Source organism: Falco rusticolus, chromosome 6 (assembly GCF_015220075.1).
Source record: "Falco rusticolus isolate bFalRus1 chromosome 6, bFalRus1.pri, whole genome shotgun sequence".
NCBI lineage: Eukaryota > Metazoa > Chordata > Aves > Falconiformes > Falconidae > Falco > Falco rusticolus.
In genome coordinates this window covers 35,342,358-35,480,123 of record NC_051192.1, presented here as the reverse complement: position 1 = coordinate 35,480,123, position 137,766 = coordinate 35,342,358, and the positions used below count along the sequence as shown (strand labels likewise).

Here is a 137,766-nt window from a genome sequence, read left to right as displayed (position 1 = left end):
ATATATGCAATTAACTTGTCTTTCTATGAATTTCTTTTTCAAGCTGTGACAGCAAACAGAAAACCAGTGATAATCTGGTATCTGTAGCAGATAATTCAGAGTAGCTCTTCCTCTGCCTGAAACACACTGGAACAAAGCTTTCAGAAGCAACATCAAGATGTGAAGTCCATGGACCATAATCAGTGGGCTGACTGAATAAAGCCAACCCTTCCTAACTCCTAGAAGAATTAATAAAAAACCATCATTTAAGCTGGCAAATAAAAAACGGGGAATCAAAGGAGTATTGCAGTTTATGAAGTGTCCCACACCAGCTTTAAGATTTTTTGACATCTTTAAACCCAGACCTGTGTTTTATATCAAGCCTTTCAAACTATTTATATCTGGATTATGTGCAGATTCTGACACAGTAACCACAGCATAATGACCATGTGGCTCCTTTATTTGGCAAAAGTAGCCCATCTCCTTGTGTGGTAAAGTCCATAGTTTGTAAAAATGTCTAGTTTAACAAGCTCAGTTTCCTATGGGCTCAGGTGGAATTGGAAAAAATGGGCAGCTCAGTTTTGGATTTGCAGAAAATAAAGAAAAATGATGCTTCAAAATTGATAGAAAAGTGATAATGAAACATGTACAGCTCCAGCCCCCTCTTACTAAACCAGCCTTATAATTTTTATGTAGCACAACATGATGTTATGACATGAGTAGCTGGCTTTTTTGTACCTAATGTATTGTATTCAGAGCACAGAGATGGGAAGTCTTTTTCTTACCTGACCCAACATGCCATTTACTCTGTCAGTACTGAAAGCTGAGAAGGCCAAGAGAAGCAATGACCTTAGCAGCATCGTTGTACAGAAATCAATGAGCACTGACGAAAATAAAGACTTCAACTTGATCATGAATAAAAGTATCTCATAGCATTAATAAGTTTGATTAAGCACAGGAGACATGAGTAGATAGCCACATCTATAATTTTAATTTTAAAGCTTCAGTAACTTTCTGAAATAATGCTTTATCTGTTTGGTGCTACTAGATTCTTCTAATTTCAGAAGTTCCTCTTGCTCTCTTTATTCAGCTATATAGTCTTTCAAGGCTTCAACAGGGGGCAAATGCTTTTGGTTGTGAGACAGAGCCAAAATGATTTCTCTGTTCTTTCAGGATAGGGGCAAGAAGCATCCTTCAAGATCAACTCAGTTAAAGGAGGCTTTGGGTTTGATTTTGAATGTAAAACAAACTCCAGAAGAACCTAGAGGTAGGGGGTAGTGTTTTTCCTCACGCTTTCTTCACAAATTAGCAGAGTTCATAAGGCTTTAAAGAGGCATATCTAATGATCTTTAACAACTGGTGGTAAAACTCACTTACCTAGTTTGCCCGATACTAGCTGTAAATGAGGGTCCCTCAGGAGAACCAGCCACAGAACACCTCACTTCTTTTAATAATACCAACCTCTGTTTCTATGGAAACATCACATCATGTTTGCTGCTTGCAAGACATGTTTTTAGCCCCTTTTAAAATAAACTGTGCTCTCTTTACATTGTTTTTGAGACTGAAAGAAGCACTCTGCTTCCAACACACCAAATTATTAATGCCTCTCCTTCCCCTCTAAATAAAAATACATTGGATGTATAGCCTGTCATTGATAATCCTTGTGAGAAATAATGGCCTTTTCTTAGGTTACCGTTTCTAAGAACAATGGATAGCTCACTGCTTTATGGCAGGGCATTGGAAATTTTGGAAATGTGGCTAAAAACAAATGTTATCCTGTTAATAATGGTGACTGTTTGGCTCCATTAAGTGCATACTCCCCTGCATGCTTTTCCATATGCCAGAATTTGGCATATGTGGTGATTTGCACCACTACACATTGAAAGTGCTTGCTCTTTATATTGCTAGATACTTAAAGATGCTAAAAGACCATCTGTCAAATACCTAAGGTGTCACATATGTGTGTATGTACTTCCCTGTGCCTGCACTGGGCCATCAGTTTTTCAGCCTGAGTCACTACTGAAATAAATGGGGTTTTCCTCCCAAATTACAGATACGAAGCAGCACTGGGTAATTATATTGCAAATAAAATAAGATGTTAAAAGCTGCGATTGTCTATGTCATTGATGGATGCTTAGATCATACTGAAACAATTTTATAATCTGATGAGTTTACCATTGAAGCTGTTTTTATAGCTTCCCATATCTTGAGCAGTGAAAATAGACTGGTCTGTTTCAAGCTGTGATGGAATGAAGATTTACAGAGCTTGGACAGTCAAAAGGATGGCATTATAGGGTTGTCAGAGTAACAGGCCTTGGGAATCTGCACTGTTTACGTTTAAAGGGAGAAGTCAGCTGGAAGCAGACATCTGAAGCATGTTGGATTGATTTGCAGCTCAAAAGCAGATTGTGTTTGGGAAGAGAAGAATGGAATTCTGGCTGGCATCTGACTCTCACATAATATAACAAAAAGACATCTTCCTGAAAAAATGGCATTAGCACAACCCCGCTTCAGCAGCAGCACTTTCAAACACCTAGTGAAACACAGACCGACCTTTGCAGTAGGCCATGGAGAGAGCAAGCTGGTGTCGTAACTGAAATCAAAGCAAACCAGTCTAATCCGTTTAAAAATTAAAAAATAAAAAAGAAGAGTTATTCAAGGTTTAAAGAAAGATAAATCAAACGTATTTCATACAACACTTCATATGGTATTTGAATACCACTTTTTGAAGTATGGAAGAGATTCGATCTTATATTTCTCACTCAGCAAGCTACTTTCATTGACGGGGACTTTCTTCAGTGCCCGTAAGCCAAGTATAAAAGAATAATTTGCATACTCAACTTAAAAAACAGCATTGTGAATATAGGTTGGAGTGAGAGAAAAAAATCTCAGATGCTATAGAGCATTGCCAAGTTCAGATGAAGGCTTTATGAAATCTATAAATTAACTCACTTGATTCACAATACAGGCATGCCTGGTAGAAAACCAAATGTCTCTGTCTTTCTCTTGTGGAAAATATACGTAAGTTTTACAGAAAGCTTTTGATACTTCTGCTCCTCTAGTACTTCTCGGAGTTTTTCTGTGTATTTCATTACTTCAATGAAATTCCTTGCCTGTTAGTTAAATGATACTGCTCCTTAGCTAATTTGTGAAGATCTGCATTTTCCTATCTGCTCCTATTGTGCTAAATTGTACTTCATCTCTTACTACTGTAGAATTTTCAGTTCTCTATTGATCAATATGGTGCACTGTCATTTAAAGGAGAATATTTTCACTAGAGTTGAAAAGGTTTTGTATGAAACACACAGTAATTTTCTCCTAAGATGAGTCATCTTTCCCTCTGCCTTGTTCTACACTATTTCTCTGGGTCTTCCCTTTACAAAGAAAAATTTTAGTATGAGCTTTCAAAGACACACAGGATCTGTCTCCATTACAGCTGAAACTGTTGATTAAATGGGTAGAGATACCACAAACTTTTTTAGTCAATTCCTCATAGCTACTTTAACCCCCAATTCCACATAATTCCAAGCTACTTCTTGAAGCAACTTTTAAGTCTATAATAGGATCTTTAGGCCTCTCCATTTTTAGCTTCTGTTTGAATAAAAGTATTTTCTGGAATCATCCGGGCATTTCTGTGTAGTTCTGTGCTGGGGAATACAGACCATCAATGTGCCTTTTGAATTGCCCTGTTCTCTTCCTATCTTTTTTTTCAGCTTTCTTTGTCATAGAGTGCTAGGAAGGGTTGTGTGACTTGTACAGCACACCACCTCTGGACCTCTAGCTATCTATTAAACAGATAAATGCAACAGGCAGGGCCAGCGCTTTTATGTTCAACAAGCAGAACCTAAAACATTAGAGCAACACAGACACGCAATTTATACCTTGCAAACAAAACAAACGATGCTGCAGGAGGGTGGATCTGCACACAGAGTGATCTCTCTCCTCACGCAGGAGAGCACTCCCTGCCTGATCCTGCACCTCGGACGTCCCTGCTGTCCCTCACTGCAGCAGCTCCTTTGCTGGTGGCATGTCCTGTTCCCCTTTGGCCATGTATCCCTCTGACATAACAGGCATTGACAGACTGTATATCATCTTTTCTAGCACATCTATAGCAGTCCAAATGTTGCGCCCAAACTGGTGTTTAGTGAGCTGACAGATTCTCTGCTGGTACCCACGCTGTTAGAGAGCACTCTCCTTCCCACTCTTTCCTCTCCAATAACTTTAAAAAGTCAGGACTGGGTGCAGAAGGAGAAAACACAGGTAAAAAAAATGCTTTTCTCTCATCAGCAATAGCCAGAGTAAAATACTTGGCTCCAGCTGTTGAAAAATGTAAGCCTCTGAGTTAATATTTTTCAATAAACAGAAGAAGGAATATGGTAAAATGTAAAAACGTAAATGTCATGGAGAAATATTCTAGGCTGTAATTGTTAAATTATTCCTTTCAGTTTGTTGATCCTCAGCAAATTTTGAAAGTCTGGCATGCAGGTTCTGATACACAATCAAATTTTTCATCCGAAGTTTCACAAAGTTATTGTTTTTAACACCAAAAGATACTGTGATTGTCAATCTCTTGATTAAGGTAAACCAGGAAGATTAATCCAGTAAATACAAATTCATGCTGAAACCCATTAGGTATGTCTATTTGGAAATCAATCTTTCTTACATGGTTAATGTCAATATTACTTGTTCACTCTCAGGTAACAATTACAGCACTGTAAGGACTTCTTTTCATATTTAAAATCCTCTTTACTTTCTTAAACCTCTACAAATTGTATGACATGATATGACAATGTTTGGTTATACTCCAGTAACTGTAGTAATAGCTGTTTGTGCCATCCATGGACTGTGGCACAGCTGAGAACCTGTAATGGTAGTTTAGAAACTGGACCCCATCGGTGATCAAACATGATTCCAACACATACTTCAGCAAGGAAAAGGAGGAGATTTCTGCACTTACCTTCACCAAAAAACAAGCTGAGGAAAAAGGATTTTTTATTACTTGCAGCATTAAAGCATCATCAGTGTTATACACCAACATATAAAGGGCAACTTCCATTGTAAAAAACATTATCAAACCCATAATTTTAATTGAAGATAAGAAAGGAAGGTGAAGGGAGAAAGCACTGATGAAGCATTAAAATACAGATTTCTCTCATTTTAATAATTTTCTCTTTTCCTTTTCCTTTGAGGTATGTGAAAGGTATGGGATGATTTGCAAGGACATCACCTGCTATTGCACTTCCTTAAAATTATTCTGAAACAGGAAAGCCTTTTAGCAGTGCTGCCATGTTCACTTTGAGGTTGCCTTTCTGGCTACAGCATCATAGCACTGAGCCAAAGAACATTTCTAGAAACTCTAGTACGAGAAGCAGAGTAGGCATGGGGAGTGGTGGAGAGAAAGGTTGCTCCTTCCAGCCTTCTCTTCTTCTCCTTTTCAGTGGCCAACAGATAAACAATGTTCAAGCACAAGAGTATGATCTAGTTAAAATAAACTGTTTCAAATACATTCTAATAATGTCACCACAAGATTTCTCCCATTTCTAAAATCTTTCAGACTATAATTATTTTCCACACTCTTGAAGACCCTTCAACATAGGTCTTGTAATATAGGTGGTCCATTCAGTCCTCATTTGGTTTTTTAGACTGGACTACATAAAACAATATCACAAATCCCAGTAGGTTTCTGCTGTCTCAGGCAACTTAGAATAAAAATCCCTGTCCCTGAATCTCATTTAAACCATCAGATGCAGCTCAGCAGAAACTACCAAAGCTAAATGTCAAGGTGGTGCAGTGAGCAAGCTGTGAACTTAATAAAAGGAAGATCCAGACAAAAGCCATGACAGTCACTGCTGCTTCCTATGTCCAGCAAACACAACCAAGCAGCTAGATCTGCAGTTCTATTCTTCAGTTGTTCTTCTTTTTTCACTAAAGTTTTCCAGTGCAAGTTTTGTGGCACTACTTAGTATTTAGCCTAGCTAGGGACAGGTAGTGACTGAGCAAGCACTAGGATTTTAAGAGGGAGAAACCAGAAAGAATAATACGGAAACCTTTCAAGGTAACAAATTAATAAGGAATTGTGGTAGTGATCAGTGACAGTACAGAAGTATAAAAATGTCGGATGAAATAAAACTGACTTGAGTGCTGCCATTCTCCAAACAAAACCATAATGATTCTCTTTGTTCTTCCTTGGTTGGAAGAGCAGAGCTTAACACATACCAAAAATCAAAATAATGTCTGGTTTTTTTATCCCTTTCTCTAGAGTCCCATGTACAGATTCAGCTGAGGTAAAAGGAGGGAGTGTGAAAAGGCCAGCTGAAAAGCTTTTCTCTTGAAGTTTGTTGTGCCAATCCATAGGACTTGCAGTTTGGCTAATATACTGTAGTCCCAGAGACACACCAGTTAAACCTAGACCAGCTGGATAATCAGTTGAACTGTGAAAAGTTTAACTTTATGGACATTTTCTTTCTTTTTTTTTATTTTAAAAATTTTATATTTTATTAGAAATCTATAAACTCTTTTCTGTATTTTCTAAAATACAGGGAAAGGTCTTATGTTAGTGAATTGCACTCACTCATCGCTTAATTTTTTTTCAGAATTAGTGTTTTCCATAAGTCTGTACATTTTTGTCTGTGAAATAGTGCTGAAGAAGTGAAAGAAAATTCAGTATTACTTTGCTGACCACTATGAATCCCATGAAAACTGGGACATAGTGTGTACATGTGTTTGTGTATGCCTCCGGAGGTGTGTGTGTGTACTAAACCTTCCTGTCACAGGCTCTGACATCTTGAGTTTTCATCATCAGCATTCCAGCTTCCAGGATAGGCAGAATGAAAACCAAGAATGATGTCAAAACATAACTGTAGGTACTTGTGCAGGGAAATTTATATTTTTTCATACAGAAATCCAACCACTGGCATTTCACCTGTGAATCAAAGTCTGGTTCTAAGCCCACAGGCAAAAAATTGTAGATGTGGTTTTGCTATTTGTTCAGATACTCATCATATTTGTTCTCTGATTTGCCTAGTTTATCTCTTTAAAATCTCTGGTTTCATGTTGATATGATTTAAAAATCTGTTTTTTTTTTCTACTAACCTGTGCAAACACCTGTAAAAGTGCAATGCTTCTAGAATGCCATTTCTGGCTGAACAGCTTCTTAATGAGAAACTGAAACAAACCATTCAAGTTTTCTTTTAAGCCAGGTCACCAATGTTAGCAATCAGATTTCTCTTGCATCCCTAATTATAATTCTTCACCAATGTTAATCAGTATAATTGCTTCAATCTTACCTTCTCAGTGTAGGTAAAAGGAATAAAGGAAAGGGAGTTTTTATTATCACCTACATAGAATAGACTTGCCAGAGACTAGAATTTGCAGTAAGGGATTGAGGCTATGCTTATTACATGCTTTCTAGTAAAAATTGACAGGATCCCTGCTTTTAAGGATAGGATAATCATATAATTTTATCAGAGACTGGTAAAGCCCAGAGATAAGTGGGGACCTGGCTATGCACCTTCAACTTGTTGGCTCTGCTGCTCCTTTTGCCATCCTGAAAGAAAAGCAGGAAACGTTTCTACAGGGAGGATTTCGACTAGCTTTCTCTAAAAGCATAATTTCAAAGCATTAGATTTATTTCAGACTAGATTTCCTGTGGGAATACAAAGTCAGAACAGACCTCCTGATTCATTGAGGCCAGTCCTCTGCTTTGTCTGCAGTCTCAGGTAATCACATCACATGCTCTTTTAATAATTGTCTAAGTACTGTCTTAAAGCTAGATGCACTTAGATATTTCGTGCATTGGGAGACTTTCCCAAAATGGTTCTTGGGCTAAAACCTCCTAATTTCTTAGTCTAGAAAACTGAATTAAAGCATTTGCAACCAAATATATTCCTTTCTGACACAATAAGCTGTCGACTTTATGGGGTCCCTGACTTAAAATCAGACTTTTTTTCCACCTCAGGCTGGGTCATTCTCATTCCCTTTATTCACCTAGACTTTATCCCAGTGTCCCAGTTTTTATATCAGTCCTTTCCCCTGTTCTGTAAGCTCTCTTTGTGTTCTTACACATTTTTTTTTTTTGTGTGTGTGAGATGGCTTAAAGATTTTATGTAAATATTTCCCCTTTTTGTTTGACTGAAGTTCCAGATAGGTCATGGTTGAATCTTTGACTACAAACATTTGATTTGAAACCCTTAAACGTTCCAAGCTCCTTCACCAACTTTGGATTTACTAGCGTTGGATTTGCCTCCATTCCACCCTCTTGATTGCTTCCAGGACTTGTAATTCATTAGGAAAGGTTAAAAGTGTTTGAGCTCATCAGGGCACAAGACTTGAAAGCTTTAAGTAGGAGGCGGAATAAAAATGTCTGAGATAAGTACACAGCAATCTATCAGCAGTAAGGAAGAGAGGGAGTGGACCAGAAGATTTGGCCTCTCTGCATCCTCATGACTCAGTTGTTATGCCAGGGAGGTGGTTTGTTGCAGGGAAAGGCATAAGGAGGGCTGGCAAGAGGTCAGACAAGAGTCTGCTCAGGACAAAAGCAGAAATGCTCTGGCTGAGGTAATGGCAGCTGGTGAGGAAGAAGCTGAAAAATAGTAAAACATGTAAATTCAAAATACATCAAATTGTAATCTAACATAACTTCTGAAAGGCACACACTGTTAGTCCCACAGTGCCTGCACAGTCTGGTACTGTCTGCAGAGGTCCAGCACATAGCCAGTTTTTCACCACCTCCTTTTGTAGTATCTTTCTTTCTCTTAACCACAATACCAGCTACTATGTTCAGCATAAACGTGGAGCTATGTAATAAGACAATTCTGTAACTGAAAAAATTATTGAAAATGGTTTTTGCTTTCAAATAAACTGTGAAAAGACTGAGCTGTACAGTAAATGAATGAATATTAGGGAGGCTTTGCCTTTTTACATACTTAATAGTATGTGGGGGGTATGTTTTCCTATCAGCTTAAGGATATTGTATACATCTAATTCATACAATCTAGCTGAAGGCATACTTACAATAGATGATCCTTCACAAGGTGTCTATGTATTCTTTAACTGTTCCATTATTTCAGGTGTTTATGGTAATTGTACATCTCAGGCTCAGTACCTTGAGATGAAACGCACTTCAGTGCATGATTCACTTTCTTAGAGTGTAGTGCTTTAATATTTAAACATGGGGAAATGAGTTGCTGATTATTTTTCAGTCATTACTTTTGATTTCTTGGCTTTATAGACTTAATCAGATCCCATTTATTTAAATACTCAAAATTACTTTGTGATTTAAAACATGCAGCTGGTTATGCTGGTTAGTGTTTAATACAGCAAACAAATCAACAATTTTTCATGTTACAGGTTTTTTGATGCTTTATATCATGGCTAATATAAATGACATAATATTCCCTCAGTACTTTTTATTTTAAAGAGCTGTAAAGCCTTACCACTAGTATACTACCAATGTGCCTTTTTGTATCTCCCTCAGTTTACAATAGTAAAATAATGTGAAATCTCTTGGCACCATTCCAAGTTATGACTTTTCTAATTTATGCATAAGTGAACTACTTTCTGTACAGAAAATTCTCCTTTATGCACTGCATGAGATCTGCTTAAATCTATGGGGGAAAAAAGCAACTTTTAAGTTTGTCATACCAATGAATATGTTATTCTTCCAACATTCTATTTTTCTTCCTTTAACCACTGTAGGAATGGGACTGTTAGTAGAAAACATGCAACCAGCGCCATTATATCTAGATTATCTTAACCCAAATGTCAGTTAAACTTTAAAAATCTTCATTTAAGATCCTAATTTCTTCTAAATGACTGTCCTGTTGAGGACTACCAATACAAATCCAAGTTTGAGGAATTCTCCCAGTATTTAGCATTCTATTCAAATGCAGTTATAGTAGCTCAAATTGGGTCAGATTGATTTTAAATTTTTACCACCTGTTTCACAAAATCAGGAAGAAAATAGTAGCTCTGTATGTGCCTTATTATGTTTCCATAATTTCTTTTTTTTGGCAGCTGACCACAGGAAAATCATCTCTGACAGGTAAGTCAATTAGATGAGCAAAAAAGAACCTAACTGAGGCATTCTACCCCCATCCCTCCATATACAGCTGGCTCTGTCCTGAGGAACACAATCACTGAGGATTTCATCCAGTTCCCAACTCAGAAATTTTATGTAAATAAAGAGCACATTCCTGTGTACTTAAGGATTCTGTACTGCACAGTAAACCCAAAAGACTTAATGCATGTGGCTACAGCGAACTTAAGTTGGTTCCCAAAGCACAGCCCAGGCAGTGCTTCATTTTTCACAGCACCTGGTCTGTTGATCATTATCAATCTTTTCCCATGATGATGTGTCATTATCTTGAATGGGTAACTCAGGATGCCATGAAAATGTATCCTGAAGCATGCTAATGGCAGAGAAAAAAACTCATCTTCTGTGGATGTTTGATCATGTAAGCATTCTCATTGTAAGTAAGTGCTTCCAAGCAATAAAATCTCTTTTAGCTTACCTGGAGGAAGACCTAGAGGTCTTCAAGCTAAAAGCCACCACTACTGACACAGTGTCTGCTACCAAAACTGTCATTGAACACAGCCAGTTCTGTTGTGATACAATGTACAGATCTCTGTGGCCACTGGAAAGATGAGGTGTCTACAGCTTGCTGTGACCACAAAAACCTCTGCTTACTACACAGCTTGTAGGCATACGTAGGTTTTCTTTGTGTTTTTAAAAGGAAGGATGGCTACTCAGCACCAGCCTCCTGGGGACTCTGGGGAAGGACCCTGGGTTTAGATCGTTGGAACCAGAACAAACCAGTAGCATCACCAGTTTGGCTGGGCTGTTATGGAGGGCCCGTGTTTTGCTCAGTGGCAGTATGGATGGTATCTACAGGAACAGCAGTAGGGAACTGTCTGCTTTGCAGTCCATGGGAATGATCAGATTTGCCTGAACTGAGGGCGTGGAACAGCAATTTTATGAATGATTGTGTTTGCAATGTGCTTGTACTGTATATGTTGCCCATTGATTACAAATGCCAGTCACTTCACAAAATGGTTGGAATTATAGCATTAAACTATTTGACCATTCCATGCTGTAATTGCATGACACTGAAGAATTTTGAGCATTGCATGTAATGGCTACCATGTTATTGCTGTCATTCTGTTTCGAAGCCTGGTGTCGTGACATCCTATTACATGAATGTCCTACTTGGTGGACTTTTCTGCAGGAAAGAGTCCCCAGCAAGCCATCAGTGAGACATTCATCACAGTGATTTTTATCATGAGACAAGCTAGCCTCGCCTGTAAGCAGTCTGTGTCTCAAAATACTTTCCAGCAGGAAACACTGTATTGCTGCTGTTCCACAGCACACAGGTGAGCAGTACAAGTGGCTGTTCACTTTGTGACCTCTTCCACCTCCAGGTGCCCCAGCTACATAACCTGAGCCTAAGAGCTTCAGCTGCCTGAGCAGTACCTGATCCATGTGAAATCTGGGCATCCTCACAACCAGGGGACTTTCCAGTGGGAACACAAAGGATATACTTGCAGTACTGCTAACACCTCATAATTCAAAGGACTGGGCAATCCATGGAAAAGAGTATCCGTTATATGCAATAGCTCAAGCTCAGATTAGACACCTGTTTAATGTTCATCTCACTGTAGCCTTCCTCCAGCCTATGGATACGAACAGCCACCCACACAGAGCAGCTGTCCTGCTCTTCATTCTCATTTCTCTATCATATACTGTCTTTCAGAAGGCAGTTCTGCCCTGAAAATGTTCTGGATCACCATGCTTACATTAATATTACTTCTTTTGACAAGGTTACACTATTCCTTTTGATGAGTCTCTGAACAGATAGACCAGGAAGTTCCCCACCTACAATGACCTGAGAGACTCATAGCCCTTCCCTGTAGGCATGGATCCCCGCTGCCTGCCAAGCCCCTCATGGGGAGCCCTCCTTCAGAAGTCATCTGCCTTTGCCAACAAAACGCCACTGGCAAATATGAGGGAGACCATGCAACCCAAATTTCTGATAGAGAACACATAGTAAAGTATAATCAATGCATTGAACCTGGAAGAACGGGGTCTTCCTCATTGCAATGGCTAACAGAGGCAAGAGAGACCTATGGTGCATAGTAGGCATCACCACAGCCAGAGGTGAGCTTACTCTGCTATGAGAAATTGTAATTCTGCAAGAAATGCACAGAGGATCATTCCACTTGTCTTGCCAATATCTTCTGATAATAAGATTATAAAGAGAAAGAAGTTTATGTCAATGCAAGAAGCTGTTCTGAGATACTCTGGCACTAGAAGTTTTGAAAAATGTTGTTGAAACAGCCTGAGAAAATATGAAACAAACAGATGCAAATGTTTCAAAGCAAAATAGAAGTGTAAAAGTTGATACATCAATCAGGAAAATAAAATTCACTCTATGAAGCAACATTTATTGCTGTAGGTTTAGAAGCAAATGTAAGACTCCATGATTTTGTCCACAAATATAAATGTTATTTTTACATATCCTTTTCCACTAGAAATTGAGAGGAAATAGGTTTTTCAAAGCAACGGCTAACTGTTTTTTCCTAACTCATTTGCAGACTAACTTATTTATTTATTTATTTATTTTTAATTACCAGTTTCTTAGTTTGACTGTAAAAGCATAAACTCAGAAAGGAAAACTCAGCACAATTTGACTCAGAATGCAAAGTAAATCCCAAAACTGAAGTTGCAGATTTATTACTAAGTGTATTACTAAGTATGTATTGGGGAGAAAGTGGAACCCCATAAACATGAAATAATTTTCTACGTGCAGTTATAAATCTTAAAAGCACTATTTGTATCAGCAAGGAAAAAAAAAAAGTGTTGACTCATTTTGGCTTTGTGCATTTGTACGTCTTGTTTTCTTTGTGTTTTTTTTTTCTCCCCTACATATATTCTCTTCAGAGGGTTAGAGCGTTGTTCCTATCTATTTTTATTCTTTAAATGGCACCAAAACATATGAAATGCTTAAAGAAAGGATGAAAGCTTTGTGCTTAACATAGGCTAAGACAGGTCTGTTAGCTGGTCAGCTAGTGGCAGGTATTGACAGGACTCCCATTAAAAAGTGAGGATGCAGGAGCAGAAGATCAGATGGAGAAAGTCTAGGGGTTCAGTGTAGGGATGCACAGCTTTACACGTACTGTGTAGCCCCTGCCCCACATACAAAGGCTGTTGAGGGAAAATGTCAATCAGCAGCAAGATACCGTATCTGCCAGATTAATTTATCCTGCCTGAAGCTGAATGTCTAAAGGAGGCAGCTGGAAAGAGGACCAATGGGCCAGGTGATGAATTTTATCAAGGGCTGGATTTGAATCACAGACTGTGGGCCAAGTACTCCTCATCTTGGAGCGCTGGTTTGACTTCACAAGCCACAGAAGGTTGGATCAGTTTCAGCTCATAGGAAAGAGGCCAGAATGGATGTTTATGAAGTCAAAAGCACGGGTGTTTTTTGCATGGGTCACCTGCTGTACATTTGCGCCTGGTGGATATAGCAAGATAGAAGGGGTTTTAGGAGTGCTTCCTCACCAGCGCGGAGCGTGGCTTGCAGCCAGGCTGGACACACGCCTTGTGGTCTGTTTGTGTCTGTATTTTTGTTCCTTTGCTATACCTGCTCTGAAGCCGCATGTACCATGTCTGTCTCCAAATCTTTCTCTGCAATTGTTTATCACTCAACATAAATGGCCTACAGGTCTTAATTTAATAGAAGACTAATCAATTAACACATTTGATAAAGATCATACTTTCCAGTAGTTGATCAAGACAAACACAAATCACATCTTAAAGTGACAGATGAGGGAAATGAAAGTGCTGGGGTGAGCACTGCAGCAGGCAATTCTTGCACTGTAGTTGTGCTTTTCTTACTGTTGACCTTATATTTTTCTAATTTAATTTCCCAGGATCTTTGTTGATGTACCAATCATGATATCATAGAATAATTTAGGTTAGAAGGGATCTCTGCAGCTATATTGTGTTGTATTCTTCTTGATAAAAAAATACAGAATGACATTTTCAAATGTCATGAAAATAGTTAGAGTGTTTGTTTTCAGTTCCTCTACACACAGGAAAAAGCTTCATCGGAACAAACTTTTTTAGCAGTTGAACTTGGGATCAATAAATAGATCACATGCTTACTAGGACCATTCCATTCATTTCCAAGAGTACTAGGCCAAATGTTAGTATCAGTTGCACTCTATATACTTAGCTGCATTTGGAATGAGAATTTACCATTTTACCAAAAAGTACCATTTAATTTTTGAATTTAAATTTTGAAAACTGGCTTAAAAGAAAGAAGTGGAATCATAATTGGTAGTGGACTATACAGTACCACAAACTAGAAACCGCTGGTCTTTTTTAAGTAGTTCCTTGCCCTCCTGCATAATGCTGTGAAATCAGCCACAGAAAAACAGTATTTATACTTCAGAACTTGAAATATCAGATTTAGTTCAAGGCTTCATCAAACCCATGGTGTTCCTCTGAAGGTGTTGCCCTCAGAATTCTCTAGCCCTCAAAATGCACACACCACCAAAAGTTGTAGAGGAAGAGACTCATCCTCAAAGAGATGCCGCAGTGACCATCACCTGGTTAGTGTGTTTGCCTGCTAATGTGTCAAGAGCAGCTCCATGTGATACCTGCTGAAAGGGTATGCGCATCATCATGGGTTTGCAGAATGCATCAAGAGAAACAGTCAAGAGGCTCATGATATGGGGCACAGAGCTGTGCAGCCCACAAATGATGATGACATGTGTAAGTCACCAGCGATGCAACGGGCCCTGACGATTCTCATAAGCAAGTGAGATGTGGGAAAGACCCTATCTATTTGACTGCTTGCATATAAACTTATCAGAGAAACTTTTCCTCCATTTTTTCTAAAAAAGCCTCTGTGAGAAAATGAATGCAGCGTAACATTGAAAAATACAGTTTCAGCATAATACCCAACCTACTTTGCATGTGGCTATTGCTCAAACAAGAAAAAAATGAGTGTCATGAGCCAGCTGGACACATCTTTTTCCCATCTGTTCCATATTTATTTATTTTTTCAACATTTGATTTACTGTTTAATGTTTATATTTCTCATATTTGGTACTCAGTGGAGAACTACAAAAAGCCATCAGCGCCTCCTACCCTCCCAGCCGCTCTGGAATTCCCACAGTCAAGCACGGCTGAAAAACCAAGCATAGGCTTTGTCACCAAGCAGATCGGTGTTTTATTTATGAGCTTATAATACTTTCAATAACTGTATATTTTCCAGCTATCTCCAGGCACTCATCATATCAGTAGCATAATATTCTCCAGGATAAAATAATGTCTGATTTGACTTGGGAGTTTTCTCTTTTCCTTTCAAAGAATAAATACATTTCTAATAGATGAACAGATCATTATCCTAAATCCGGTACAGGAGCAATCCTAAATCTTCAAATCCTCTCTTCACTTCCTGCCTTCAAAAGACAACACACACAATGTGTTTATTCTTGGAAAATTTAACACATATTCTTGGGGGAAGAACTGAAGGGAAATGAATCCTGATGCTGAATGTGCCTCGTAGGATGTGCCTTTCAGTTCTGATTTCAGTCAGTCATTGCATCTCTGGGAATTGTCAAGGCTGCTAACCTGCTTTGGAAAGCAATTTCACAGATGCAGTCTCAATAAATTAGTTTAGTTTTGTTCTTACAAGACTGTTTCTTCATACTTGTTAATATTTGTATTGCAGCCCTGCTGCCAGAGGGACACCAGAAAAGAGACCTGGGAGGATAAAAGAGTTACCAAATGACCATAACCTTGATAAGCATTTAATGATAGAAAAGCTCCTCTAACAACCACCAGTCCTGGAAGCACTGAGAGTTAGAGCCAGATCAGGTTGATTTGCTTAGAACAGCTAAACCCAACGTGTCACAGCACTCTCCAAACTAACCAGCTGCAACAAGGTCTTTTAGCACCTCATACCAGCATGCTCTTCATACAATCCCTCCTCTCCCCTCTCATCCAGAGCACATTCTCCCCACTTCTTCCTCAGCTGCTCCCTCTCCATTGGCTCTCAACCACTTAACAGAACCAGCCACAGCTGCACCTTGTCTACATCAGCCAACCCACCGCCCCCAAAGCCAGCCCGCAGCTGTATATTATCAATGATAATTAACCCAGCTTCATTCCTCTACACCAAAGCACTCCCAAACATCTCAGACCTAGCAGGTCTAGGAAGCCTACATGGAAACTGCAGTTTTGAAGGGGCTGTAGACCATGATACATGGTTTGTGATTGGTTTTACTCCAGCTCAGCAGCCAGCACCATCACAAGCACTCTCTACCATTTTTGTTGGGTCAGGAATGCGATCTGAAGTTACCAGTTTTACCAGCACTGCAGGACTGCAGGGAAATCTGATTTTCCCTAGAAGGAACAACCACTTGAAGTGTTATCCTGCACATCTAAGCTTGGCAATGTCTGCATTTTTTCATTCATCCATTTCATACACCACTGTTTGGAAGACCACAGCTACTCAGCTCTTACCTGTTGCCTGAATTCCTCACCTTGTATCCAATCTATGTGTAAGCAATTGCATACACACAAAGCAATAGGAAACGCCCCTCTTCTTATCTGCAGTACTACTGTCATGCTTATGACACGAGTTCTGGATTTGTAAATACTTGTTGGGGAACTGCAACAATCATCCAGACAGGACAACCAAGGAGGATGGGGTTTGTACCAACCATAAGGGCAGAGCAGGAGATGGCCAGCACAGCAAGTGCTCTCACTATTGCCGTATACTGCCTGAGCAGCACGAATTGATAATCACCAGTAGTATAGATATCCTTTTAAATATTTTGGTATTTTGTTATTTAAAACTTTGTTAGTGAAATCATAGTATCCAGTTCATTTTACTATAAAGATGGTGGGCTACAAAACAATCCAGGTTTCCTGTTTTTCATATTGTATAAATCAAATTGTATTTTACTGAACTCCTGCTGTTCATCTGATTTCAAAAATTTTAGTTTATGATTATTGTCAGTACCTGGGCTAAGTCACACCTCTATAAACAGTGGTCACAATACAATGAATGCTGGATTGCACACCTCTCACTTAAAACCATCTTTGTTTCCCTGCGTTTCCTAAGAGTTTGCATGGTGTCTAATTAAGTCTCTTCTATTTAGTCCAGGTTTTTGAATTTCAGTGGGAAAGATTTTTTCCAGAAAAAGAGGACACAGAGTGGAATTGTTTAGGAAAAAAGTCAAGATAGTATTTTTAGTAACAAATCCAGTGTTCCTGAGCTGCATGGGAGCAGCGGTATATTAACCGCCGGGAGAGCAGGCAGCCTGTGGAGCTCCAGCAGGACTGGGCTGCCCAGATGGATATCCCATAATCAAGAGGCTGAAAATCCTCATGTCACTGAAGCTGGCTGGTCAGGAGAAGCAGCGCTCAGACAATTCCTAACCAAATCTGCTGCAGGGCCTCATAATAAATAGATAAAGGCTGGAGGGGCTGGAAGGGACAAAAATGATTGTAGGGCAGTACGTATAATCCTGAAGATCTTGTGAATGATCTGGAAAGATTTAGATATTTTTTGCATACAATTAAGGCAGTGTCAGACCCGCTCTCACTTTTGCCACCTGCCTGGCAATTGCAACACACAGGAGACATAAGTCTGGACTCAGCAGGGCCCTATTGCCTGCAGCCAGAGAGGTGGATTCCACCTGATGCAGCTTTTGCCTCTTAGCTGATCTCTGTCACAAGAGAAGGGAGGAATTAAAGAAGTTCTAGTTTTTCTCCACCTGATTTCATGACACAAAGGCACAAGATAGAGTCAAGGATTTGTCTGGGAAGAGAAAAAATATTTTTAATAAGCTTAAACTCTATTACTGGTACTGTGCCAAGATTGTCTTTATTTGTGTATGTGTAGGGCAAAAGAGTTAAGAACATTTTATTTAATCAGCAGAAAGCACTTTTGCAATTAACTTTATCTGGAACAGTATCTGGCTCTATAATGTTGATTTTACACTTCATTGGATTGATTGCTATATTGCTGTAGAAGGATCACTGCATTTTATGTATGGTTATTGTTAAAGACAAAGTAGAGTTAAAAGACTCACCACTTGCCATGGCTACTACACGGAACTAAGAGAAACAAGAAATAGCTGCAAAAATGAAAATCATAGAATCATAGAATAGTTTGGCTTGGAAGAAACCTTTAAAAGTCCAGCCCCCTGCAATAAACAGGGACATCTTCAACTAGATCAGATTGCTCAGAGCCCCATCCAACCTGACTTTGAATGTTTCCAGGGACGGGGCATTTACCGCCTCCGTGGACAACCTGTTCCAGTGTTTTACCATCCTCATTAAAAAAGATTTCTTCTTTAGAGCTGGCCTTAATCTACCTTCTTTTAGTTTAAATAACTTCCTCTATACCCATCCCATCTTTCCTGCCAAGCTTCATGACCCATGTCATGAATCCAAACATAGTTGATTGGATTTGATGTGAACTGCTGGTGTTTCTTGTCTCTGTATCAATATCTAGCACCAGTGCCATGGGATCAAAGAGAAAAAGCAAAATCCTGGACAGAACTGGCAAGAACAAAAAGTTCCTCCAAAGAAAACCTGTGTCTATGCTTCCCTCCTCAAATCTCCCTCACAGACCAGCTTAGAAAAGGCAAATGCCAGCTGCTGCGTAGCATGCTGAATCAGTGTGGCTCCCCCCCAGCGCAGCACATGAGTCCTAATTGGGTGTGATGTACCTGATGATAGCTAAATCTCCTGCACCCACTTTAGCCAGCTCATGTGGGAGGTATGAACATAGGTGCACGGAGAAAAATGATCAGGTATTATTCCATACATTGTTCTTCCTATTGTTAAAGAGGAAAAAAGTTCTATTGTAAGTTTTCTTACAATGCATGCATTAAAGTATGCAGACACACCCCTGGAAGAATGGAAACAGTAATTAAAAAGGGTAACATGAAAGAACCACTGTAATCAAAAAATGTCTGATTTACCTTAAAAAAAATCTTAAACAAAACTCTACTTATATGACCAGTTTTTGTTACCAATTTAGTAACTGCTGTCTTTCTCCTTCTGTTCCTAGGCTTTTTGTTTACTGATGTATAGGAGCATTTTTGGACTTGGATCCTTTTGGAGGCAGAGCCTGTGTCTAAGTTATGTGAGTACACAAATAAATAACACTCAGGATGTCTCTATGGACAAATGGCAGTGTAATAGGATGTGGGGGAAAATTTGGAGCTTGGAGACACTGTTGTTGAAAGGAGCCAAGCTCCTGTCTTGTCCAGAAGGTGAGGATGCCACATCCCTGAGATGAGAATAGCAGATTGTATGGTAGTCGGGAACTCCAGGACTTATAAGTCTCTTCTGCTTCCTTTTCTGTCTGCCAAGAGCTATTAGCCACACACATGCACAAACCAAGAATAGTTAAGACATGTTTTTAAAAAGCTTGCACTTGAATTGCTGCTTAAAAAAAAGCATATTTATACAGCCAACAAAGCCAACAATATCCCCCAGCTAGTCAGTCATACTATTTTTTTAAAATACTCTAAATACTCTCCTACCCTTCCCAGTCAGCCCTCCCACACCACAGTGGAGGACAACTGGTTGCTACTTCTTGTCCTTGCACTCTCTTTTTGACTCTGTTCAGGTAATATTAGAAATGCCATGGTCCACCTCGTCACTGGGTTGATGTCTTTACAGGAGCAATACCATTCCTTTTTCATGCAACAAGAAGCAATGCTTAGGGGGAGGAGAAAAGGAAGTTTCAGGTCCAATAGTTTTCCATGTAAATCCACTCGCCTAATGCAGTAGAGCTCACTGTGACTGGATCCTGCAGTGTCTGGTGTAGAAGAGCATCCTTGTGGGGTCTACTATGCTTCTGAGACATCTGCTGCACTTTAATTTTAAAATCTTTTGCTGGGAAGTAATTTAATTGTAATGAATTCATAGGCAGAAAACACTCAACAACTTGCAGGACACAAGAGAGTCAGAGCAGGAATTGACTGAAGGTTTGATTTGGCTCGTTAATCTATAGATGTTGAAACTCACTAGTTAATACTGAGTGGTGATATCGATTATTTAGTTAGCAGTCTCCAATGCCCTGCCACTGCTGAATTTTGTATTGCAGTTATTTCTGACAGAAGAACATTGCCTTTCTTTTTTACCCCTTAGAAAAAGAGTTAAGAAAAATTAGAATTTAGTGCAGGGTTCCAGAATAGCAATTCCAGGGAATCAAGTCTTCTAATTATCTAAAGCACCACAGTGCAAACTTTCCCAATTGCCATGACAATGTGTCTAACACTGCCATGGAGAAGCCCAGTACAAGGTGTTGAGTGGGTGTTTCTAACTCCTTGCTTATTAAAACATTGGTTTCTGCTCAAACTTTCACAAGGGTTCCCAATTAGTGCAAATTGTGGTGACGGTTTTGACCATGTGGTTGCTTTTCCTCCAGGAAATGGAGTGAGGTACCACTGCAGCACTGAAACAAGAGGAGAGCAGTGATAGGGAACAGTAAGTATTAGAGACAAGCTGCAAATGTGAGATAATTTTACACAAAACCGCTACTATCACAAGGTATCACTTCAATTATTTGTGTTCTAAAAATTATTTGGAGCAGCCATACCTGACTCTCTTGGTGCTTATATGTATCTGTTATTATTGAAAGAAATCAATTCTCCAAACATATTGTTGAAAGAACTTTTTGCATTTCAAAAAGGCTTTCAGGAGTGTTATTTGGGTTAGTTCTGAAATTAAGGCATGTAAGTGATGAGCATTTCTATAGAGACAAGATGACTTGAGGTCAGTGCAATTTTGTCTCCATCAAAATTAATTGTGTGTTGGGAAACGTAACAATGAGAGAGGACTAGGAATCTTCAGAGGATGTATAAAGGTTCAGAAGCTTTTGGTCTGATATCATTAGAAAATTCTTACTCATACAATTGAATAGAAGGAAACCAGAGAAACAGAATGGAAAAAACCTCTGCATACATGCATGCCAATCCATGTGGGCATGCAGAAAGCAAAAGTGGTAGCAGTGGAAGAGAAAGCCTGAATGGCCTGTAAGTAGTCCTCAAGATCTGAGAGAGATCACACTAGAGCAGATAGAAGTTTACAGCTGCTACCAATTTTCAGTGGCTTTGATGCTTCTCCCTGGAAGTTTCAGACTTGTAAGCATGGACTGAAAGGTGGTATTCCTGACAGACAAGGAGGGGTTTTTGGGTTTTTTTAGGGCAAAATCATCAGTAGCAGTTATTAACCAACACCTGGCCAGAGGTTCTGAGAAAGGCAGCAGGGAAACACAGCTATACATGTACAAATTTCTTAAAAGAACATTCTCAAACCAACCTTATGCATCCCTGGATCTCCCTTGCCTGCTTAATCCAGAAGCCTTACAGCAAAATTATTCTTGTAAAATACAAATTTCATTCCAGTTGGAACTATCCTAATGACTATAAGTAGTCATCACCTGGATGTTTAGGCCAAAGGCAAAGGGCCTCTCTCTTTCCTACTTTAGCTTATTTCTTGAAAACAGGGCGTCCCTTTTGTTGAGCCAGTACGAACATCAGTCACAGCAGGAGGAAGGTGGGAGCTATGTCAATGCACAGGGAGAAGTACTAAACATTTTTTGTCCCCGTATTAACTTATTGTAACAGCAATTGCTCTGGAGACAGGATAGTTTAATGAAATTGTGTCTTCTTATGTTTGCACCACATAATCTCTCTGCATTTGAACTAAATTTGGCTCAGGTGATCATTCAGATTCTCTATGCAACTAGTCAAAACAGTAACAGCTGGAGGGGAAAGATGAGCAGACATTTTTCTGGAATAGCTGTACTGTGGCAGGATGATTCAAAGACCCCTGTAATTTATTTTTTTTTTTATAAGTACTGAGGGATACCAGGTATTTTCAGCTTTTGAAACATTTTCATTCAGTTGGTTTAATGGTTTGTTTCATTTTTCCTCACAGGCCGTTCTGAAAATAAGTTTTATGATTGGCTTTGCTTTAGAAAATCTAAAATCTGCCACAGAAAAGGAAAAATGACATTTCCACATATCCATTAGATGAACTGGTCAAGTAGTTGTATTTATGCATTGTTAGCATAGAAGTGGGAAGTTCTGTTTTCATTCATTGCATACAAACTTGTACTCTGCCATGATGGCCTGTTCTTAACACAGAATCAGCTTTACAATTCAGTCTGTGCCTGAGTAAAACATATATTTGGTCTTTTGGGCAGAGAAATGTACGTTCAGTCATTTTCATACATTGCACCCACCTCTTTGGATCAAATAAAATGAAAATCTTTACCTGCCCCAGAAAATAAATGATACACTGCAGTTTGGCTCTCCTAACACACCAGAAACTTCTACAATAATGATAAACCTTGTCTACAACAGCTTTTGAAGATCTAACTTGCAGATACCTCTCCCACTCTAACCACTGAGCAGTCTGACCACCAAACTTAGGGCTGTGAATTCCACCAGCTGTCTAGACGCCGATGTACTGTAGTGTTGTCAGCGTTAAGGCTGAAGATACAGCTTTGTCTTCATCTCCAAAAGGCAGATACCTGAAAAAGGGAGGTTGTAGGTACCTTGCCCAACAAAGTCTTAAATAAGCAGCCTGCACGAAAAGAGACTACAGCTCCAAGAGTCAAAAGGATTAGCACTCTGAAGCATGCAAGGACACGTCACGTGTTACTATTTTTGGGACAAAGGATGTGCTCAGCATGTGTTTCAGATACTTAATACACAGTTACAATCTGTTTTAAGGGAAAATGTAGTTACTTTCTACACTTAGAACCCAGTCAGAGAGCACTAAAGATAAAGTAAAAATGTTCATGAACTTTGGAAGCCTTTGGATCAGACTCCTACATGACAGCAAACATCAAAAAAACAGGTCATGTTGTGTTTTATCTGTGCCTGGTGCCAAGGACTGCTTCCCTGTTTAAGACTTTTTTTGGTATAATAAAGTCATAGAGAGCAACCTGGTAATTGATTTGCCCCTTTTATAAAACCAGACAGTCTACCATACAATGTAAATGACACTTTCAGTGTCTGTAATGCCTTTCGTACTTTGTTATATATGTCACTGTTCCAGCAAGGTTATAAAGAAAGCTGCAGTGTAGCAAAGCCTTGAGGTGTGTTGATGTGTAGAGCAAACAAGAACACAGCTGCAGTATTTCTTTCTGAATCAAGGCAGTGTTTCATTTTCACATCTTGACCTACCTTAACTTTTCCACCAAGAGATGAGGAATGGGAAATGCATAATTAAAATCTGCTTTTACTATCACTGAAATTTGAGGGGGAAAGCCATTGAACATATCTCTTTGTATGTCGTCTGTATTTTTATCAAACTCCCTCATATCTGCAAAGCAACAATGTTCAGAAGAGTCCTATCGAAACCTTTCAGAAACATTTTAACTGAAGTTGCAATGGCTACTGATTTCTAATATCAGTCTGAAAAAATTCTTCCGACATCAAGCAACATTTAGTGCCAGGTTTCTGTAATCTTTATAGTATGTTCCCTCCACATATGGTGGTCTGCCCAGAGATTGTCAAAGTAAACTTCATAGGGAATTCTGGTAACCATATTAAATCAAAGAAGAGGAAGGTATGTTTTGTTGTGACAAGTCTCATTTTGCTGGTTTAGCCCTGCCATATGCTCAATTTAAGGAAATATGGTACTCCTTCATTGCAGTTGTACAAAGGGGAATTTTTAGATTATTTAACTTTGAAGACTTCACAGACTAATTTCAAATATATTTTTCTCCATTTTGACATAAATGCACACCCACATGTGAGAAAGTATATCCCACAGTAAGACACATTTATAGAAAAGCCAGCTATACATATTGTGCTGCGTCAACAATGATATCAGTAGAAACAAAAAAAGTCAAGTTCATGTCTGTGTTTTGCCTGTGTCCAATTACTGCCTAAGTTGGACAGAATGAGTGTTTGTAGCCCTTGCTAAAACCATACTTTGCTTAATGTCAAAGAGAATTGCCTTATGCAACAAGAGTATGTTTCAAGAAAATCTTGACAGTGTTATTTAAGGAAAAACAAAACAAAAGTGGTAAGCCTCTTGCATCCATCCTCACCCTGAAAACATAAACCAGTAGCTGCTTATGATAATAGTTCCTAAAGCAGAAAATTAAATATTAATTCACAGCAAACTAGGTCTGAAATGACACAGCTACACTGGCAGCGAGCAGCTTAGAGCTAAGTCTTGCTCCATAAGGTTTCAGTTTTTGCTAGGCAACTGTACGTGCACCTTTTAAATTTTAAAGGTATTGCATCTATTGTCTGTGGGAGTGAAAAATAAATGTTTCACATCACTTGGCTACCTGAGAGAGGCTTTATGCTAAGAAATTAGCTATGTATGTGTGGTCAGTTTATAGTAGTGAGGGAAAATATAGAGAGAATTCTTGGGCATTTTCAGCAAAGAAAAAAATTTGGACACAACAGATTGGACAACCCACTATAAATTAAGGCAGACAGTTAATTTAGTATATGGCATAACACAGTCTGCAGTACTTCTGGCTCAGTGTTAGTGAAACATTTCTACTAGTTATGAAAAGTAACACTTTTGACTTACAGTTAATGTAAGTAAAATGTACACATATCACTTTGCAGAAACAAAATATCCTGGCTAAAATTCTGAAGAATTCTGATCAGAGGTTGTTAGTGTGATTCTGGTTATGAAGTCTTCGTTTACTAAATTAACTACATGAAGAACATGTTTGACCCAGTGTTCCATAGTTTCTTTCCTGAACATGACATTAACTATGAAAGGTTTCACCTGATTAAAAAAAAAGTATGCAAAGTAGAACATGACTATATTACAAGACCTTGCACTCATTATGTATATCTTTTCATCATGCAGGAAAGGGAACAAGTCACTAAAGCCATTGTCCCATGAGAGACAGGGCACAGTTTAACACAAGAAATGCAACAGATCATTTGAATTGCAAAGAATTAACGTTTTAATCACTAAATTATATGCATATTGATAATGATAGAATTAGATCTTCTGTCCAAAGATGTTGGTGGTGCTTGTTTTGTTATTAATAATATTAATATTAATGGAGTGTTTGCAGGTTCTTATTCAGGACTGGGACTTTGCTATGCCAGATGCTACAAGCACGCACACAGTGATGGTGGTCTCTCACTGAAAGAGATCTTTCTTCAACCATTTATTTATAATTATTTTATTTTTCTTATGAGACAACCTATTCCCCAAGCTAGAAACAATTTGATTTTTAGGAGGTCAGATTTGAACCACTATTGAAAGATGTGTCAGTAATAGTCTTCCTCACATTAATGCTGGTGATTATCTGTTTAAGACTTGAAATACCACACCATAATGTCCATTAATAAGTCTTTGCTTCAGACTGGGTTAATGCCAGAAATTGCTTAACACTGGCTTATACTTAACATTTCTACTAACTGTATTTCTTAGTTGTTTCAGTAGGTGATTTATTAAACAAACTCCAGCACTAGCTTTCATCGTTTCCCTGATTTTACTCTGTCTATAGGAATAGGCCACTTAAATGTTAGAACAATACTACTAATACTACGGTTTTGCTAAGTAAGTTTGTTTAAAAGCAAGACCAAAGCATAAAGTAAATGTTGCAGCTTATTCCCAAAATAAACAAAGAACTTGAGACAACAAAGTTTTATGTTCCTTTGAACAAAAAAAAATAATGTAGGTTTCTTTCCATTTTGTTCCAACAAGCATGAGTATTCTCACTTGCCTACAGTGTCAAGTGCAGGAGTGCAGAAGCTGGCACTTGCAGCTGTAATACCTGCGTGCCTGAAGATGTTGCTCTCAAAATAAGTTTCTTTTCCCAGATAGCCATGAGATGATGGAGCAGATTTGATCCTGACACCCACATCTGACTAACTCCCAGCAAAATTAGAAAGCCTTTCACTTCTAAAATGAAATGTCTGCAGGGCCAAGCCTTAATAATCACAAAATGAGAGGAATCAGGCATAGTATATGGAAAATGCAAATGCTACAGAAAGTGGCCTGCTGGTAACTGCATTATTTTGGCTTGCCTGTTTTAATACTGCTGCAGCTGGGAGGAGACTGCAGACATTCAGTTCTGCCCGAAGTGTTTTTTGAGAATCCTGGAACCAGTCAGGAAAGTAAACGGGGAGGAACCTAGAGAAGAGGGTGAGCTAGAAATTGTACAAGAAGGCTGTATGTGTCTGTCACCCTCTCAGATGCTCTTCACATGGGATTCCACAGGAGGCAACTGTCTTCAAAGCATTGCAAACCATTTAGAAACAGTTCTCACTGGATCCCTGCTTCTCTTCTCTTTGTGTACTTTCACTATGCTTAGCTGAAAAAGTAAATGCTTTGAATAATGGCCTGGAATTGGCTAAACTTCTAGAAAGATACTGGTAAAATCATACTGTGTTAATTAGTGCTGGGCAAATGTTTAAAGACAGAAGCATAAATAAGGAAATGCCCTATTTGTAGTCGAGCATTACAAAATCCACTTAGTATGGCCGTTGTGGTAAGGCAAACTGGTGTCTAAGAAGACAGAAATGAAAGCTGAAATGCAGTGTACAAACTAATTAGCTAACATGGGAGTAATAAATTTCAAAGTTTCATAGACTTCCATAATGAACTGAGGGCTTAAACACACTTTGTTCTCTTGTATGATCAATATGAGCACAAGCGCTCTTTCAGAAATCACAGTCGTGTTTAGTTACTTCGAATTCTCATTGTCAACATTTCAAAAGGAACTAATTCTGCACTAACGAGCAAGCAGCCTGAAAGGTTTCTTGTTTGTAAATTAGGTTTGGTTTACTCTTGAATAGTTCAAAGGAAGCAGCTGTGACTACGAAGGATGTAGTGTAGTTAATGGCAGTTTAAGGATTTCAATAATAAAAATACCTGCTTACCTTCAGATCCAGATTTTGGGAAGCATTGCAGCAGCATCTCCCCACAACAAGACAAAATCTCAAGGACAGGAACTGCCTCCTTAGGCTACGTTAAACGAAGAGCTGACATGAATCACTTACCCTTAAGTGCAGACTGTGCTTCTGCAGCGCTCAGGAGCCCTCATGAAGGACTGGAAATGGTCCGTGGTGTTATATGCTTTGCAAATGCATAAAAATGACCATCCTTGCCTCATGACAACCACAACAACAGGCTTTGAGTATGGGAAAGTATATTGAACATATGAGGAAATATTATTTACCACAGAAGACAGCGATTTCAGTACACCAACAGCCAAACCACTGTCAAGATTGGTTTGGAGGCATCATGGCAAAGGAGACTATAGAGAGGCTTTCACAGTGATCCTGTGGATCTTTGCTTGTCAGGCAGGAGGGTCAATCATGACAACACAGCAAAGAAAACTAGTTTAAACATATAAGGTAAGGTGGCAATGGGCACGTGTACCCACCACAGTACTGAATGAGAACTGTGTTGTCCCGCTCTGTTCAGTAAAATTTTTATAATCTTTACAGGAAGTAACTTCAGCAAGAAAAAGAAGCCAAATGGAGAGGTGTGAGGACCAGGACAGCAGCACAAAGGACAGCCAAGGAACTGATACATGAATGGGAGAAGTGCAGAAGGGGCTGGAGGGGGAAGCAGACTCCCTGGTCATTTTTACTTAGATTTGACTCATGAACAAAAACTGTCAACAAGTAGCAAAGGGAAATGAAAGTTACTGTGCAAGTGAAGAAGACCCAAGCAAAGGAAAGCAACCAGAAATCACTCCATCTCTGTCAGAAAGTGAACGAAGAGGGTTGCAGTAGGGGAAGTCAACCAGAGGATTAGATGAGAGGAAGGGCAAGTACTCTGTCAATTTTCTCTTTGAGGAAAGCTACAAGATCCCATGCAGCAAAAGAAGAGGAAGATGTAAAAGAAGTGACACAAACATAGCAGGAAAACAGCAGATTACTACTAAACAAAGATGCCTGGGACTGGTGCTGCCCCCAGTCCTGCCCTGCTCCCTGGCTGGGGGTGGCCAGGCAGCGCAGGAGCAGCCAGGGAACATCCCACCACTCCCTGCCCACCTGACCTGGTCACTAGACGCCTTTACTTTTTCTACTCTGGCGAGGGGCGAGAAGACCTTAGTGACTTCCCAAATGTTGTTCTCCCTCAAACTTCTCTGACGTTTGAACTCTGTCCAGTGAGGAACACAGTGACTCTGATCCTCTCACCCAGCGCCTTACATAGCAGATTCACTCCAGTGATCCTCCTGATGCCCATCAGGCCAAAGAACCCAGAGTTCAAACATGGAAGGAGTTACCAGCTCCATGATCTGAAGTTGTGTGTCTCAATTCCATCAGCTTCCAGCTTTAGTGGTCTAAGTACCTTAAAACAGAGCTGCTTAAGGCCCCAGATATCCCCTGAAATGGTAGCCTAAATTAGTCCGAGTGCAACAAATAATACCCCACTCCCTGGAGACATTGTCTCTTAGTCATCAGTCAAAAGTTTTATGCCACTAGTTATGACAAATACAGTTGATTGATGTTATCAAATAATACAAATTGATCTTCAAAGATATATTTGGAGCCTTAAAATGTGCCCTTGTATCAGAAATCAGGATCGGAATATATGTTGATTTAAAAGGGTAGGAAAAGAGTAATAAAGAGTGTTCTGGAAGTATGTTACATAGTTTGGAAGCAGAATAGACTAACATATGGGGCAGTGTATTATCTTATTACTCCCAGGGTCATATCACCTCAAACAGCACATTTGTCATGGGCTGTGCATTATTTCTTCTAGGAAAGAGTGAGACAAATTCCATCACCCTTCCTTTAGGAAAAATGTACCTCCATTACTCCTTGAGTAATCCCTTCTTAGTCAAAGCCCTGCAAATAAAGACAACAGTTACAATGAGATGCATTAGGATGAATTCATACTGCACTCATTGCAATTCTGAGGTGGGACTGTATGGAGAATGTGAACCATGACCAAGATTACCAACATGGTTTACACTGTTGATAATCCCTCAGGTAAAGGCATTTCAAGTAGCTTTTGTCCAGAAAATATTTTAAATACAAACCCAACCCAGTTGTCCCCAGCTATTTTTCTGAAACATTTCTTAAATGATGCAGTTCTTTAAGTTTCTAAGTGTCTTCTGTGAAGTACCGAGTACTGACAATTTTCATGGTCATCAATCATCTCTTCCAGCACAGAAATTTAGGACACTTTACTCTCTAAGGACCATTAAGGTGAATGAGGAGCAGGAGATGGGTGAAGAGAGAGGCAAATGCATGCAGAACTGCCACTGCTGATCTGGGGAACCAGGTGCAGGTAATAGGAATCTAACTGGTAAAGTGGTCTTTGTTAAGGAATCTGCTGCAGTACCTCTTTCTTATACCATCAGTGTCACACTTTTGTGAAAATTTACTGATTTCATTTGACGCTTCTAACCCCCGATTGCTGTGTAAAAAATTTAACCATTCTGTCTGTTAGAGCTTCCAAGGCTTCCACAGTCAGCTGAGGGCCTCAGTGCTTCCATTTGTAGTGTATGAATAATGCATATAGCTTTAACATCTCAGAAATCTTATTAACGTTCCTGTAATGGGGTTTCTTGTTATCGGCACCAAAGTTTCCATGAGATTTTACGTATGATAAAAGTAATGCAGTGTGAAATACATACCTCCCTGCTAAAACCAATAATCACAGTTTGTGCAAGTGAATGAACCCTGTACGTATAGAAGGAAAAGAATCTCCCTGCCAGCTTAAGAGAATACCTATATTAACAACTCTGTAATTGCAAAGAATAGTCATCATCCTTTATCTTCTCCTTTCTAAATGTGCTTTCACTTGTGTATTCATCTGTTAGTCCATATGATGATTACTGCACATCTAGTGCTGGGTATCTGTTGCTAGCTTAAGCAGCAAAGCCAAAAGCTGGTTACCACTATGTATCTCCAGAAGAAAGAATGAGTGATCAAAACCCTGGCCTGAAGCCAGACTGTATGTACTTAGAAATGGTTCACTATGATACCCAGCATATTTTTGTTTGCTGTCCTAGAACAGCAGTCAAATGCAAGAAATCCAGGAAGCCAGAGAGAGGAGTACTGGGTTCTGCTTTCTGCTGTGGCACTGATTCACAGTGGAATCCCACCAGATATGCCTGGCACCATGTGCAGTCATTTCTTCTGCAAAACAGGTCTTTAACCCCTCACACGCACATGTGCTTGTTATTCTGTACCTGGATAGGCATTATAAGCACAATAATATTTTTTACTGGACTGTGGTTTCATTAAGATTATTTATGTTTACATTTTCAGTTCAGTGCTCTCAACCCATGGATAAAAGATACCCAGGAAAATATATTTTTAAGATTTCAGTCAGTAGAATCCACACATTTAGACATGCTCAACTAATTACTCCTAGTCCTTATCAGCTCTATCAGTGAATAAACAATCTTTGCTGTAGACAGTATCAGGACACAAAAGAATGGAAAATACTTTGAGAAAATAATTTTCATGAAGAAAAAAACACGAACAAATTCTTTCTGCATCCGAGTGATCTGTCGATAAAAATTCACCCTGTAGAAACCATGGTTTGAGCACTGGCATCTGCCTCAGTACAGCTTATCTTCATTAAAGTCAGTGAGGCTTCTCATTAGTGGACCACAGCATCTATTTAAACCCCTTTGAAAGCAGCTGGGGACTGCTCTTTGGAGCGTTCAAAGCATCAGTTGATGGTATTCTTGGAACAGAGAAGATTCATTCAACTTTCAGTTGATAAATCATACTTACATGGAAAAAGTTAGATGCCTTTAGGATACATTTTCATATTGGCATATGGTTTTATTTATTTAAGGAGTTTTCCTTCTATTTTTCAAAATAATACACAGAATCCAACAAATTGCTTCCTGTTTGTCTTTGTCATTGGTGTGAATTCAAGGATGGCATTAGGAAAAACAGAACAGTGCACGAGGCCTTGATTTATTTTCAATATGCTACATATCCCTTTGTTATATAATTTGAATTACTATCAATATAGTCTCATCCCATTACTCAGCAAGGGAGCTATCAGGAACATATGAGCAGATTACTGAATTTTTCTATGGCATTTCCGCTATTTAGCATAATTTTGCACAGAAATGCTACAGAAGACAAGTAAATACATTCATGTCAGTTGGGGCAGGGAGAAACTAGAGAAAACCTTTCTTTAGTAATACATTAAAGTACACATACATTAACACAAACCTTTGAAGATTTGACATTATATGCACTGACTTTCCAAAAACTGATCTCTCCATAAGATCAATGTCAGAGGGTCAGGATGGGAATTTTGTTGATATAAGGTTTGGAGAACTCCAGTTTTCATCTGTTTTAGTCTCTGTTGATTAAAGTATAAAATTATTTGTGTTTCAACTCTTTGCATGCAAAGTATGAACAAAACTTCTGCTATTTATTGCTTTGCAAAGTGTGCAACATCACCATTAAACTCCTAACCAAGCCAGAATTTGCTGTTCAGGCACTATTGAGAAGAGCATAAGTTGCAGCAAGCTTAGAAATGTTTATGCATGTACTTAATTTTCTGCCACAAGTGGCCCCACTGAAGCCAGTGAAGCTGTTCTCATCAGAAAAGTTAAACAGGCACAAAAATGTAAATGGTAACCGGGATCCAGCCTGCAGTTAGATTCAGATAAGACCTGAATGGGGTTTGGGATGAGCTTAGAATACAGCTGTCAAAAGGTATCATACTTTCTAGTCAGAAATAGGTTTGGAATTACATTCTGACTTTCAGCTCAAAAAAAGTATTTGCAACAACACTGAATACTGCCTTTGTACGCCTCAAGAAAAACATTTAGCAAGTTATGAAGATAAATTATGATTTTCAAAAACAGAGAGGAAAGGGAAAGGAGTGTTCTTTCTGAAATATGAAAGGGAAGGAGATTCTCTGTACTCAAAGGGAAGGATTCTCTGTACTGGAGGATGAAATCATAAAAGTTTGATTTTGCAAGGAGATAGACTTCTCATTTTGGGGGGATGAAAAGATGCTCAGGCCTTCATAAAGCTAGGATAATTCTGATTTGTTCCAGTGGAAGCTGAAAGAAGTAAGAGTAGACTCTTGTGTAGACTTTCTTGTCCTCTGACTCTATGCCTCCAACAAAATACAGCGGTGCATACATATCTCTGTGTGGGATCCTATCCATTTATTATATAGCTAAGAAAATGTGAGGCATTTGAAGAATAAATTGCAAGCCTCCAGGCATGCTTAGAGATCTTAAATTAGCAAAACCATATCTAAATATAGCTCCAGGTGTGGAGCACACGGCTGGGTCATGATGCTAGCATGCATTGGAGCAACTCTGCTGAAATAAATGAAGTAAGACCAGTGCATATAAAAAAGCAATCAGAAGTGATCTTCCATCCCCTTCTCCCATGCCCAACTGCAAAATTAGATCAATGGTTGCATTAGCGAAAAACATTTATGTAGAAGCCATCTGTTAAAATTCATAATAACATGTAGACATTCACCAAAATATTCCGGATAGGCACTCTATTCTCTTGAAAAAAATCTGACCTTCATTCTTGCCATAAAACATTTTATTAGTTGGAAATTTTGGTGAGAGCAGGGGTACCTGTGCTAACAACTAAATTTAAGAACTTAGAAAATTTTTAGTACAGGAAGAACTCGGTCTCCTCCAAATTATCCAGCATTTTGCATAGAATTATATTTAAAAATTGATAGGCAGAAGAAAGAGACAACTCAGAGACCTACAGCCTTTCCTAAGATATGTGTTTACTTATACATCGGTGAGCTTTCCAATTAAATGTAAATTATATCCTCCGGTTCATCTTGTTCACATGGAACTACAGAAAAACAGGGGTGGAAGGGATTTTCAGACAGTGGCATCTGCCTCCCTGCTCCGTAGTACAAACAGGTATACCAGCATCATTAATGGCAAAAATTGAGTAACCTTTTCTTAAAATTGCCATCTGCTGAAAACCTTCAAGCAGTGTCCCTTGGATACAGAGGCAGGGAGGAAAGTGGGAGATTCATGAAAAGGTGCCAAGAAGACCACAAAGCAGTGAGCAGCAGCTCTTTTGCACCTGGAAGCGAGAATGGGTTGTGACCACTGGCTGTGATATTCACGGGAAGCAGAGAGCTGGTAATGAACGTTAAACACAAGCACGTAGCAATTCTTCCTGAGGAATAATGAATGCTTTCAATGCGAGGCATCACATGGAAGCAAATGATCCAGAAGGAACTCACCCTTCCAAAGAGCTGGAGGAACACTGGTTTTGGTATCTATTTTCTATTTGAATTGCTAGCCATCCTTTTCCTCTTAATTGCAACACAGATCTTACTTGCTTCAGTTTAAACCTATTGGTTTTTATCCCACCATGCCTCCAGTCTTTCCTGGTAAGCATTCTCACTGCTGAATTAATTTTAATTGTTCTTCATGTCTATTGAACCATGGATATGCAGTATGGACTTGGAAACAGTTTTTCATATAGCTGTCTACTAGTTTCGGTGAGAATATATTTTCTTGGATGGGTTGTATGAACATGTAATGAAACAACTTCAAAACATACAAGATATCTACTACTTTTCTCCCACTCACAAAATATATTATCTTGTCCTATTTGTGATTTGTTCTTGAAAAATCTTTTTTCCTCATTATCTGCTAATTCTCACCCATGTTTGCTTTATCTATTCCAAAATTTTCAAGAATAGAAGCTTACTTGGCCAGAGCCAAAACTCTGGCTGTCCTTTTTCCTCTTTTTTTAAGGATTACTACATCTAGAATTCTCCATCCTTTCACAAGCTTACCCATCATCAGTTTTTCAGATTACCACCTTTTGTCCTGAAATAGCCTGTCTAGTGGCTCATCTGAGAATTGCTAAACAATTTGAAAACATCTTAAAGAAACCAATCCATGCACCTAAACTTCTTGTCCAAAACTTAGCCTGGTTTTGTACTTTATTTATAGAGGTTGACTGGTTATGCTTAGTCTTTCAAAAAGATATTAGCCACTTCAGAATTCTTTCCTTCATCTGTTAATCTCATCCACTGTTGAATGGCTGGCAAATATTTTGTCTTCTTCTTAGGACTTAACATACTTCTAAATATTTTTACCTTTTCTTCGCCTTTCTCTTTGCATAGCCTTTCATATCCTTCCATTTTTCCTTTGTACACTACAATAATTTATCTTTGCAATGCATCTTTCAAAGCGGGTGTTGTTTCTGCTTTATCTACACTTTCTCTTTTTTCCTGTGAAACCATTGCAGAGTTATCAGTATAGTTCACTTAGTCTTCCAGTACCTTTCCATTGCTCCTCTCATTGAGGCAGTGCTCGCTTTCTGGAACAGTCAGTTTCCCAGAATCTGGTCAATCCAGCAGCTTCACACATGAAGAATTCAAGCTGAAAGTCATCATAGATATTCTGATATGTTATTACTTCTCCATCCATTTTTTTTCCACTGGACACATTTAAGACCATGTCCAGAGGCAGAGGAAAGCCAGTGCTTCTGATTCTGGATGGGAACATGTTCTCCAATTGTACTCATGAATGGGGAGAAATATTTTCATTCTTTTCAACTCTCTACAAGCAGGTAAGCATGGAAACATTTTCAACATTAAAAAAGAATAAAATACATTGTGAATATTTATCTGAAACCATTGAAGCTACTAATTTTGCTCAGCACTGATGAAAAGTTTAGAGTATCTCAAACCAAATCGACTACTGGTGTCAATAACAATGCTTCATGTAAATATGAGATAAGAGATCATTTTGCCAAACGTCATATCTCTTGCAAGTCACTGTTAAATTTTAAACCTCTCATGTATCAGGAAAGCACATGAAAACTGATCCTCAAGAACAAATTGAAGGAAAACTGAATTTTATGCTAGTTCAATTATAATAGTAGAAGTTCTTTGTACAAATCTAGCACTTTCAGGCAATTTCTGTGTTTTAGAAAAATGTGTTAATGTACCAGGTTTGATATTCCCTTTTTATTCATGGAGAAACTGAGAGACTGAATGACACCACAAGTGTTAGAATGGTGGCTGAGGCACAGAGTGTTTTATTCATAGAATACCTAAATTCTCTGATGGTAGTGCTAACAAGATCTAAATTTTTTTAAAAAATTTTACAATATTTTTTTCACAGACTCTTGTGAAATTAGCATTTTACTTTGGCTAAAACTGTAAAACCTTGGAATAGGATTCTGTTCATAAAGTTCCTTCTTTGTAACGGATTGTAAAAAATTCTCCTAGCACCAGCTGATGTACTCTGATGAAGTATGAAAACTGTTCATGGTTTGTTTTGCTCAGAGTACCATGAATTAGGTGCAATATATGATTTTACAAGACTAGAAACTAACAACACCCCCCCCCAAAAAAAACCAAACCAAAAACCCAAAAGGAAGATGTTTCTAAATATTCCTAAATTGTCTTCAGCATATCTGTTTACATTCCAGTGTGGCATGCATGACTCTGGGATGGGTGCTATATGGTGTTTTGTTTTCCCTTAATAGCAAAATACCCCAAACAAATGAATATCCTTCTTGGACCACCATCAAGGGGTAGGAAGAAAAAAACAGAGAAATATAAAGTTATTTTTTCTCCAGAGATGTTTTCGGTATTTCTTCAGATATGTTACACCAGGTCATAATTAAATCAGCAGAGAGTGATATCTCTGGAACGCCTGTTGTAAGTCAGACTGGTATTAATCATCTCCAAGGTGATCCCAGTTACTATGGGAACTATGATATTTATTTGTGTTCTTAGCACTGGCTGGTCGCCCAAGTTTGGCAGCCTCCTTATAGTAATCCAGCAGATTAGAATGTTAAGTCTCCATCATGAATTTTTCATTAATGCTGTCAATATGAATCTGTCCTTTACAGAAATGATTACTAATTAATAAATCCTACTCTGTGTTCAGATGGGAAAGGTTGTCTAAGCTAAACCTGCCCTTTTGTAACCAAGCTGTTTAAACACCTTTGGATTTTGTCAAGCAAAAAATCATTTTTTCACTCTCTAAGCTCTTCTTTCAAAAATGTGTAAATTCCTTGCCATGCCTTTTTTCCTGTGACTTCTAGAAATATTTTTCTGCTTCGGTGGATATCTTTCCTTCGTATAGATGCCAGACTTTGCTTCCCTTTTTATGTTGACAGGAGGTAAGTGGACAGCCCTTCTAAAGTCAGTTCCACTTGAATCATGCAGAAAATCTGATCTCACTTCACTGTGAAGCAATATAAACTCTCAAAGGCACCTTTATTGTAATGGCAAGGTATGGAGGTATCACAGTACCTGCTGTTCATGTACATCTTTTGTTCTACAAAGACATGCTTATCCTGAAGATGTTGCTACCATACTGCCCGTTCTCTTTTTTCCCTCTTCTTTCTTTTTTTCTTTTAAAGGGTCTGTTTCAGCACCCATATCTAAACCTTACTTCAGACTTTCAATTGATCTGAGCCAAGAACAGGAGAAGTTCAGGAGCTCACCATAAGGACTTTTTGCAGGAATGGGGCCTTAGTGATAATACTGAAATTAGTCCAGACAGGATGACAAAAGAAGTAAGAGAACATACAGAAGCTGGGGAGGACAAGCTAGGAGACCTTTCAGGCTGATCTAGAGGAGAGCACTTCTAAGCAAAGTGCAGAATTTCATCTGAACTTTGTTGCTGATGTTTTGCTTTAGCCGAACAAGTTCATTGGCAGCATCAGTTTGTGCTGAGGAATTTGCATCTCCATTTTAAACAGTGCTGTCTTCCAAAATGTTATCTGAACACAAGATGGGAGAATGCTAAGGAAGAATCAGTCAAGTGTTTAGAGCCATCTGAAAGAAAATTTTGAAGTCTGAACATCTGAAAACCTGTACTAGCAGGTTAATTAACCTGAACAACCTGTATCACCTGAAAAAAACCCACATACAGGAATCCCAGAAATATGGTGTTAGAAAGTGTGCATGATTTATATTATGCTAGAAACTCTTCAAAGTATGACTATTCCACTATACATTTTGAATACAACGAGAAACCTTATTACAACATAAATAAAATTGATATATTCTATAACAAGGAAGACAAAGAATTTCATTGAAAAATGAGACCGAAAAATGAATCTATAAAAATATTCTTGTGAAAACATGAGAACACTTTTAACATTATTCTGTAGAAAAAAAATCAGAAATCAAAAAATAGAAATTTTCATTCAGAATAAACTTTCCCGGTTCTTAACAGAGGGTAAATTTGTCAAAGCATCTGATATTGAAAATCTAGCACAAAAAGACTCTCCATTCTTTCTCTCCATTCTCTCAAATTCAAACCTTTCTGAATATCTTAATGTGAAAATATATGAAGTGACATTCAGTAAGAATCACTGCAAATGTTTACGTTAACTTTGTAGCATGACAGGAAAAACCATAATCAATTACAATTTCACAGATACAAGGAAAATAACTCGTGAATTAATTGATAAAAATATCAGCCATGGAAACTTTTACATTATTTGCAAAGCCAATAAATACTACCAGGGTTCTGAGAATACTGTTCCTTTGCATATCACAGAGAACTGAAATAAATTATCATCAAAACCATAGATCTATTACCAGGAGTAAACAATGTTGTGGAGTTTCTAACTACATAATTTACACTTCTCCAATGATCTCTGTCACATTCTATGGAGGCTGTTCTTTACTCCTTTGAAATATTCATCAGAAAGGTTATTTTATATTGTCAAACATTCATAATTGTAGTCTTCCTTTTTTGTCTTTTCCGTTAAAATAAACTTTTATCAAAAGAAGTTTGATTTAATTTGCCTTGTTCCTTGGAGAAGGAGCTTTCCAAAGATTAAAAAAGCAATAGCCATACAGGCAGGCACCAAAGGTTTATACCAATGTATTCTCAACATCAGTACTTCACCCCAGTAGTAGCTACTCTAAATTTAGATACGGTATGTGAGTCAGACATGTAGATATGATTAAGCTGGAATTAATTAAGATCCTTAGTCACACTGAACATGCCATAAATCAAAGCAAAATTTAACAAGAAAAACAAACTCATTTTCAAGTTTCCACCCAATACGAATTAGGAATTTGGGTTATTCTCTCCTCAGCCTCCCATATTTTATGCATGTGTTCAGTAAAATACTCACAGAGATTCAAAACTCATTTAAGAGGATATCTTTCCTCATCAAAAATGAAAGGGCATAGTACATGAATAACGATGAGACTGAAATTAGTTCATGTTCCTTTGAGGAGCACCAGCTCCGTCTAGTTTAGAGGTAGTTATGGAAGAAAGGCAGTCCTGGTGTCACAACATTTTTAAAATTTGTGTTGTCCACAGGGTATGACCACTCTCTGTGCATTGCTCCTGCAAGGCACCCTTATGAAAAGCACCCTTTTCCTGGGTCTTCAGGGAAAGAAACTGCTGTAAGGGAGATGATAGCCAAGCTGCTTAACACTTTCATAATGAATTAAGTACTCGTGAAATGTATCATATGAAAAGGTCTTCGGAACTGTCCACCTGCATCACAGGTATAGCCAAACTTCTCCACGGGGATCTGGCAGTGTGCCTTGCTTTCAGAAGAAGCATCTTTAAAGACAACAGGGCAGTTCAATCTCCATGCAGCCACGCTTTCTTTCCTCTGTCATCTTCAGGGGTAGTCAACTTGCTTTCCTGCAGCTCACATAAGGGACACTGCAGTTTCCAGTAGTGTGCCGATAGCAAAACTAGTAATAACTATGAAATTTAGTATAGACATTTGAAATCTGTTCTGGTGGCTAATGCAGTGATACCAGGCCAATATCTGTTAAAACTAGCTTTTTGATGCATAAATGTTTGGGAGTTACTTTCTTCATGAATGCCAGTATCTCCACATACAGAAAAACTCTTGTGTAAAAAGATTATTCCATATTTGCTTTTCATTGCTCTTCTGTTTAAAAAGCTTCTTTCACCTAAGCAGACAATAAAGGAAACATTATAAAATGTTGGGCTGCAGTTTCTGAAGGCACCTCAGCAGTTAACTGTTTGACTGACGTGGAAGTCTGCAAATTCTCATGAGCTCTGTTAAGAATGCCAACTTGGATGAGCATTCAAATGTCTTAACTATTGTATAACAACCAGCGACATAAAGAATAATCAGGTTGCAGAAACCCCTTTGGGGCTAAACACAAAGGTACAAACAGAATTTAATTGGGACTAGCCTACTTTTACATTTAGGGCTAACCAGGTGAATAGCTGACTGCTGTAAGTTTGAGTATTTCTCTGGGTATTTCTTTTCCAAATCATTATTTTATAATAAAATCATATTTTATGAAACACTTAATATTTCTCATTGCAGGAAACACATTTTGAATATAAAAGCTGAAAATTTTTTGGGAAAAAAAGTGGAACGTTGTTTAAATCCTACCAGGAAGCCTGTAGTAAGTGTTTGTATGATAACAGGGCTTTTGGTGGCAGGGGAAGGAGGAGTTATGCTTTAGCATAGCTGTTCATGACAGAAAATTAACATAAGATTTGCTTTTCTGATTGTATTTTTATCAGCCAAGAGCTGAAAAGATGGATGGATACGTCATTTCAGCTCCATAAGTGGAACTGTGCTGAATAAGTACCAAATGGAAAATTAACCCCATGATAAGCAACCATGCTAGAAATGAAAATAAACACATTAAATGCTCTGCATGTGCAGTAAGACAGCTCAGATATAAGTCTTCCATTCGGATTCCTTCCCTCCACAGGAATGCAACATTCACTGTTCTCACTAAAGACCAGTTTTGCATTACAATGAATGTCAATTTGAAGAAGCAGGAAAACTAAGCTGAAGACAGCCTGGTGAACTCAGCTGCCTGCTTCACCTGGGCAAGGTGCTCACCCTGTGAAGTGCCTAATGACCCCAGCTCTTCGTGCAACCACCTCGACAGCAATGCCTGCGCTCTCTGTAATGCCATGAAGCTGCAGAAGATTGTAACTTGTGAAGTACTTCTACAGGCAAACGAGTCATGTTTTAACATCAGCAAGTTTAAAGATCTGTTTGCCCTCAGGCAAAACCTGAGGTTGTACCTATCTCCCTCCTCCTTGCCTTCTGGGAGAAGAGAGCTGGGCAAAATTTCTTGTGGAGTCTTGTGTGAGGCTTACCTTTCAGGACAAAGTTTTAAAGCAGCAGTATGCTGCTGTTTGAAGAAAGAACTCAAAGAACTGGTCAAATAAATTAAAATTACCACAGAAGATTTCATTATTAAATTTAGTATATTAGTTTAAGGCCAGTACATTGACTTATAGCTTAAGATTGTATCCTAATAATCAATCATATATAGCTAGCTTAATTTTGTACATTTTTTCAGTAAAGATGTAAGCAGATGTACAATGGAAGAAGCCAGGTCACTGCTGAAGAAACCTGCTTCCACTGTCACTGTAGCAGTGTAGGTCACTCTAAATCCTAGTAAAAAATGCAGTGCTATGACCTATATACAGTATGTCACTACACTTTCAGATGGATAAAGCCGATGTGATATTACTGGTAGATGGACGGAACTCTTGTCCCAGTGCTATCCTCAATGGTTAGACTATCAGGTATGCTCTGACTTCCAATAAGTTTTAAATTCCTGCACTGCTTAATTTGGGAGAGTCATTCCCCAAGGTTCCCTTCCCTACCAGCAGAGAGAAAGAAGCCCCTCCAGAAAGTTATTGGGGTTTTAGATATGCTGGATCACCTACTGTAAAGATTTTTTTTTTCATTTATTTATTAAATGTAAAGAAGGCATTGAGCGACTTCACCTCACTTTCAAGTTTGTTTCAAGTATAGCTGATATGTGTGTATATGTTTACATGGAAGGGAAAGGAAAAGGTTTCAAACTCTTCTGCATGACTAATAAGTTGCAATAGTTTTGTATGACAGGTATGTTAACTAACGTGTGCAGGGGTCAGAAGGAGCTATTGATTCAAGAGGAGATGACAAATCTGTGAATGTTTCTCAAGGAAAGTAACCCTCAAATCTGTCTTATCTAACCCCTGTGGATCATTTGCAAAAAGATGGACAGAATTATTGGTTAGTTGGGATCTAAGTCTTATTTTCATTATAATGTAATTTTTCCCCACATTTCAGCACTTTTATTACAGAGCTATGTTCAGGGACAATAGAATAAATAATAGTCAGACTGAATGTTACTAATAAGAGAATGTTGTCAGAGTGATAACAATGCAGTAATGGCACAGATCATCCAGAGAAATGAGTAACGTAATGGCTTGCTTTTTCTTTTAATTGCTTTTCCTTTTACTGAAAGATTGAGGCTCTGCTTTCCATCCAAATCTTTTCACAAGTAATTAGTGGGTGCAAATTTCTGTCAGAATTGAATATTTTTCTGTAGTCCTCAAACCAAAGTAGGCAACAGAACATTAGGTCTGGCATTTCTAATTACAACTCTAATTATATAAAACCTTTTTTCTCAAAACAGCAAGAAACAGTTCCTACTGCTTAATGAGAGCAGAGCTCTCACCAATGAACATTCTGGTACAGTATTCATCGATGTAAACGTCGGTTGCTGCATACTACCCACTGCCAGCTGTTACCCGCATATAGCTTGAGTGGTAAAATCCACCCAGCAGTGTACGATCCTTCCAGCTTTCTTTAAAATTCTGCCTCAGCATGGTGCTTTTCATTTTTTAATAAGTATGTTATCAACAATAAACTAATATCAGAAGCAATGGGGAACCTCGGCAGCAAGGCAGCAAGTTCCAGTGTCCTTTATACTGTCACATAGAATCATAGAACCATTTAAGTTGGAAAAGACCCTTAAAATCATCGAGTCCAACCATAAACTTAACACTATCAAGGTCACCACTAAACCATGTCCCTAAATGTACATCTATACATCTTTTAAATACCTCCAGTGATGGTGACTCAATCACTTCCCTGGGCAGCCTGTTCCAATGCTTGACAAACCTTTTGGTGAAGAAATTCTTCCTAATATCTGATCTGGACCTCCCCTGGCACAACTTGAGGCCATTTCCTCTCCTCCTATCGCTTGTTGCTTGGGAGAAGAGACTTGACATCCACCACATTACAACCTCCTTTCAGGTAGTTGTAGAGAGTCTCTCCCATGAACTGCATCAAGCTCATGCTACCTCAGACCTGAGCATAAAGGCGTAACTACATACCTTTCTGTAGGTGGTTGCACCAGTCTTTAATATTGGTCAGGTACAGACCACAACAATTCTTGTGCAGGAGCAGAATCATCATTAATACTGTCTTTACTATACACAGGCAGCCTGGCTAAAGAGTCAGAGTAAATCTTCCCACCTACTTTTGCAAAGCCTATGCTCAAATTCTGGAGCACAGTTTAAATAACAAAATTTGACCAAGAGGTGCCTGTCTCCCATTTCTGCCTTAAAAAAAATCTACAGTGAACACTGTAAATTTGGCTTCACCCATATACAGGCAAAGTTGCTTCCTGTGCTTATATGACATCAGATCTGTAGGCAAATTTCCAGTGGTATGTCTGTAATTTCCAGCTGTATTCCCAGAGGCTCAGCACTGTAGAAAGGCTTCTGATAAAAGATACTAATAAAATGGAAAAGACTCCATTGCAGTTGTACTGTAGCACTTCCACATCAAACATCCTTCCATGGGTTAAGAACAGATCTTTGGCCTCTGCTGGGAATAACAAAAGTATAGCTCAATTCTTTGTCTTACCAGCATTAAACTTTGTGTCTGAGTCATGAAAATTCTCATGTTCACAGAGGTCAAAGTGGTACAAAACTTTCCTTTGTTTGAAACAACACAGAGAAAGAGAGGAATAGCACTTGTTTCTTGTTGCTTAAGATTAGTGGTTAGGATGCTGTAGATGCTGCCTAGTCATAGTTAGGAAAATTGGCAAATAGGGTCAGTAACTAGATAGCAGATTCAGCACGTACATCCACCTAAGATATAAGGTCACTGATGGAGAAACACAGGTAAACACTGAAGAACAGCAGTGAGAGGGAACCTTTTGAGAAAGGAACCCAGCAGCTCCATTCCTAAAAACAGAAAGGCAATTCACTACCGGAATGGGTGATTGATATGCTATCAGTCAGCTCATCATATTATTCCTTACCCCAATCTTGAATATGACCTTTTAAATAGACTTCTGCCTTGACTGACAGGCTGAAACTGGTTTCTCCCTTGAAGCTTTTAGTATCTCACTAGAATTCCTCACTTGCCTTCGTCATGAGAACAAGATGTAAAAGGCACGCATACGCTTAACAGAAAACAACTGTCCCTTTTGGTTGGTTAAAGCATTCTTCCTCTTCACCTTTTAATCTTCCATTCATTTAAAAAATAAAAATTATGCTTTACCCTCATTCTTATGACTTTTTCTTCAGCCTGCAGGAGAATCAGCCCCAGGAAGATGACTGTTTGCAGGGAACATCACCCTGAGGGGGTTTTCCTCTGGGTCCTGCAAGAGCATAGGAGCCCTGCTGGGCTCTGCCAGGCAGGAAAGCAGCTCCCATTCTGTGCCTCGCTTTGGGATGTGTTTGCTGTTACACTCTCCAAATGATGACAGTAGACTTTTGTAAATGGTGCTTTCTTGCATTCTGTATTTGCAGGGGAAATCAAAATACAAATTAATTTATCCTGTAAGTTATGCTTCTTACATAAGAACCATCCTTTCCAATGCTGGTTGCCACGACAGTCAGCACATACGTAATCCTCTCGGCCCTGGTGTCTCTCAACTATTTTTACCGTCTATGTGATGCCTCTGTGTGGTGTTGTTTTCCCCATCCACACAGGGCTGAAGGCTCTGCTACAGCCTGCAAGGCAGGATGGCACTCTGTGTGGGTAAGAATGTATATTTAGCCATCAAGCAGCAGTTGTTTAGGAGCCACTCTGTCTGTCAAGTGCAAAGGAGGGCCAGGTTTCAGAGCAGTGTAGACAGAAATGGCAGTAAATGCATCTATTTCTGGGTGCTTACTCCATTCACATCAGCCTCCAGCTACCGGCACCAGCTGAAACAGACATTTGACTTGTAAGCTAGGAGAGAAGCAGAACACAGCCTCTTGTTTCCTTAGGATGTAGCCCCTGTGCAGGCTGGCATCCTTCATATATCTGGTGTATGCATCAAGAATGCATTGTGGCAGCCTCCAAGGGTCACACGTCTGGTCCCAGGCAGAATTTACCCCACAAAATGTTATAGGCATATAAGTCTATAGGGTCCCTGCAGGTTCCTGCAGGCCAGGTAGTGTTAAACCAAACACTGAGCGACGGTGTTTGAAAAATTGATGAGCAAAGGGTCTGTAGATACTTAAATGTATCTGCTAATCTTTGGAGTCATGCAGACAAACCTGCACACGGGAAGTCAATGCTCTTCCTTTTTCCTAGCCCACAAGTCAAATGACCCCTTTTCACACTGCTTTGTTTCAAAAAGAGGTTCAATAAATAAGGAATCAAGAAGTCAAAGAAAGAGAATGAGAAAAGCTTACACATCTAGGAAATTCTCAGCTTTCACCTTCTTCTGTTCACCAGCTCTGTTTTTTTCATTTGGCACTCACTGAATTAAATGGTCTCCTTTCCCGCCAAATCCTGTCAGAAGTCACTTCAGAGTAAAGAACCAGATCATTCTGAAAACCAATCTTGAAATACAGTGCTGTGAGAAACACCACTTTTCCCTATCTCTACATGAAAGCACAGAAACTACATTTTGAAATGTAGCTTTTCTTTTCTGTTCTCTCTTCCATGTTCTTTTGTAAGGACACTAAAGAAAAAATAGCAAGAACTGGGGACAAAGGTATTATAGTAGGAACCTCTCCACATACATCTGCAGTTGTGTTGGACTTATCCACCCAGCCAGACATTACAAATCCCACCTGTCAGCTCCATGTGCAGCCACAAGACAGATTCAGACTCGCTGCTGGGACACCTATAGCCTTTTCCATTTCAGATGAACATGTATGTTTTCTTTGGGCACACGCAGCTCTACAGGAAGCTCCCTGTTTCCGCAAGGAGCTAACCTCCTGAAGCAGAGCTCTTACAGCCAGCCCCAATTCTGCCCAGGCCCCCATCTTCAAAACTGGGTTAAGTCCAAAAATGTCAAGAGCCTCCCTTCAAAAATGTTTAGATATTTTACAAATCACTTCTTAAATTTACCAATTTAAGCTTTTCCCATCATTTTCTGACTTCTGAGTATGCAGAATATGCTCAAGCCACACTTCCAGGAGTTTTTGCAGGATGGAGGGTAAAGAAAGGAGAGGTTGTCTAGGGTTTGTTTCCCCCTTCAGTGAGAACACATATTTCCACAAACAGCAAGAAAATTAGTGTCCAAATATCTCAAGACTTACAATCACATCATGACAATGGGTAGTATGGTAAGATCAGTTACAGCACACAGTTATTTGGCTCCTACTGCTTTCCAGGACTCTTTCCAGTGGCCCTTGACCCCCAGCTTCCCCAAAAAAGCAATTTCCAACTCTGTACTAGGTCACTTTCTTTGGCAGAGCCCCTGTAGCTCTGTTCTGGGCCAGCTTGTACCACTTCTGTGGAGAGCCACTCCTCTGACAGCTTTCTTGCTTGCTCAACAACCTGTCCAGTTTATTGTCACCAAACTCCTACCCAGTTCATAATCTAGGGCAGTCGAGATCTCAGGCACTTCTGCTATCTCTAGGCTTGAAATCATATGCTGATGCTGACTTTTTTCAGGCTAAGCTTCTGCAATAATCTGCTGTTATCTTTGCTGATTCCCCAGGCTTACTGCCTGGGTAGGGAAACCATAGCGCTTCAACTCAGATCTGGATGCAGAGCCGAAACAACAGCATGCAGAGCTTCAGCCTCTTGGGTTCAGGGAACATTAGACAAACTGGGTGGTGGGTGATTTCCTTTATGCAAGACTTGGAGGCAAACTAGTGTCTGACTGTTTACAAAAATATGTCTGTCAGGCACTCTTGCCTTAAAGTCCATCTCCTGGTGTCCAAAGCATAGATGCAGTTGCCGTTGTTGTTTGTCACTGAGCTTCTGGGATACAGGGGCTGGGAGGAGGGCTATCTTACCTTCCTTTTTTTCTCAGTTGCCAGTTTTCTCTCTTGAAGGATGTCACCTCCTTTAAGTGAAACGTTTTCTCTGGTAGGTCAATTATTCATTTTTCCATTACTCCTGATACTTTCTGCCAATTTTCCCTCCATTTTCCTTGGCACTTTCCCCACACAACAAGCTGCTTGCTCCTCGGCTGGCTGCCACAGCATTTCATGGCCAGCTCTGTTTGTCACCTGCTACAGCATTTATAGGAAAATGTGTATCAAACTAAGCAAATGTATTGTCTGAAGAAGAGGATGTGAGAGACCAGAGGAGTGCAGCTCCTGTGCCCTTTCAAAAAGTGAAAGAAAAGCAAGAAAAATGTTAGGTACCCCTTTATTTAATAGTTTTGTCTGAAACTAAAAATAGAAATTCACCTCCATTCTTTTCTCTTTGAAAATAAATATTCACAGAAACTTCAACTTTCAGTTACTCCACTGTGAGATCTTATTATTTATTTCTCTTATTTTCATTCCTATTCAATATTTTATTATTGTCTTATTTTCATCAAAGGAGTGAAGGAGAATAAACATATTGCATGTGGAAGAGTAAGGATGATTCCACCAAAAAGGAAACGCACTACTGAAGCAACTGGCCTCCCTCTGTCTCCTGATGCCGGTATATTCAGAGCTGTGATCACGCTCCAAAGAGTCCGGTAAATTTTCTTTTTATTTGTTTGATCTTTGTTATATTTATAATCAAGACTGGATGATCAAATTGAGGTCAGATTGTGGCCCCGGCCCCGCACTGCTAAGACTCCCCATGGTGGAGGGAAGACTGTTCTGTGGCCACCTTCCTTGTGACTATTACTGAGGTTTGGGTTGGGTTTTTCTTTCAGGACATCATTCAATGGCAGACAGGTATCTGCAACGGATCTCTTAAACACTAAGCAAACCACTTTCCGTCCCACGTGCAACATTTAAACCAAGCAAAAGTAAACGAAGATAAAATGAATCAAAGAGGTTTCTGTCTTTTTAATCTCAAATATGAGCAACACCCTGTTGTGTGTATATAAACTTTCTTTTTGTGGCTGTGAAATATAGAAATATTCCCAGTAACATCAGTTCTTGCTTTTATGAGTGTTCATAGCAATACAGTTCTGTGAAGCCAACAAACACTATTGGGTTTAACTTTCTAGAGGTGCTGTGAAGACACATTTCTTCCTTTCCTTATTCCTATGTTTGCAAAATGGACTTATATTTGGGACTCTGCAAAGAGATCTTTGACAAGGACTGATGTGCTCTGTAGCATGCGTTGCCTTTGGTGGTACCTTTGAGCTAAGGAAATCTGTAGCCTGAGGCTTGTGATCTCACTGTTGTAAGGTACAGACTATGAAGGACAAGCAGAGACACTGCAACAGAGGTAGAATGACATAGAAAAAAAAATAATTTAGCTGTTCTTGCAATGGAAAGGTTGCAGGAAAGAAACAGTCTGCAGGGGTACGAAGACAGCAAATATTAGAAGTAGAATGGAAACTCCAGTATCTGCATAGAGTAACACTGGGATGCGAAGTGCACTGTATAATTGGAAGTAATGTTGGTTAAGGACACCTAATTTTCTTTTTCCACCCTTGAGTCTGCATGTGAGTGAAATGAGGAATTTTTCCAAGGGAAAATGTATAATGGAGAAAACAGAGTGAATTGGACATACGTTCTTCACTGCATGAAGGAGCATGTCAGGCACACTGCTTTGAGCTTTATGCCATGAGCCTGATTTTGCTGCATTTCCTTAAGTACCCAGTAAATCCTTTCTCCCCATGAGCAACTAAGGACGCTGTTGTTCCTACTGAAAATAGCCATAGTTTGAAAAGGATGGACAAAGTCAGGAGAAAAACTCAGTTAATTTAAGGATAGAAATTGGAACGGCAAGTGGCTGAAATAGGAAGGATTTAGACAGTCTGCTGGGCAAAATTATTCCCTTTTATTTTCTTATCTGTTAAAGCCATCATACACTGTGACAGGAGACACAGAGTGGTAACAGGGCTAAGAGAAAAGGCAATATAAACCTCAATTCCTACCAATAGAAAATTGAATTTTTGTTACTATAACTAGTTAATTTCTGCTATATCCTACCACATACATGCTGTGGATGTTCATATACTTTTCAATATGTTATTTATGTTCTTTGGAGGAAGCAAATGTTGTTTTCCTTTTAGATAATGTTACAGCAGTTATATATGTCCTTTGTCAGTATTACTTGTGTAGGAGAAAAAACAGATGGTTCCTTCATACTGAAAAAGGCAAGTACTACATTCTGAGCTTTAGAATGATGCCCACAGGCTTGAGCAATGAAAGAATCCTGACGGAAATTATTGTAAATTGAACTAACCGGATTCAAAGAGAGAGACAAGCTTAAGTGGAAACTTACTGATAATTTCAGGGTCTGGATCCTGCTAGTCCTATTGTTGATTGCCTTTTCTGATACTGTTCATCTTTTCCCATGTTATTAGCTAGAAGTCCAGAAACTGACATTTCCATCAATTCCACTAGACACTAAACATCACTTTAAAATAACTGAATCATTTGTAGTATAAGCTACCGGATTTGCAGGAGATATAGTTGACTACATGAAGACCTGTACCCAATACTGATGCAAACCTTATTATCAAAAAACCTGATACTGAATAGAAGCTTCTTTCACCTTGGCAAAGTTCCCAATGTATCTAATGTTCCTAAGATAATGCAACATTATTACACCTTGCAGTTTAGCAGCATATATGAAATAACTAAGGGGTCTTCAATCTGGTTTAGACTCTCTTATCACACTGATGTTACCCGTAACCTCAGTTATTAATGTTTTTTCTACTATTAGAGAGGCATTAAAAAAACCGGAATACTTCAGTTGTTTTTATATTCTGGGGATACTTTCTTTTAAATAGAGCAGATGTCTGTTGAACAGATATGGAGAGGTCTACACTTTTATGAAGAGATACTGCCATTATAACTCTTCTGACCAGCCCCAAAAATCTACAAAGAAATATATTCCTGGCAGTTGTATGCAGCAAAGAGCTGGGCAGGACAGGTTTCTTCAACAGTTTCTGTTCTATAAATAGAAAAAGGAGAAAAATCATTATTTCAAACTTGTCCATATACTTTATGCAGTCTCTAAACCAGCATGGATCTAATTCTGTCAGCTGGTGATATTTACATCTTTCCACAATACCCAATCTATTCAGAGTTCGTTCAGGTTTGTGGCTTTTGACAGAAGGCAAGAGTCTTTCAAAACCATTTTCATTCAGTTTCTACAGGTTCTGTGACAGAGCTTTATCACAGAGAAGCTGGTTTTGAAAGTTACTTAATTTTTATTCCTATATGACATCATTTGCTTCTACACCCTTGAAAAAGTAAGACAAAAGACTACAGTAGTTTAAGGGGAGAAATTAGGAAAGGCAATGAAAAAAAAATGACTATGTTTGTCTTCCAAATGTCTACACTTTTAAATTGACTGATAACTTACCTTTTTATACTAGCAGACACTGTTATTCATTCACGAAGAAAGCCATCTATAGACAACAAAACCAAAGTATTTCACTAAACCAGGCCCTGGGCTGCTTAGGGGAACATTCAGGTAAACATTTTTGCAGTTATAGCTGAGCTGAGCTTTTTGGATTCCTAGAAATTACCTGTCAGGCTTCTCATTGCACTCAACCTGGATGATCTTAAGTAGCTGCAGAGATCTATCAACTTCAGCAGACTGAATTTCCCCTTTCAAGAAAGTCAGTATCCTCTTCACATCTTGCTATGCCCAGGGTTTAAATAACACGTGTCCTTTTGTCTCCCATTGCATGTGCTTCTTTATGCTGAATCTGTATTTTATGAAATATAAAAGCTTTTCTGAGATAACATGAAGAACTCTAAGCTGAATGAAAGGTAGGTGGCTTTTTTTCTGAAGATGCTTAATTTGAAAATTAAGGTTAGTTGGGCTGTGGTCATGATCTGTGTATGTGTTTGCCACAAGTACTCATGCGTTGCTTATCCTGGCACTTCTGGTGAAAGCAATTTTAAGCATTGATATTACCAAAATCAGATGTGAATAATATCCTTGCAAATAAGATTAACTATATTAATTAATCATTTGTTCAGTTCAGTGCATAGCACAGTCTTTCTTTCCCCAAACCAAGTTTGTAGCTGTGATGCAGGCTACTATACTGCATGTCACAGAGTTTTGCAAGCAACCTACCTGGCCTGTGTCAGGTGAAGCTGATACCTCGTCCTTACCTGATGCTTTTCATCTGGCAAATCACATTTGAAAGCAACAACTACACCTGAGGCTTACATGGCTACTTCTTACATAAATACCAATTTTTATGTTGCAAATCATTGTTCTATTATAATATATGTGCATTTAAATGCCTTTCAAGCTGCGGAAGACTGATTATCAGCATATCTGAAAATACAGAACTTCTTCACTGTTATACGCTTTCCTGACGTCTGGCTTTTGTTAAGTAGTGTGTGTGCCATAGATAAGATGCTCCTAGAAACTCAAGAGCTCATGAGCTGAACCAATGAACTTCACACAAAAAGGATAAACTACAGTAGCACTCCAAGTAAAGTGCTGAATTCATCCCTGAACAAAAAGTAGTTATTGACATTGACCAAGCAAGATGGCTGGTGATTTCACTTTCAGGTACGGCAGACCTTTTTTATAAACCAAAGCACAAAAAAAACGTGTACCTCGACTGTATGAAGCTTCTGGAGATAATTTCAGACCCAGCTGGATTAATGACAGCATCACCAAAACAAAATTAAAAACCCCCACAAACGAGACAACACTGTGGGGAATCATATGTAATGGAGCAGAGAGTGAATGTGGGAACACACTGTGAAGTGTGGTGTCACATTCAGCTCCCTTTAACCCATTTTAAAATTAAACACCCCCCTGAAACCCACTAAAAGTGACGGGTTCATTCCAGATTAAGCCTATATACTAAGTGAATACTTTGCCTCATTTTTCAGCTAAGTTAACTACATTAGAAACAGGGGAAAGGTAAGGTGACTAGTAGAAAAAGAAAAAAATCTGGAAATGGGAGATAAAGTGTGGAAAATGAAAGAAAGAAAGTGTGAAAATGGAAGCTGTAAATCCTCGCCAATGAAAAAGCTAAATTCAAGCCCTTAATGCTGTCACAGCATGGGGGCACATAATCTCCGTTAGAGTAACCTGAAAATATTGGCATGTGAAACACATCATAGCAAGGCATCTCGATAAATCTACTGAGCTGACAGAGAGAGGGAAGGCAATGAGTATTAAGAGTAGTGACCGCAGGATCACAGAATGGTGAGGGTTGGAAGGCACCTCTGGAGATCATCTAGTCCAACCCCCTGCCAAAGCAGGTTCACCTACAGCAGGTTGCAGAGTCACATTCAGGCAAGTTTTGAATGTCTCCAGAGAAGTAGGACCCACAGCCTCTCTGGGCAGCCTGTGCCAGGGCTCTGTCACCCTCAAGGTAAAGAAGTTTTTCCTCCTATTCAGGTGGAACTTCCTGTGTTTTCCATTTTGTGCCCATTGCCCCTTTTCCTGTTGCTGGGCATCACTGAAAAGAGCCCAGACACATCCCCCTGACACTCACCCCCAAGATATTTGTATGCATTGATAAGGTCCCCTCTCAGTCTTCTCTTCTCCAGGCTAAGGAGGCCCGGCTCTCTCAACCTTTCCTTGTAAGGGAGATGCTCCATTTCCCTCATCTTCTCTGTAGCCCTCTGCTGGACCCTCTCCAGCAGTTCCCCGTCTCTCTGGAACTGGAGAGCCCAGAACTGGACACAGCACTCCAGATGCAGCCCCAGCAGGGCAGAGTAGCAGGGGAGGATCACCTCCCTCGACCTGCTGGCCACATTCTTCCTAATGCACCCCAGGATCCCACCGGCCTTCTTGGCCACCAGGACACACTGCTGGCTCATGGGCAACTTGCTGTGCCCACCAGAACTCTCAGGTCCTTCTCCGCAGAGCTGCCTCCCAGCAGGTCGGCCCCCAGCCTGTACTGGTGCGTGGGGTTGTCCCTCCCCAGGTGCAGGACCCTGCACGTGCCTTTATGGAACTTCCTGACGTTCCTCACCCCCAGCTCTCCAGCCTGTCCAGGTCTCGCTGAATGGCAGCACAGCCTTCTGCTGCATCAGCCACTCCTCCCAGCTTTGTAATCTTTTAAACTGTATTTTTGAAATGCCAGAAAGAAGGAAAGAAGGAATTACCTGTCCACTTGAATCATGTCAGTAAGATCCAGGTAATATGGAAAACTTCAGAAGAAAAAAAAAATTCAAGGCACTAAACATAAGAATGGAAATGGGAAACAGGATAATCTGCTGAGTAGATGTGGCAAAGACAGATCACACCACACTGAACTGACATGTCTTTTTGAAATAATAATCTTCTAGACAAAATATGCATTAGATCTCATCTGCTCTGACTTCAGCAAAGTTATTTCATACAGTAGCACATGTGCAATTATTAGCCAAGCTGGAGAAGAGAATCAGGAGGAAAAATATGCTGATTTTTAAGCATCAAATGAAGAGGTGACAAGTTGGGCTGGTAGGGGATGTATAAGGCTTCAGATTAGTAGAGTTTTTCAAGGATCTGACATGAAACTAATCTTACCAAATAGCATTTATTATCAGGTTTAAGAAAAATGTACATTTGTGCTGATGCAATTCTCAGAAATCACTACAGGTGTGGCTAAAGAAGCACCTTTTTTCCAGGTTGGAGGTGTTCCTTTGAAACAAACCAGGTCAGCCTTGTGTACCACACTTCAGTTCATGTCAAAGAGCAATCTCATAGCACACACTGGACTCCCTTCAGAGGAAAATAAAAGGGGAGATGTCCTCCAGGAGCATATAACACATTCTAGTTGCCAGTGGATGTTCAGTCCAACTGGCCCAGGTGGGACCTAGTCAAACAAACCTTCTGAAATGCAACCAGTATGGGAAACAGGCCCTTGGCACCAAGCACAGACCTACTCCTGTTGAGTTGCTCTGTTTGCCCATAAGCTGAAGTAGGTAAGTATTACCAGTATGAAAGAGATCAGAAGGAAAACTGAATTGTCTTAATAGGCTGGAATGAAATCGCATTTAATATTAAAAGTAAAAACCCATGTAATTGGAGCCCAAAACAAATACAGTATTGCCTACAGTGTAGGAACCTATTCTGAGAACAAAAAGATCCAAGTGCTAAACCAGCTGTACAGTGAATCACGGGATAACTCTGAGCAACTAGTGATGAATTTCTTTGAAAATATGAAAAACAAGCCCCCAGAAATACCAATATATTTACAAAAGATACCAAGTTATTCCTGGTGCGTTTTTTTAATTGGAGAGCAGTTGGCTGTTGCAATGAAATTAAAGTCCCGGTAAGAATTTCCAGCAGATAAGGGAAATATATTTATTGGCAACTCATAACTAATCTGCAGTAGTTTGCAAAAACAGCCTTAGTAACAGGGCTTAGTGGGATTCAGAAATGGATTAGATGTTTCTGTGAATGCTATCCTGAATAATTACACTAGCTGGAATAAAAACCGATAAGGAACAACATTTATGATTCTTCCTATGGACAATTCACAATGATTGCAAATTACCCTCCTCTAAAGCGTTATCCACCTGAATTAGAACCAAGACAACAGATCAGATATACAGCTTTTTGTTTAATACAGTGGGTTCTTTTTAAATTTCAACAAACTATTCTACAATAGAAGTATTGTAACTATCAGATTTACATTCTTTACAAGACTCAGGGTTGCAATTCTGCCTACTGTCATTCAGGTAAGTAATACTATTAAACCCTGGGCTTTACTGAATGTGTAAAATACTCCAGTGAGGTTAATTTGAAATACTGTGTCCTAAAATACAAAACAACTCAACATCACTACATATAGAATACTGATGAAAGGGTTAATAAATATGCCCTAAAGGTCAAACATATGATAGCTGTGATAACTGCAATTAATTTGCTCCTAAGTTTAATTTGAAAAGGTTTAAACAAAGGGCATGAACTTGCCCTTGAGTAGCTAAATCACACTAATTGAAGCATTCCTACATTGTAATAGACTATTTATTCCATTTGCTTTCTCATACATACATGCATACAGACTTGCCAAAATATTTCTACTTGCTCATCTTAATGCCATATTTGGTAGGAAAATTAACAAAAAAAGAAAAGGTAGTGCTGGGAAGATGAACGCAGAAGTTGCTGGAGAGGGTCAGAGAAAGGAAAGGAAGGAAAGGAAGGAAGGAATTAAGAGCATAAGACTAAAGCAATCCAGGAACTCTACAAGCTGCCTGAAAAGCATTTCAGAGAGAAAACTGCTGTAGTAGGTTAAAACTATTTCCCAAATTTCACTCAGCAGAAACTAAAGGACTAGTAATGCTATATATTGAAGACAAGTAAAATCAGCTCTAGGTCTGAGAAAGGCGCTCTGATATGGTTGCAGAAAAATTATTTAGCTAATATATGAAGTGGGACAGATGTAGATGTCTACCTCCAGATTTGGGAGCCCTAAAACATCTGCTCAGTTTTAAAATAAAATTTCTTTTTCTTTCAAAACCAGACTTGGTGGTGCCGTCTTTTCTGTCCTTTTACATGCCTTAGAGCATCCATCAAGGATGGGTAACACCATGCCAAAGTCCTTTTGCTGCTGAGGAAACCCATCCCTTCCCATCCATTAAGCCATGTGCAGTTGAGCAGCTGGAGCACTTGCCAGTCCCTCCTGCTGAGTTCTGTGCTGCTCTGTGTGGAAGGGTTGGGTTCATTGGCCCACAGGGAGCGTAAACTGGGCTCCCCAGAGGAGTGGTTAAAATATTAACCTGGCAAGAATCCAGTCCCTGTTTCGAGGATTTTATCCAGTGACCATTTCATGTAAAATATAGAAGCAATCCTGGAAGAAACAATGTAATCCAGCATTTCTGCTCTATCACTGCAGTCATGCTCTTTATTTCTTGATGAAAGATGCCCTATAAATGAGCAGAGTGAAACAGCTTTGCCCAGGAGGCAGGGACAGACCATCAGTCTAATCCATAGGTTGTGATTCAGATGCTTACCTGAGACATAGAAAATGTGCACTTACACAAGGACCGCTATTCCCACGTACAATGGTACCCAAAACCCAGTCTTTTAAGCTATGATTTAGTGTTGCTATTAAGGAAATAAAAGCTTAAATCATTTGTGTCTTTAACAGTGTTTTCCATTTTTATAAGAATACTTACTACTAAACTGAAAAGAACAGGATGTTCTTTTTATACAAAAATTCCTTATATCAAAATCACTTTGAATACATTTCACATTACATGGGGAAAAAACCATATTCATCCTTTACATTTGTAGGGATGTCACTGAAATCAATTAGTCATAGCCAAATATCTAGTGGCAGGCTAATACATCAAGCATAATGCTATATACAATGTTATGATACCTAATTATACTTTGATAAGGAAGATTTGTGATCATAGAGGAAAAATATGTCTTACAACGAATATATGTAGATAGACATTTTATTTGTTTTATTTTTTCAAAAAATAGCAAATGTCTTAAGAACACAAACCGGAAAGTTATTAAAAGCTTCATAGCAAAATATTTAGCCAACTCTGTTACAATATATAGGCTTGAGGTTCTAACAGTTAGCACTATGCCTCAGCTCACTGAGCAAGTAATGCTCCTGATACATAAACATCACTCAGTTGAAATATGAAGCTGAATATTAAAAAAAAAAGAGGGTATTTTTATCTTTGATCATTCAGCATCAAAGTAATCAAAGAACAACGACATTTTAACAGGTTTGATTCTTTCGGGGAAAAGCCATTAAAAATAATTCCTGAGTATTTAGGTTAAGTGAATATATAAAAAATGACCAATTAAGACCAACATCCTGTTAGGTGAGCCTTGCGGCTTGAAGTGACATTCTCTAGCATGGCTGTCATGGCAGGATCACAGCCTAAATACCTTAATGAAATACATGAAAAACCTGTACGCACATTCAAATTCTCACTTTCTTCAGCAATAGCCCTCAACTGTCAAATGTGAAGCTTGCTTTGCTGAGAAAAACATTGTTTTAAATGTCACTTCCTTTTGCAAAACCTTGTAACGCAAATTGCCACAGCTAAGCCTCCACTGAACCACCACACCAATAATTATGTGAAATATATAAATCCAAATTTAGGCAAGGGGCTTTCATGCTATGTTAGTATACATATTGAATTGTATGCTTTGTATCAGTATTTTGAACACGGAGATCTAGTTATTTAGCTTCTCGCTATTGTAATGAGAGGCAATATATTAATTTTCCATTATTCTCTTCAGATGCATGTCACAATAACATCTGATTATACACCATGTTTCTAAAATCCTGTTGGCATTCATCATGTTCCTATGATTTTAATTGAATCTGTATATCTTGATTGTAAAACTGCTGCCAATCAAAGTGGTTTAGAGAACTAATCTCAGAAGAATTTCAGATTTCTTGCTTTGTATATGTTTTCCCAGAATTACAGGATTAAATTACAATGGACGTAGAAAGATTATTGTACAAAGCATAGTTAATAATTCACAACACTGGTATTCAACTCGACCAATTACAATGAAATCACAAAAATTGTTTTAATTATACCCACTCTTTTCTACCCACCCACCCCAATATGTAAACAAGTTTCTCACAATGACAATGGCAAGACTCTAGTTACCGAGATGTACTGTATGTGAAAAATAATACCTAGGATAAAGGCCTGGATTTGACAATTCCAGTATGTGCTCCTGCTTAATTCCCATTCTAGACCACAAGCACCATTTTCAGACTCTTGCAGTCATTAAATAAACAGAACTTATAGGTAAATGGAGCTTTTTTTCCAGTGCAAACTGATAAAAGTAACACGCTTATATAGAACAAAAGTAATAATGATTTGGGAAAAATTGGAATCAGTCATACCAAAACTCTCTGAGCAATGATAATGTACAGTATTGCAGCTGTATGTTACTAAGACAAAAAACTCTTGGCATTACAAAGATGAAGATCTCTGTTCACACAAGCCAATTTTAATGGGCTATTAAGCATCTGGTAAAAACAGGCTTGTACTAGTCTCACTGAAAAGGAAACACTTGTCAAAATGTTTGAGTATTTTTTAAAAATACTGTATGACATCTTCTAAATTGCAATTTAAATATTAAAACCTTGTTTCAGAAGTTCCTCGCTTCAGGTTGTTACTCAAAAACTCGTCATGTTCAAAACTCAAATTATTATGAGATCTTGATATCATAAGAAGCTTTTCCTTATTAGTAAAGTCTTTCTTGACTGCTGCTTGTGGCACAAGTAACCTATCCATTGGGTCCTCTTTGTTTTCTAGTTTCATATATCCTTTACTGTTGCTCCGATCCAGTCTGGGCCAGCTGGGGTGTTTCCTTTGTTCAGCTTGGACAGTGAGTGTAGATGGACCCCTGTCCAAGTCCAGGGACTTCGAATGTGAAGACAGAAGATGCAGAGATGTGTTGGACCCGAACTGTTTCCTGGCAGCGCCAGGGGATAAAAGCTTTCCTGTGCTTGGCCCAAGAGTCATAGAAGATTTGAACTGATCAGATGGAGTGTCCACAAATGAATTGTGTCGTGGCAGCATGGCAGCAGCTGGTCTGCAGGATTCATTGGTATCAGTTAATGGAATGGCCAGAGAATCCATCGACAGATTTCTAGACCGACTCCGAGTGATCTCCGAGTCCTCAGTTATGTTGTCTATACTGGGCTCATCAATAACACAGTTATTCAGTTTAATTACTGGCAGTGTGAAAGCACTAATAGAAGATGATACAATGGATTTTGTTTCACACTTTATAGAGCCAGGGTTCTTGTCATCTGAAGCCTTGCTGGAGGGAGGGTAAATTCCAAAAACTGAGCCAGATTGCTCAGTCAGCAGAGGTGGCAGGAGGCTACCAGTGGTCCTGTCTTCGTTTAGGGTAATCTCATCCTCTTCAGCAGAACTATCCATTCTAAAATTACCCTTGAAGCCAGAGAATGTTGCAACTGTGTTCGCAGCCAGCCGTGATGCACACGAGCTCCCACTGTGCCGGAGTTCTCCTTCCCCCAACAAGCCAGTGTAGGCACCACTCAGCTGCTTTTGTTCCTTGATCCTCAGGGTGTGGATGTCTATTACAGTGGAATATATGTCTCTCATGTGTATGATTTTTGTTTCCTTATCACGGTTTTCATGCAGAACGGCATTTGCACAAATAAAAATGAAGATTCCAATGCCCATAGTAAAAGGGCCCAGCATTTTCATCTTATCCGAGTGCACATGTTGTTCAAAGAAACGAAGTAAAATGCTTCCTTGGCTTCTCAGGACCTGGGTTTCATTTACAGATAGATTATCTTCAGCTCCTAAAAGCTGTTCCTTTTGGGGCCAATATCCAAGAATGGCCATTGCAATCCCAAAGAATGCTATTAGCACTCCCAAAACAAGGAAGAATCCCGATGGAGAATATAGACGGATTTTGCCCCTAACAATTACTACATCTGCCCTGGGCCGGCGTCTAACTGGTTTCTTCTCCTCAGAAGCTGGTGCTGTGGCAAGATTTACATGTTGCTGAGATCTGGCAGAGTCTTGCCTTTTTAAGGCAGCCAGTCCTGTTATGACTCCTCCGGTTGCTATCATAGTTCTGTATTGTGCCCTGAGAGAAAAAAAAAAAAAAAAAAAGAAATATTGAGGCAAGCAAAGGCTGTGTCTGCAAATATAAACAGCACTTTGTTAATCTGTAGATATATCTTGATAATCAAAATATTCATGACTTTTAAAAAGCTACTATATTTTAACACAGTTATGAAATAGTAGCAGTTTTCAGATTCACATGACATCTTAAAAAAAAATTTCCAGAAGTCTTTCATTGCTGTAAATATAGGCAATAGATCTTCAATCAGTGATACAGACAGTAGCAGAAAGCTAGTGCTCTTAGTAGCGATATATCAGGATTAAAGGTTAAAATATTCAGAAGTCTTAACAGATGATTTATCTCTGGACTGGGCTGCAGCAAAGTCAATAATATATTATTACCTTGTAGGTGTTTTAGATAATTTTAGCACTTTAGCAAATAGTTCTTTTAAAAATTTCTATGACACACAGTGACTATGAATACAGCTCATTCTACATATCCCCTTTAAGAATCCTTTCTTACAGACTTCAGCACATATTAATACATATTTATTCCATAATTTTAAGTGCGTTTTATTAAACCTATTCAGATCACCCAAGTCTCTACTACAGAAACATTTCTGCCTTTCCCAATAAAACTGACTCTCTTTTATGCAAAGCTAGATCTTTTTTCTCCTCTTCTTGGCTCCTTGTGGACTACAAATCAAATAGCTCACTTTAGTTTACCAGATCAGAAATCTTCATAAATTTAAAGTTCATCAATTCAAAGCTTCATCACTTATGAGGATTTTTTTTTTCATTTTTCATACCTGGCTGTCTATTACATGAGAAACATTAACAGGCATGGGTTTAAAAAGAGAAAGCCATATTTGACAGTTTTGTGTAAGTAAGAGTAACAAATGAAACAAGCCAGTTCAGGATAATTCTATTTTCTTTTACAAGGCTTCTTATAATCAGACTCAGAAATACTTTCTGAGTTTAATCAATGAGTTTTAGAATTAATACTAGATAACATTATAGATTAAAATTAAGATGCTATAAGCCAGGTATGAAAAAGTTGTGATCTCTTTGGTGGCTTTACTAGGCTCAGAAATAAAGAAAGGCTGATGGTCTGTTGCAGAGGAGAAGGCTACATGTCAAAGCTGGGGATGATTTAACACGCAAAGCTAAAGTTGGGCTGGGTGAATAATGTGAGAGGCTAAAAAGCAGAGGCAAAGCAAACCAGTGACTGCTTGTGATTTACAGGCGGTAATTTTCATCACAGATCTCTTAAAATATTTCTGTTTTTAAAAAAATCTTAGCAGTGCACCCATGGGGAAAAAAAATATTATATCTCTCATGGTATGAGAAACAAACAGGCTACATTTGGACACTATCACAGATCTCCAACACTGCAAGCAGGCGTCACATAAGCATGTCTATGAACAGAAATCAGTCCAACCCACCAATTATGAACATGATTATGAAATTAATAGGGAATTTGAGATAGCTGTCTAAGTGGAAGGACTAATCCAGAAAAAGTATGCAGCCAGTGTTCACTATTATCTGTTCAGCAGCAATTCAGGTAACAGACAGAGCAACAAACTGAACTCCCTCCCTGCACCATCACTACTAAAGGACACAGGGCTTCCTCTCTCTCTGTGAGAAACCTTTTCTTTTGCAAAGGAAAGAACTGAAAAAAGGCCTAGGGTGCTAAGTACACAATTTCTGAAAGAGAAGTAAGCCCATAGCATTATTCAAAAAAATCTCAGAAATTTCACATATAGTATTACATTTCACATTCCAAATATCTCTGGAAATTCTCATCCTTTGCAATTCACTTCCTTTTTTATGCTATCTGGGCAATTTCCATATAATCATAGAATCATTTAGGTTGGAAAAGACCTTTAAGATCACCAAGTACAACCAAACCATTAATCCAAGACTGCCAAGTCCACCACTAAACCATGTCCCTAAGTGCCACATCTACATGCTTTTTAAACATTTCCAGGGATGGTGATTCTACCACATCCCTGGGCAGCCTGTTCCAATGCTTGACCACCACTTCAGTGAAGAAATTTTTCCTAATACTCAACCCAAACCTCCCCTGGCACAACTTCCCTCTCATCCTATCACTCGTTGCTTGGGCAAAGAGACCAACACCCACCTCGCTACAACCTCCTTCCAGGTCGTAGATGTACTTTTCAGATAGAGATCAGTAAGGTCTCCTGTGAGACTCCTTTTCTCTGGGCTGAACAGCCCCAATCCCCTCAGACACTCCTCATAAGACTTGTGCTCTAGATCCTTCACCAGTTTTGTTGTCCTTCTTTGGACCACGCTGCTGAACCTCAATGTGTGCCTTGTAATGAGGGGCCCAAAACTGAACACAGTGTTTGAGGTGCGGCTTCATCAGTGCCGAGTACAGCAGGGGTAATCACTGCCCTTGTCCTGCTGGTGACACTATTTCTGATACAGTCCAGGATGCTGTTGGCCTTCTTGGCCACCTGGGCACACTGCTGGCTCATATTCAGCCGGCTGTCAACCAGCACCACCAGGTCCTTTTCCACCAGGCAGCTTTCCAGCCACTCTTCCCCACGCCTATAGCACTGCGTGGGGTTGTTGTGACCCAAGTGCAGGACCCGGCACTCCTCCTTGTTGAACCTCATACAACTGGCCTTGGCCCATCGGTCCAGCTTGTCCAGCTCCCTCTGCAGAGCCTTCCTGCCCTCCAGTAGATCAACACTCCCCTGCAACTTGGTGTCATCTGCAAACTTACTGAGGGTGCACTTGGTCCCCTCATCCAGATCGTTGATACTGATATTAAACAGAACTGGCCCCCAATACCACTTGTGACTGGATATCAATAGTTCAATGCCAGTGGCTTCATGAAAAGCCCCTTTTTATTTTAAATGTAACAATTTTAAAACCCCCCAAAGTTATTTGACATTGATAGTCTTTAAAAATTAAAACTTTCTCATATGCCTATGTGATTAAGGGTTTCTGCCAAAACAAAAGAACATTATTCTGTAAAACAAGGTTTTGAATCTCTAAACAGAAATAAATAGGACTTATCCATTACAAAAGCTGTTGTATTTTATCATGACTCAATTAAATGCAATTAGTTTTCTCTATGAAATAAATTAAGAGAATTATGGCATGTCTTTACTGAAATGAACAATCATTTAGCTATAATCTAGTTTGTTCCATTATTCTCTTCCAGATTCCAGACCTTTGGGGGCAGGGCAAGGAGTTTCCATATTCATGTGGTATTTTACAGGCACACATCAACCCACTCTGTCCATTCTCAAGGCTCCAAGAAACTCACAGGCATGGCAGGTTAGTGCTAAATCCACACTCTGTTGGCAGGATTTCTTACTGCGCTTACCACAGCTACCTGGATTGCACCAAATGGTGAATGGAGTAAACTCACATCTGCTTGCAAAATATTTTAAACATATTCCTAGCAAAACCTCCTCTCTAACTCTGAATAGCAGAGCCAATAAAAACGTTCTTAAAAATTACATCTGCGGGGTGTCTTTCTACAGAAAGTTTCCATTTGCAGATTTTGCAAAATTTGCAGGAAAACCACATGTCAATTTCTTTTTTAACTGGTCTCTGGTAACTTGGAGGACAGACAGAAATTGAGATCTTTTAAAGTGAAAGTGAGAGAGAAAGCAAGATCTCTCAAGCGTCCTCCTACCATTTCAGGGGAACACTTTGTTCTCTGTTCACTTTACCTGCATCAGAACTTGGGTGTGGGGACAGAAAGTCTCGCTGCAACAAGATACAACTATATTTTATACATATAAAAAGTCTCATTCCTATTTCTTGAGTTCACATCAATATTATTAAATCTTCTTTCATGGAAAAAATCACAACCAGGTTGGTAAATAATAATTTGTAATGAACCACAGTGTTGGTAAGGCTTATAAGCTACTTAATGGCTGAATTTTTATCTCTTCCACATTTAATAAAATCAATGGTATTAACAGACATACTGCTATAAAATGATTTCACTTCATACTGACAGCTTTTCAGAAACCAATTAGAACGAAGTGCATATTAAGATTGAAACTTTTTTTTAGAAAATATTATAATTAGAATGAAATGACACTGTAGATACATTTGATTTATTCTGCATATCTGTTTAGTACACATAAAAGCCATAATGAGTGGCAGTGACAAATGCTGCTTCTCTTATTTAACTTAGTACAGTGATTACATTTAGTTTTAGCCTGAAGTCTGAATTCAAACTTCTGAACAAGCAAAGACATAGAAGACTTTGACTCAGGGTTAAATGCAGATTACGCAAAGAACTCAGACAGCATCCCTTTGGTGGCACTGTGAATGACACAACCCGGTTCTAGAACAAATAGAATAATAGTAAAATGGATGTGGAACACAGAATAAAAAGAAAGGAACAGGTCTATAATTCATTTTATAGAACACAACTGTCTTGCTGGTACAAAAGCACCACAGCTGCCAAGCTCCTTTTTAAAGAGCAAATGTTGAGTGACTCTCTAACCTTGTAATGTTCTGTTTGTTTCACCTTCACCGAGAACATCAGGTCCAAAGGCCTGGACAGGTTAGGGTTTTAGTCTTGAAAGAAGCAGTGGCCCAGAGTTACCTCTACATTTAGCTTCACCTTGCATTGTGCTGTTGTTACAGAGCGGCCCTGCCACCACCCTTGTCAGCCACTCAACAATCACCCAAGAAAAGCCTGTCTTGTTAGAGATCCTCTAGAGCAGCTCCTGCTCACTCTTGCTCTTGCTCTCTCTCTGCATTGCTCATACAGAGGATGACGATTCAGGCTCCTGACACTCCAGTTCTAACCTCTTCAATGGCCATTAGCAAGATGTACTTCACCTTTCATCCAGGCTGTGGGCTAAGCCCGGTTCTTTGCATCTGGTGTGCTCTCTAGGAGATGCCTTTAAAAGAAAGAAACAACAGCCAATGGAGTAACAGGTTATGTGCCTCCTTAGCACGAAGATACCCCTCAGCAGATACTACTGGTAGTTATCTCAAGTGATGTAGCCTCAGAAGGGCCTTCAAAAAGCCATGTGACAAGGACAGAGAAATGGGGACGAAGGGCTGTAGCCCATCTAAGAACAGAATACTAGAACCAGAAGAATAAATTCATGCAGAAAACGTTTGCAGACATGATGCAAAATGCATAATGATAGAAGAAACATCACTCTGTGATGTGGAGTGGCATCTGCTTTTTCCTTACATTAAACTGGCTACCCCAGCCAAGGCTGCCAGAGAGGCTGGAAGGGATTCTCCTTTATCACCTTTCCATATGGGGAAAGGTTGCACAGATGCTCAAGGGAAGGCTGTCATAAAGGAAACTTTGGTAAAAACAGCTTTCACAGAACAGTTTGTTGTGAGAAACCACTAGACTTGCATTTGCCAAGCAAAGAATGAAGTATTTTCCTAATCAAGTCAGGGGGGCAAACAACTCAAATAAACAAAGAAACAGTAGATTCACTAAGTGATACAAAGGTAAGCCAAATTATCATATAAAAACCATAAATTATTCACAGACAAACTAATTTAGCACAGGTGGATGAAGATCCCTCTTTTCTAACAGGACATCAGGTTATCACTGATGATCAGACAGAAACACAGTGCATTTATGCAGCAAGCGTAACCCATCTCGGACTTTGCCAGCATAGAGAAAGGCAGGGATGCAGGAGGCAGGTGACCTGGGGACTCACTAGAGTAGCTGCAGAGCACAGAGCAACTTAAACAGCCTGGACACATCTACAGGGAGGTGTGGCAGATAAGAGGAGTGACTCAGAGCCTTTCTGATGCTAGCAACTGTCTGTCTACACAAGTAATACCCAGTTATCCTTTGGAAGCCAAGCAAATGACAAAATGGGTGGGATAGGATTTCATGGAATTTGAGCCCAGTTGACTCAGTGATTGATTATCCCAGATATAAGAGATGTATCAACTGCAAGAACCTATCGCAGACTGCACATTCCTGTTTTAACAGCAATTACGGCAAGAGCTACGATTTAGACAATGGCTCTAATGCTAGGCAGCCTAGGAAAATCTGAAATACGTGTATGCAAGAGCACAGATTCAGTGGAAGGAATTGCCTTCATAGCATGTTCTAGTTGCACCAGATAACTTCTCCAGGTTCCACAAACTATAAACTGTTTACTTCTCTCTTTTACCTAAGAGGCCACCGCCTTAATACCCCTCTTTCCTCCCTAATGACTAGCATCACCTTAACTGTACTGCTGCCAACTAACTTCTTTCCAGAGCTGGTCTAACTATTAAGCAATTGTTCTCAACTTGTAGCAAGCTTTAACATTTGGGGCTTTTATTTTACATGCCTGAAAGCTTATCTAATTTTTTCAACTATTTTGGTAATATAAAAGTTATTACTTCTACCTACAACTTAGTCTTTTGAATACATACATAGTTATTTGAATTACACTGAGATCTTACACTTAATTTTAAATGTATACTAGCAGCATAGATGGGAAGCAAACTAAAGAATGCTAGAATTGTATTTCTTTAATATTATTTGTTTTATTCTAGATATATTTCAGTGTCCCTTACCACTTATCTTTGTTATTTGCATAAATATTTTTTCTCATTTACTGCTTGAAAAATTATTGAAATTGAATGATGTAAAATTATCAGAACTATACATGCTATATCCCTGTAGTTTAATGTTATGCTAAACTTTTGAAAATACAGCTCTTGTGTTTCAGAAAGAATTAAACATCACTGCAGTAAGTATGGTGTGACAGAACCTTATTTATATTACCGTAACATTTCTGATCTTACTATTTCAGCTGATAAGGAAATTTATTTCCCATTAGTATTTGATTCTTTATCATTTAAGTGACTCACTTTGAAATTCTAACACAAGGACAAATTTTGCATCAAGGCAAGTTTCTTTGAATTTTGATAAACCTCAGGTCCTAGAAATGAAGGAGGTATCAGACAGACTGTTTAGTCATAAAATATTTCTCATAATCAAGAATGCAAATACTAAAGTAATAAGAGAGCTGCTAACATAACTGAGTAAACAAATCAATAGTAAGCATTAATTAAGCATTAAACATCTAAATTTTCTCCTAATGTACAATATGTACATATCAATGTTATCTATGCATTGAGGTTGTCACTGGTACAAACTGTTCTATTCCAAAGGTAAAAATATGCAACTTTTTAGGCCCAACGGCATTAATCATTCTGGTAGAGACAATACAGCAATAGCCAAACACAGGGTAGTTCTACAAGAAGTAGAAAAAATAATCTCAAATTACATGTTGATCTAGCAGCTCCCTCCAAGTGACGAGCACACCAATGGGACTACCCTATGATGCACCCCTCTCCTCGTATCAGTTCCTCAAAATCTGACCTGATGGAACAGATTAAAGAAGAAAAGCAAGCAAGCAGAAGACATCTTTTGTATTTATGATTATGGGGTATTTAAAATGTACTTTGACAAAAAACGTGAAATGTGGTATTAAAAATCTCCATAACCTCAGCTAGGATTCTAGAGTCATGATAGAAAAGCCAAGGATAGGAAATTGCAAGCCTATTTAAAACATTAAAGCTTTGAAATTTCCAGGGGAAACAAGCTCTTTGTGTTCAAATTGCCTTTAGTGGTGCCTCTTTTAGGCTGAAAGGGATCAGCTTAGGGACTAATCATGTTCTTTTAACCTCCAGTCAGATTATGGAAGCAGGCCAAATTGTGCAAGCAGTTAGTTCCACAGCATAAAAAGGAAAAGGCAAGCCACACATGGGTCAGGCAATGCAAAAGCACCAGTGGGTCTGAGCGGCTGCAGAAGGTCCATTGCAGAGATTAAAAACAGGTTCCCTGGATATTGGTAGATCACACAGCTCTATCAGATGGTCTGTACTTGTTTTACAATAGTACCATGTTAAATAGTAATATCTTTGCACTCATAAGTGGAAAATAAAAGCTTGGTATTAAGGACATGTCCAAATCTGTTGGGAAATTTGCAGTCTGACACCAACCCATTCACTTAAAAACATCTAGATCTAGCAGTGTGTTTCAAATCTGCACTGTACCAGTCCAAGCAAGACCAACCAGTTGTCTCATGTCCTAACATCATGTGGCACTGTGAAGAGCCTGGTCCATCTTCTTGATCACCCCCTTGTAGGTACTGGGGGGCTGTAGTTAGGTCCTCCCAGAGCCATCCCTTCTCCAGGGCTAAACCGGCCCCACTCGCTTGCTCAGCCTGTTGGCAGGGCAGGAGCTTCAGTCCCGGACCACCTGGGGCCCCCATGCTGAGCTTGCTCCAGTCTGTTAATGCCTTTCTTCACATGTTACTAATAGGAAATTCCTTTTTAGAAATCACCCGGATTTTATTTGGCTCTAAACTAACTTGAAATAATCAACCAGTAACTAGGGAATGTGAACTACAAATTACAAACCCAGAAATATTGAAAAATGTAATTGTAAGCCTGTTACCCAATTTGGGGAATGCCATAACTTCATTCTTTAAATCACATCAAACAAAAATCCCTTTTGAATGCCTTCATCACTTACAGTATCTGCCATATACATTAATTATTTCAACTATTTTGCCAAGGTCAAAAGTAAGGTGAACACCCAGCAATACTGCACAAAGATGAATGCCTGAGCTGCTTAGCCTCTTTGCTATTACTTCTTCTTCAGCTTAATCCTTTCAGTGGGTCATATATTGTAATTCTGTGCAAAATCAGCAACATTCAATATTGGCAGCATTACACAGAGCTTGTTAGCCACTCACAAAAACACAGAGCACACATCAAAGAGAGAAAGAAGGAACCTGAGTTTTGCTTTCAAGACGCTGCTCTATGGCTTGGCCTAGATTTGGTCTACAAGTGTTTGTCTGGCCCAGTTGCACTCACTTTTAAATTTGTTCTACCCTCAACTACATCTGCACACCGCAGTAAATCGGGTGTGAGGCTACAGAAGTTCATGGATTTTACCAATGTAAAACTCACGTAACAAGACGCTGGCACCAGGTATCTTATGTCTAGAAAAGCTTCCCAGTCATCAGCAGAGTCCTGCTCTCTGTGGCTGTACCACCTTAGCTCAGGTCCTAGGTGACAGACTAAAGAAACATCTCAGGCACTGGATGTATTTGTTTGTGGAATGCCTACTGTAATCTCTATATTCACTGTATTAAATTATTTATAAATTGAGAGCTGTGACTTGATTTCAGAAGTCTGTACCGATAACTTCTTTACTTATGCAGAGAAATTTTCACTTCTTATATACAGATACATCATGTCTTGTTCCAAAACAACAATAGGCAAGAGGGAACTAAAAAACAAATTGGGAAAACAAATATGGGAAGAAGCTTTGTAAGATTTGAAGAAAAAGTGTTTAAAATGTGACTGACTAATAAACTTTTTTCTGTTTTCTTCTTAGAAGAAAAATTAGAATATGCACACAGGAAAATAAAAGCTGGATATACTAGGCTTTATTTTTGCTTTTACTTGCTTTCATTCTCCAGTTTGTCTGAGTTTTTCTACTAAAAAACAGCTACGGTTTTTTTAACCTAAATCAAGTAAGGTGGTAACTGACCTTTATGACTAAAGTGACAAAATCTGTTTCTAAGCTATTTTAGCACCTCAGTTTGTGTAAAACCATTTTGTAGTGAAAATCAGTACTACAAATGGAAGCAGATATTGGCTATTTGGCCAAATATTCATAATTATTTTAGACACATTTGTACATTCATATTATTAAGTGTTCATATTCAGTAATTAGAAAAGATCCTGGGTTATCTATGTTTACAGGGGAAATAAGTAGACTATTTAGATCTTTTATGCCATGCAATAAAACAATCACTTTATGAGCACAATCTAATTTAAGACATGAAAAGAAACATGTGGATCTTTAAGCATTTGTTCTAGTTTGCTTTTTTTTTTTAATTTTAGTTTTTATCTTTTAGACATTACAAGGAATAAAAAAGAGCTTCTTTTAGAAGAAAGTGAAAACTGTGAGATAATACTATTGCCCAGCAATCCTAGAACTGAAATCCAAAGTGCACAGAACTAATGGGAATTCTGAAGCAAGCTCTCACAATGCAGATCAGCTATCAGCCACAAGTCACGAAACATATTTTATAAAGGTCTCTAGATGTTTCCGAAAGACTGACTGTGTAAAAGCAGAGTAAGAGGTATGTTCTCTGTCATCTGCTTCAAAGGAAAGGCACGACTAAGGACTCCAGGGCTCAGTGTGCCAGATAAATTCAGTCTCCTAATATAACCCAAACATGAAACCAGATTGAAAATGTTAGGAAACGTCTTCATTGAGAAGCACAAGGATTGCTGGTTCTTCAGTTCTTAGGTGCAAAATTTCACATGAAACAGTGGCAGGCACTTGATGTGGAGATATATAAACACAACCAATGCTGGAGTGCTTTGGCTATCATTTATACTCACATCACCTAGCTTAACTAGCAATCTGTTACCTGATTTAGTCAGAGGCAAAATCTCCAGCCTAGACACACACTTCATGTAAGCAGTGACCAGCTGTTAAGAGACCAAACAAATGTCCTTATCTGCACTACATACTCAGTTAATCATGTTAATTAGCAGGTTCTAACAACTGTAGTTTCCCACTGTACACAAGTCCAATGATTGCAAGATCAAATAATATCAGGAACAAAATGAAGTAAGAATTTCAAAGAAGGCTTAAGTAATATACATATTAGATATGAATTAAAACCTATTTGCTCCCAACTACGATGTCTGAGCAAAGCTTTCCTTCTGACCTAGAAAATACTTCTTGTTCTATAAAACATGCACACTCAAAGGAGATAGCATCCCCTGTTTACTGTCAGAGACCTAGGATCAATTTTTCCCAAACCCTCAAATCATGCAAGAGCCTAACTCTAAAAGTACTTGGGTATCTACACTATGTAACTGTATTTGAAAATCCCAGTGCATGACAGAGGTACAAAAAAGAAGTTAAGTGCCTAGCTTAGCAGAACTTAAGGACGTAGGACCAAAAAGTAACCATGAAAGACACAGACTTAACCCTGCTACCTGTTCATTAACCCTGACAGCATAGTTTTAAACTAGTGGCCAGGACACTTGCCTGGAAAGTGCAGCATCCTGGGTGCCAGGATCCTCCATCTGTAGGAGACTTTTCTCCTTGTCATTATAAAAGTCCATGCAAGGGGTTTTGGGAAGAAGAATTTGAATGTGGGTTTCCTGAGTACTCCAGTCACAAAGTGAGTGTTTATATGGCCAACAGGAAAAGCTGCTTCAGCAAAGCTGTGGCTCTATGCTATTGTTATGCTCATCTGGTCTGTCATTGCCTTCTGAAATCTTCTTTGACAACTATGATCTAGAGAACACTAAAAAAACATGGGTCAGCATCAGGATGTCTTTTACACTGAAGACCTCTGTGCGAGTTAACTTACCCTGCCAAGAAGCAAGACAAATCAGCCCCTCCTAAGGTCTCTGTTGTTGTAACTAGCAAGGCCACAGTATTTAAGCTGTCACATTTAAAGACAGTTCCAGCACCTCTACTCTAACTTTCAGTGACTCAGGGGTGCAGGTAGACTCTCAAATAGTTATAATTATATCCATCCACAGGGGCAGAAAAATCAGTGTATGAGGTTTAGATTATTCTATGTTGGCAAACCAATTAGGCCATCATTATATCATAGCTATTATTAGGACATTAGTAATGGAATGAAAATTTTCTTGGGTCTCAGGAATCCCACAAAAATAAGTAAACTGGTTAGTGTGATGCTACTCCTAATATGTCAACAATAGTTTCAAATGCGAGATACAAAAAAGGGTCAGTCAAGCACTATTTCATAAAGAATGGAAAGCATAGTTCAAAAATACTGTTGATATCCCAAACAGTCAAACTTTTTTCCCCATTAATGGATGTCACAGAAAAAAAGTTACTATTAAATTAACGGCAAAAAGTCAACCATGTCTTCAACTGCAGACTAGCATGACCCAGCCAGACATCCACATGGGGGCATCAGCAGAACCTGTAAGCATCCACACTGGTACTCGGCTTGCTGACAGGTAAACACAAGTTACAAAGTACAAATAAAAGCAGCAGTTTCAGGAAAAAAAATATTTCACATGTATAAAATGATATAACTACCAATATGAAGGCTTAAGATAATTCCCATTATGTAAATTATCCCTTACAAACCATTTCTTCTGTACTTTTAATCAACTCCATTACCACTTGCATTACAATAACCACTCTCTTTGTGCCAAAACTAAAGATACTGCAAATGGGAAGAATCCATAGGGAGCTAAGAAACCTATGAATAGTGAGATGTTAAGAGGAAGACATGCTGAAATACTGTGGGTCACATTTATGGAATTGTATTTTATGCTTTGGAAGCAGAATTCACTTACAGAAATACATGATTTGTTTGGTAAATCCCTTTTTTCTTTTATCATGAATGATCTGTGAACAGCATTAGGGGCCAACACCAAACAATTCCTTGGTAGTACTCAAGTAAAGCAAATTAAACAGAGCAGAACAACTGCTACCTCCTCGCTTCTGCTTGCTTCCAGAATGTCCAGATGTTGTTCACTCAGGGGACTTCACATCTAGCACAAAATTTTCTCTCGTGACCCTTAAAAGGTCTGCCTCCCTCATCTCAGACATCTACACTCCATCCTGTTGCCCTACATTTCAAATATGGGATCAAGGCCTCTGAAATATGGCAGAATTGCTGTTACTTCATTTTGCATCTATTAATCAGCATATGCCTATCCCGCTATTCTGCAGAAAACCAGCTCAACCCAGTTGTTCCAGTTACATTGAGTCCTTAATAGAGTCTGTGGAACAGTAGGTTGCCAGGCCTGAGAAAAATGAGAATATTCCTAATACATGAGGAATGAGAAGTAGTACTGCCAGCTAAAGCATGGTGCCCTAGTTAAAGACCTATTAATGGATGCATTGCAGATAGCGTGCTAGCTTATTTAGCGTGTTGCACAGTTTCCATCCCTCCATTCATAAAGTCTACATATCTGTGTTTTAACGCACTTGAGTTACCCTTTGTAATTTAAAACATGATCTCAGCTGACCTGTGTGATCAGGACAGATGTCAACACTATTAGGAAGTATTTTAATTTTAGCAGGTGATGACAAATTTTATTAGAACATATTAAAGGTTGCAATTTATTCACAAATGACTTGCAGTTTGGTTTTTTTTTAGCTCCCTGAGGTCTGCACTTACATTGCTATTGCTACATCATCTTACGTTATTAATATTTTACTTACTTTTCTTTAGTCTGGATATGGTCACTATTGACTACAAAGGTAAGTATCAGTTTATTTTAATGAATATCCTCCTGCCTTACACGAAGCCAGCATAATGTTCAGAATCAAGCACTTAAAAGTAAGGCACATTTAAACTACAACGAATGCATTACCAAAGTTATTTGAGGCACCTTGAAAACTGTTGGTTGATCTGTGATGCAAATATAGACAGCATGAACAACTAAGATTATTTCAATAAGGACTTAAAAGTCAAGAAAACAGAAAATACAGTGTCAAGTTTTTCCACTTAATGTAAAATGTACATGTATGTCTTACGGCTTTAGGGTCTTCTCAGCTGATCACAGAGCACTTGCAGGTATCAGTGAGTCTGGTATGTCTAAACCTTTAGCCAATTTCTAAATGAATTGCTGCGAAGAGAGGTAGGTCAGCAAAACTCAGCAGACTACCGAGTACCAACAGATACAGTGTGGGTTACTTTTTTTTGTTTTAAGAAAGTGCTGTAAAATTACCAGCTCTGTGTAAGAAAAGCAGGATGAAGAAATGGGGAGAGAGAGGTAAGCTGAAAATGTAGTTACAGGTTGAGCAGCAGGAAGCTGCCAGCAGTCCGACACAAATTTTTCAGTTCGCAGTGTAGGGGAAAGAGTGAAATACAATGTCACCAGTTAATTATTTTTTCAGTAAAAGGCTAGCAATGTGTTACCAAATTACTTGAAATAGATTTATTTAGAGAGCTAAAGCAACAAGCAAAAACAAAACTAAAATTATCCATGCATAATTGAAGGTATTCACTAAAATTCATAAAAAATATACAGAATACTTTTTAACAATTGTTTATTTATGATTCCTCTTCTTTCTCAGTTGTGTTCAAAAGTCACTGCTCAATGCTTGTTCCTCCTAATGGAAGACAGCAGCAACACCCATGTAAGTATGGAGTAAGAGGCAACAGACACTAAAATACAACAGACATTATGGAGCAGTTGGGACTATTCACAAGCATGCCTGGAGCATTACCAGCCTCTAGTTTTCTAAGATACTGTCTTAATGCATCAGTTCTGAAGATGGGTACAAAGTTTGCTCATTCACTTCTGTGTTGAAGCCTTAAAGGCTTTGGTTCTGCAGAAAAGGCACGTCCTAGAAAACCATGGATAAAGTAAATGGGTTAGAAAGTTGGATTAATCTATACACACACAAGTTCACCTTCATTATGAGACTAAAATGTTGAATAAGGTAATTCCTACTTTTTCAAGTCAATGAAAGTACTGCAGCAATACCACAGTAAGCCAGGCACATGAGAACATAAAAGGACAATTGTTAATTTTTTTAAAAATGTGCCCAAGAATTAGCAGAGCAAATATCAGAAGGCAAAAGTTCTGTACAACGTGAACTGAACTTGACATTTGAAATAGTGGCTGATAGAGCTGCAAACACTGAGGACCACCCAGAGTGAATAAAGAGGTAGAGAAGCATGCAGAGAGATGAGCCAGATCGTGCGACTATGTGCAAACAGCCTGGAATGTCAGGGATAGAATGTAATTTAACTAATGCAAATGCCAAAAAAAATGAAGATAACAAATGGGAGCATGCTGGGAGGCAAGGAAAAACCAGGTCAACAAAGAGACCTGCACAAGCAATGAAAAAACACAACAGATGAAACCAAAAGCGAAGGTAAAAGAAGCAGCTGGTTATGAGAACTGTATGATTTGTAGGAAATGTGTAGCGTCTGTGGGAGTTAACTAGTCATATACACTTGCAGCTGCTGGCAGATTTGGAAGCTGATCACATCCTCCGGGTTCAGCTGGAGGATAAGATTTTACAGAACAAGAACCTCCTTCTCCTTTCACATCACACTTGTTTTTCCTCTACAGAAAGGCTCAACCATCACCTGCCCAGAGGTTGAAATGACCACATCACAGGTGCTTCATTTAGGCTTCTCATCCACTCTTCAGTATTCCTTATCCTAGGAGCATCACTAAGACATCAACAAGAAACAAGAAAACTCGCTACAGTCCTCACAGATGTCAAGGACTGCTCTATGCTCATTCAGTACAGCCAGCTAGCATAGCCACCATGGGACAGAGCAGTACACAATACCCTGGGCAGTTATAAGCACCTAGGCCTCAGACACTTATGCCAGCTGGCTCCCTTGGAAATGTGCCTGCATTGCCCTCGTACACGCATGTGGCTTCTCATGCTGCCTTGGCATCCCAGGGTGCAGTTCTTAGTGAGGCACATCCCAGCTGAGTGTTCCGAATTCCAGCCAACTCTGATGCTTCTGCTTTTCAAATAGCTGTGGATTTGAGAAAAGGTTTAACACAAGCCTTCTGCAATTTTTCACAGCTGAGTTGCTGAGTGGGTGAAAGAATGGGTCAGAACATTGGGCACTCACAACATCTCTGCTGTAGCCCTCAAAAGCTAAATTCAGACGAGAAAGATCCAAAGATAAGATGCCTACTACATAATTAGAAATACAATTTCTGTACTATCAGAAAATAGGATAGATCATGTTGGTATTTTTGTTGTTTTTCTTGCTAGCAAATTTCTATTTGTTGTAATGTTTATTCAGGATCTTTGAAGGAGTTCTGGCACTGCAGATTGCAACCATGAATATCCCCAGGATTTCAGATTGGCTGAAAGCTGGGTTCAGATTTTTCACTTGAGCAGTCCATCTCCATACACTTCCAAGTCACATTTTCCAAGCCATGGAGAGATGCTTGTATAGTAATCCTCTATTACATGCTTATTGCTAACGTGGAAGCCTTTCTGTGCCATTTACACAGAAGCCTTCCATACACCTAGGACAGTCAGTGACAATACTGAACCTGATGGTTCCCAAGGGCTGTTACTACATGCCTTTGCCACAACAGGAGCACAACGTTCAGCTCATTGCTGCCAGACATGGTGAAAGCAGGGACATTGTATTAGGATCTTGGCACTTGATATTGCCTGCTTTATTCAAGCTGACTTAAATCTGCAAACTGAAGCCTAGCTGTGCACACTTTTCCTAACTTTTCAGTTCATAACCCATATGTAGATCCAAAAATCTAGCCTGAAAACTCCACATCTAAAAAGCAAAAAAATGACCCATTTTACAGGAAGCTTGTGTGTGGACATTAAACAGAGCCAGGGCAGAACCTTGGCAGATTATGAAACAGGAAAAATTCAGATGAGTCAGCCTGCTTTGGGACCAGTGGGACAGATTCCTAAATAATCCCGAAATTAGCCTGGAAGGAATTACTGCTTCCCCGGTTCATAGATCTTACCAAAGAAGACTAACCTGCGTCCAGTCTAAGTGCAGAATCTTTCTTGATGAAATATTCTCACTTACACTAAAATCATTATAGAAATGTCAGTAAAGAGTGCTAGTGTTAATGACATCATTATCCATTGGTGCCATAAATAACACCTCATGCGATCCTGCTCACAGAGGATTAGGATATGTAAGGAGATTCTAATTTTCTTTCCATTTGGGGTATGATACAGATCACACAATTCCTAAAGCAGGACCATGGTGTCACCTAAACTGCGTTCAGGACTGCTGGGACACCCGTGTCACTAATAGCCTCAAGTCCTGTGAGCTCTGAGAGATGGCCAAAAGCTGAGATACCAATGTGCCATCTTTTTCTAGCTTGGAAATTCACAACCCAGGCACGATGCAGCACCCTACTCCTCCCCTATTCTATCCTACTGTTGTTATACTTATGAATATGCATAGTGACACCTGTCCTTGGTGAGTGTCATACAGTCCTAATTGCATTACACCACCGTGTAGTACTTGTTCTGAAAAAGCATTACCGAAGAACATTGATGAAGTGCAGTACAGCCAACAGAATATTTCTATGAAACCTCCAATTTTCCAGCACTTCCTGATTATCTTCTGATTTGAGCTGTGTGACCCAGCTGAGCATTAACATTGATTTTTGAATTTAATTACAGACACTCTGGCTTGGAGAGCTGGGACATGCTAAAATGTAATTGAATCGGGCTTGCCCTGGCCTCCTCTTAATACACACTGTGCTGATTAATCCAATCCTGTTCTGATTTTCTGCAGTGCAGGCTACATTTATCTGTTCCTATTCCTTCCCAATGAATGCTGTCCACCATTTGCATCCCTGATTCAGCACTGATTAACCATATGCCCCACATCAGCTTCTTGTACTTTACTGAAACAGTTGTCACAGAAACCTATTGCTTTAAAAAGAACAGGGGCAATAAGAACAAGACAAAGGAAGGGCAAACAGGAACTCAACATGTGTTTTGGGGAGGGATTTACAGATTTAGATTTGTGTAGGCTGCAATAGGCATATATTATTCAGAACATCTTTATTAATCTACATCTTTATTCCTATCCTTTCCTTTTGTCAGCACATGTGGTTGTATTACAGCTCAGTTTTTAATAATCTTTATTTCACCAATAATGCAGATAGATTACATCCACCCAGTGCCAACTCTTGAGAACCAATGTTAGCCGTGCGATAATGACAAATACTGGTTGATTCTACTGGCTCATCGAATGGTTAAGGAAGAGATGCTGTTCTGAGCTAAGAAGTCGTGATTCATGTTTCTTACCTATAAAACCGTAACCAGACCCCCCCACACATACCAGAACCTACTCTCAGTCAGTATCACAATAGTCATGTTTCAGGATGTCCAGAGTATAGCTATAAAAATAATGTCATCAGGAGATTATCACCAGTACAATTTAAAAGACTTTAAAAAGTTTAATATCTATTTCCTCTTAATGGAACAACTAATGCATAAAAAAGCTTACACAAGATTTTACAGAAGGATTTAAAATCTCTTTCAGAAATTACCTGGGAATCTCCATTCAAAATAGAAATTGAGTTCCCAAATTACTTAGAAGGTTTTGACACTTTTACCCTTAGGGTCTGAACCTGCAATTATAGAAAAGTTCATCTTTAAGCATTTGAGCATTAGAATTTCCCAGTTTTCATCTGCTACCTGGGCCATGGCTCTTTTTCTCTGACCCTACAATACCCTCTTCAAATTCCTATTTACTAATCACCAAGTAATTAAGTTATAACTATTTCCCTAGAAAACCACTCCTTCCTCATTTCTGCCTTATTTTCCACATATGCCAACCTCATAAAGAATTGGGGTTTAAGAATTTCAGGCAAGCATTCAACTGATGAATTCAAATCTTCCCATCTGTAGGTCCATGTATTTGTAGGGCTTTACTGTTGAATGTTCTTTTTTAATGGGAAAAGGAGAAAAAACATTTCAAACAAGAATACACAGTCCATATGTTCACTTCCCTCATGTGTTTATAAAGTAGTGTCTCTCATTCTTTTGAGACAAAAATCTGTGTATTTTCCACTTTCATTTCAGCAGTCCAGTCTGCTTGGGGTTTTGAGTTGCACACAAAAAGTAGATTTAAAATATGTTAAATGATACCCAAATTCAGAAATTCCTCCTTTAAATTACAGCAGGCTTTATATAACAAAATATAGGACGTGTGTTTGTGTGCATTAAAAAAAAACATAACTGCCAATTCAGAAGGCGTTAGCAAAGTTATTATCAAAAATTGACCAGTCTTTTGCTGAAAGGACCTTTATAAATATAAAGTCTTTCAATTTTGCTTTTTGAAAACCCGCTTCCTTGTAGTTCACAGCCCACCTGTGAACTCCTGAAGAGCTCTCCTGTAGAAAATTACAGGGGAAGGGATAAAAGAGTATCATATATGCACATAGAAAACATTATGTACTATAAAATATTACTGTGACATATGGGCAGCAGCAGTAGTTTCTTCAAAAGCTCTCTGTCAGCTGCGTATTTAACCTGGGGACTTCGCATCAGTATTATTAACATGCTTAGTAATGCAAATGCTGAAATACATCTAAATTCAAAATCGTGCATTTCTGTCGTACAAATGCTAACACAACTGTTGCATTACTGAATATACCACACATTCAAAATTGATTGTTTACACAAACAGAAAACAAACACATTAACAGAATAAACAAGTTATATAAGGCTTTGTTTATTTTGCCCTATACAGTCTGCCTTGCTGAAATATTGAAGCTGGCCCCTAGACAGAGTCTTCTGTGTGGGATCACTTCACATTTCATATTTAATATTCAACTGCTTAGTAAATATTAATTGTGTTCTTTCTCTACACAAAAAAGAAACCCATGCTTTATCCCATGCCAACTAGAGCACTTTCACATTCAGAATAACTTCTATAAATTTAAACACTTGCCAATTAGGTGGAAATGTTTCTTCAATTATTTTTTCTTAAATACTCTTTTCAATGCTGCTCTTAAAGGCAAACTAAAATCTAGGGACAAAACAAATAGTTTAGTCCCTTTACCAACAGCAAAGATAGCACCAGATAGTGTGCTAAAAATACAAGACTGGAAAACATGTCTGCTTCATTATTTTACAATCAAAACCCATTTATAATCTCTTTCATCAAATCTACAGCCCCCACTTTAAAAGGGAAGTATGTGTTCCCACCCTCCCACTGGGATCACTTTACCCCAATGTCTAGAAATATTCTTCTCACTTTTAGCTCCATTTTATTCCTGGATTATGCTCATTATATCCTCATTTGGTTTCCTGCCACATATTCTGAGATAGTTGAAGACAACCACATTTTTGAGTTAAGCTGCATCTCTGCTGTTGGAACAACCCACTGCTATTTCTCTCTCTAATGAAGCGATTTGTTGTGTACCTTCAGAATTCCCAGTAGTATTAAGCAGAATAGTTTCACCACTTTTTACATTCTCAGAGCACTTGTTTGATCCACTAGTATGTTTAAATATATGCTAAAGTTTATGGATATAAATATTGCAGCTGACCTTGACAGCATTACAAGTGTGCTTCACATTTTTTAAGCTAAAATGCTTTGTTCATTGATGGGTTGAAGCAGTATGCTTCACAAGTTGTAGATTGAGGCCAAAGGAGCAAGAGATCAGGACCTGAGGTATCCGATACAAAGAACAGGCACAAAAGCAGGTGTAGTGCCAACAAGCTTATGCATCGAGAAATAATAACCTAGGGTCAAACATTTCAAGGGGTTGCTGTTCACTTTTAATGCAGTAATTCTTGTTTCTTTAAGACTGTACCTATTAACACTAACAATCTATACCATATTCACATATGATACATATGATGAATTAGAAATCAAAGAATAAAGAAGTACTCTGTATCAGTGATTGAGGGTTTCTTTTTGTAAAGTAGCTAAAATGTTTCAAACCAAACTATTTTTAAGCTTAAGTCTATTACAAGGAATAAACTTAAAAATATTATTTGTGAAACATCAACATATATTACAGATTTAAAAATCCTATATTCTACAGTTCAGATCTTAAGTATTAAACTCTATTTGTTCACTCATGCAATACAAAGCCAATATTCAAGCATCACGCTATCTGGTCCTTCTCCTGCTTTCCCAGATTCTAAACCTAGGCTTCCCTCTTTCTGAAATTCAGTAACGGGAGCAAGAGGTGGTCTGTAGTTTTTGCTGTCATCAACCGCTGTGAGGAAACACAGAAATTGAACTGAACTTCTGACAAACAAATGCAGGATCGAACACTCAAGTGTGGCAAGGTGGTGGACGTTTCTCAGTTGTACAAACTGTGGTTAGCTCCTCACACCTTCCTCTTCCTCCAGTTTTTTCCTGAGCTGTAATCCTGCTGAAGTTTTTAGGTAAAAGATGCATACAGAGATACTGAAGAGTTCACACAAGGAAGTGCTGCTGGATCAGGGTGGTTCTTTTAAATGGACTATAGGCTTTACGATTTCTACAGGTTCAGTCCTGTCTTTTGACTTGCTAGCTGTTTCAGAAGAACCTGCAGTTTACTTTTTTACTGATAGGTAACTTTAATCCATACAAAAACATTTGTGCAAATCCCTGTTACTGATCTTGCAATGTACAGTTGAAGAAGAGGTGTATTTTTCATACTTTTTTTCCTTTGTTTGCTTCTGGGTTGTTTGAGGTTTTGATTATTCATTTTTTTCCCATGCTGCTGTGTCTTCCTCATTGTCACCCCAATTGATTTTCTCAAACTATTCAAAACTATCATGTTTGACAATTGTGAAGGAAATACAAAATAAATTAAAAAATTAGATTGTTCTTCCCAGATCCTGAAGACATTGTTACCCAGCTAACATAAGCTGAAGGGAGAATATACTGGTGTCTTCAGCAAATGCTAAGGGGTTTGAAGTCTTTTTCTAACCATAAAGGGCTGATTCCTTAGTAACAGTGAATATGCAACATTTTATATTCCAGACTATCAGTTGGTAATAATATGATGAAAAGCACGATCACTGTATAAAAAGACATTTAAAATCTGGCTTCAGAACAATTATCCAGTTATAACAGTGAAGGCAGTAGTAACTACCCAACTTTACTATAATGCAGAGAATCTTGATCATTTCCCCAAACTTTATTTGTAAAAACCATTCTGGTGAATTGTGGCAGTGGAGCACCTACCCTGGCATCTTCTCTGTGCCTGGCAACACATGCAAGAAGCCCTGTGTTACCAGTTGGAAGGCAGACCAACCACAGAAAAAAAAAATATCTCCCTAATTACTTTTGTTATAACAAAAAGATACTTTGTTTTAATTTTCATTACTATTGCCCAAAATATTGTCAGCTAATATTTAATCCTTTGCAGCTTAGAAAGCTTTTGATTTCAAATATGAAATGTGAAGTCTTGTTTCCTTTGATTAGTTTTTTTTGTTTGTTGAATGCAGTCCAGTTCTCTTGTGGGTGAAGAGTAAATGCCCCCCGCTCATTATCAATTTGTACAACTTCATCTTGTCTACCACTGTATGTTCCTTACCTGTGGTCCAACCCTTTCAGTCTAGTTTCTTCCAATAATTATGTCCTTTATGAGAACACTCACTGTCACTTTAAATCCTGTTTCTCATAGTCCTTTATATTTTTCTCATAGTCTTCTACTCCCAGCTGCCACCCATCAGCATGAATGAAGAGTAGCTGAAGGTGTACATATTAGACTATAAATCTATGGGCCAGGCACACTGAACCTGATTCTTTGTTGTCTTCCAAGATGCGCAGGAGTTCACATCTACACACATCAGGTTTTGTACAGCACTACCACTTCAGCATGGTGGGGTATCCCTTCCCACTTTGCATTCCCTCAAGTTGATAGCAAAAAGCTAACTCAATTAAATGTTTAATCCTTTTTTAATTAACAGGTGATTTTTTAAGTGTTTTCTGTTGCCAGAAACATTTCAGAAATTAAAGCAAATACTCAGAATGAAGTTTGCTTTGGCACTAATTAATGAAATCCTTTAAAAACATAGAAAGCACAATTTTTGTTTCAGTTCTATTGTCCTCATTGGAACCATCCTGACCAGAGACACTCACAAAATTGTGAGATCAGATTGTGTTACTATACTTCTCAGGGGAATGTCATTAAAACAAAGATAAACTTGAAGCCAGTAGGATTTAGATGGACTGTTTGTACTAAGCATAAACACAGATGTTTTCTTGAGACACTGCCTGAATCTAGGCACCCTAGATACACAAAAATTAAATTCTACTATCGTCATAGACAAAATACAGATAAAGAACCTACTGTGTATGCTCACAGAGCAAACATCATATACTTAAAAAGAGTATCTGTTGCATAACAACAGTGAATTTAATTATTTTGTTTCAACAGTGAATTTAATTATTTTGTTTATCTACGAACATTTATGCGAAGATATAAATCTTTGCATTTGCATCTTGACATGACTAATGAAAGTACAATGTTTTGTCTGCAACTAATTCATTCTCATTTACTATGGCAATGACTGATTAATTTCATTTTCTGGTGTGGAGGACATCTTGTAACACAGTCAGTGTTACTTTAGAACCTCTGAACTTAATAATCTCCAAAGAGAAAGCAGAATAATAGATACGATTTTTCTCTTTCTTTATCTTTGAAATTACCTGCTGTGCATCAGAAGATTTATGGTTAAGAAAATGCTACCCATATTGGTGCCTAATTCTCAACAGGAACTTTGCATTAGTAAGGTAAGTAAAATTTGATCTGGAAATGTCTGTTAGGATTACGCTTAGTATAATTCATATAAATTAAACTAGATTAAACTAGAAAAAAAGTCATCTACAGTTAGAGGCCTGGTCCTACTTTTCTAAGTGCATATAAAATTATGATTGGCTTTTATGGAAGTTTGAATGTGCAAGGACTACAAAATAATATTAAAGGACACTAAATTACTCATCTAACATGAAATAGGATTATGAATAACAAATAACTACACTGTGGTCAAAAGACACTTGTGATGAGATCTCTTGAGTTTCCAGAACACAAATTTACAAATGTGCCTTCTCGATCTAGAACAAAGTCAGGTGTTTTAGTTCAACTTCTAATTGTTTTAAACAGCATTCAGAGACTTCTCACATCACTGCCTAAGTGTTTTTCCATTCCACATTTGCAGAACAGAATCCTGAATTCTGAGACATTATTGAAAAATAATATATCAGGTTTTATGGCTGAGTCACAAAAATCAAGATGGCCACAACACTACCGGGTGAAATCCTAATTATTAACATCAGTCACAAAATTTGCATTGACTTAAACAAGGACAGACCTTCACTTGTGAACTAGTTTATTTTGTGTATATTATGAAGCTGGTGGGTGAGCCAGCTAGGGAAGGCACCCCACTGGTCTTGTTTGTGAACAGAGGACTTGGTGATGTGATGGTTGGAGGCTGTCTTGGGCATAGCAATCCTGAAATGGTAAGAGTTTTCAGTTCTCAGAGAAATAAGGGGGGGGTGGGGTGTGTCAGAAGAACTGCTGCCTTGGACTTCAGGAGGGCAAACTTTGGCCTGCTTAGGAGAGCCTGGTTGACAAAGTCCCTTGGAAACAGTCCTGAAAGGCAAAGAAGTCCAGGAAGGCTAGATATTCTTCAAGAAGATCTTGAAGGCACAGCAACAAGCTGTCCCTATGAGCTAAAAGACAAGCTGGTGGGGAAGAAGACAGGCCTGGCTGAACAGAGAGCTCTGGCTGGAACTCAGGGTAAAAAGGAGAGTTTACCACCTTTGGAAGAAGGGGCAGGCAACTCAGGAGGACTACAAGGATGTCGTGAGGTTATGCAGGGAGAAAATTAGAAGGGCCAAAGCCCAACAAGAATTTAATCTGGCTACTGCTGTAAAAGACAATAAAAAATGTTTCTATAAATTAGCAACAAAAGGAGGACTAAGGAGACTCTCCATGCTTTATTGGATGTGGAAGGAAATATAGTGACAAAAGATAGGGAACAGGCTTGTTTGCCTCAGTCTTTAATAGTAAGGCCAGTTGTACTCAAGGTACCCAGCCCCAAATTGTCAGCAACATGGTACACCGCTTAGACACACACAAGCCAATGGGGCCAGATGGGATCCACCCAAGGGTACTTAGGGGAGTAGCAGAACTGCTCAATGACCAACTTTCAATCATTTATCAGCAGTCCTGGCTAACCGGGGAAGTCGCAGCTGACTGGAAGTTAGCAAATGTGATGCTTATCTACAAGGAGATCCAGAAGGCACACCCAGGGAACTATCGGCCTGTCAGCCTGACCTCAGTGCTGGGGAAGGTTGTGGAGCAGATCATCTTGAGTGCCGTTATGAAGGACATACAGGACAACCAGGGGATCAGGCCTACTCAGCACAGGTTTATGAAAGGCAGGTCCTGCTTGACTAACCTATGAGAAGGTGACCCACTTAGTGGATGAGGGAAAGTCTGGGGATGTTGTCTACCTAGACTTCACTAAAGCCTTTGACATCATTTCTCACAGCTTACTCTGTGCTGCTATGCATGGCATACTCTTTGCTGGGTAAAAAAATGGCTGGATGGCCAGGCCCAAAGAATGGTGGTGAATAGAGTTAAATCCAGTTGGCAGCCAGTCACAAGTGGTGTTCCCCAGGGATCAGTACTGGGCCCAGTCCTGTTTAATATCTTAACCAATGATCTGGATGAGGGGATCGAGTGCAACCTCAGTTAAGTTTGCAGATGACACCAAGCTTGGGGGAGTGTTGATCTGGAGAGGGATCTGGACAGGCTGGATCAATGGGCTGAGGCCAACTGTATGAGGTTGAGCAAGGAGAAGTGCCGGGTCCTGCACTTGGGTCACAACAACCACACACAGTGCTTCAGGCTTGGGGAAGAGTGGCTGGAAAGCTGCCTGGTGGAAAAGGACCTGGGGGTGCTGGTTGACAGCCAGCTGAATATGAGCCCACAGCATCCTGGCATGTACCAGAAACAGTGTGGCCAGCAGGGCAAGGGAAGGGATCATCCCCCTGTACCCAGCAATGGTGAGGTCACAATTTGAATAACCGTGTTCAGTTTTGGGCTCCTCATTACAAGGCACACATTGAGGTTCAGCAGTGTGGTCCAAAGAAGGACAACGAAGCTGGTGAAGGGTCTGGAGCACAAGTCTTATGAGGAGCGGCTGAGGTTCTTTATGGGGTTCTTTAGCCTGGAGAAAAGGAGACTATGGGGAGACCTTATCACTCTCTACAAATACCTGAAAGCAGGTTGGAGCAAGGTGGTTATCAGTCTCTTCTCCCAAGTAACAAGCAATAAGACTAGAGGAAACAGCCTCAAGTTTTGCCAGGAGAAGTTTAGACTGGATGTTAGGAAATATTTCCTCACTGAAAGGGTTGTCAAGCATTGGAACAGGCTACTCAGGGATGTGGTCGAATCACCATCTATGGAAGTATTTTAAAAATGTATAGATGTGGCACTTAGGGCCATGGTTTAGTGGTAGACTTGGCAGTGCTAAGTTAATGGTTGGACTTGGTGGTCTTAAAGGTCTTTTCCAACCTAAATGACTCTATGATTCTAAGCATTCCTTTCACACACACTATCATAATTTGGTAACTACACAAATGTGGGCAACACCACAGAGGAAAGGAAAAACACAGCATCCCAGAATGAAAGTTTCTAACAGTTCTAATTTTTCAAAAACAAAATATAATTATTTCTAGAGCGTATTCAGCAACATATGCACCAACTCAGCATTCTGAATTTTTAGTTGCCCATATGCTGGGAAATCTTAGGCCCAGTACCCCTGCAGCGATCCTAAAAATGGAATGATATGGAAAATTGTTTGGGCATGAACATAAATAGCTTTTAGCTTTCTTAGCAAAATCCTAACCAAGCAAAACTAGTTCTGGGTCAAACAACATCCTTTTTCTGTTTGTCATGACCGGTTTAAAAATAGTTATTTTTAGGGTGAATCTCAACTAAAAATATTCTTTTGAGAGGAAAAAAAAAAGGCTTCACTTTTAAACAAAACATATTTTGACTGCTTCAGCTTTTGTTTTCAATTGTTATTATTTTAAGCCAAAATCACCTGCTGAATGTAGTATGGATGCCCATACAGCATTTGTTTTTTTAATCTACACTGCATTTTTGTCAAACAGATTCAATTAGTAAAAATGCTGTTCTGATATACATGTAGTGTATCCTCAATTTTAGCTCCATTCTATTTACAGGTTTTGACAATGATTAAATAAAAAAGATTATGAAAAGAAACTTTACAGCAGGTCTTCTTTCATATTATTGTCAACACTGAGTCAGAGTGAAATGTTTCACACGTAAAAGTGATTTTTTTAACCAAAATATTGCATGTACAGAATGACTCATATTATAAATCACACAACTTCTGTCAAAAGAACACTTCGCATAGAACTGACATTCATCTGATTAAAAAAAAATCCCTGTTTTTATGAACCATGATTTTGATCTCCACAACTCGCTGCTCATAAGAAACTTTTATACAATACGCACACCATTTTCAGATTCATTCATGACCAGCTGTCACAGACTGCAGCCAGGCTTGCCCCCTGAGGTTTTCCAAATTCTTGTCTTTGCTATGGAACATCCTACAGGCTTGCAAAGATCTGAAGAGATGCTGCCCAAATACAGTAGATTTGTCAGAAGATCTGAAGATGTTTACAGCAATGACCAGTTATTTAGCTATTTTCCCTTAATGGATGCCATTGTTCTCTCACTGAAATCTACTCTTGATTGCCAAGACTTTTACATATTCCCGTTTGCTGGGTTTTATGAAGAATGGCGTTTTAAACTGTACCTGCAGAACTACTTTAAATCAGGAAGCTCCATCAAATGGATGTTCTCTAAGGGTGATTGACTTTCTGATTTTATTTTCACTACAGTTTTTTGTCACACAACATACTAACATCCTAGATAGAAGCTCAGTCAGGAAAACTTCCTTGCAGGGTATTAATCACATTTGTGGCTGCTCTGTTGCATCTTTCTCTCTGACAAGCAAAAGACCAAACTTATCCGCAGAAGCTCCAGTTGCTACCTGGGGACTTCAAAGCAGCATTCATGGAACTTTCATTAAAGTGTCTCATTGTCCCCTTTTTTTGGGCTCCCAGCTTGGTATCATACGTGGGAAGATAAGCAGAGAAGTAGAACAGATGGTGGCAACAGATGCCATCTCTCGACACAGGTGAAAGGCCATGGTTAAATTCACAATCCCATAACTCCCCTCTTTCCTTCAGCCCTCTCCCAGTATATTGTCAGAAATACGCTTCAGCACTGGCAGTAGTCCTCTGTAGCAACCCCAGTTATAACTGCTAACTTCCATGCAGTTCCATTTCCCAATTTTAACACTGGTTACAATATTCAACTGAATATTAAGACATAAAATACCATTTAGAATTGAGGCATCATTCACTGGTAAGGCCCCTATATGACCTCCAACTGAATGCACTAGCAAAATTACTACAACCTTTGGTGTGGGATCAGCCTATAAATTGCCAGGAATCAATACTGCAAGGTACTGAGCACTCTGGCTCTCAGTACTCTGAAATAAATTCTTAGCCTGAGACACATCGATGGGACAGGAAGTTGGGTACCCCGCATCCTCAGACCCACACAGCAATCTTCCACCTCCGAGCAAGGCCAACGCCTTGATGAGGCCTTGACTCCATGCTTAAAATTTAAACATAGCTTATTAAAATAAAAACAAACTTTAAATATTTTGTTTTACTTGTTGCAGTAAGAATTGAGAGCAACTAGAAAAATAACATGTTTTATCTTTCTTAATTTTGTGTATTTGCCAATATTTTTTGTATAGTGAGTTCCTCTTATGTGGTCATTTAGATTGTTAACTCACAAATGAGTTTTTTACATGACAATATAGAAAAAAATCAAGTGTTAACATTTTCAGGTGCACTAAGAAGTCTATCGTTTGAAACGTATTAGGTAGAGATTTCTAATGCATGTTGTCTCCTTTAATATTCTCTAATACACAAATAATACATAGTCAAGCTAGAAGCACTTTAGCATTATTTGCACTGGTCCTAACACCCAGCCATAAAATTGGCAATGGAAAATAAAATGTGTATGTCTTTCAGGAAAAGACTTCAAAATAACTGCATGATGCCACCAGCCAATAGGAAAATGCCAAATCCCAATTTCTAGAGCCAAAACGCTAGGAAAGACTAAAAGCAGAGGGCAAGCCTTAGCACCTGCAATTCAGCTAGCAAAATATTCATATTCTAGATCAGTGATTTTCAAACTTCTGATGTTTGTAGATATCTAAAAAATTTCCAGTGCAACCTTCTGTAGAATGTTAATTTTTTTCCTCAGTCATCTTCCATGTCTTACTCAACCCCTTCTACTCTCCATTGAGTCCAAAGATCACATGCTGAAGCCACAATTAGAAATCCAGCAGCCAAATGAACCACTTATTGAAAAAATAAAAATAATTACTTTCCAAAGACAAGTTTGTGAAGAAAAATTAAAGGGAAAAAAACCAAAACAAAACACATATATAAAATTTCTTTATTGTATTTCAGAAAGATTCCATAGAGGTGTCCAGATATTGTAGCAAACTTCTTAACTTTCTAACTTCTCAAGGCCAAATTGTATTGTCCTCATCTCACAGTAAATTCAGATCTCCTATCTCTTAGGGCCTTAATGGACTGCTACTGAAAGTCAGTGGCCAAGTCTCATGTCAACTGACTTTCACATGGCAGAACTGGAGAGTGATCAGATCTCTCTCCATGTTACATCTCCACTGAGTAACTCCTGAAATCTTCATGGCAAACTGTTAACTTTAACAGCCAGATGTCTTAAACAGGCACACTTGCACTATGAAGATCTTCCACACAGATGGGTGCAGGTCCTCCATGCTGACTGACTGAATTGTGCGCTCCCTACACTCACTACTATGAAACCCTTGGCAGTTTCTGAGACAGCCAATTTCCTTCAGCTAGAAGGCGTTTCATACACATGTAATGTGTATGCTTTATATGTAATGAGTGCATGCATGTAATGAGTGCTATGACAAATTGGGTAAGATCTCTGCAATATAAGAGTAAGTATAGCTGATCAGAAGAAATAAAAAGAAGAAATTAGAAGAAACAAAAAGCCTAGTATGCAGTTCTTACTCATAGGAAGAAAGCATTCACGCATTAGCCTCGGATTAGCCCTTAAAAATAGGAAAAAAAAAATGAGATAAAGCCTGTCTCTAAAAAGATTAGTTTTCCTGGTGTTCATGGAATTTTAGAAATATAAAAATATACAGTTACTTTTGCACAAATGTTCACATTGGTTGCTTATTATTTAATTCATCTGTGTTAGTGATTAAGCCATCATAACTGATTTGTCTTTTTCAATAGTCTCAGAATTCAACATTCCACTCCACAAATGCCGAATGGAAAAACACTTAGCCAACAAAGCAAAAAGCCCCTAAATGCTATTTATCAATGTAGTAACATTTGAAGATGAATTCAAATAAAGAACATCTGCCACCCTGTTACAAAAATCTACAGCTCCATTATAGGCCACATACGTTCTCTCAGGGTATCTGCTGAGGTGGGGAAAAAGAAACCTAACCCAACAAAGGAAGAGGGGCAAAAAAACCCTTCCCCCTGTAATAAAGACAGACACGGCATCAACACAGAGCTGAAATTCAGTCATACTCTTGAAGACAGGATAGAGATATACTGCCTATAGTAGCAGCCATTCTTGCAACAATCAGTACTTTGCTGGTGGGGCTGGAGACTGTTGCCATGACTCACGCAGGATATCACCACGCCACAGGAGAAATCCTGCTGTGATCTACAGTCTGTTCAATGTAGGAGTATTACAGTAGCTCACAGAAATCATTCTGTGGCTCATACCTTACTTCTATTAAAAACAGTTCAAGTGGAACTGACTAGGGCTGCTCATTTGAGTAAGATTTTTACTGTTGGTACAGATGCTGGGCCTTTACATTTCTTAGGAAAAATGCATTTTGCAACACATAGTATATAATGCAGACTATACTTGCAGATTATAAAATCCCTGAGGAGGCTTAAGAACAGGTCATACAACTAGTACACTTCCAACCTTTCTTTTGAATGCTTTTGGTGCTTCTGTAGAAGATGGCATCTCCTTACTCCACTCCCAGACCCAAACTTTCCTGTGTACCACTTTTTCATTAGGGCCTGCCAACACCTCCCTCCTTCCTCAGGCAGGATCTCACTGTTTATCACTCGGTCACCGAGGATCCCTCAAATCATACTACCAGGCTTCTTTGCCTTACCCTTGCAGGACAGCTGGGGGTCTACACATCTCCCCTTTCCCCACAACCCTGTACTTGGGTCTGTGTGCTTCTAGCTCTTCTCCATCCTATCTGCACTACATGCTTTCTTCATTCCCTTCATTCAACCTTCCTCATTTTTTTTCCTATTTAGGAGATGAACATTCAGGATGTCAATTTTACTGGAAAGACTGTGAGATCTGAGATAGAGATCTGTTATGCTAAAAATGCTAGAAGCTGGCACCAACCAGCTCTTTGACCTACTGTAATATTTCCCACACTCCAATCTGCGCACAATGGGTGTGTGGAGATCCAGGAAACAGAACAAAAATATTAAACACCACCACCACCACCCCCAAAATTTAGCAAGATAAAACTCTAATGAAAATTTAAGAAACAGGTTACTAAAACAGTGACTGTAGCTCTTATCAATTAAACTGGGCCAGCTTCAGCTCAGCAAGGTTGGGTGCTGCCACCAGGGGAAGGGCCTGGATACAAGAAGTCCAGTGGATTAAGCACTCTCTTCTGCCACATCCAACCCCAGAACTTCTCAGTTCAGTCTTGCAGTGCCCTTGTGGAACAGCAGAATCAGATGTGCCAGGGTGAAAATTAGTGCAAGTTGCAATGGAATGTATGAACTTTGTTATTCTTCATTAATGATTCATGCTAATATGCTAAAACACGAACTGTAGCAACTGAGGAATTGCCCTGTGTTACACCTGCTGCTCAGCAACGGAGGAAGCCTTTGATAAGCACTGGGATGGACAGCTGTAGAAGTAACATCTTAAACCACCACAGCTAAACCTGCCACTGACAGAGGCCAGATGGCTGCACAGCATTTGGACAGGTTGAGTACAGGTTACTGAGCTCAAGTTGTCACCCCTACCAACGCCAAAACCCGTTTGTGTAAGAGCATGTGGAAGGTAAGAGCATCTGCTTCATTAACTTTATCCAATCAAGGACCTTTTCAATACAGAAGGGCATAATAAGCAAAGACAGAAGCAATAAACAAAAGCACACAGACTGATAGACAACTAATAAGCAGAGAATGCCAAAGACCTCCAGTTACTAATTAATAAGCCATTAAGAAACTAACTGGGCATGCATGGGGTATGCCTGTGTATTCACTCACAGTCCTCAAGTTGAACGAGCCAGTGAGTAGCAGGCTCCAGCACCAGGCAGGGGTTTCAGGTGGGCAGAGGATTCATGCTGGTCCTTAAGGGGGCCCACAAATGTGGGATGCCTGTGGGACAAGTGTGTAAGTGTGTGTGTCCATTTGCAGCAAGCACCAAGTTGGACCAGCTGCCCACTAGGGGACCCATGAGGTGGATAAGGGGGTCCAGGATCCGGGCAGGGGTGCTGGGCAGACAGAGCAGCCATACTGGTGCTTGGGAGATCCACAAATGAGAGTGTGCTTTTGCTAGTGAACATCAATCCTTACCAGCCCAAGATGAGGAAGGGGACTTGGCTGTTACATCACTCCTGGAGGCGTTACATGTGAGTGCTGTTGAAGGAAGCACCTTGTCTGTGGCAGTCTGCATAGCCAGCTGTGCATCTGTCCTCTGTATGCGTGTGTGTTTCTGGGGTACCTGTTTAGCCTTGCTACTGTTTGAACCTGTAAATGGGAAAGCAGCAGTTGTCTCCATCAGTCTGGGATGGAGACCTCTAGGTTTCAGGACATGCCAGACTGGGCTCAAGCAGCCATGTAGGAAGGAACTACCAGAGTCTGGAGCTGCTGGAGGCAATGGCTGCTATAATACATCGTAACTGTTTGCTTAAGGCTGACATATAGATGGCCTTCAATCCTACAATCATATCAACGTATGTAACAGTAAGGTCTTCTTTACATGCCCCATACACTACAACCTCCCATTGAAATAAAAATTGTAATCCTTGCTGATAGCTCTTAGCTCACTGCTCCTGGAAGGATTTTGGAACAGAATACAAAAGCAATCCATCTTATCCATCCCAGTAGAAAGACAGCAGCAAGTAAAGGTATGCCATAAAGATGAAGATAAGCCCACACTTTGTTTAGCCATTTCATTATAGGACTATTATATGCATTAACCTTTAGTTGAGAAAAAAGTATAGTGAGGAAGAGGTATAGAAGCCAGCAAATACTAGGGTTAACTTTCCTCTCCAGGTTTTCTGTCTATCCTTCATCTATATTCCCCATGTTGTCTGCATAATTTTCAAGTCATTTGTCCTATCAATTACATATCTGAATGTCCACATATGTGCTTTGAAAGCGTGTAACAAGACAAAAGGCCAAATCTGAGGTTCTAGCAACAGGAGGTTGCCATTAGTTTAAATGGGATCAGAATGTTATACGTGATTCAGAATTCTTTTTTTTCTTCTCAGTAATTCTTCATGTGCACCTTGCTGCCTTTTCAAAATAATTGCTACCATGGTTTATTATTTATATGCTTAGGAGTCTTTGGAGGCTGTCCATCTCAAATCTTAAGAGATCTGATCTTGTTATACGTTCTTAAACATTCATGCTTCAGCATTAAATTGGCTTATTAAACAATATGATGATAATTACTGTGGAACTTGCTGATCTTTTCATAACCCTAAAAAGTAAAAGACTCATTTTAATGTACCCACAGGAATTATGGGAACTTAAATTATTATTTATATAGTGACAAAAGTATGCTTTATGTTTACAAAATTGGCATAAACTTCTACAGAGAGCCTGATTTGCAAACAACTGCTTAACTGCACCTACTTCCTTCTTTTTAAGGTAGCAAAACTTTTACAGTAAATTCTTCAGAGTTATTGCATCTTGTATGCAAAGTAACATTATACTCTTACAAGCTGAATGTGGAATTTTTTCAGCGAGAAAATGCCATTAGTGAATCTAAATCCTGGAATTCCCTCCACTAAAATCAGTGTGATTTTTCACGCAACTAACGGCTGCTAGAACTGACAATAGCCTTGAGGCCAGAGTACTACAGCTTTTCATTTTGCGGCTTGGCAGGTGGGGAAAAATTCTGTCCTTCCACAGAAACTGGCAGATCTAATCATATGAGTAATTTCGTATGTGTTTGCTTATCAATAGAACACAAGCTGTATGATTTTTCTAAGCTTGTATTTTAGTTTGTTTGCAGGATTGACACTGACCAGTCAGAATGAATTAATAGGAGACACATGGCCAGAAAGCTGAAAAACTGTTTTTAAAAGAAGTTCTGCTGTGTGAAGTTTCTTCCATCTTTAACTTAACGAAAATAGTTCACCTCTTAAGTTACTAGCATCAGGTCACACACAGTAACAACAGCACCTACAAGCTCCTTCACCAGCCAAGACCTTTCAGCACCACATACTATATAAAAAAAACACAGCAGTCCACATCTCAAAGAGAAATACTGGTTTCTTACACCTAAAATGCATTAATTTTCCTCACTTCTTTATACTCTTTATTTTCCTAATAAGTTCAACTAAGAAAACCCAAACAAAAAACCCAAAAACCACAAAAGAAGACAAAGACCTTCCCATTGCCTTTGCCTCACTTATCTGGTGACTGCAGAAAATAAGCCCTTCCCTCCTGAAGGCACATTTGTGTATATGCTTCTACCAAATGTACTATTACTGTAGCTCCCTTGAACTCCCCCTAGATTTTCACTTTCTATTACAGCACCATCAACTATCCTGAGTAGTTCTTCCTCATATTAAAATTAATTGAAAGGTGCATTCTGTAGTCTATCTTCATACTCAGCAAGCTGACTGCAGTTAAGTATGGTATGACCACAGGGAAAAATATTTGCTCTAAATCTCTCCTTAATCTAGGCTTGTCATACGCTTCTGTACACCAAAAGCCTAATCTTGGCTTGCTCCCAGCCTTCTCTTGAAACAAAGCCTGGTCTCTGGTAGATTACTTGTCAGTATGTTAGCATACATGTTCAGATCCTAGAAGTAGGGCTGGTTAGTCCCTGGCTTCTATAGAGGAACCAAGAAAACTCACGTGCTAGTTTTTTATCAAAGTCACTCTAAAATGCTATTAGAATGATGCTCCCATATTTCTAGTGAATGCCTACCACTGCCTTATCCTCCTTCAGAAACACTTTCTGTTTCAGACTGACAGTAAAGGCCTCATCCAAAGCAATCTTAAGGCAAAGGAACCACTGAAGTCCACTACATGTGTGCAGTATAAAGTAGACCACATGAAACAAATAAGACCAAGTAAAAGGAGATTACATTACAGGGAGAACAAGGACTTAATGAAAATACTAGCCCAGTTTGTATTCTCATTGTTCTCCTTAGCCCTCCCTGCTTCTCTTTGTCTTTCATTTCACTCACTCATTTGTTCCAAGACCTTAAAGAGTTTCACTCAGTGCACCACTGGACAAATTTTTTTGGTAAAGATAAATCATAACCATTAGCACCTTTAAATCACAAAGAAGCTATACTGAACTAATGCATGCTGTAAGTGTGCAGTGGTATAGCTTTTACAGAAGTGGAAATAACGAAAATGTACTTTATGTTTAGGGTACACGAACCAATGTACATGTATACATGTACATCAGTACAAACACAGTAATATTCAGTGAATGTGGAAGTCGCAATGAATTAAAAAAAGTGACTAAATTATTACTTTCGGATAAAACCAGAAGCTTTACAGGTAAAGCTAACATATATTACAAAATATTTGGTTTTACAACAATCATTGGATACTCTTTATTGTCTGGCCTTTGAATAGAGGATCTTTTGAGCAGACCATAAAGAGTCTTTCCTACTTTCATTATCAGCCAGAATTGCAGCCACTGGGCATACTTACACCATGCAACGAAGTGCAGTAAACGGAACTCAGCTACCATTAACAAAATCCAAAACAAAGCACCGTGCAATGGTGCTAGCTTGGGTCTTGAAAGCAGAGAAGTGGATCCTACTGCCTTTGTTGCAACATCACTTCTCTATTTCTTTTTGCAGAGGTGCTATTTTCTCCAGATGGTGTGGTGCTAGTTAAGCAGGTAACAAAATTTCTGACATTTCAATGTGTAGACACAACCAATCTTGTTTTGAACTGCTAGTGTTTAGCTGAAGGGCTCTCTGAAAACTGATAACCCTGCCCTTCATGCGCTGGTATCAAGGTTTGCCGTTTGAGGAAGCTGCTTCCTAAAGAAAGTTCAAGAGAAAATTAGTCCTTATGTCTGTCTGTCCTCACATTTTGAGAGACAGTGCTTCTCCCTCTCCACATTCATCCAAAGTGAGTTATCTATTAGCATGGCTTTGTGTGATTGACAGAGGTTAATTCCTTATAAACACATATGATCAAGTTGAATATGAAATGAACAGTTTTAGGGGAAGGTCTTCATGGAAGCTCCACTGCAGACCACTTACTATCTTGTAATGATTTGGCATTAACTCAGATTTTGGGCGAGTGTATTAAGTCAGAATATCTTTGCAAAGCCTTGTTAATTCACTAACAAATAAGTGAAGGACTAGAGGATACAATTGTCAAAATATTTAAATTATGTGCATTAAACATAAATTCTTAGATATTCAGGAAACCTACATAAAAAGAGACCTCAAATATCTATTTTTAAACTATTATGAAAAACTTGGAAGTCTCCATAGTAAGGCTGCTTGATGTCCTCTCTGTAAAATCTCCTGCTTTCTCTGCTATGAGCATCCCAATTTAAAATGCAACCATTGTTAACGATCACTACAGTTAGATACAGTCCAGATTAACAGCTTTTGCAGTTAAAGTCAAACTGAGCATAATCAAACTCTCATAGCTCACTGGAAAAAAAAACAACAAAACCCAACAAACATACAAAGTATGACTCACCTGCCTTTCCCTGACCATTATAATGAAGAAACCATTATGAAAGACTGTCATTCTTTGGCAATTCTCGTCTTCTGCCTGCTGACAGTTTTCAAGAATAGCCACTAAAGATATTGTGCTTCCTCAGTGTTTTTCTTGTACCTCACTCTGCACCTTTGGTTTGCAAGAAAGGTGAAATTTGGAACCAACTTAAATAGCTGTAGATCTAAATTATTTTCAAGTATTTTGCTTTAAAAGATAATCTAAGCCTGCAATTTATAATGCTTAAAACTGCACCGGTCTTTTAACTATGTGCTGGGTATGAGAATGAAACATGATGGCTTGACAGTATCAGGTCTAGTAGTTCCAGCTGATTCTCCCACAGACCACAATAAATTATGAAATTAACATTCTCAATGGCCTTTCCTGTCTGATTTTCTGTAATACATTACATTTTGTATCATTGCAAAGGAAATGGTTTCCTCTTCCAAAGTCCATTTAAAATGCCGCCAATTTAACCAGTTGCCTGGTTATTTTCTTTGTAAATTCTTGTTTGTAACTTTGCCAGAATTTAATAGCTTGGGGCTTTCATGAAATAGGGTGGTCTTGCATCTGATGTTTTTGTGAAAACTCCACTTAAAACCTGTTCTCTTGACTTCTAAACAAGATTGGGGAAAAATACATAGCAATGATGATCATATTTTCACTCAGGGGTCCTCAAACTTTTTAACCAGGGGCCGGCGCACGGATGCAGTGGCAAGCAGCTATCTGCAGCTGCTTGGTTTCCCCCCCCAACCCCCAGTGAGGGGGGGGGCAGGGGGTGTCTGTAAATACCGGGGGCCAGATTGAGGACCCTGGAGGGCTGTATCCGGCCTGTGGGCTGTAGTTTGAGGACCCCTGTTTTAACTGGTTATTTGAAAATCTGCAACTCCTTACATACATATAAATACTACGCAGACTGTTGGTATAACTGGGACATCAGTTCTGTGATTACAAGACTGCAATAACATAAAAAACAGGATACACACAAAAAAAGAATAATGATCTGTTCTGCTCAACAGATTGCAAAATACCATTTCAAGGAAAAAAAAGGTCACAAAACCTCTCTTTATACAACACAGATTTTGCACGCTAACACCTAAGTTCTCCATTATTAACCAACCCTCCTAAATAAGAATGGGGATAATTTTTAATGTTTCACATAACATTCTGTCAACTTTTCTGATACAGATGATTTTTCTTCTAAAGAAAGATATTTCAGAAAAAAAATTGTTCAATCATATTCAATCGTATGAATCTGAACAATAACAAAGTTTGATTTTCATGATTTAACATGAGCAGACCTTGGGCTGACCATAGACTCTTTGCAAATGCAAAGGCTTTGGTGATGTCCCTGAGAGTTCTGGGTAGCAAATGAAAATTTTGCAATGAACAAATCATTCATGAAATTTAATTAGGCACATGAAATTGTGGTCCCACTGAAATTAACAGGCAAACTCCCAACAATTCTTTGAGACCACCACATCACATGTTGCTTTGTGACATGAATGAATATTAAATGACAGCTATTACCCATGCTTTGGTCTAGTCTTGCAAAAATATGCAAGCAACAGTAATTCTCCTTCATAGTACTAGCTGCGAACTTTTTCAACCTGTTAATTATCCCATAAACATGTCAAATGAATTCTTCATTTGTACTTTTTACGTCCTTTGTAAAAATAGCCAAAGCATTATTTCGCTTAAGAAAGTACATATTTCTCTTTAAACTAAGTATTTATTTGAGATAGTATCTGTATGAGATACTAGAGGAATTAAATATGTTTTAAAATAATACTTCATTTATAGTTATCCAGACCATGTTGTCATCTAATTTGTTGTTGTTTCAGAAAAACTGGCATGACTAACCTTCCTTCTCCCAAGTCTTCCAATGGGAACAATACAATACCTCAGCAAGAACAAACCCCAAATTTCTTAATGCCCCTCTTCCAAAGATATGATCCATTGCCATCAGTGCCTTGGCCAGAATCTCCAACTACTACACATGAGGCTTACCAGGAGATCAAGCTAACCATGACTCTGCCAACAGAAGCTGCCCCTAAGAAGAACAAGCAGGAGGAAAGGCAGTCTCTTATGGTGACGTTTCTTCCTTCTGGTTGCTCTTCCAGCCACAGAGCCATCAAGGGTGCTAGCCAACTCAGAGGGCAATTTCCACAAGGAAGGAAATAGCCTCCTCACTGACTGGCCTGCATGTGCCATCCTCCCCTCCAGGGCAAGCTTCCCATCTAGCCCTACAGCAGACAGGGTGTCTCCTTGCCTCCCCAGTCAGACTTGTCCCCAAAATTTCACGAAAATACAGGACCTTGTCACCCAAAATCTCTGACACTTGGTACTGTGATGATAAAATATACTCTTAAAAGATTTCATCACAGATTTATTTCATTAAAAGCTAGCCTACGAGTTAGTCATGCAATGGTCCCAGTACTAGTAACCAACTGTTTCCCTGACCAGTATGGTTTTCTAAACAAGACAAGCAGTTAGCTATTGCCTCTTACTGGCAGATATCTCCTGACAGTCAGAAGTCAAGACAGAATACGGAATTAATACAAAGACCACACATGATGCTCCATATGTGTAAAAATCCATTGGAAAGGTAGCCCTGATGGACTTCTTGCAATATTAGGCAACACTGGGCATGAAAGAAATCATATTCCACTAATAAGGGGGTTTAAGACACAAAAGGAGTGCCCACCTTTGGGCTATTGTTCCTTCAGTTTCCAGGAGAAGTAAAGCTCAGGCTTTCCAGGTGAACTGCTGAGCCAATGCACAACCAGGAAATCAGGCAGGGAACTTCACAGGGCAAAAGTCAGAACCTTCACAGAAGTGTCATACAGACTGCGGACCTCATCTCCACAGTCAGTAAAGGTGTCTTACAGACTCCTTCACATCTGCAATGGCTCCAGCTATATGTATCTGCCCAACTACATGGCCTTGAAGTGTGCAGATTCATGCTTACATGCATACAAACCAAAAACATTTATTCTTACATCACAGAACTATAGAATAATTTAGGCTGGAAGAGACCTCCACAACTCCAAAGTTAGAACAGCAATTCACATTTATTTTCCTATAAACTGCAAAGGAAGACAAAAGAAAGACTGTTGTTTCAACTTAGAAACAGTTCAGAAAGTGCTGAAATGATCTAGTCATGTGATGTGTGCCATGTAAGACAATTCAATTCTTTGTTTAACCCGTCACAAACATTACCAAACTGCTTGTATGCAGTATTGTAGATTAAACCTTGCTCCTTACAACTTGTAGTATGACAACTGCTCCTGAGCTCACAGGCTTTGTGTAAATTATCCAGTCCTACATGGAAGCATCTGGACCAGCTTATCTGGAGCACACGTGTAATAGCCATGCCTGGTGCTCATACCAGCTCATGCACACCAAGTTACTGATTTTTGTTAGGCAGGCTTACCAATACCAACCCTACTTTTGCCACACACAAATAATGCACTAAAGGCATGGTGTGTCCACAGAATTTTACTCCTACTTAGACATGTTTGTTCCATTCACTACACTGAACACGTGCAAGTGCAATCTAAATTTCATCCAAGGAGCTGCATGCTGGAGAACCACATCCAATCTCTCATATTTATCAATACAGCTGGAGAGAGTTGCCTAAAATAAACATCTAGGCCATTATGTTTGTCTAAATAATGAGCTTACATTATACATTTCAAAGTAATAGCTTTGACGGAATTTAAATCCCTCTAGAGAAGGGCACTATTTAGCTACAAACATATGACTGTTCCACCAAAAAATATACATGCATGGATATTTTAGGCTAGAAAAGATTGCTGCCATCTGCATGCTGCATACATAACCAAAGAAATTTACCTCTGATTTCTGCATCAAGCCTGAAACTCCTCCTTGAGTTAGGTATTTCAGAAAGATAGCCTTGATTTTAAGAAAGACAACTCAGCTCTTAGAGGCCACTTCCAAGAATTAATTCTTCTCGCTGTTAGGAATGTTTCCAATTTCAATTCCTTTTATTTTCAGTTTCAGCATTTTAATGCCCAATAACCTTTTGATGCATTAAGATGCCTTCTACTATTAATGATTCTGCTCAGGCACCAACATTCACAGAGCTCTTTTCACTCAGGGTATATAATTCTGATTTGATTTTGCATAGCACCTTTCATTTAAATATTTCAAAAATTCCTCATGAGTATTTATGAGTGTTAGGGATATTTCTATATGAGGCTTATTTTGCACATAGGCAAACTGAAGGAAAAGATACTGAAGATCATATTCTCCAAAGGGATGAAAATAACATGGGAACAAGGTGCCTATGCATGTCTGGAAAGGCAAGGTCAGGCAAGATCTCCAAAGTCACAGACTACCTCTGGCAAAGCCAAGAACAAAACCTTCATTGTCAGATTCTTATGCCTGTGCTTCTATAGCAAAACCATTATGATTTGAATACATTATTTTTAGATACTGTTGTGTAAAATTTAGGTGTATTACTCTGCATTTTAAACAGCTCAGAAACACACTACAAATTTCATACTGATGCTTCAACTACATTAACAATACGAACTGCTCAGCACAGGAATGCAAAAGTTTTTACACTGCTTAAGCAACTGGCTGTTCTCACCATTTCATACAACCAGACACTTTCAAGTGTAAAGAATCACAAACACCAATATTTGCAGCAAGCCAAAATTTGCCTTGGCAGCTGCTAAAACTCTGACCTCTGGCAGATAAAATGAAGACCTCAGCCCAGCAGTACAGTCCCCAGTGACTGTGTCAATGGAAGCGTGCGCATTCAGTCACTTCTTTTTTCACACCTGAACCCAGAAGGAAGGTTTTTTTTTCTGGATCAATGAACACTAAATGAATAGATGAAAGAACTTAATAGGTTTTCTCCAAAATGCAGCTAACAGCTATCGAAGCGTATTCTGAGAAGAGCCTCCTCAAGCACAGACTTCTTACTCTCACAGCTTCATGTAATACAAAGCTGCAAGTCAGCAGAGAAACTCACAGAAAGATGCAGAAGATTACAGTGTTTCCCATCCCAGCAAATGGGATTGCAGAACCAGAAGGGCATTAAGTAAATTCGCAGTGCATTTATATAACCTTCCCCACAACTCCAATCTTATTGCTCAAGTACACTGGGACATAAAGGTTACTGAGATTTTACCATTTTTGAAGTGAGAGATATGGGCTTTCACGAATGGCCAGCTTTTTGCAAAATGAACATCTGGCCTCCTGAGTTTTACTGGCCTCAAAGTCTTTCATATCTAAAAGCTCTCTAAAAGTGTTTCTCCTGGACTGGAAGAGACATCTTCCCCATTATGTTTCCATAAAGAGTTGCAATATTACTACTAAGAAAACTTAACATCTACTCCATATCTGGGTTAAACTTAATTAACCTACCATATGCTTTCATAATACTCTAATCAAAGAAATTACGTGGAAAAAATTCTCCTACTTCCAAAGTTCATTCAACTCAGGCATGCTAGATATATAATTTAGAAATCTAGAGAGACATTTTAAAATCCAAATGATAAAAATGTATGTTTAGGGATGTTAAAACAACAATAAAAAACCTACCTTAACATGACTTAGATAAACTATAAAGTGTTCTTTGCAGAAAGCAGATTCTGGAAGGCTTTGGGGGTTTCCAGGATGGCAGCTTATTAGCTGAAACTGATTGTCATGGCTTTGAACTAAAACCTTTCCAGCTCCTGAGAGTTGTTTGTGTACTGAAGGCGTAATTCACAGAAAACATCTCTGACATTTTTGGGCCACATAAGAACCAGCACTAGGTCCATGACTACCTAACATATTGAATGAAATCCTAACCTTGCTGAAATACACAGGAATTCTGCCTTTGATTTCACACACTCAGGATCCCACCACACTACCAGAGCAAGAGTAAGCAAACAAGAATAATTGAATCTTTTTACAGTGTTCTTGAGATCACAGGAAGGAAATACTATTTTTTACTTGTGTCATCAAATCCTCAATCTGTAATATCTAACCCTCCACCTGTTTTGTGACATATATTAAAACTTCCATTAAAATCAAGGATTTATTTTGATGTAAAATGTGAGTAACGACAGCAGAGAATCCAAATTCTTATGTCTTTGCTGACCTGTGTAATTTATCCAACTCCAAAAATTAACTTTGCAGGAGTAATTCAGTGATCCAATATGTAGTTTCTGACTGTGTGCACCCTAGACATAAGCCAATCTAAATACCATTTGCTTCCCAAAGCATTTGCCACTCTGATGTAGGAAAAAAGCAACAAGGGAGAACCAAAGCAAAGGAAAAGATGGATCTCCTATGACATAAATAGAGGAGAGAGCATTGGAGGAACACAAAAAACCTCAAGTATTTAAAGGCCCGTTTCAGAGATGAACCGAGTTAAGTCAGCTGTTATCAAACCTCTCACATAACATCATGTCCACAAGATTCTTACTTGTTGTACCACACTCTGGTACCTTGTCTCTATCTACACAATACAGAGGTGGCTTGGGTTCACACCATAAAGTAGGACTACAGCATTAAGGTGCTTCTACTGCTATCCTTTGAAGCACACAACAAAACTAGGGCCTACAAGCCTCCATGAGGCAAATCCACTACTTAATTATTTTTTTCCACAAAAAGAGGGAAAACAGTTTCATAAACTTCCTGCTCTCCTCCCTATTATTTTTATATATATATATACACACACCCCTATATGGAAAAGACAGGTTTGCTTGAGAAAACTAGAAATTACTGGCAGATCTGCCAGAAGATCGATAGTGGATTCAGATAAACATTCAAATAACGCAATACTAGCTTGGCTACATAGCCATGCTTTTTTCGTGCTCCCTCTTCATGAACTATCCAGACAGAATGGAGAGTTGCTGCGCTATAAATACACAGTCTGTCTCAGTAAAAACAAACAAAACCCATACTGAGAATGAACAATAAAAAAGTTTGACAGTAAAGTGTCCTTGAAAACAAAAACATGCCAAATATAAAATTATGAACACAATCCATTTATCAGCTTCAATTCTATCATTCTCCCAAAGCTATGACTCGAAGTCATATAATCTTTTCATTTTTGATGAAATCCAGGATGGTTTCTCTGGCTGTTCCTTCAGATCTCTGCTGTGGCTCATATTTTCTGTTTTTACAGTTTGATCATTATGACTGATAGTTCTGTAAAATCTGTGTAAAGCAAGTTATAGTCAGCAACAGTCATCCTCTAGCTACTGCACACAATGATCTTGTTTAATCACAGATGCATGGGTTTACACATGATGTATGTGAAAGTGATTTTAAATGCTCTGTAAACAATATTGTTTTGACCGTACCTCAATTTTTTTAGGGTGTTTTGGGTTGGTTTTTTTTTTCAGGAAAACCTCACTGCATCTGCAACAGTAAGAAACGTATAAAGTAGGATCTGTAGACAATTTCTGGCTCATTCATCTCCTTGATATTTCCATCCGAGAAGATAATTTCCTATCAAGATGGGATTTTAGGCACAGAAATTGTAGAAACCTGCCCAGCACCTTAACTTCAAGGTCCACGTGATTACATGGTCAAAACCTCAGCTTCTGACAGCAAACTGCCTCAAGATCTAGGGGAAAAAAAAATCTTGAAAACCTGAACTTTGTGCTCATCTCAACAACCTCTGCAAATACCCCTTCCTCCTCTGTCTGCTTTCCATATTGTGAGCTAGCATATATGGCCTGGAGCTTGGCTGGAACACACTACCCACAGCACATCACAGAGTACATCACAGTCTAAAAGGCTGAAGTATGGTCAAAAGGCAGACAAGAAGCAGTACACACATATGACCATACTAAGGGCAGTCTTTCAGTGCAATGCAGTTGTTGCTAGAGAAGCTTTTGAGTGTTTGGAAAGAATTAAAAGCCACAAACTTCTGGAGAATAGCAGAGACAAAAGCAGATTTCACCACTTTTCTAGGGTCCTTTTACTGCTCTGTGTCAAAGTCTCTTTTACAGCAGTGGTGCCACTGCTGAAGACCTGAGTGTCACCACTACCCTACCATGTCTTTCTCTTCTAAATTGCTAAACATGGCAAACGCCTGGCCTCATCATTCCTTGTGGACTCAGTGAAAAACAAGAAGGAAAAGAGTGCTATGATATTAACGTCGTGTCACTTCCTAGTCATGCTACATGCTAAGACCCACTTCTCATACTTCCAGTTATTCAGGTAAGAGTCTTCCTACTACTTGTCTAAGACATTATTTACAAAAATACAGTCTTGTCCCTATAGAATAATTGATGTCTATGGCTGCTGCTATACTACTGACCTATCTTCCCCTCTTATCTATATTCTGCCTTCATAATATCATTATATTCATGGTCCTGCAGTTGTCAAGGAGTGAACTGTGTTTGCCTACATTTTTTTACAGAAGTGTAATAATAATTGAATGTGCCTGAACAAATGGCTCTGCTTATCTAATAAAATAATAAAAATGTAATAAATTGTGTTAAGAGTTTCTGTGCATTTTCTGTATAGCACAAAGCTACTGAATGTGTGCAACTAATTCAAATGCAGGCAGTTAGACACAACACAACAAGATTATTAATATAAAGCAATAGAATAATCCACACAATAAACATTACCCAGACTTCCAAGCACCACATCTAACCTAAGAAGCCCCAAACCCGAGTACTAGACAAGTTTCGGCCACATGCTCTTGGAAATATGGGTATTCCCAGACACAGTCTCACTGTCAAAGTGCAACATCCTCAACAAACTCCAAAGCAAATGACTCATCAGAAAAATCTTCCAATCCAAATTTCCATAACATCGTCACCCTCTCCATCAGCCATCTCTGTTCCAGACTATTTTAACCAGCCTCTCTCTGTCTCTCTCCCTCTGAATTCATAGCTTGCTGTAGTGGACCTCCCTTCTTTGCTTTTTCCTCCCCATTTGCTCCAGTAGATGCTTCTTCAACTGTAAAGTGAGAATAGCTAGATTAGGAAAGAAAGCTCGGAACTGAATTCTGAAGTTTATCTCTTTAGCCATAAGGTTTAACAAAAGCATATTGGAACCTGAGGGTGATGCTGATACTGGCTTCTCAAGGAGTTTTAAGCAATGTGTTAGGTCTGTTTCCAAAGCACTCAATATTCTGGGCTGAAAATTACCTCCTAAACTCAAGCCCGAAAACCACCCATGACAAGCTTTACTCAAAATGAAACTGTGTTAAGTAACAATCAGAATATTCTGTACAAGAGTTAAAGAGTCTTCCCTGAGACTACCGCTAAACTCTGGAAGGAAGGACTACAGAAACTAAGTATCACACAGACCATTATTTATTCCAGGATCTTTGTTTGAACTTTGCCTTCCCTAAAACAGGGTAAATACCTAGTAACATGTACACTGACAAAAATTACAAAAGCAAAGATTATTCTCAAAACTCTTTGAAGAAAGTAGGAAAAACACTGAACTTCACACATCGTGAAGTCATGTCACAAAGCACAATAATAATGCACTTGTATTCTATGAAGGCACCGCAACAATACATTGATAAAAGTACGTAGCAAACATTAAGAGAAAGCTATACAACATCATCTGAGCCCAGCCCCTCGTTCTAACTCTGACTCTGTGATAATCTTACCGTTTTTACAGGAATTATATAACATATACAATGCCATCTAGTCATACTCTCCAAATTCCAATGTACTGGGTTGGCATGGCAAGGTTTTGGTAGCAGGGGACTACAGGAGTGGCTTCTGTGAAAAGATGGTAGAAGCTTCCCCCATGTCCAATGCAGCCAATGCCAGCCAGCTCCAAGACCGACCGGCCACTGGCCAAGGCCATCAACGAGGGTAACAGCACCTCTGTGATAGCATATTAAGAAGAAAAAAAAAAAATAAATCTGCACCAGCAGGAGAGAAGAGCACGTGAGAGCAACAACTCTACAGCCACCAAAGTCAGTGAAGAAGGAACAGGAGGTGTTCCAGGCACCGGAGCAGAGATGCCACTCCAGCCTCTAGTGAAAACCATGGTGAGGCAGGCTGTCCCTTTGCAGCCCATGGAGGTCCACGGTGGAGCAGATAGCCACCTGCAGCCCATGGACAACCGCATGCCAGAGCAGGTGGACAACCGAAAGAGGCTGTGACCCTGCGGGAAGCCTGTGCTGAAGCAGGTTTGCTGTCAGGACCTGCAGACCCACAGAGAGAAAAGCCCACACTGGAACAGGTTTGCTGGCAGAAATTGTGACCTTGCTGGTGACCCACACTGGAGCAGTCTGGTCCTGACAGATCACAGCCCATGGAAGGGACTGGCACAATGTGTGAAGAACTGCAGCCTGTAGGAAGGACTCATGTTGGAGAAGTTTGTGGAAAGCTGCTTCCCATGGGAGGGACCCCACACTGGAGCAGAGAGAAAGCGTGAGGAGTCCTCCCTGTGAGGAGGAAGGAGCGGCAGAGATAACATGTGATGAACTGACCAGAACCCCCATTCCCCATCCCCCTGTGCTGCTTGGGGGGAGAAGGGAAAGAAATCAGGAATTATGTTAAGCCCAGGAAGAAGGGAGGGGTGGGGGGTAATATATATAATTTATATATAAAATAATACCATTTGAATGGTAATAAATTAAACTAATTTTCCCCAAGTCAAGTTTGTTTTGCCTGTGACTGTAATTGCTGAGTGATCAGCGCTGCCCTTATCTCGACCCATGAGCCTTTCATTGTATTTTCTCTCCCCTGTGTAGTTGAGGAGGGGAGTGATAATGCTGCTTTGGTGGGCACCTGGCATTCAGCCAGGGCCAAATCACCACACCCACAGAAAACTAAAAAAACAAAACAGAACTGCTTAATTTAAACATTTGCAGCATTAAGAACTAAAATAAAAAGAACCATAGTCTCAGCTACAACCTATTTTCCATTACCATTTCAACTCTACAGTCAACAGAACAATAGAAAATTTATAAACCAAAGTTCTGCAAAACACGACATTGCTTGTCCTTAACCAGTAAATACTTCTGTGTGTAATTTCATCGGTATGCATATTGTTTGCAGGCTTGGGTTGGAAAACAGTGCCTTGTGTCTTTATAATATAATATAGCCTATTGAACTATGTTCCAGCAACGTATGTAGGACCTTGCAGATATTCCACCACAGGCACCAGTTAATGAGGCCATGTCCCAGGAGAATAAAACTGAATTACAAGAAGAACAGCAATAAATTCAGAACAGGCATCTGCAAAGTAATTTGAAAAGAAATTTCTTCCTGGCAAAAAGCAAAGCAAATACTTCATAGGGGTCATAAGAAGGGTTTGGGGAAAGCACTTTGGCACTGGATTAATGCAAAGTGATTCTATTGCTATAAAGTCTATAAACCGCATTAATAGCCAAGCTATTCCCAAGAAGAGTGTGTTAGGCCTCTGGAGGTTTATTATTAATATTTGCTAGCCTTTTCTGTACCAGGCTATTATTAACAGGCCAATAATTGTAACAGTAAGGAACTGCCAGCTAGAGATTTATTTTGTGAGCAAGTTTGTACTTGTTTGGTAAACCTCTTATAATTCATTTGGGAGTATGGTGTCCCAGTATGTTCCACCAATTCCACATATTTTTTGTATCCAAACATAACGTTCCAAATTCCAGTTTCCATAATACCAGAGTTACTACTGTGATAGCAAGCGGACATCAGATTTCTTTTAATGTAATTAGAGCAGACTGTGACCTCCAAAGATAACTTAATATCTTATTTCTGCTTCAAATCCATGAATATTAGGATTGTTGCAATAAGATTGTTTAGGTTAAGATGGAAAAACACTTTAACAAGTCATGGATGTAGTGCCCAGTACCAGCTGTTATGCCTGGGCATGGCCCAGGCAGTGGTACTCCACCACATCTCTTTCATGCTACCAGAAGGATGCCGGGGCACTTGTGGCCAAGGTCAGCTTGTACCCTCTCAGGCACTTAGCTAGTTCAGTCCAGAAGCAAATTCCAACCAGGCAGTTTGGATGCAACCATTGCAAAGACAGTTTAACATCTGCATGTAGCCAGACCACTCTAGCCAGCCTCATGGCCAGAGAACAGTTCTTCGCCTCATTAGTTTCCTAACACAGCCATAGCAGAAACATACAAGAAAGAAAAATCTATGCAAGTATGACAGCTAAGTATTTACTTAATAAACACCATCTAATTATTCACCATTTTGAAGGAAGTCCCTGTTGTGCTTACTGTGCTCACTAGTCTTCTGTGAGACAGTAAGAGATTACATAGATCTGCATGGTGGTAACTTTTGGGTTCAGAGTATTAATATGTTTGCAAAGAGAAACAACAGTTCACCTAATTTGAAAGTACTTCGAAATGCAGTTTCTATCTTGGTAAGCAAACTATACTCCATAGTTCCCTTTCATATGTCTGTTTGAACTGATTTGGTTACAGTACATTTTCTGTAAGAAGTGTTTAACATCATTTTTACAGAGCATCATACTTTGATGACAACAAAGACATATCATTTTAAAGGCATCTTAAGGAGACAAGAATTAATATCTTCATTTTCCAGAGTCAGAAGATGGGAGTGCTTCAAAAAAGAAATACCACCGTATCTTTTGGTCTTACTATTATGTTCATTATTTGAGTTTATTTCTGTTTCATAACACTGAATGCAGCATCATTCATCTTTAAAAAATGCAACTTTATCTTATCCTTTTTCTTTCTTCAATATTTTTCTTCTTTCATTTGCTCTTTTTTCACTTTCCTTTCTCCCCTGCTTTCCTCCTTGCTCTTTTTTATCTGTTATCTGTCATTTAACTTCTCCTTCCTACAGAAATATAGCCATGCCTCAGGTGAAACAAGCCAACTGTTAAATACACAGTAATTTAGAGCAAGAAGTACACACCTCCCAGGTCTCAGACAGACACTGTATCAGGTTTATTCAGTCGACCTCCAACAACCCTGTGGCATCCACATGTCCAGAAGAGCATAGTTCCATGGCGCATCTCTTTTTCCAAGTCCAGCAAGCTGCCTCATACATTATGCCCCAAGTCTGTCTAGCACAAGATCATGCAAAAGAGAAGCTATAGCACCTAAGTTACATACACCTCGTGTGCTGCAAGCAATGCTTCCTTAGAAAAGCTTGTTTGCTGCAGCAAAATGCTGCCCCAAGACACAATGCTGCTTTTATCCCTCTTCATTAAGTGATACATTAAATGTACATCTCATTACAATGTCAATAAATGCCAATTATCACATTTGAGCAAGAGAAACATATACTGTCTGTGCAGAGAGAGGATGTATCTAGAAATAGAGGTAATAGGATCAAGTCAACTGCTAGGCTGGAATATGCTTCCCTTGACAATCCTACCAACTTGTATGAAGGGCAAGCACTACCAATACAACGTAATTATTAAGAGTTTTCCAGTACACAGGGAAACAACTTAATAGCCTAACAACTCAGAGCTAGTAATTTATCTGTAGTTTCTCACATGCTGAATCCTAACAAATCATAAGTAGTTTTTCAGCAATAGCAAACAGAACTTGAGTAACTGGAGCTTTTTTTTGATCACAAAATACTTTTTTTGTATATTTCCTCTGTATTTTAGCATGCGATATGCCTTTGTTACTTTTGAGTTATAGAAAGCAGAGTGGAAACTCCAGTGCTTTGAGCTGCAATTTTACACATGCAACTAGACAGATGTACAAGTATTGGCACTTCTTTCATTCAATACATACTGAAATGTAAGTGATAACATCAATTAGATACAAACTTGTTCTTCAACAATAGGCAACTGATTACAGATAAGCAGAGCCATTTATTCAGACACATTCAAATGGAGTATGTGGGGAAAAAAATAATCATATTCTATTAGCGTTACCACTATTACACCAAACTCAACTAGTAGAGTGAACTTTTTTAACTGCCTCCTAATTAATCTGCTTTGAGAGTGGTTTAAATCAAGAAAATTTTAAATTACTTTTGAAATTCCCCCTATCATTGGAATAAAGTAGTCCAACTATCATTGGAAAGCTCTAAAAAGCTTATTTTGATATCATAACCACTCTCTGAGTTAATGCTACAGATCCCAGCATAGGTCAGAGGCATCAAAGCACAAACCTCTACTATTTAAGAATTAAGTGCCACTAACCAACTGCCAGATCTCATAGGCCATTGACACTCAACACTTCGTTGAAAATGTCCTTCCCATTTAACAGCTAGAGTGAATTACAGGAGTATGGTGTTTTAACAGGCTCAAGTTTTAGCACTTTGTATTGATGGGTTGTAAAACCATAGCACTGGGATGCCCAGTCCAACTGTCTTTGTGAAACAGCAAAGACAAAACAAATCCATATAAAAAGATATTTTCCCTCTCTAGTTTCTACAAAAAGTAACCTATGCTATACTTCATATCTCTTGTGATTATTAATATCTGTTTGATTACTGTATGTATCTAAGCATATTTCATTGAAGAGACAAAATCCCAGTTTCTCTGACTAAGAGTTTCATCATTTAGCTTTGTGGGGTAGCATTAAAAAAAATATGTAGAAAAATATGTCCTTTGTTTCTACTTATTTTAATTAGAGGAAAATGGTCACACTTCCAACAAAAGAAACGACTAAAATTCCAGTGGGATATATATAATAATGAGATGTTGATATAAATGAACACAAGAGTAGTGACAAATGTCTTACAGTCCACATAAGACTTTTCAGAGACTTTATACACAAAAAAGGTAGTTCATTGCTTCATTTTCCACAACTCTGTTTTCCTGGAAAACTCAGTTGCATCATCGCATCTCATTGACAATGTTTCTCAGATAGCTAGTTTTGGTTAGGTGACCCTGCACCTCCCTGTCACACACTATGTAGTGAAACATGGAGCAAAAAGAAAAATAACCCTCCCCAACATGAGACACAGAAGAACAGAGGAGAAGACTGAGGAAAATCATCCTTGTTTCTCAGGTCTTATGGTCACTGAACTATTTTCAAAAAACACCAAGTGCTCTTTGGAATATTTCTGTCACCAAAAAGACCAAAGAAGGAACTGAGTGGTAAGAAAACAGTGACACCAACATGTTCTGCTACTGCTGCAGATAGAAGGCTTCAAGTAGCTTTGTATTACAGGATATCCATCTCATCTGGCTGGCTGTGCAAAAAAAGAGAAGAAAAAGACAAGGCACCCAGGCAAAATCATGGGAGTTGAAAATCACTGATCCTGTATTAAGATTCAGGAAGCAGAACATAATTTCATTTATATTAAGAACCACTATAATCTGACTATTTCAGTACTAAGTTCAGCCATCAGGTCCACTTGAGCTGCTCCTACAAAGATTCATCTATATGAAAAGCAGTTACAGATATACACTAAGAACTGAATTGTGTTATGTGGAAATGGTTTCTTAATGAATTACCACAAGCCAAATGGGTTCCTCTAGGTTTGCTTTAATCACAGTTCAGAGTTGAGCCACCATCTCAGTGAGTGGCAACTTGAAGTTTTTAATTTTACATCTTATATAGGTTTCTTAAAACAATTACATAATCCCTAAAGTCTAATCATAAGAGTCCACCTAAAGTTTCACCTTTTTGATTCTTCTATTCTTCTTAGTCAGCCGGAAAGTACTTCGAATTCTCATCCATCAGCTGATTCTCATCATCCAATCAGATTGTCAACCACATAGATCATGCTATTCTCTTCTCGACTCAAAAATCATAGAAGTTATTTATATCTTACAGTAATCATTTGACAGGCCTATTAGATTATTACTTAGTGTTTAACGTATACATTTATTTTCATCTACTGACTAACTCTGTTGAAGGCTAAACCAGTCATGGAAAGTCATACAATGAACTTGGTTATATTGTTATTGCTGCATCTGTGTTTTCACTGCTGCTAGCAAATAGTCTACTAATCTTACTATTTTAACCTACACAATAGTGATATTAATCTACGATTAGTCTTTAACAGGTTAATGGTGGAATAGAGTAACATCTTCTTGCTGTACAGACAGACTGAAGTCCCAATATGGAAGTTTAGAACAGCGCTTATTCTTACAAACTCCACAAAAGACGGACACCCAGGAACCCATAAAACTAGTGGGTGGGATAACAGCTGTGTAAAACATCTGTTCAGTAGGTTAATTCACTGATATTGTCAGCATTTCACCTTTCCATGCAATTGACAGTCCACTGGCTAACAGCCTAATTACCCAGAGATGGTGGGGGTATCTATTATCCAGTAAAGAAGAAAAACAAACTTTTCCTTAACATATTTTTATTTTAAAACTAAAGTACTAACTAAAACTAAAGCACCAACTCAAGCACTATCTGCAATTGCATTTTATTTCTAGTGGGCTTGGAGAGTGTACACAGCTCTGTTTTAAAATGTGTATTAAACTTCTAAGGATTAGAAATATTCTTAAGCTGTTGATTAACATCTTCAAGTAACTCAAAGGCAGTCACCAGTTAGCACAGGAAGAAATACAAAGATTCTCCTAGTACACAGGCATCAAGAATGGACCTCCCTAAATTCTGATAGTAAGGTCATATTTGGGATTGTCTTCCCATATACATCATAACACATCAGAAATCATAACATGGTTTTGGAGAACAGATTCAAGTCCTCTTAAAGGCTTTTATGTAGAGCTGTAGTACAAATATTACCTAATAGAATATGCTACCTCCTCTTCAGCTGCCTTTCTAGAAGTGTTCAGGTTCTCCTTAGATCCCGTTTGCCAGCTTCACAGAGGTCTGAAACAACTTAGGGTGTCTAAACTGGACAAGATGCCTACATTTGTCAAGTAGTCAAGTAATTAATCTGTTTATAAAGCATAATAGCACCAAGTCAAATGGACACCATCATCACTATCAAGAATATCAAATTCCTTTTATCTCCACATTTTCTACCACTATCACAGACAGGACTGACAGCATTCTTCTGTTAAAAAAAAAAAAAACAAAAAACAAAAAAACCCACTATTCACAACAGCAACCTTTAAGTTTCATATTTTTTATATCATAACTTTGTCTGGCTTCAGTAATTTTAGTGGGAGTTTTCACCGATTTTCAGCATTTCAGATTTTTGGCTGCTAAAATATACTGAACAAGGCACAAGAAGTAGCAGTCTCCTCCTGCTGTTCCATACACATGCTTTACTCCTTAACCAATTTCCACTTTTCACTTTCCCCTTCTGCCCTCAGAGAGGTACAAATCAATCAAGAATATACAACCTGTGACAGTGTGGCTGAGGTAAGCACCTGCATATGGCAGAGGTACTTTGTGTCATATGCTCAGCATTCAAGGAAATGGAAGCAGACCACACTGTGGGAGGGCTTCGTCCAGGAAAGATCCAGTAATGCAGTTAAGCCGCTGAACAGTTTCATTGGACTTACTTGGACCTATCGCTGCGTGCAATGAACTCATAATGTACGTCATCATTAGGGATGGAAGTTGGAACTACTGACCTACTTGAGGGTCAGTGTAGGTTTCAGTGCTTTGTCAGAGAAGGGCTTACTTAGTCCATACTTCACAGGATTAAATTCAGGCAGTCCACCCTTCCTAATTTGAGTACAGAGTTTCCCTAAAAGTGAAGCTCTGTTTCTAACTCCAGTGAGGCTGCATTGGACCAACCCATTTCTGTACAGGAAATAAAATAATTGTAGCATTCTGAACTCCTGCATGAGTACTCCTTTTCCAACTTTCACTTGCATCATTGTTGCTATCCAACTGAGGAGCAACAAACAAAATATGTTTCTATGCCAACAAAATATAAATTATATATGATTTTATTTTCAAAATTACTATTAAGTACTACATATCTTCTTCCATGAGGGTGTCTTTCTGTGCTCAGGACAAAAATCTAATTGTAACTCATGTTTCAAATTACTAAAAATTGTCTTGTAATTATCTTCTAACAAGTATTTTGCTAGAAGTACATTTCCTGGCAACACGAGTACATTAAAATGTTCCAAACTTGGAAGACCCTTTGGCTTCATTATTAAGTAATCTAAGTTATATTCAATGGAAATATAATTTCCTATTTTAAAAGCGCTTTTCTTGCCTGCTTTCTACAAAGCAGCACAGAAACAATTGAAGGAAAAAAAAAACAAAAAACAGTTTCTTTCTAACTGGGCACTTGGTTTCCATCACATGGACTGGATGCACCATCTACTTCTAGAAAAATAACAGAATAGTTGCTAGTGTATTGATCTAGCACCAGGGTAAGTCAGGAAAGACAAAGCCTTTGCTGACAGAATTATATTGAACAATACACTCCTTACGTCCTAAAACCATTATGAAGTGCAAGTCCACTATACTGCTACAGGTTATTTTGTAGTTCATGTTACACAGAATGCTACACTAAAAGGAATACTTTTGTCTGAATACTTTTGTCTTTAAACAGTAAAACCCATTTTATTTCTCATAATCACTGCATAAATTAGACTAGCAGTGGTTAATGACAATTAGTTTTAAGTGTCAAACAGATACAGCTATTGCCATTCCAGATCTGCAGAACAGCTGCACACGTACTGAATTCAAGCACAATCACTAACAATGGTTATGTTAATAAGATACGAGGAGTATCTACCGTGCACCCAAGCTGTTGCAGTACTTTTGTTCCAAAGTCTACCTCACCAGTAAGCTTATGTCTACCTGAGGAGCGATTTATTTAGCAGCGAGTTATCTTTGCACACAAGGGAACAGGGCTACCCTCTCGCCGTCCCCATCTGCCTCTCATCCTTCCAGATAACCAGCTCACCACCATTTTTCCCTCAAACAAAGGTTAAGGAAAACCCAACTTGCGTGAAAATAAAGGCAAAGGGGGAACGTGCCGGGGCTGGTGCGGCGAGGGGGGCGAAGCCCGGGGGCAGCCGCTCGGCAGGGCAGGGCAGGGCTCCCCGCCGCGGGGCAGGCGATGGCAGCACGTCAAGTGCCTCGGACCCGCGAGCAGACAAAAGAGGGTGTGTAGCAGCTGCGCGGCCGGCACGCCAGCCCGCTCCGCTCGGGCGGCGCAAAGTCCGTTTCTGGCAGGGAAAAACCCACCTACCCGTCCCCGCTCCCACCCTGCCCCTCGCCGCCGAGGGCATGGGCGCGTCCCCCCGTCCCCGCCGGCAGGAACGGCCACGGCCCGGCTCCTCCGCTCCCGAGGGGGGATAACGGCTGCGGGCGGGCCGAAGTTCGGGGCCGAAGGGCAGACCCCCGCCACTTACCTGTGGGGAGGTGCGAGGCGGCCGCAGCGCTCAGGGCGCAGCGAGCTGCGGGGCCGCGCGGCGCCCGGAAGACATGGGGCTTCTCCGGTGAGGCGGCGGCTGGCTCAGGGAGCGACAGGGCGGCGGCTCCCCTCGCCCTTCCCCGGCACCGTCCTCGGCGAGACGCGGGCGGAGGGAGGCATGGCGAGCGGGCGGGCAGCGGGGCCGGGGCGGTCACTGCCGGCCGGGGGAGGACGCCCGCCGACTGGGGGCTGCGCGCCCCCCCGCCGCACGGCCAGCCGGAGGCGGCCTCCCGCTGCTCGCCCCGCGGCGACGGGCGGGTGCCATAGCAGCGGGCTCCGCGGACCGCCGAGAGCGGTGAGGGGGGAACGGCCGCCAGGCAGCCGCCGAGGGGGGCGTGGGCGGGCGGCGGCTCCGCGGCGCAAAACTTTGTCGGCTCCTCAGCGAGGTGCCCGGCGCCGCCCCGGGGGGAACCCCGGCCCTCCCGCTCCCCTCGGGGCTGCCGGGGCTCGGTAGTCCCGCGCGCGGCCCCGGCGGCAAAGTTTCACTCCGAAACCTCCCGGCCGCGGCCCCGTCTCCGTGGAAACGACCCCCCCATTTCCCGCCGCTCCCCACGGGACGCGGCCGAGAGCAGACGAAGGAAGGCGGCAGCCGGGACGACGGTCGCCCGCGGAGGCGGCAGCCAGAGGGCGGGCGCTAGGCAGGTCTAGCCGGAGGCAGCGGCCGGGACGCGGGGCCTCGCAGCGGGACGGGACGGCGGCCGGGAAAAGGAGCAGGCGCAGCCGCGGCACCGGGACGCGGCTCGCTCGCTCCCTCCCGCCTGGCTGCCTGGGAAGCGGCCCCTCGCCCCAGGGCAGAAGGGCGGCGAGCCGCCGGGAGCCGCACCCCCCACCCCGCCAGGACCGACCAGCCGGCCGGCACCCCTCCCCGTGCCGCTCTGCCCCAGCTCCGCCGCAGCGGCGGATTTGTAGGGCGCCCGGTTCCGCCCCGGCGGGCTGAGGGGCCGCGGCCGCCCGCGAGGGAGGAGTCATCGGCGGGGGCGGCGGGGGGAGCCGGGGGGGGGCAGCGCGGACGTGCCGGTGCCGTTGCAGCGGCCGGGGGACAGCGTTCCCCGCGGGCAGGGGGCGGCAGGGGCCCCGGGGCGCGGGGCTGTGTGCCTGTCCCCCTTCCCCCGTGTGAGAGCCGGACGGGAACCGTGGGAGCGCTCAGTGATTCACCTAAATGGGGGGGGGGGGGGGGCGACGACCTCAGATGCAATTACACTTTTATGATTCAGCTCTTCCTTTTTCCGCTTATTTTGGGGGCTGGTTTCGCGGCGCTCGCCCACCCCTCGTGCCCAGCCCGGGTCGGCGGCGCTGCGGTCCCTGCTGCTCGCACCTCCCCGGCAGGCGCGTAACCCCGCAGGTGGGTTGGGAGAGGGGAAGACTCCAGCCTGCGTAGGAGCTCTCCACAGCTGTAAATCGAAGGTATCTTTTGGGGGGGTGGAACAACCCTGCACTTATTTTCAGTTGGTGGCAGATTTTATTTCATTTTCATAAATTTATTGGACTTGAGTGTTGCCGTTGCCTTTTATGTGACTTAGTGTAATTCTATTTAATGCATCTGCCAAAATGAGAAGAATGCTGAACTTGTCATAAGCATATCTAGATTTATCTCAGGTCGTGCTCTCTTCAACACAGACTTAGGAGCTTCCATCCGCCCTGCAACAGGACTTCAAATCCTAAGCGCATACAGTTTGTTTGTGGTTGTCAGTTCTCAGTGTACACTTTATAGTGATTATACTCCTGTCTGATGGCTGCAGTGGCTTCCACATTAAATATGTCCTCCGTTACCACCTTATTCCAGCAGGGAGACATACATGCCAGCAACTCTGGACTATCAAACAGAAAAGTAACATTCCTTAGAAGTTTGAAACATTGCATTTCCAGCTGTTCAGCCTGTCTTGATTCAAGGAGTGAAAAATCACTTTCAGGTGTCAGATTTCTGTCTGTTCATTCAGATGTTACTGGATCTGTAATTTGCTTTGTGCATGACGTAACATGTATTTGATGTCTGGTCGTGAGAGGACAGGTCTGCAGGAAGGTGTGTATTTCAGAGATGTCAAATTCTGTAAGACACAGAAGGAATGAATACAAGGATTACATATGCCTACCAAATCCCTTTTAGATGCAACATCTCTACAAGTAAAAATTTGGAAATTTTTTTCTAGAATTTATGGAAAATGTCACTGTGGATGAGATACAGAAACTTCACCCTCCTGTGCTGATGAAGTGTGGGCCAAGGGTGTGATGTGAACTAGCACCAATTTCACCACTGCTCTTGTACTCTCTCTGGAAAGGCTGGAGTTTCTAAATTTGCAAGGAAAATTATTTGTTCAGTTCTTGCTAGTGTCCTCTGTTTTCCCTGCAACACTGGGCCAGGTACAGTATCACCGTATCTTTCTTGTCTATTCATATTTTCATGCTATAAGATGCTACTCAGATACTTTTCATCCTTTTGAAAGTGCTGGCATTTAAAATAAATCCTCAGGTGATTTATGCTGTCAAACAGCACCCCCAGAAAAAGACCCTAGGCAGGTGACAGTAAGAGCCAGTGTGGTTTTTGGAGACAGAGTTAATAGGCAGGAGGACTAATATCAGTAGCGCTACTAGGTGAGAAACATCTCCTAGGATAGATGTACCCTTGCATTTGCTGTGTGTGCAAAACCCACACTGCCACTGAACCACCCACAGGATTCTTGTTTTTATGTACAGCCCATACGTTATATGTAGGAAAATGTGACAATCAATTGTGGGCAACACATTTTGTGGGACATTGCTGTGGATCATAGTACAAGAACTGCCCATCCTAGCAGGAGACATCTGGGAGACATGTCTTGCAAGCAGATGACATTCAGCTTTGCTTCTTACCTGTGGCGACTGGATTCTTCTAAAATTCTGTCAGTGCATTCTTAAAGAGGGGTAGTGCTTGCTCCTTTTCCTACTTAAAACAGTTTTACGCTGATATTAAGACCACTGATTTAAGGAATTTACTCCTGATCTGCAGTAGGAAGGAAAGAAGAGAATAAGGCCTTGAGGCTCTTCAAATCGCTGTCATCTGCACATCTCTGGAGAGTCAGCCAATGACAAGACCAATATTCTAGGATTTAAAAGTCAGCACTGATATCGCTAATGCCCAGTAAAACAAACATTTTTATGCATTAATTATGAAGGTGGTTGCTCCTGAGATTATAGCAAGAATCTGTAATTAGCCTCATGAGTGAGATCCTTCCTATTAATTCTTTTGAAGGCATGGAATACTTTCATTTGAAACTTGGGATGTTATCAGTCTTACAGTTATTTCCCTTCGCACCTACACCTTTCAGTTCATAGTATGAAAAGTCATTCATTTGCTGTAATAAGCAAGGCAGTGGGTGGATTAAACTGTAAGCATATCTTCTGTAAATTTAATGCAGTTTAAAGAGAAGGCTGGCCATTTTCTTAGTTCTCACCTTTGGACAGGAACTTTTTCTAAGATCCAGACTCCTTTCTACTTTGACTTTGGCTAGAATTTGGCTAGCATTTGTGACACTTTAACTGTCCTGTCCAATAAGGAGAAAAGTGTGAAATACCCTGAATTTGGAACATGAATGAAATTGAAGGTTGCAAGGATCCCCACTAGAGGTGAAGAGCTTAGTCAAATCTGGACCATTACAGTGAAAATAAACCACACTATAAGTTTTTAGGTTTTGCTAAGACAATGTAAATAGTACAGTGAATGATACAATTATCTTACATAGCTCACCTTCCACATCATATTAAACTAAAAAATTAGCCTAAATCTGTTAGCCCTTTAATTCTGATTAAGACATAAAATAAATCTTCAATCCATCATTTGTTCATACTGATTTGTTCATACTCATTTTTTTTACAGTGTAATCAGTGAGTCTCCTTAATCAGTGAATAAGGGTATCAAGAGTTCCTTCATGACAATAAATGATGTGTTAGGCAATAAATAATAAACATGTAACTGCAAAATATGCCTAGATCTCTGGCTTAATGGCTGGTTTCTGCCCTTAGAAATACAAAATCTAAAATCTTTAATCTGCATATGGGAAAATGTTTAAGCAAAGACCTAAATAGTTTCTAAATATTAAATCACAAGCCTGTTATGTGTAATCATGAGGTACAATTCAGTCATAAAAGACCTAGTCATCCTGATGTTTTACAGCAGGAAATGGAGTTAACAGTGTAGATATTTCTATAATATACTTTTAGAGCACACAAAATGGCCTTGCATGCTCTACTGTATTTTCCCTTGAACTGAGACAGTGAAACTATTATTAGAGAGGAATGGTGCTACAAAGGCTGTTGTTTTAACTTGTGACTCTATCGCTGCCTCCCACTGTCTGTCTTTTCAAACAAAAGTCACCTTTCCTCACCATCAGAGGTCTGGAAGACGTGTCTTTACCTCCTTTTCTTATTCCACACTGTACTGATATAGAAAGTCAGTTTATGTATGCCAGCATCCGCTATCCAACTGCCAAGGTGGTTAACAAGCAATTAAATCTTTTTTCTGTGGTGCCTTGCACACTAATCCTACCAGGAACTCATCTAAGTACCAGTAAAGCTACTTCACTGGTCTCCTTGCACCACCAATGTGAAACTCCTTTCTATATTGCCTAGAAAAATCTTAAAAGTGGCTAGACTGCTGCAATGATGAAACCACTGACTCTCAGGCTGACCAGTTCAACTCCTGGCACTCACCTGTTACACAGCATCTTTACTCAGCTGGAAGCTTTTCATGTAAGCATCTTTTTGGGTTGCATGTGTATGCCACCAAGGGAAATCGGTGAGATCCAGTTCAGCAGAATTATGGTGCAAATATTTGGTAACAGCAATGTAAGCTAAGAAACACAGGGCCAAGAAAATGTCAGAGTCATATAAAAGGATCCTGGCATGTGTCACTACTTATCTTAACAATAGTTAAACAGCATGGAATACTGTGTGTTTTACCATTTATTGGCTTGAGCTTTACCTTGAACAGTTTCTGAAGCTAGTGAGAATACAGATAGAAATGTCTGGTTCCAAATAATTTGTGAGCTTTCAACAATACTTAAAATGCTGATTTAACTTTATCCTTTCAAACTTTCCTACAGTCTAACTTTTTAAAAAAGAATAGACACCCAGCTCTCCAAGTATGATGAAAATGTGTATGTATTAAAAATAAACCTTTGAAAATCATATTTTGGTATTTTCTGTAAATAGAAAGTCAACTTTTTCTCTCTGCTCAGCACTGAGAGTATATATGGCTTTTTTTATTACTGGAATATCTATTCTTTTGTTGACAACCAAAGTATGAAACAAGTCTTTGAGTTTAGTAGGTTTTAATCTGTCTTGAAGTGGTTTAAGAAATCAGGCTTTCTTAAATGTGTTCCACTGGCATAACAAAATTTTATTATGCCTTTATTTGTAATGTTTGAAGAAAGTATTATTTTATATTACTAATAACTTGGAATGTATAATATTGGTATCTAATAAAAACCACAGAAATCCTCAACTAGAAGTTATTTATTATGCATATGTAGGTGAAGAGAGTCTGAACAATACACTGAATAAAGTAAAGGAAGTTAAATATGTACGAATTGGAACTCCTGTTTAATGTGCAGGTTAGTGAAGAAAAAATTCTTCCAGAAAGGTATGGTTTTTTTCTTTTCAGTTTGCTATTTAAGTCAGTTCAGCTTAAGAGCCTTGGCCTATATCGGGAAGACTTTCTTGAATTGGCATCTTTAAATAGCAGCACTGTCTTGAAAGATGGAGAGTAATACGTAGGTTTTATGTCATTTGTAGCAGAAGCCCTCAATAAGTAGAGTGCTTGTGGAGTAATTTTTTGAAATGAACAAATATATAAAAATTGTAATCTTTTGTCAGATTACTGGGTTGTTTGCAGCAGACACTTTTTCTTCTCTGCATGTAAGGTTTCCTGATACTTCATCATGAATCAAAAATCACGACTCTTCTGTTTGGGCTGTTTCAAGACAGGTGGGTAGGATGCTGGGACCACAGGTAGCTTATTTCTTTGTTTGCATAAGGACTTGTCTCTGCATTTGAAATGCCAGCAGTAGTGCCAGCAAAAGAGAAGATGGCTTAAAGAACTGCAATCTTTTCATCATATATTTCTGGAAAGATAACAAAAAGCAACATACTGCGTGATTTAATGTGCTAGTTTTGTAACAAGCTTCCCATGCAAGTGCTGTTGTGAGCAGCAGTCATACTATCTCTGTATAAAATTCCACTGGGGACTTATAGGAAATTAGGAACAAGTGAAGCAGAACTATCTTTGAGAAAAGTATTGTTGTTCTTCTGAATGAAAAAGTAAGTAATGGAGAAAATATAATTTCTTCATAGTTTCAAACAGTGTCACTGAAGTATTTTATATGTCATATTGTAATTATCTGTGATCATTTCAGTTGTGGTGATGAGTTCAGACTTCATGCCATTCCATGCCATCTCAAATTCTTCTCACTGTCATTGTGGGAAAAAACTTTGGAGCACTAGGAAGAGTGAATAGGTGACTCATTTCAATAGGTATTGGATATCTGCTGCAATGCATCATTAAGGGAAGTATCAAATATTGCTTCTGTTGCCCACTTACGTAGAAAAAAAAGCCATTTCTATGTAGTAAATTCAGTCTTACTGTGTAAAACATGTAATTAATTACCTCCAAGTACTACCAATGAGGTTCCTAAATATTATTGTTTCTGGACAAAAAAGAAACTAGAACTGAACAATAGCTTACTTCATTAAGAAAGCTTGAGTGTTAAAGGCCTCCTGTGATGTGACCAGATATGCATGTTTTAATTCAGCATGAATTTTACAAAGTGACAGGTGCCTCAAAGATTAAGTACACCTCTCCCATAGCCTTTATCATTTTATCCACCATCATCATGTGCCATTACTGCCTATACTTGATTAAAGAGCTAGATCTTAATGCTTAAATTATAGGAAATACTTCAGAAAAATATTGACTTTCCAGGGAAAATAGCTAAAACATCTTCAGCATAGAAAATTGGCACAAAGTCATCCCTATAGATTTCCGCGATGCTTAATAAAGTTTGTCACAATGGGTTTTTAGGATGCCACATAACAGTGGAGTGCTGGAATGTATTCTAGAGGGAAAAAGTGTGTTTGAATTAAATCTAGTCTGATGTCATGAGGGTCTTCCTGCGTGATGTGATTATGCAAGTCCCCTGAATAACTGAGTCCCACTGAGAGTCTAGACAAGCTGGCTTTTATTCAAATAGTTTAAGAAGTTGCACAAAATCTTAAGTATAAGATCTTCATGGAAATGTACTGTAAAACGCCAGTCATCATTTCTGAGCTTTATGAAAAACAGATCGTGATTTGTTGTTCGGTTACATTTTATGCTTGTTTCTGAAAGGCAAATGCTGAATAGTTCTGTAACAAAGACTACCAAATCTCGCAATTAAAGCAGACTAATTGATGACATCAGGAACTTAATATTTACTATGAGAATAGTTATGAAAATGGTATTTGTAATCCAACATTGTGGTTCCAACACAACAGAAATCTATAGTCTATGTTACCTGTATAGGTCAAGGACTTAACCCTGTACAAAAGATTAATCCCTGTAGATTTTATCTCAGCAATCCTCTCGTTGTCCAGTTTTAGCCACCACTCTTTTTTTAATTACAGTGAAGATTTAAGAAGGGACTGACAGTTAGCTGCTTAAATCTTGAGGCAGATTTTTCAAGAAGAGGGATTGCTCTGTTTTCAGTTTTTACATTTCAGTGGTGTTAAAAGCTCGAGTATGGAGTCAGAGAGCAATGTTCTTTGATTAAAATTGAGGGAATAGGGTAAAACTAAGAGTTAATACAATAGAATTAAGGGAATTATCCCATTTCTTCTGAAATCAACAGCAATACTCCCTTTAAATTCAGTACCCCAAATATTTCTCTTACTGAAGTGTAGCTTGAGCCTCCTCAAGATGCAGAGTGTTCTGCCACTATAAAGTAAAACATTTCAAGACATATTTAACTTTAAACATGAATAATGCAACTGAATAACTCATATATTGCTGTTGGACAGTGTTCTCAATGTCCTGCTGAACTGACTCAGTGATGATTATGGGGTCTTCATGCTATAAAAACAGTAAGATCGGAGCCTTAATTCATATTAGAGTTTTACTAAAATACGAGTACTAGATAAAAATTACTATTTTTTAATTTTCAGAGTTCAGTTTAGCTCAGCAGTAATGTCTTCAAATATTTCACTTTTCCTCCTCAGGAGGTGCTCTGAAACAGTGGAGAAATATTCTAAGGTCTGAAGGTAAGAAGACAGTGACTTCATGCCTTCTTCATTTGGATCTACATGAGAGATATTTCTGTACTTGCATGCCCTATCAAGACATGCATGGTAATATGTTGTGATAACTTACTTTTATTTCACAGCTCTTTGGAAAATGTTTTATTGTTTTTTTTCTGGTATGGAACTTGTACTTATAAAGAGTGGATTTTTAATACATACATACATACTATATATATATATAGTAATTACTGCTTGAAAATATCCATTGCATTCAGGTTTCCCTCCTTGCACAGAATTTTTGCAATGCTTAGGGATTTAAGTTTTCCCATGAGAATCTAGTAAGACGTACTGGGAGGTACATTACTTTTAGAGGATTATACATTAACATAAATCAAACTGAAAGATATCCCTAGCTAAAATAATTAAGTGGAAAGAAACCCTTGAAATTTTTAGCTCATTTTAAAAGTACTTTCTCCTGTCTATCATTTTTGTAGTCATGAGTGAGAAGCCTATAAACAACACTTCCCCTTTCTGAACCAGTAACCCAGAACACAGCAGATTCTCAGTATAGTTTATATGAGGAAATTGTCTTAGAAGAGACCGTGGAGGTAGCTACTATCCTAAAATGTAAAAGGAAAAACTGGGGGATAAGACAAACCTCTATACAAAGATACCATTGAAGTATTTTATCTATTTTAATGGGCTCTGTCCTGCTTAAAGAATTGTCAGTGCCTGCTAGGGATGACTTAGGAGCATGTATTCTGTTGCCTATTTCCAGTAAATTATTGGCATGAGATGCTTAAGAGGGCAAGAAAAATAACAGTAGAGCCATTAATTAATGTTTTACATTTCCATTATTAATAATTATGTAACAATCTTATCAATCTACCATTCAGCAAATTTTATCACAGTATTGTCTCAAATTGCATTTATGAATGGGGTTTAACTGAATAGTTATTTATGAATATTAGATTTGCTTAAATGGTAATTAACATAGAAGCTTGATGAAGCGGAGGCCATTATTCATTATTTCCATATGTCTCCCAGGATTTATTATATCAAAATCCTAAGTAAAGTGGAATTATTTTCAGAGAAGTAGTGATGCCTTCACTGAAGTGCTAAAGATGGAATGGGATCATATCAAAACATATTAACCTGATCCTAGGAGAAAAATGCTTTAGAAGAACTTTTTTTTAAAAGATGTATTTAAGCAATTTTCAAAACATTTAAAGAAACACTCTGGAACAAAATGCTCTTCAAGAATGAGCTTGACTACCTTAGCATATTGCTAATTGCTTCAGCACATCTGCAGGCGAGCACACAGCAGGCTGGCTGGAGCCTCTGTTAATGAAATTTGCCAAAATATCCATTCATTCTTTGTGTCAAAATGAAGCACAAGGAACTCTGTCAGTATCTGTTTGTTTATTTTACTGTCTCTTCTGAAAGTATCTTTTTTCTTCACAGCTTGACCAAACCTGGATAATATCTTCCCGAGGAGAGCAGCTTTGTTATGGTTATTTATACATAACCAGACAGTTTGTTATGTACCCATCTGCACTCAAATTCTCATGGACTTCAGTGTGAATTTGGTGCACCGGATGGCAGAGGGAGGTACTGCCTCGTACTTACTTTCATTTTATCTGCCAGTAAAAGTCATCATGTTAATGCACAGGATAATGACATTCTCTTTCTGGTATATTTTGCATCCCAAGAAAACTACTGATGTTAATCTTGGTCTCCCAGTTACATTCCAGCATGAATATTTACCTTTTTATTATTATTATTTAAATTCCCTGTACAGTAATCTTGGTCTCCCAGTTACATTCCAGCATGAATATTTACCTTTTTATTGTTATTATTTAAATTCCCTGTACAGTTTCTAGCTGTCACAGCACTCCTCACCAGAGCTGTTAAAAAGCATGGCTGCACACTGCTGACTGAGACACGACAGCCTCCATTTTTCCTTTGGTCATCAGCTGTGTTTCATTTCTACAGTTTATTTACCATGGGATCTGAAGCATCTTACTATTCCTATAGAGTTTCTTCCATCAAGGGAAGTTTATAATCCATATCTTTAGGGGGGGAACATACTTTGATTTCCAATAATTTTAAAATCTATTCTGTTACTAACTTTGCTGGTAACCAGTTTAATTCAACTAAAATCCCGTTAGTTTTGATGTGATGTCTTTAAAAGCACTTGACAATGCTGAGATCAATGTCAGGCATACTGACCAGGCACATTTCAGATTGTTTCCTAATTTGGTGTCTTCCCCTGTAAGGTTAGACCATGATACTCTAGAGTCAGCGTATGTCATGGATGGCAGAACATGGTAGTATACTTTCATCAGTATACTTTCATGGTTGCTGCTGGGGCTTTTGTCCCCCTACCTTAGCACATGCAGTGTCATGACAGAGGAAGGGTTCAGGCATACTGGCTGAGGACCAGGTGGAGTAATGACCTTTCATTATCAAAATGTGGGAGTTGGTTAGTCCAAGTATAAGTTCTTGACACGTACTATTAATTAGAGGGTTGGAATAAAATACAATGAAAAGGCAATGCTCAAAAATGCAGGTGCTAAACATGTAAACATTACAATAGCAATGGCATCAGGCACAGCAGAATGATGTTTGCCCTCAGTTATTCAGAGCAGCCATCTGTTGCACAATAGGGAACAATGAGGGTGGTTAGGTGTTTGCTGGTATAGGAAATATCCCAATTTTATGAAGCGTTTTGAAAGTACATCGGAGGAAAAATTACTATGTAAATACAGGAACTCATTTATTTAAGGGCAGTGAGCCTCCCATGGCATTCTCAGTGCAAATTTTAGATAAGAAATTGCTATGCTGTGCAGAAAAGGAATTCACGGGAGCACAAGCTCTACAGAAGAGCGGATCAGCAGTCAGTACAGCGTAATGCCACAGACAACAGAAGTTTGATGTGCCATGACCCTCAGCCTTATTGAGTCTCCAATACCTATGCCATTCCAATTTCAACCTGCTGTTAGAACCAATGTTTTTGATAAACATTTTAGAAAAAAATAACAAAGCCATTGTTTACAGATGTCTTTTTCAGTCCCATGATGTGTTGAAAAGGAATGTTAGAAGTACTGGCCAAGTACCTGCCTTTAGTCTTGTAATGATGCATATGAACTCTACAGACCTGTGAATTCTGGAATTAGGATAGCCTTTTGGTGAAAGACAGTCTGGAAGACATTTAAAACACTGAACTCCTTTAAACAGCTCTGGTTTGATGGCCTGTGGAGAAATCTGAACTCTTCTCTCCCTAACATGAAAATAGCTCACCAAGAATCTCGTCTCAGGACATGTGCATAGAAAAGCTGTTGTGAAACAAGGTAGGGCCTGAATTTAAACTTTGTTTGCTGCTTTACAGTCTCCACATAGATGAATTTATTTGGATTTAGGACCTCTATAGCATTCAGCTTGGTCTTCTGAAGGAAAGATATTCTGACTTCACTGTAGTGTGTCAACATTGAGAGCTACTGCAAAATGTATATTGATTGCAGTGCCCCTTTTCAGCGGTGCCCAGTGACAGGAGCAGAAGCAATGGGCACGAACTGAAACACAGGGGTCCCCCTGAACATCAGGAAACACTTTTTTGCTGTGAGGGTCACGGAGCACTGGCACAGGTTGCCCAGGGAGGCTGTGGAGCCTCCATCCTTGGAGATACACAAAAGCCATTGTCTTGGGCAACTGGCTCTAGGTGGCCCTGCTTAAGGGGGGTTGGACCAGATGACCTCCGGAGGTCACTTCCAATATCAACCACTCTGTGATTTTGTAGCTATGACTTTTAGTAAATTTTGGTTTACTCGTTGCAGGAGGATTTATCAGATGGAGGGAAGGTAGAACAAAATTTTGTCCACATTACAGAACAAGACTGATGCTTTTCTTAACTTAGATTATCAGCTAACACTTTTCATCTCAAATTAGCAAGGCAGAGTTTATCCTTTGCAAAACCTATAGAAAAAAACCACTGAAGGTAAATTGAACTTAACTATTGATCTGTTTTCCAATAGGCTGGCCTGCACACATTTTTGTATCAATTGAAGTTAACTGCAAGTACTCAGCATGGATGCACCAAATTCCCTAAGTGAACTTTATCAATATATAATGCATTTATAACAATTCAGCTGCCGCCACCTTACTGATATACCCATATACCTTCCCTTTGGTTTCTAAGCTTAAATAACATATTCCTTTAATATTTTATATTTTTTATATTTTCATAAAATAAAATATTTTATTTATTATCTCTGCCCTTATTGTTTTCTCAGGTTCCCTCAAAACTGCACTTTCACTGTGCGGTAGCTAGGCTTATTGCAGATGTGTGTACATAAGAATGGTTATGGAATACTGTCTAGCACTTTCCACGCATTTTGCAGGAACTTCAGCAGGAAAATTCTACATTCCATTAAATATACTTTACAAAAGTTTAATACAGTTTCCAATCCCAGTGGCTTTGCATTATAACAATACAGAACCTAACAAATGATCAAGTACCTTTATTTATAGAGACAACTCCCTTGACTTCAGAAATATTACTTGAATTGGAATATGTTGCTGGGATCACAACGTTATATTTGAAGTGCACATCAAATATTAACATGTGTTTATACTGTTAAATACCTGGTTGATTTCCTACCCTGTCCACTCTTTTCTAAAGAAGCACCTGGTAATTTCCTCATCTGAATGTTTGAATGAATTACTCTGTTTTTCCTAGTCTTTGGGAGTTCTAAATTACAGATTGATTCAAATCAAGTCTGTAATACTTTGCTTTTTACTGAATATCTCATCAAATCAAATCTCACTTCAAATACGCTTGTCCAGTGGATTGTTTCTCATTGGTCTCCAAATCATGTAAGTAATTGAAACAAGGATTTCTCTTTCATTCACTTTTTGAGTTTGACTGCTTTTTAATGAAACTGAAAGTCTCTTGTATTTAACAGTAAAGCAGAATAATACATTTTTCAGTTCTCAATACTTAGTAGCAGATCGTTGTTGGTTTTCAATGTGTTTGTATTCTCAAGTTCAACTATCTTATGTAGAATTATTTGAAAAACCTTCATCTTACAGACAAGGAGAGAAGGCAAAGGAGGGTATAACTTAATATCATTACTTATGGCTATTGTGTGGTGGTCATCAGTGATGTGTGTGTATAGATATAAATAGATAGATAGATACACATTCCTATATAATAGGAAGATAAATGGGTAAAGGAGACGGCAGAAAAATAAGTTTATCATTTCCAAACAGGTGTTTACTGGAAGAAAAATATCTGCTTTTCTTCAAATAGATGACATTTTGCAGAGCTACAGATTCAGAGCTTGAAAGCAGGTGTGAATGTGTTTAATGTTTCTTAATCCAAATTGTTTATACAGTTTTAGAGCTGTACCTTTTGGCAAGCCTTTTGCAAGGTGGATGGCATGCCATTATTATTCTTTCACAACAGCTGACAGAGGAATCATGTTTTCTTGCTTCTCCCTTCTCCAAAGTGAAAGACCTCAGTGCAGTTCTTGTCCGGTTTTCAGCGCACTCTGGGTTCTGATGTCTTGAAGCAAACTTAGGTTTCATGCCTGGCTTGATAGGGAGTGGTCTGAGTGCACCACTAGCCCTGCCCTGGTCCCTGTTACCCTTATTGGAAAGGAAACATCAGTTCCATGGCTAAAATACTGACATCTCAGAACATCAGCTTGTGAGATGCAGAAGGCAAGGTGGCATCTAAGTCCTGATAACGGAGAGGAGACTCAAAAAGGCTAGAGAAACTTCATGCTAGTGTGGTAGCGGTAGCAAGACTTTCATGCACTTCAATGAGAGTACCATCAAGGCTTGAAATACTGACAGCTGATCCTCTTAGTCCCTGCTCAGGAAAAAATGTCAAAGATAGTATCAAATTTCCTCAAGAAAAGAAATTCAAACAAATAAATAGATGTTTATATATCATACACCAGCATGCACAGTTTCTAAAAATAAATACAGATACTTATGTGTTGTATTTTATCTTTGTTACTGGACTTCAGGAATTATTATTCTAGTTACTAGGCTGTGTTATGCTTCATTTGAATTAAAGTTACTAGAGTTGCTCTAAATACACCATTTTCTGTTACTCCTATCACCTGAAAAAATACATGCACTATAAAAATACAAAATCTGCTCCATTTCAATATAAACAGCAACATCTACAACATATTGCACGTAATTTCTGAGCTATAGGTCTTCTGCTTGCCAAAAGTCTAAAAGTGTGCGTCAATCCTGATTAAACACAACTGTAATTTCATCAGGGGATGATGCTGAGATCCTAAACCGCAAGCGTACAGCTCAAGCAGTTTGTGAATGGTAGCCAGTCCCTGTGATTAAATACCAAGACTGGAATTTAGCTCAGGACTGTATCACTATCTGTCATCCACCACACTTGTTCCTTTCCTAGGGGAAAGCAAGCTGTCAGAGGCACAAGAAGAACCCCCAAACTACGCTGCAAGGTTACTTCAGAGAAACTGGTAAGAAAACCCACTAGACTTAACAGGGCAGGGATTAGTCCTAAAGGCTGGAATACAAAGTAACTGATCTTGCGGTCATTAATGAGGGGAAATTAGACAAATAAAAGGTTGCCTCACTAAGTACTGCACCTCTCGCTTCCCCCTGAGTTAGCAGCAGCTGCGTTGCAAACATGCATTAAGCATAACAGGCTGAGAGCAGCATTGCAGAACAGAGATTATTGGATAATTACATTGATTTTTACCAGGAAAGAGCTTGCTTACGGAACATTTTAGTAAATCATTATTATCCATTCTGAATTTATGATTGTTGATTGTAAGGTGTGTACAGAGGTGAGAAGGGCCAATCAGTTCATATGAATCTTTGAAGCTCAGAAGACTGAATTATTCCAGTCCATTTACCAATGTATTTTCATATCCATTTTCCCTGCTGAGAAGGTTTTAACCTAGTTTTTGCTCTAAAGGCAAGAAAAAAAAAAAACCCTGTCATTTACAGTAAAACCATGAAATCAGAGAGGATCTTGCAATCAGATAAGATCCATTTTCAGCCTTATACCCAACCAGGTGACTTCAGCTACAAGTTCACAGCATCAGCATAGCTTGGCAAATGGTCAGCTACAGAGGTAAGCCTCCTCCTCTGCTCACTTTGTTGTTCTGTTTGGCACCACACTGTTTGCCCTATACCTGGTTCTGGAGAGCAGAGGCAGTGATTGCATCTCCTGAGGTGCAATTTTGACTAAATTCCTCCCTTGGTATCATGGTTTAACCCCAATGGGCAACTAGTACCATGCAGCTGCTCACTCACTCCCCTCCCCTTGGTGGGTTGGGCAGGAGAATTTGGAAAAGGTAGAACGTGTGGGTTGAGATCAGAACAGTTCAATAATTGAAATAAAGTAAAATAATAATAACAGCAACAATAATAATTGTAATGAAAGGGGAGGTAACAAAGAGAGAGAGAAATAAAACCCAAGAAAAACAAGTGATGTCCAATACTATTGCTAATCACCTGCTGACCTGCTGACCAATGCCCAGCAGGTCCCTGAGCAGTGATCGTCCCCTCCTGGCCAATACACACACACACACACCCCAGTTTATATACTGAATATGACATTCTGTGGTATGGAATATCCCTTTGGTTAGTTGGGGTCAGCTGCCCTGGCTCTGCTCCCTCCAGGCTTCTTGTGCACTTGCTCGCTGGCAGAGCATGGGGAAACTGGAAAGTCCTTGGTTTAGACTGAGCACTACTTAGCAACAACTAAAACATCAGTGTGTTATCAACATTATTCTCATACTAAATTCAAAACCACAACACTTTACCAGCTACTAGGAAAAAAAATAACTATATCCCAGCCAAAACCAGGACACTTGGTTAGGGTCAACTCAGATTACTTCTAATACCTCTTAACAGTTGCATATTACCTATTTTTCCTTTGGTTTTTAACCATTCTGAAGCTGCAATTCAGATTTCTTCTGCTATAGACTTGATTAAAAGCTATGATTGAACCTTTTTTAAGGAATTTCATTTTTTCTGTGCTGTTCAGGATCTTTACCACACCATAATGCATCTATGTCATTTACCTCATATACAGACCATAGCCTTAAATTAATGCATGTTCTGAAAGAATGAAATAGTACAATAATTTTATTGTATTTGAGTAATACGGCTTTCTAAGAGGCTATTTTTCTATCTGTTTTCATATCCAACTTGGCCAAAAAAAGTACCCTTTGATGAAACTTGGTCTGGGGAGCTAAACACCTGAACTCTACTAGGATTATGAGATGGGTCAATGACATCCAAATTTCCATACATGGAATATGAGGTAGATTTTTCCGAAAATTACTAACCATGCTGCCACCTAGTGAATCTGTACTGTCTCTGATAATACTTTTGTTCATAAGGATATTTAACTCCTCTTTTTGAGGGCAGAAGCAGCTTCCTTTTAAGAACTGTTTCAATAAAATAAGACACTAAAAATGTATAAAATGCATTACAATTTTCTTTAAAATTTGGTTTTAAATAGCCAGATACAACTATTGTAAAATGCTAGAGCTTTGAGCTTGGGCACTGTTTTTTATCACTGAATACCGTTTTCTTGTAGGATCATCCTACAGAATTCCAAAAAAATCATAATCCTAAAATATAAGGCCATTGTACACATAAGCATCTCTTTTCAATCTTTGTGCTCTCTGTAATGGTTAAAACTTCACCATTTTACCAACTATCCTGTGTTTGTTCCTGCACAACTAAAATCAATACACTTGCCATTTATTTTGTGAACTGGGTCCTCCCGTAGCTGCAAGACTTAATCCGTATGTCTGCCAAACTGTTTTTAATATAAATCATCTGCCCAATAAGCATATTGGCCCCTGTTTGCAAACACTTTTTAAAGAAGAAAGACTGCTTGGATTTCATCTAAGAAAATTACGCATTCAGCAGGCTTGATTTTTTAGTTCTTTTTTGTCTGCTGTGCATCTTAGTGCAGGAGAATGCTGAGTAAAATGATTTTTACAGGGAAACAACAGCAGCTGATCCACAGTGAAATCAATTCTTGCTAACAGTAATTAGCATTCCATAAGGAAATCCATGGCATAACCTCTTGCTATCTGACATTTAGTCTTTCCCAGATAAGTGAATGATGGCAAAGCACCTGTGCGATCTTAATGCCTTATTCAAATCCTAGAAATATGTCCTGAAACTCCTCATCCTGTACACTTATTCTCCCTATACTATATCAAAATAAGCCTAGAAAAGTAAAGACATTTGGTTGTCATAGGACTGTATAATAAACATTTGTTTCAGGGCCAATTTTCTTGTTTCCAGACTGCCGTTAACGGTTGCCTCTCTTTTGTTCTTTGTCTCCATAAAATTGTGTTCCACTTTTGCAAAGGGGAATCCCCTCTGGCTGCTGAAGCTGGGGCTGACATGTCCTGGCAGAGTCTCACACCACGCTGTTCCACAGTCTAGTAGTCCCACTACCCTTGGACTGAAGATGGTCTAAATCCAGGTTATCTGTTTCCTAGATGAGTCAGTGCACGCTGCCAATCTGTGTTTTTCATTTAATAAAGGAAAATCAGGATGAACAAGGAATAGGCTGAGCAGATCTAAAATGCTGGGAAGTTAATCAAAATTCGGATGTCATCGACCTATCTCATAATCCTAGTAGAGTTCAGGTGTGTAGCTCCCCAGGCCAAATTTCATCAAAGCATACATCAGCATAGACACATCTGTGGCTCACAATAAAAGCATTTTGTATTGGAGATACATATATCATCTGTAAGTATTGTAAGGCTGATTTTAAGCATGTCTGCAGTAAATTAGCACTGAGGAACAAGAGGATGTAAGCCAACCTGAGATTTAACAGTCTGAAGCCTGCGTAAAATTGGAGTTTATACAAAATTTAGATCAAGAGAAGCTGATCCAATACCTCTCAACCCCTGTGTTTTATTTCCTAAATAAGTTGTCACCATACTAATCCAAGTGCTGCTATATAACCAGAGATGTTTAGTCTTAGGGCTGTGTTATACACAGGTAGCCCTACTGGATCCAACTCTGAGTGCTTAAAACTTTCCATTAGGGCCAGATTTTTAGGGAAGCAGGCTATTCTGGGTGCTGAATTTTTCTGAAATATTTGGCTGGCAGCAGCAATAGCAGGAGTTAAGCTAAATGGTCAGCCTTGCTTTGGGTTGATCATAGCAGTCATGCAGTTCAGTGGTAAATGTTATCAGCTGCAAAAGCCCATGTTCAGGGTTGCCAAATCCAGCAGCCCAACGAGGCTGTTGCGGCTCTGTGGCCCTGGGGCTGACCAGTAGCATGTCCCCCCAGTAGGCACAGGCATACATGTGTTCCTAGTAGTTGTGCACACATGTACACAACACGTATACACTGCCAACTACAGAGATCAACACAAACCACAGCACTTGCACAAGAACCAACAGCCTCATCCTGTTCCCCGCTCTGGCTGACCCAGCTGTTGGTCCCCTGCTGGGAAATACATCTGTGTAGATGCAGTGGGGATCCCCCTGGCAGCTGGGCTTAGGCACAGTGCGCCTGGTATCTGGCCTTGGATCCTCAGTGTCCCCAGCTGTTGGCACCTGTGCACAGGACCCCCCTACACACACCAGCACACACACAGCCCCCAACAGCTGAATTTAGCTGGTGAGTCATGCACCTAGTCATGCACCCAGATCATTGCTCTCCCCACTCGTCTCATGGACGCAGGCACACACACACACACACACACGCACACACGCACGCACGCACACCCTCCTCTGTCTCCCAAGGCCCTTGCCCTGCTGGCATCCAGACACATGGCCCTAGGACCCATGGTGCCACTCCAGCTGCTGGCACTTAGACGCACCCACACCCACAGATGAAAGTAATTAGAAATGGAGCTGAGTGAGGAGAAGCCAGTTCAGGCTGCACTGATGAGGTGCCAGGCATGGCCAGGCAATGCACTTCTATCTCAGTAAGCCTGAAGAGCATTTGATTTTCTGCCTCAGATGTAAAATGGAGATCTTGAGCACTTGTAGTCTTTAAAGTACTTTGCAGTTCATTTTTTGTAAGAGATGTTACTAACCATTATATCCTAGAATTTATCCTAACAAAGGTATCAACTGGTAGAGCTACTTTTCGTCTTATCTCTGTTAAAAAGTATCTGTGGTATTAAGAAATATTGAAGAAAGGCTCTTGTGAACAAAAGCCGCTCTTTTCTATTCAAGGTAGCTAAAAACAGGAATAGGAGAATGAGAAATTCTTACGTAGTTTGTCAAACATTTGGGAACCTTCAGTACATAATGTAAGCTCTTCTTGACCTGCCACTTTCCAACAGACAATTATCTGCTTTTATTTCTGGTAAATCAGTAGCAGAATGTGGGATGTAATCCTAAATGCAGGATTATATGACATCCTGTGAACCAAAGATGTGGTTTATAATAATCCCATACAATATGACATTAATTTCTCACTTTAGAGACTTTAGAACGACTTCTGTACTTTGAAAAGCTATTAATTAGCAGCAATAGCCAAGGAGAAACTACGCCACATTCACTGATATCTCAGCTGACTCAGTTACTTCAGAATGCATCCACCAGTAATGTTATTTTATTAAGAGTAATGTCTTACGCAGATATTTTTCCTGAGATGCAGTTCTGCAAGTGCATAACTCCTACGGATAGTGCACACTTGTCCACTTTATCACTGTTTCCCTGAAATAAATATATATATACATATATAGAGTGACCCGTACCAAGCCATGTTGATGCAGAAAGTTGATGTCTTTTTTTTTTATCTTTAAAAAATATGATCAAGAGCACCTCCAGAATCAACAGCAACATTTGGCAGCCAAACATCAGAAGCAGGTGACTGCTGGAGGTCCTGCAAGTATGAAGTCCTGAAGGAAGATCACTCTTGTGGAGGTGAGATGTCAGGATTGGTGGTGGTAAAGTTTTGGTGAGGATCAGATGGAGATTCTAGTAGAGTACAGCGATATGCTTGTCACCCTGAAGGTGCCAGTCCTATAATTACCTAATTGATGTAGTTTAGGTGCTATTTCTGCTGATTCATCTAAAATAATGAAAAGGGAGGATGGTCAATCACTGGAGATCACAGAATCAGTCAGATCTCACAGAATCTTTTCTACAGTGAAAACGCAGAGTAGGCTGAAGGGCAGGTAAACCAAGGCAGAAAGAAGACTACTCCTTCACTGGTGAAAGCATGTAATCTGAATCCAAGCCATACTACTATTTCTAAACAGTCCTGTCAGGGCCCCTAAAACCACCCTTTATCAGGCGTGCCTTGTCATGTAGGTCCAATGCTACTATTGAGACAAAGAAGAGGGAGAAGGTCTTTGGGCCATACAGCTCAGGGAGATATTATTGCAAGTTTTCTCCTGGTTACACTCAAGAGATGAAAAGACATGGCAGAAATCAGTGTCAGTACAGCAGCTCAGGTGTGACATTATCCAAGTGAAATTTCTGGGAAGGAGGACCTGTGGTTAGCAAAACTTACATGAGTAAGAGGTGTTCAGTGCCACGTCACATGGAGCCCCATAAGGCAGGGGATTGGTTTCAGAGGAAAAAATGGGGAAGCATTACATGTCTTCCAGAAGGTTCTCAGATTGGTCACACTTCCCACAAATCATATTTCTTCATTCCCTAACGGTGAACCTTTCTGTCCATCTCCCTTGGATATCGCACAGTGCCAGCAACATGGTCACGGTGCCTCTGCTCTTCTCCTTCTCAGCCTTAAGAATCCTCAGCCACTTCTGTGCTATCCAACCTTTTAGAAGCTACCAAATATTCCTCTTTTTACATTCTGCTCCTGTTATTTGCCGGATGCTGGATGCCTGACAAAGGTCACGTTATCATCACAAAGGATGGGCAGTGAGGTGGGAGGGAGAAGCATTTAGCAACTACATTTTTATACCTCTGCAGGCAGTCCTTGTCAGAAGAGACGTCACTGATGAAGAATCAGAACAAACGTCTATTTCAAAAGGTCTAAAGGGAGCACAGCAAGGTACACGCTGACATCACCCACCAGCACGGTCCCACCTGACATCCTTCAGGTTTGAAAGGCCAGAGCTACCTATTCTGAAATGAAAAACATAGCAGCTCTCCTTCTGATGCTGGAGCTGCAGAGTACTTTTATGCACAGAAGCTGCATTTTGTAGCCCTTGCAGACATGCACAAAATTTGTAGTGACATGAATGTAGTTACAACAACTTTTGAAATTACTAGAGTTTGCAGTGACCTGAGCCTGTCACCTTACCAGTGCCTCACTAGTTGTGCATGCTTAGGCATTTGATAAGCAGAGCACAGGAATTGCTGAGTTTTGTATGAGACAACCCCCTGCCACACACACACAAAGTCGTCCAGTTGTCCTGCCGAAGTGCTATGCTTCTGTGCTATGAAACCTGAAAGACCTCTCACCACACTGTTCCACAGAGCTTTACAATGTACTCTGTAATTTTCTATGCAGTCATACAAGAGCATTGACCAAGTTTTAAGATAAATACAATAATTATAATTCAAAGTCTGCACTGTACATGGGACAGGCAGGAAGGTCAGTGTTGTGAGTACAGAATGATGTATGTCCACCTCCCCCTAAGCAAGAAAAAGTGTAGAACAAGAAATAAAGGGTTGGTACAGAAAATATTTAAATGCACAAGCAAGAATGATCTGTCCCTTACATAAGCGATATTCTAGTTATGAGTAAAAAACCTCAATGTCTGTCATAGAAAGTAAAACAAAATATTTGTAACGCAAACCAAATCTGACCAGTTTCCCATCCCAAAAAAAAAGGAGTCCCATCCAGAAAATCTGGCAGACCAAGTATGTAGTCTCCTCAGAGGATAACAAAGAGGCTCTGGTTTTTGAGTGGCTGTTATCAGACTCCATGCTGATCCTGGCATCATCTCCATCCTGCAATATCTCAGGACCGTTTTCCAAACTGCAGGCAGGCAGAAGTGTCTGGCAAACAAAGCCTAGTCCAGCCCCACATAAAAATAAATAAAGTGGAGCTACTGCTGGAGGGCCACTTTTTTTCTTTTGATTCTTAGGAGACTGTGCTGGATTTTTTCCTGTGGTCCCACACTGCAGGGCAGACACAACTTTGAGAAGCAAACACTGCAGTGACAGCTTTGTTAGACCATTGCTATGAAGTTTGCTCAACAGACCAAATCATCACTTCTTCCCTAAAGAAAAGGAGACCAGTGGGGTATTGCTTTATATAAGGCACATTTTGAGGGTGATGTACCCTCAAATTTAGAGAGCTTTCAACTGCAGAGAAAGCTTTCCAGCAGGAGATGGTAACTAGTCAGCCCCAGGACAGTAGAGGCCACGTGGACAAACCAACCAGCCAGTCATGTGAGGATGCAAGGCTGCCAGAATAGCAGGCTCTGCAAATTAATATAAGTGCATATGAAGTTAATGTGCTGTGAAGTTTGTATTCCTTCAGACAAAGGTCACAAAAGTCTGTACTTCCTTACCAGATGCTCAGAAATGGGTCATATGAGCTGTGAGCAGAAACAGCACTCCATGCAAGCAAGGAGACTGTTGCAGATCTGTTTAAACTGATCTAATCCCAGACTACCATGGTCCTCCCTTCCCTGCATCAGTACTACCAGTGGGGACAACGGGAAGAAAAACATCCATGCAATGTATCAGTGTAGGTTACCATAGATCCCATAGCTTGAATGGTCTCAGGTGAATGTGTCCTTCAAAGAAAGTTGTGGGCTCTATTTATTGATATTTTTTTTCTGTAACGTATTAATTTGGACAGTTCTATTTTGTGCAAGTTGCTTGCAGCTATTGACCAATAATGGTACAGTGTACGTAAGATAGGAATATGATCACTGCTGTTAGTCCTCATAAATCAGTCAAGTTCAAGTTGGAAGAGGTGTCCTTAAACATCATCACCACACTTTAAAAGCCATTTAAACTTAACAGTGCCACAGAATTAAAGGGTTCAAGTTATCAAAATTTTTAAGGGCACACTGATCAGAAAGCTTATAAGCACTGGATCCAGTACCTTGGTTTTGTTTTTTTTACCAAAAAGATTTTCTTCTTGGTGTGTGTTACGATTTCCACTGCTCCCCCTGTCATGTCCAATTGTAATGTTGATCATACTCTATGAGATCAAAAGTTTACA

General features: G+C 39.4%; 1 protein-coding gene across 1 annotated transcript; it reads right to left on the bottom strand.

Annotated features, from left to right (window-relative positions):
- Positions 1 to 53,982: 53,982 nt before the first annotated feature.
- Positions 53,983 to 115,227, bottom strand: TMEM200A (transmembrane protein 200A). Its single transcript, XM_037392889.1, has 2 exons — positions 114,305 to 115,227; positions 53,983 to 58,590 (listed from the first exon to the last, which is right to left on the bottom strand). The coding sequence occupies exon 2, from the start codon at positions 58,572 to 58,574 to the stop codon at positions 57,099 to 57,101; it is 1,476 nt and encodes a 491-aa protein (XP_037248786.1). The 5' UTR covers positions 58,575 to 58,590; positions 114,305 to 115,227; the 3' UTR covers positions 53,983 to 57,098.
- Between the last annotated feature and the right edge of the window lie 22,539 nt (positions 115,228 to 137,766).

Excerpts from the sequence above, each read along its gene's own strand:
- TMEM200A (XM_037392889.1), bottom strand. The coding sequence starts at position 58,574 with ATGATAGCAACCGGAGGAGTCATAACAGGACTGGCTGCCTTAAAAAGG.